Raw genomic sequence first — 144,179 nt, forward strand, 5'->3', positions numbered from 1 at the left:
CTGATATCTGGAGAGCGGCGATGTCTCCTCTGTATAATATAACTGATATCTGGGGAGCGGCGATGTCACCTCTGTATAATATAACTGATATCTGGGGAGCGGTGATGTCTCCTCTGTATAATATAACTGATATCTGGAGAGCGGTGATGTCTCCTCTGTATAATATAACTGATATCTGGGGAGCGGTGATGTCTCCTCTGTATAATATAACTGATATCTGGGAGCGGTGATGTCTCCTCTGTATAATATAACTGATATCTGGAGAGCGGTGATGTCACCTCTGTATAATATAACTGATATCTGGAGAGCGGTGATGTCTCCTCTGTATAATATAACTGATATCTGGGGAGCGGTGATGTCTCCTCTGTATAATATAACTGATATCTGGGGAGCGGTGATGTCTCCTCTGTATAATATAACTGATATCTGGGGAGCGGTGATGTCTCCTCTGTATAATATAACTGATATCTGGGGAGCGGTGATGTCACCTCTGTATAATATAACTGATATCTGGGGAGCGGTGATGTCTCCTCTGTATAATATAACTGATATCTGGAGAGCGGTGATGTCTCCTCTGTATAATATAACTGATATCTGGAGAGCGGTGATGTCTCCTCTGTATAATATAACTGATATCTGGGGAGCGGTGATGTCTCCTCTGTATAATATAACTGATATCTGGGGAGCGGTGATGTCTCCTCTGTATAATATAACTGATATCTGGAGAGCGGTGATGTCTCCTCTGTATAATATAACTGATATCTGGGGAGCGGTGATGTCTCCTCTGTATAATATAACTGATATCTGGGGAGCGGCGATGTCTCCTCTGTATAATATAACTGATATCTGGGGAGCGGAGATGTCTCCTCTGTATAATATAACTGATATCTGGGGAGCGGCGATGTCTCCTCTGTATAATATAACTGATATCTGGGGAGCGGCGATGTCTCCTCTGTATAATATAACTGATATCTAGGGAGCGGTGATGTCTCCTCTGTATAATATAACTGATATCTGGGGAGCGGTGATGTCTCCTCTGTATAATATAACTGATATCTGGGGAGCGGCGATGTCTCCTCTGTATAATATAACTGATATCTGGGGAGCGGTGATGTCTCCTCTGTATAATATAACTGATATCTGGGGAGTGGTGATGTCTCCTCTGTATAATATAACTGATATCTGGGGAGCGGTGATGTCTCCTCTGTATAATATAACTGATATCTGGGGAGCGGTGATGTCTCCTCTGTATAATATAACTGATATCTGGGGAGCGGCGATGTCACCTCTGTATAATATAACTGATATCTGGGGAGCGGTGATGTCTCCTCTGTATAATATAACTGATATCTGGGGAGCGGTGATGTCTCCTCTGTATAATATAACTGATATCTGGAGAGCGGCGATGTCTCCTCTGTATAATATAACTGATATCTGGGGAGCGGTGATGTCTCCTCTGTATAATATAACTGATATCTGGGGAGCGGTGATGTCTCCTCTGTATAATATAACTGATATCTGGAGAGCGGCGATGTCTCCTCTGTATAATATAACTGATATCTGGGGAGCGGCGATGTCTCCTCTGTATAATATAACTGATATCTGGGGAGCGGCGATGTCTCCTCTGTATAATATAACTGATATCTGGGGAGCGGCGATGTCTCCTCTGTATAATATAACTGATATCTGGGGAGCGGCGATGTCTCCTCTGTATAATATAACTGATATCTGGAGAGCGGCGATGTCTCCTCTGTATAATATAACTGATATCTGGAGAGCGGCGATGTCTCCTCTGTATAATATAACTGATATCTGGGGAGCGGCGATGTCTCCTCTGTATAATATCACTGATATCTGGAGAGCGGCGATGTCTCCTCTGTATAATATAACTGATATCTGGGGAGCGGTGATGTCACCTCTGTATAATATAACTGATATCTGGGGAGCGGTGATGTGTCCTCTGTATAATATAACTGATATCTGGAGAGCGGTGATGTCTCCTCTGTATAATATAACTGATATCTGGGGAGCGGTGATGTCTCCTCTGTATAATATAACTGATATCTGGGGAGCGGCGATGTCTCCTCTGTATAATATAACTGATATCTGGGGAGCGGCGATGTCTCCTCTGTATAATATAACTGATATCTGGGGAGCGGCGATGTCTCCTCTGTATAATATAACTGATATCTGGAGAGCGGCGATGTCTCCTCTGTATAATATAACTGATATCTGGAGAGCGGCGATGTCTCCTCTGTATAATATAACTGATATCTGGGGAGCGGCGATGTCTCCTCTGTATAATATAACTGATATCTGGGGAGCGGTGATGTCACCTCTGTATAATATAACTGATATCTGGGGAGCGGCGATGTCTCCTCTGTATAATATAACTGATATCTGGGGAGCGGCGATGTCTCCTCTGTATAATATAACTGATATCTGGGGAGCGGCGATGTCTCCTCTGTATAATATAACTGATATCTGGAGAGCGGCGATGTCTCCTCTGTATAATATAACTGATATCTGGGGAGCGGTGATGTCTCCTCTGTATAATATAACTGATATCTGGGGAGCGGTGATGTCTCCTCTGTATAATATAACTGATATCTGGAGAGCGGTGATGTCTCCTCTGTATAATATAACTGATATCTGGGGAGCGGCGATGTCTCCTCTGTATAATATAACTGATATCTGGGGAGCGGCGATGTCTCCTCTGTATAATATAACTGATATCTGGGGAGCGGCGATGTCTCCTCTGTATAATATAACTGATATCTGGGGAGCGGTGATGTCACCTCTGTATAATATAACTGATATCTGGGGAGCGGTGATGTCTCCTCTGTATAATATCACTGATATCTGGAGAGCGGCGATGTCTCCTCTGTATAATATAACTGATATCTGGGGAGCGGTGATGTCACCTCTGTATAATATAACTGATATCTGGGGAGCGGCGATGTCACCTCTGTATAATATAACTGATATCTGGGGAGCGGTGATGTGTCCTCTGTATAATATAACTGATATCTGGAGAGCGGTGATGTCTCCTCTGTATAATATAACTGATATCTGGGGAGCGGTGATGTCTCCTCTGTATAATATAACTGATATCTGGGGAGCGGTGATGTCACCTCTGTATAATATAACTGATATCTGGGGAGCGGTGATGTCTCCTCTGTATAATATAACTGATATCTGGGGAGCGGCGATGTCTCCTCTGTATAATATAACTGATATCTGGGGAGCGGTGATGTCTCCTCTGTATAATATAACTGATATCTGGGGAGCGGTGATGTCTCCTCTGTATAATATAACTGATATCTGGGGAGCGGCGATGTCTCCTCTGTATAATATAACTGATATCTGGAGAGCGGTGATGTCTCCTCTGTATAATATAACTGATATCTGGAGAGCGGTGATGTCACCTCTGTATAATATAACTGATATCTGGGGAGCGGCGATGTCTCCTCTGTATAATATAACTGATATCTGGGGAGCGGTGATGTCTCCTCTGTATAATATAACTGATATCTGGAGAGCGGTGATGTCACCTCTGTATAATATAACTGATATCTGGGGAGCGGTGATGTCTCCTCTGTATAATATAACTGATATCTGGGGAGCGGTGATGTGTCCTCTGTATAATATAACTGATATCTGGAGAGCGGTGATGTCTCCTCTGTATAATATAACTGATATCTGGGGAGCGGTGATGTCTCCTCTGTATAATATAACTGATATCTGGGGAGCGGTGATGTCTCCTCTGTATAATATAACTGATATCTGGGGAGCGGTGATGTCTCCTCTGTATAATATAACTGATATCTGGAGAGCGGTGATGTCTCCTCTGTATAATATAACTGATATCTGGGGAGCGGCGATGTCTCCTCTGTATAATATAACTGATATCTGGGGAGCGGTGATGTCTCCTCTGTATAATATAACTGATATCTGGGGAGCGGCGATGTCTCCTCTGTATAATATAACTGATATCTGGGGAGCGGTGATGTCTCCTCTGTATAATATAACTGATATCTGGGGAGCGGTGATGTCTCCTCTGTATAATATAACTGATATCTGGGGAGCGGTGATGTCACCTCTGTATAATATAACTGATATCTGGGGAGCGGCGATGTCACCTCTGTATAATATAACTGATATCTGGGGAGCGGTGATGTCTCCTCTGTATAATATAACTGATATCTGGGGAGCGGTGATGTCTCCTCTGTATAATATAACTGATATCTGGAGAGCGGTGATGTCTCCTCTGTATAATATAACTGATATCTGGGGAGCGGTGATGTCTCCTCTGTATAATATAACTGATATCTGGGGAGCGGTGATGTCTCCTCTGTATAATATAACTGATATCTGGGGAGCGGTGATGTCTCCTCTGTATAATATAACTGATATCTGGGGAGCGGTGATGTCACCTCTGTATAATATAACTGATATCTGGGGAGCGGCGATGTCTCCTCTGTATAATATAACTGATATCTGGGGAGCGGTGATGTCTCCTCTGTATAATATAACTGATATCTGGGGAGCGGCGATGTCACCTCTGTATAATATAACTGATATCTGGGGAGCGGTGATGTCACCTCTGTATAATATAACTGATATCTGGGGAGCGGTGATGTCTCCTCTGTATAATATAACTGATATCTGGGGAGCGGTGATGTCTCCTCTGTATAATATAACTGATATCTGGGGAGCGGTGATGTCTCCTCTGTATAATATAACTGATATCTGGGGAGCGGCGATGTCTCCTCTGTATAATATAACTGATATCTGGGGAGCGGTGATGTCACCTCTGTATAATATTTGTATAATATAACTGATATCTGGGGAGCGGCGATGTCTCCTCTGTATAATATAACTGATATCTGGGGAGCGGTGATGTCTCCTCTGTATAATATAACTGATATCTGGGGAGCGGTGATGTCTCCTCTGTATAATATAACTGATATCTGGAGAGCGGCGATGTCTCCTCTGTATAATATAACTGATATCTGGGGAGCGGTGATGTCTCCTCTGTATAATATAACTGATATCTGGGGAGCGGCGATGTCTCCTCTGTATAATATAACTGATATCTGGAGAGCGGCGATGTCTCCTCTGTATAATATAACTGATATCTGGGGAGCGGCGATGTCTCCTCTGTATAATATAACTGATATCTGGGGAGCGGCGATGTCTCCTCTGTATAATATAACTGATATCTGGGGAGCGGCGATGTCTCCTCTGTATAATATAACTGATATCTGGGGAGCGGCGATGTCTCCTCTGTATAATATAACTGATATCTGGGGAGCGGGGATGTCTCCTCTGTATAATATAACTGATATCTGGAGAGCGGTGATGTCTCCTCTGTATAATATAACTGATATCTGGGGAGCGGTGATGTCTCCTCTGTATAATATAACTGATATCTGGGGAGCGGTGATGTCTCCTCTGTATAATATAACTGATATCTGGGGAGCGGTGATGTCACCTCTGTATAATATAACTGGTATCTGGAGAGCGGCGATGTCTCCTCTGTATAATATAACTGATATCTGGGGAGAGGTGATGTCTCCTCTGTATAATATAACTGATATCTGGGGAGAGGTGATGTCTCCTCTGTATAATATAACTGATATCTGGGGAGCGGTGATGTCTCCTCTGTATAATATAACTGATATCTGGAGAGCGGTGATGTCTCCTCTGTATAATATAACTGATATCTGGGGAGCGGTGATGTCTCCTCTGTATAATATAACTGATATCTGGGGAGCGGTGATGTCTCCTCTGTATAATATAACTGATATCTGGGGAGCGGTGATGTCACCTCTGTATAATATAACTGATATCTGGAGAGCGGCGATGTCTCCTCTGTATAATATAACTGATATCTGGGGAGCGGCGATGTCTCCTCTGTATAATATAACTGATATCTGGGGAGTGGCGATGTCTCCTCTGTATAATATAACTGATATCTGGGGAGCGGCGATGTCTCCTCTGTATAATATAACTGATATCTGGGGAGCGGCGATGTCTCCTCTGTATAATATAACTGATATCTGGGGAGTGGTGATGTCTCCTCTGTATAATATAACTGATATCTGGGGAGCGGTGATGTCTCCTCTGTATAATATAACTGATATCTGGGGAGCGGCGATGTCTCCTCTGTATAATATAACTGATATCTGGGGAGCGGCGATGTCTCCTCTGTATAATATAACTGATATCTGGGGAGCGGTGATGTCTCCTCTGTATAATATAACTGATATCTGGGGAGCGGTGATGTCTTCTCTGTATAATATAACTGATATCTGGAGAGCGGTGATGTCTCCTCTGTATAATATAACTGGTATCTGGGGAGCGGTGATGTCACCTCTGTATAATATAACTGATATCTGGAGAGCGGTGATGTCTCCTCTGTATAATATAACTGATATCTGGGGAGCGGTGATGTCTCCTCTGTATAATATAACTGATATCTGGGGAGCGGCGATGTCTCCTCTGTATAATATAACTGATATCTGGAGAGCGGCGATGTCTCCTCTGTATAATATAACTGATATCTGGGGAGCGGTGATGTCTTCTCTGTATAATATAACTGATATCTGGAGAGCGGTGATGTCTCCTCTGTATAATATAACTGATATCTGGAGAGCGGTGATGTCTCCTCTGTATAATATAACTGGTATCTGGGGAGCGGTGATGTCTCCTCTGTATAATATAACTGATATCTGGGGAGCGGTGATGTCTTCTCTGTATAATATAACTGATATCTGGGGAGCGGTGATGTCACCTCTGTATAATATAACTGATATCTGGAGAGCGGTGATGTCTCCTCTGTATAATATAACTGATATCTGGGGAGCGGTGATGTCTCCTCTGTATAATATAACTGATATCTGGGGAGCGGTGATGTCTCCTCTGTATAATATAACTGATATCTGGGGAGCGGCGATGTCTCCTCTGTATAATATAACTGATATCTGGGGAGCGGCGATGTCTCCTCTGTATAATATAACTGATATCTGGGGAGCGGCGATGTCTCCTCTGTATAATATAACTGATATCTGGGGAGCGGCGATGTCACCTCTGTATAATATAACTGATATCTGGGGAGCGGTGATGTCACCTCTGTATAATATAACTGATATCTGGGGAGCGGTGATGTCTCCTCTGTATAATATAACTGATATCTGGGGAGCGGTGATGTCACCTCTGTATAATATAACTGATATCTGGGGAGCGGTGATGTCACCTCTGTATAATATAACTGATATCTGGGGAGCGGTGATGTCTCCTCTGTATAATATAACTGATATCTGGGGAGCGGTGATGTCTCCTCTGTATAATATAACTGATATCTGGGGAGCGGTGATGTCTCCTCTGTATAATATAACTGATATCTGGGGAGCGGCGATGTCTCCTCTGTATAATATAACTGATATCTGGGGAGCGGCGATGTCTCCTCTGTATAATATAACTGATATCTGGGGAGCGGCGATGTCACCTCTGTATAATATAACTGATATCTGGGGAGCGGTGATGTCACCTCTGTATAATATAACTGATATCTGGGGAGCGGTGATGTCTCCTCTGTATAATATAACTGATATCTGGGGAGCGGTGATGTCTCCTCTGTATAATATAACTGATATCTGGGGAGCGGTGATGTCACCTCTGTATAATATAACTGATATCTGGGGAGCGGTGATGTCTCCTCTGTATAATATAACTGATATCTGGGGAGCGGTGATGTCTCCTCTGTATAATATAACTGATATCTGGGGAGCGGTGATGTCTCCTCTGTATAATATAACTGATATCTGGGGAGCGGTGATGTCACCTCTGTATAATATAACTGATATCTGGAGAGCGGTGATGTCTCCTCTGTATAATATAACTGATATCTGGGGAGCGGTGATGTCTCCTCTGTATAATATAACTGATATCTGGAGAGCGGTGATGTCTCCTCTGTATAATATAACTGATATCTGGGGAGCGGTGATGTCACCTCTGTATAATATAACTGATATCTGGGGAGCGGCGATGTCTCCTCTGTATAATATAACTGATATCTGGGGAGCGGTGATGTCTCCTCTGTATAATATAACTGATATCTGGGGAGCGGTGATGTCTCCTCTGTATAATATAACTGATATCTGGAGAGCGGTGATGTCTCCTCTGTATAATATAACTGATATCTGGGGAGCGGTGATGTCTCCTCTGTATAATATAACTGATATCTGGAGAGCGGTGATGTCTCCTCTGTATAATATAACTGATATCTGGGGAGCGGTGATGTCTCCTCTGTATAATATAACTGATATCTGGGGAGCGGTGATGTCTCCTCTGTATAATATAACTGATATCTGGGGAGCGGTGATGTCTCCTCTGTATAATATAACTGATATCTGGGGAGCGGCGATGTCACCTCTGTATAATATAACTGATATCTGGGGAGCGGTGATGTCACCTCTGTATAATATAACTGATATCTGGGGAGCGGCGATGTCTCCTCTGTATAATATAACTGATATCTGGGGAGCGGTGATGTCTCCTCTGTATAATATAACTGATATCTGGGGAGCGGCGATGTCACCTCTGTATAATATAACTGATATCTGGGGAGCGGTGATGTCACCTCTGTATAATATAACTGATATCTGGGGAGCGGCGATGTCTCCTCTGTATAATATAACTGATATCTGGGGAGCGGTGATGTCTCCTCTGTATAATATAACTGATATCTGGAGAGCGGCGATGTCTCCTCTGTATAATATAACTGATATCTGGGGAGCGGCGATGTCTCCTCTGTATAATATAACTGATATCTGGGGAGCGGTGATGTCTCCTCTGTATAATATAACTGATATCTGGGGAGCGGTGATGTCTCCTCTGTATAATATAACTGATATCTGGGGAGCGGTGATGTCTCCTCTGTATAATATAACTGATATCTGGAGAGCGGTGATGTCTCCTCTGTATAATATAACTGATATCTGGGGAGCGGTGATGTCACCTCTGTATAATATAACTGATATCTGGGGAGCGGCGATGTCTCCTCTGTATAATATAACTGATATCTGGGGAGCGGTGATGTCTCCTCTGTATAATATAACTGATATCTGGGGAGCGGTGATGTCTCCTCTGTATAATATAACTGATATCTGGGGAGCGGTGATGTCTCCTCTGTATAATATAACTGATATCTGGGGAGCGGTGATGTCTCCTCTGTATAATATAACTGATATCTGGGGAGCGGTGATGTCACCTCTGTATAATATAACTGATATCTGGGGAGCGGCGATGTCACCTCTGTATAATATAACTGATATCTGGGGAGCGGTGATGTCTCCTCTGTATAATATAACTGATATCTGGGGAGCGGTGATGTCACCTCTGTATAATATAACTGATATCTGGGGAGCGGTGATGTCACCTCTGTATAATATAACTGATATCTGGGGAGCGGTGATGTCACCGCTGTATAATATAAGCGCCGTTGTTGGCAGCGGTCTCGTAGGCGTCTGTGTTTCTTTTATTTCATGTTCTTCAGGTTATTACATCTTGTTTGTCTTTTTTCGCGCCATTGGTCACATAGCTGCGGTGTCTTTCCAGGATGACTATGGAGGGAGCAGCTGCTCGTTCAGACGTGGCTCCTCGTTGAGCCGATCCTCCAGAGCCAGGAACTTCTGAGGAGCCATTCGCTTGTGTCTAGGAGGACAGAGATATTGGGGGTGAGCCGCTCCATTATAGTGGTCATCACATAACCTCTGATGTGACATCCCACCTGTTCAGTCTGGTCTCCAGGATCTGGATCTGGAACATGGCCTCAGAGCAGAACTCCAGGTATGCCTCCTCATCCTCCCTGGTCATGGATGGCTGGTTCTGGTGGTACCACTGCTGCTTCTTTTGAAGCTCTTGTGTCTCCTTAGATATGGAGGTGTAAACAATTAGGTCCAGAAATATTTGGACGGCAGCACATGGTTTGACATTTTACCCGTTTACCAGAAAACATTACAGATCAAGTCCTATCACTAGTGTTGAGCATTCCGATACCGCAAGTATCGGGTATCGGCCGATACTTGCTGTATCGGAATTCCGATACCGACTTCCGATATTTTTTCAATATCGGAATTCGGCATCGGAATCGGAAGTTCAAAGTTGATTGACAGCCTGACGTCATCATGATGCGCGGTGTGTGTGCATCATGAAGCGCCGTCATTTCGGGCCATCCGGGGGTCTCTGCTGGCCTGCCGGGGGCTGTGTGGACTGCCCGGGGTCTGTACCGGCCTGCCGGGGGGCTGTGCCGGTCTGCCGGTGGTCTGTGCACCCTGTGGGGGTCTGTACCGGCCTGCCGGGGGGCTGTGCCGGCCTGCCGGTGGTCTGTGCACCCTGTGGGGGTCTGTACCGGCCTGCCGGGGGGCTGTGCCGGCCTGCCGGGGGGCTGTGCTGATGTCCGGGGGTCTGTGCAAGCATCGTCCGATGGGACTACAAGTCCCATCTGGCGATGCCTGCTACCATGACAGTGATTGACACATTAGCCAATGATGGGACAGTAGTAGTCCCATCATCCGGCTAATGTGTTAAATGTTAAAAAAAAAAAAATACTACATACATACTACATACATACTACATGCATGCTACATACATACTACATGCTACATACATACTACATATATACTACATACATACAATACATTCATACAATACATACATAGACATACAGTACATATAACATAGAGTAACATACTTACCAATACTTGTCACATTGTTCCCCGAAGCCATTGTCTTTTCCGGAATAAATATTAACATAACAAACCACAAAAATACTCACCCACGATCCGAAGCAGTCCACGAGTGTGTCCCACGACGACCTTGGGTAGAGAACTGCAGCATCAGATGATGCTGCCGTTCTCTACGGGCTGCAGGAATCCAATGACGGAAGGTAGGTATCCTTCCGCACTGTATTCCTCCGCCACTTAAAAAAAAAAAAAGTCCCTAGTCTCACTTTATGCCATTGCTGCGTGGGAAATTCCCATGTATGTATGTAGTATATATGTGGTATGTATGTAGCATGTAGTATGTATGTAGTATGTATGTAGCATGCATGTAGCATGCAGTATGTATGTAGCATGCATGTAGTATATATGTAGTATGTATGTAGCATGCATGTAGTATATATGTAGTATGTATGTAGCATGTAGTATATATGTAGTATGTATGTGGTATGTATGTAGCATGTAGTATGTATGTAGCATGTATGTAGCATGCATGTAGTATATATGTAGTATGTATGTAGCATGTAGTATGTAGCATGCATGTAGTATATATGTAGTATGTATGTAGCATGTAGTATGTATGTAGCATGCATGTAGTATGTATGTAGCATGCATGTAGTATGTATGTGGTATGTATGTAGCATGTAGTATGTATGTAGCATGCATGTAGTATATATGTGTTATGTATGTAGCATGTAGCATGCATGTAGCATGCATGTAGTATGTATGTAGTATGTATGTAGTATGTATGTGGTATGTATGTAGCATGCATGTAGTATGTATGTAGTATATATGTGGTATGTATGTAGCATGTAGTATGTATGTAGCATGCAGTATGTATGTAGCATGCATGTAGTATGTATGTAGTATATATGTAGTATGTATGTTGCATGTAGTATTTATGTAGTATGAATGTAGCATGTATGTAGTATGTAGTATGAATGTAGCATGTATGTAGTATGTAGTATGAATGTAGCATGTATGTAGCATGTAATTTTTTTTTTTTTTTTTTTTTTTTTTACATTCAACACATTAGCCGGATGATGGGACTACTACTGTCCCATCATTGGCTAATGTGTCAATCACTGTCATGGTAGCAGGCATCGCCCGATGGGACTTGTAGTCCCATCGGACGATGCCTGCACAGACCCCCGAAGCCTGCACAGACCACCGGCAGGCCGGCACAGCCCCCCGGCAGGCCGGCACAGCCCCCCGGAGCCTGCACAGCCCCCCGGCAGGCCGGCACAGCCCACCGGAGCCTGCACAGACCACCGGCAGGCCGGCACAGCCCCCCGGCAGGCCGGCACAGACCACCGGAGCCTGCACAGACCCCCTGGCAGGCCGGCACAGCCCCCCGAAAGGCCCGTACAGACCCCAGAGAGGCTGTACAAGGCAAAAACAGGGTTTTTCTTATTCCGATACCGGAAGTCCCATAGACTTGAATGGGACTTCCGGTATCGGAATCGGCGATACCGATACTTTTTTTAAAGATCGGCCGATCCATTCCGATCCGATACTTTGAAGTATCGGACGGTATCGCTCAACTCTACCTATCACCAATCTGGTTGCAAAGGGCCGATTTTCAGCTTTAATTTGAAGGGATTCACATCCTGAGTGGAGGACGGGGTTAGGAATTACAGCTCTGTCATAACATGGAGCTACGTCTTATCAAAGGGACCAGAATTAATTTAACAATTATCTCAGACACTCGTTAATGAGCTGCATGGGCTTTCCCTTCGTTATTCCATTATCAATTAAGCAGGTGAAAGGTCTGGAGCTGATTCCAGGAATGGCATTTGTATTTATTAGCTCTTGCTTTGAACCCACAACAGGCGGTTAGAGGAGCGCATAGTAGAAGAGAAATAGAATATTGTAACAATAGTGTAAAGTATCATGTATTTTTTCCCTATTATCACACGTTCCGGACCATTCCAGAATCTTCTCTTCACATACTGAACTCTGCTATGCCAGTGTTGAGGGTTTGACCCCCCCCACTGTTCTTTTCCCTTTGCCTGTCATACCTGCAACTTTCTCCCACTCACAGCCTGTGACACTGTCCACCCCCCCAGCTTTCACACACACTCCTTGTAACCTGAGATATCAGTGAGTGATTTCCCTCCTCCCAGCAGGGAGCCCCTTTGTCTTCCCATGTGCTCTGACTTCTCATAGACAATAATGAGAATCTAATCATTTGGTCATAAAGCGATGTGAGTGTGGGATAGAAAAATGACAGGTACATAGTTGGAACGTGCTTTGATAGAGCTTCGCGTCAGCGCCTCTTGCTAAATTCTAGCTTCAGCGGAATCCGAGAATTGGATTCCTGCACAGCCGGGGCAGCCTGATGCTTCGTGTTTGGTTTTGAATGAACGACAAGCTGAATAAGATGATACTATGTACGTTTCTATACGAGGTACCCTCTGTGAGATATGATTATTATGGTTTTCTAGCCATATTGTAACTCTCAATGCAGGGGGAGGACTGCCACAAGCCAGCCCCTTTAGTGATGTCACAAACCCAGAGGTATAAGGTACTTCCCCTCACTCTGCAGTCACTTCGTGCCTGGGAAACTGCTGCAACCAGACCACCCAATGCATTGTGACGTCTGGCTCCTCCCACCAGCATGGTTTAGCCTAAGATGATCTAAGCAATACGTAAGATTATTTCTGCTTTTAACCCCCTTTTTATTTGTATTCGCTTTGTACATAATTTAATTGTCTCATTTTGTAAAATCTTTTTGTACCTTCTGTAAACACTGCCTACCTTTTTTTTTTGGAGTAAACTATCAAATTACTAGTTCGTTTCTCCATGTTCTATCCAAACTTTTACGTGTCTGAAGTAATTACGCTACTAATTTGGGTTGGCTTCGTACGCCTTTATTAATTTTAAATATTAATATAGAAATCGGAAGCTGGTGGCAGCGAAGTGTGTTCTGGGCTAGTGACGGAAGGGGTTTTATAAGCTGATTTGTCCGACTGCGGCCAGGACTAGTTATAATTCCCTCACTGCAGCGTGCCTAATTATTATTATTAATAATAATAATAGTATTTATTTTGATAGCACCATTAATTCCATGGTGCTGTACACGAGAAGGGGTTACATGCAAAGTTATAGATATCTTTAACCGTAAACAAATTTACTATGACAGACTGGTACAGAGGGGAGAGGACCCTGTCCTTGCGGACTTACATTCTACGGGATAGTGGGGAAGAGACAGAAGGTCGGGGGTGCAGCAGCTCAGGCAGTGGTGAGGCGGCACAATGGTTATTGCAGGCTGTAAGCTTTCCTGAAGAGATGGGTTTTCAGGTTCCGTCTGAAGGATCCGAGGGTGGTAGATAATCGGACGTTTTGAGGCATGGAGTTCCAGAGGATAGGGGATATTAGGGAGAAATCTTGGAGGCGGTTGTGTGAGGAACGAATAAGTGTGGAGGAGAGTAGGAGGTCTTGGGAGGATCGAAGATTGGGAGATTTGTTCAGAGATATAGGGAGGGGACAGGTTGTGGATGGCTTTGTAGGTCAGTGTTAGTAGTTTGAACTGGATTCGTTTGGGAATTGGAAGCCAGTTGAGGGATTTGCAGAGGGGAGAGACAGGGGAGTAGCGAGGAGAGAGGTGGATTAGTTGGGCAGCAGAGTTGAGGACAGACTGGAGTGGTGCAACAGAGTTAGCAGGGAGGCCACGGAGGAGAGTGTTGCAGTAGTCAAGGCGGGAGATGATGAGGGCATGTACAAGAGTTTTAGTAGATTGAGGGCTGAGGAAGGGAACGGATTCTGGAAATGTTTTTGAGTTGGAGGCGACAGGAGGTGGAAAGAGTTTGGACGTGTGGTTTGAAGGACAGGGCAGAGTCGAGAGTTACTCCGAGGCAGCGGACTTCAGGTGCGGGAGAGAGCGTGATGCCGTTTACCATAATAGATCGGGTAGGGAAGATACGTGAGATGGAGGAAAGATGAGTTCAATTTTGTCTACATTGAGTTTTAGAAAGCGAGAGGTGAAAAAGGAGGATTTGGCTGATAGACACTCCGGGATTCTGGACAGCAGAGAGGTGACATCTGGGCCAGAGAGGGTGTCATCTGCATACAGGTGGTACTGGAAGCCATGGGACTTAATGACTTGTCCTAGGCCAAGAGTATAGATGGAAAAAAGTAGGGGCCCCAGGACAGAGCCTTGGGGGACTCCAGCAGAGAGAGAGGGCTGGATGAGGAGGTAGTGTGGGAGTGGGAAACGTTAAACGTGCGGTCAAAAAGCTATGAGTCAATACAGGACAGGGCAAGGTCTTTGATGCCAAGGGAAGAAAGAATCTGTAGAAATAGGCAGTGGTCGACTGTGTCGAAGGCAGAGGACAGGTCGAGAAGGAGGAGGATGGAGAACTGTCTGTTAGCTTTGGCTGTGTGTAAGTCATTAGTAGCTTTGGCTGTGTGTAAGTCATTAGTAATTTTGGTCAGGGCAGATTCAGTGGAGTGGTGGGGGCAGAAGCCAGATTGGAGGGCATTAGATGAGAGGTGGGAGGAAAGTTGAGCATGGACATGCTGTTCAAGGAGTTTGGAAGCAAACGGGAGCAGTGATATGGGGCGATAGCTGGGCATAGCAGTTAGGTCAAGGTTTGTTTTTTTGAGGATGGGTGTGATGGTGGCATGTTTGAAAGCAGAGGGGAAGGTACCAGAAGATAGCGATAGGTTGAACAGATGGGTTAGGGCTGGGATGAGCGTGTTAGTGAGGTTGGGGAGCAGGTGGGAAGGGATGGGGTCAAGTGCACAGGTGGTGAGGTGTGATTTGGAAAGGAGATGAGTAAGCTCTCCTTCAGTGACGTTAGAGAGGGAAGTTATTAGGGAAGGGCAGAGGTCTGGTATGTGGAGTGGTTGGGGTGGTGCACCAGTAAAGGTTTGCCTTGTTTGGTCGATCTTGTTTTTGAAACAGGTGGCAAAGTCCTCAGCAGAGATGAGGGGAGTTGGAGGTGGCAGTGGTGGGCAGAGGAGAGAGTTAAATGTGCTGAACAGTTGTTTTGGGATGTGGGATAATGAAGATACAAGGTTTGTGAAATAGGTCTGTTTAGCAGAGGTGAGGGCTGATTTGAAGGCAAGTGTAGCTTGCTTGAGAGCAGTGAAGTCATCTGGCAGGCGTGTTTTCTTCCAACGCCGCTCCGCGACCCTGGATGCTTGTCGAAGTTCTTTGGTGAGGTTGTTGTGCCAGGGTTGTCTATTGATTCGTCGCACTTTGCCATGCATGAGAGGGGTGACTGAAGGTTTCTGCGAGGATGTGCTAGTGGCTGGACATGGGGGGCAGGTGAGGAGGACAAGGATGAGGTGAGTAGATGGTGGTCAGATAGGGGGAAGGGAGAGGTTGTGAGATTGGGTAGGGAACAGAGGCGGGTGAAGATGAGGTCTAATGTATGTCCAAGTGTGGATGGCTGTTGAGGACCACTGAGTAAGTCCAAAGGATAAGGTAAGTGACAGGAGTTTGGAAGCTGCTGGCTGGTGGGTGTCAGTGGGGATGTTGAAGTCCCCCATGATGATGGTGGGGATGTCAGCAGAGAGAAAGTGAAGGAGCCAGGTGGAGAATTGGTCGATGAAGGAAGTGGCTGAGCCTGGTGGTCAGTATAGGACAGCCATTTGGAGATTAGAGGGAGAGTAGATATGGACAGAGTGAACCTTGAAATAAGGGAGGGTGGGGGTTGGATAGGGTTTAAGGAGCAGTTTTTCGACAGAAGGAAACCCACTCCTCCACCATGTCTGTTGCCAGGGCGAGGAGTGTGGGTAAAGTGGAGGCCGCCCATAACTCAGTGCGGCAGGGGAGGCCGTGTCAGGGGGTGTCAGCCAGGTCTCAGTGAGGGCCAGGAAGGAGAGGTTGCGGGAGGTAAAGAGGTCATGGATCACGTGGAGCTTGTTGCAGATGGAGCGAGCATTCCAAAGTGCCCCAGAAAGAGGGTGCGGGAGGGAGGGGTTCAGTGGCACAGGTTTTAAGTGTGAGGGATTGCGGAAGCTTATCTTAGTGTTAGAAAGGTAGGGGTCAGCATTAGTGGGATGTATAAGGCAGGGGGGGGCAGGATTGGGGGATATGTCACCAGCAGTGAGAAGAAGCAGAGAAAGGGAAATCAGGTGTGTGAAAGAGAGTGACCGACTTGTATTACATTTTAGTAGGAGAGGTCTGAGGTTAAGGAGCAGGTCTGCAGATGAAGCGAGGTGGAGGGTAAGAGAGAGGGGGAGATAGTTATTTGGTTCAAGGGTGCAGGGGTTTGGGGATAGCGAAGGAGAGATGATTAGTGGAGAAAAAACAGTGATGGCAAATGTGAGCATGGTTATAGAGCAGGGTAAGAAAAGAAAGGCAATAAAAATGAGAAAGCAGTGGTTATTCTTACCTTCTGGACTATTTCTGGTATATTTCTGATGTAACACTTCAAAGATGTTACACTTCAAATGATGTTACATCTGACCAAGGTCATATCTGATCTGCTCTGTTCAACTTATACCATTCAAAAAATAGCCAGTGCACATCACGTGGCCTGTCCGGCTACTAATTATCCTAGGTGCAGTTCCCTGACTGACCTGAGGGTTAGGGGGCGCCGGAGAGCTGCAAGTTCCAAGCGGGACTAAAAATGTTTTATAGAGAAATCCCGGCAGTTCGTAATATAGTGTGGCAGCAGTGGTATAACTACAATAAGCGCCTGCGGTAAATTGTTAGGGTAAGACTAGCTTGCTGTTTTTCATCACATTGTTGGCAGCGGTGGGATAACTAAGATAAGCCCCCCTGCACATGTGATAGCCGTGTGCGGCCAAAGGTTTTCCTGACAACCATCATTACGGTGAAAAAAGAAAAAATCCATTATCAGAGAGAGCAGGAATGTTAGTGGCCAAATCAACAGTTTTTACATTCTGTAAAAAAAAAAAAAAGATCACCCTGTGAGCTCAGGATCTCAGAATGTCCGGGACGTCCACAGTAGACGACAGATGATCACAAAATCCTTCCCATGGTGAACAAAAACCCCTCCACAACACCCCCCCAAGTGAAGACCACTCTCCAGGAAGTCTGTGTCTCAGTATCTAAGACTACCAAATACAGAAGAATTCACAAGGGCGAATATAGAGAACTGACCACAAGGTGCAAACCATGAATCGGCCGCAACAGTGGCCAAAAAAAAGATCTAAAGAAGCCGCTTAGTTCTGGAAAAGCAAAACTAAGATCACCAAGTACCAGAATTATGGGAAGAAGACAGTCTGTAGAAGGCTTGGAGCGGCTCTGTATCCGCGGCACATCCCGTGTAACATATGGTGGAGGCGGTGTGATGGTGCAGGCACACATGACGGCCAATGGCACCGAGTCACTAGCGGTTGATGTGACTGAGGACAGAAGCAGCCGGATGAATCCTGTGTGTACAGGGTGAGACTTTCTGCTCAGATCCAACCAAATGCAGCAAGGATGATTGGACGACCCTTCACAGGACAGAACGACAATGACCCAAAACATCCTGCAAAAGCAAAGGAGTGGAATATTCTGCAATGGCCGAGTCCTCACCAGATCTCATCGTGACACATTTCACCGGCTGAAGACAAAACTGACGGCAGAAAATGCCACAAACAAGCAGGAACAGAAGTCACTGCAGGAAAGGCTCAAAGCCTCACACCGGAGACCAGCGATGACGACGTCCATGGCCTCCAGCCCGTCACTGTGGCAAAGCCTCACACCAGAGGAGACCAGTAATGGTGACGACCATGGCCTCCAGACGTCAGGCCATCATTGTTGCATAGCCTCATACCGGAGGAGACCAGTGATGGCATAGGTCATGGCTTCCAGACGTCAGGCCATCATTGCTGCATAGCCTCACACCAGAGGAGACCAGTGATGGCATTGGCCATGGCCTCCAGACGTCAGGCCATCATTGCTGCATAGCGTCACACTGGAGACCAGCGATGGTGACGTCCATGGCCTGCAGACATCAGGCCATCATTGCTGCATAGCCTCACACAGGAGGAGACCAGCGATGGTGACGTCCATGGCCTGCAGACATCAGGCCATCATTGCTGCATAGCCTCACACAGGAGGAGACCAGCGATGGTGACGTCCATGGCCTGCAGACATCAGGCCATCATTGCTGCATAGCCTCACACAGGAGGAGACCAGCGATGGTGACGTCCATGGCCTGCAGACATCAGGCCATCATTGCTGCATAGCATCACACTGGAGGAGACCATCGATGGTGACGTCTATGGCCTCTAGACATCAGGCCATCATTGCTGCATAGCCTCATACCGGAGGAGACCAGTGATGGCATAGGTCATGGCTTCCAGACGTCAGGCCATCATTGCTGCATAGCCTCACACCAGAGGAGACCAGTGATTGCATTGGCCATGGCCTCCAGACGTCAGGCCATCATTGCTGCATAGCGTCACACTGGAGGAGACCAGCGATGGTGACGTCCATGGCCTGCAGACATCAGGCCATCATTGCTGCATAGCCTCACACAGGAGGAGACCATCGATGGTGACGTCTATGGCCTCTAGACATCAGGCCATCATTGCTGCATAGCCTCACAAAGGAGGAGACCAGCGATGGTGACGTCCATGGCCTGCAGACATCAGGCCATCATTGCTGCATAGCATCACACTGGAGGAGACCATCGATGGTGACGTCTATGGCCTCTAGACATCAGGCCATCATTGCTGCATAGCCTCACACAGGAGGAGACCAGCGATGGTGACGTCCATGGCCTCCAGACATCAGGCCATCATTGCTGCATAGCATCACACTGGAGGAGACCAGCGATGGTGACGTCTATGGCCTCTAGACATCAGGCCATCATTGCTGCATAGCGTCACACTGGAGGAGATCAGTGATGGTGACGGCCATGGCCTCCAGACGTCAGGCCATCATTGCTGCATAGCCTCACACAGGAGGAGACCAGCGATGGTGACGTCCATGGCCTCCAGACATCAGGCCATCATTGCTGCATAGCGTCACACCGGAGGAGACCAGTGATGGTGACGGCCATGGCCTCCAGACGTCAGGCCATCATTGCTGCATAGCCTCACACAGGAGGAGACCAGCGATGGTGACGTCCATGGCCTGCAGACATCAGGCCATCATTGCTGCATAGCATCACACTGGAGGAGACCAGCGATGGTGACGTCTATGGCCTCTAGACATCAGGCCATCATTGCTGCATAGCGTCACACCGGAGATCAGTGATGGTGACGGCCATGGCCTCCAGACGTCAGGCCATCATTGCTGCATAGCCTCACACAGGAGGAGACCAGCGATGGTGACGTCCATGGCCTGCAGACATCAGGCCATCATTGCTGCATAGCCTCACACAGGAGGAGACCAGCGATGGTGACGTCTATGGCCTCTAGACATCAGGCCATCATTGCTGCATAGCCTCACACAGGAGGAGACCAGCGATGGTGACGTCCATGGCCTGCAGACATCGGGCCATCATTGCTGCATAGCCTCACACAGGAGGAGACCAGCGATGGTGACGTCCATGGCCTGCAGACATCAGGCCATCATTGCTGCATAGCATCACACTGGAGGAGACCATCGATGGTGACGTCTATGGCCTCTAGACATCAGGCCATCATTGCTGCATAGCGTCACACTGGAGGAGATCAGTGATGGTGACGTCCATGGCCTCCAGACGTCAGGCCATCATTGCTGCATAGCCTCACACAGGAGGAGACCAGCGATGGTGACGTCCATGGCCTCCAGACATCAGGCCATCATTGCTGCATAGCGTCACACCGGAGGAGACCAGTGATGGTGACGGCCATGGCCTCCAGACGTCAGGCCATCATTGCTGCATAGCCTCACACAGGAGGAGACCAGCGATGGTGACGTCCATGGCCTGCAGACATCAGGCCATCATTGCTGCATAGCATCACACTGGAGGAGACCAGCGATGGTGACGTCTATGGCCTCTAGACATCAGGCCATCATTGCTGCATAGCGTCACACCGGAGATCAGTGATGGTGACGGCCATGGCCTCCAGACGTCAGGCCATCATTGCTGCATAGCCTCACACAGGAGGAGACCAGCGATGGTGACGTCCATGGCCTCCAGACATCAGGCCATCATTGCTGCATAGCGTCACACCGGAGGAGACCAGTGATGGTGACGGCCATGGCCTCCAGACGTCAGGCCATCATTGCTGCATAGCCTCACACAGGAGGAGACCAGCGATGGTGACGTCCATGGCCTCCAGACATCAGGCCATCATTGCTGAAAAGGATTCTCTGGAAAGTTTTATTAAACGTGGATATTTTATTTGAGAAAGCAAATTTGTCCAATTACTTCTGAACCCCTGAAATGAGGATTTGAACAAAAATGTCTGTAATTCCTAAATGTTTCACAGGAGATTTCTGTTCAACCCCTTTAAATAAACCTGAAAGTCTCCACTTCAAAACACACAATTGCAGCCTGCAGAGCTGAAATCACAAGGATTCATTACTGGTCAAAAATTTCTGTTTATGCAATACACAGTGCCCATTTATACAGCTGGAAAACTCATCTGACGGAAAGATGTCAGAGCATCACCGGTGCCAGCGTGCAGGGACACTGGGGAGGCTACAGTCGGTGGGCAGTGACGCTGGCGAGGCTGCGGTCGGTGTGAAAGTGACACTGTGGAGGCTGTGGTGGGCATGCAGCGACGCTGTGGTGGGCATGCAGCGACACCGTGGAGGCTGCAGTGGGCATGCAGCGACACTGGGGGAGGCTGCCGTGGGCGTGCAGCAACACTGGGGGACACTCGGCATTCCCATGACACATGTAGGTGGGCCGGGTGTTCCGGTCATGTGACCCCTCGTTACCTTTTCGAAGCGCGCCTGGATGAGGTTGGCCTGCTGCACCAGCCTGTTCTTGAGGTCACGCAGGCAGTCGTCCTTCACCTGCTGGGCCTGCTGCCGTGTCAGCTTCTCGGGGTCTCCCACAGGTGCCAGGTACGGAGCCAGATAATCCTGGCATAGCTCGGCGCGGCGCTCCTGTTCCTCCTGGGCAGCGCGTTGCTGTAATGAGACAGCGACACATCAGCACGGCCCTGTGACCACCAGGAGGCAGACCCCGCACTGCACCGCTCGCCTGCGTCGCCAGGAGGCAGACCCCGCACTGCACCGCTCACCTGCGTCGCCAGGAGGCAGACCCCGCACTGCACCGCTCGCCTGCGTCGCCAGGAGGCAGACCCCGCACTGCACCGCTCACCTGCGTCGCCAGGAGGCAGACCCCGCACTGCACCGCTCGCCTTCGTCGCCAGGAGGCAGACCCCGCACTGCACCGCTCACCTGCGCCGCTCGCTGCTCTTGGCTACTTCTATTCCTCTCCGTGTCGTAGATGGAAATGATCAGCTGCGGCTCTGCCTCCTCCTGAGCCCGCCGGGACAGGATCTCCAGCAGCTGTGGTGCAGAGTGCCCCCATTATCCTCACCCTCCATTCATGTAGTCTTGCACTCACTATGACAGGTGCTGTCTCGTACCTCGGCCTCAGACCTGCGCACCGCCTCCTGTGCCCACTGCTCCCCCTGCTGGAGATGGAGTAGAGTCTCGTAGATGTAGAGTTGTTTGTTGAATTTCTCCAGTGGTTCTACCTGGTGGACGACAGAGCAGAGCGTGAGAATCGTCAGCGTTCTTCGCTGATCCATCCTCTAAATCCCGACTCTTTGTGCAGTCTCCAAGAACTGAGCCCACAGCTGCCGTCTTCTTCTGATCCAGGTGTCACAATCCCTCCATCCTTTAGAGTGAGCAGATCCACAGAGCCCTCCACCCCTGAATGCCTCCAAGTTTCCGGCAGCACCCCCCCTAACATCTGCGGTACCTGGTAGGAGACGCAGGTCTCGGGGCTCAGCACCACGGGTGCCCCCTTCTCTCCGAGGTTGGCCGGCTTCAGGAAATCCCAGGTGGAGGTGGTGATGTGGTCGTCCTGCCGGTGGCAGCGGACATGGACGCGATCCTCAGCGATCAGGAAGATCCGTTCTGCCACATCCTCATAGGCTGCCTTGCTGGAATTCCTATGGAAACGTTCTAGAATTTTCTAGAAACAAAAAAATTGAAATTAATTCCCAAATATAAGGAATCCACAATAAATGGCTGTAATATCCCCCCAGAGCGCTTGTATTACATGTGATATCCCCCCAGAGCGCTTGTATTACATGTGATATCCCCCCAGAGTGCTTGTATTACATGTGATATCCCCCCCAGAGCGCTTGTATTACATGTGATATCCCCCCAGAGTGCTTGTATTACATGTGATATCCCCCCCCAGAGTGCTTGTATTACATGTGATATCCCCCAGAGCACTTGTATTACATGTGATATCCCCCAGAGCGCTTGTATTACATGTGATATCCCCCAGAGCGCTTGTATTACATGTGATATCCCCCCAGAGCTCTTGTATTACATGTGATATCCCCCAGAGCGCTTGTATTACATGTGATATCCCCGCAGAGCGCTTGTATTACACGTGATATCCTCCCAGAGCGCTTGTATTACACGTAATATCCTCCCAGAGCGCTTGTATTACATGTGATATCCCCCCAGAGCACTTGTATTACATGTGATATCCCCCCAGAGTGCTTGTATTACATGTGATATCCCCCAGAGCACTTGTATTACATGTGATATCCCCCAGAGCGCTTGTATTACATGTGATATACCCCAGAGAGCTTGTATTACATGTGATATCCCCCCAGAGCGCTTGTATTACATGTGATATCCCCCAGAGCACTTGTATTACATGTGATATCCCCCAGAGCGCTTGTATTACACGTGATATCCCCCCAGAGCGCTTGTATTACACGTGATATCCTCCCAGAGCGCTTGTATTACATGTGATATCCCCCCAGAGCGCTTGTATTACACGTGATATCCCCCAGAGCGCTTGTATTACATGTGATATACCCCAGAGAGCTTGTATTACATGTGATATCCCCCCAGAGCGCTTGTATTACATGTGATATCCCCCCAGAGCGCTTGTATTACATGTGATATCCCCCCAGAGCGCCTGTATTACACGTGATATCCCCCCAGAGCGCCTGTATTACATGTGATATCCCCCAGAGCGCTTGTATTACATGTGATATCCCCCAGAGCGCCTGTATTACATGTGATATCCCCCAGAGCGCTTGTATTACATGTGATATACCCCAGAGCGCTTGTATTACATGTGATATCCCCCCAGAGCGCCTGTATTACATGTGATATCCCCCAGAGCGCTTGTATTACACGTAATATCCTCCCAGAGTGCTTGTATTACATGTGATATCCCCCCAGAGCACTTGTATTACACGTGATATCCCCAAGAGCGCTTGTATTACATGTGATATCCCCCAGAATGCTTGTATTACATGTGATATCCCCCCAGAGCGCTTGTATTACATGTGATATCCCCCCAGAGCGCTTGTATTACATGTGATATCCCCAAGAGCGCTTGTATTACATGTGATATCCCCCAGAGTGCTTGTATTACATGTGATATCCCCCCAGAGCGCTTGTATTTCATGTGATATCCCCCCAGAGCGCTTGTATTTCATGTGATATCCCCCCAGAGCGCTTGTATTACATGTGATATCCCCCAGAGCGCTTGTATTACATGTGATATCCTCCCAGAGCGCCTGTATTACACGTGATATCATCCCAGAGCGCTTGTATTACACGTGATATCCCCCAGAGCGCTTGTATTACACGTAATATCCTCCCAGAGCGCTTGTATTACATGTGATATCCCCACAGAGCACTTGTATTACACGTGATATCCCCAAGAGCGCTTGTATTACATGTGATATCCCCCAGAATGCTTGTATTACTTGTGATATCCCCCCAGAGTGCTTGTATTACATGTGATATCCCCCCAGAGCGCTTGTATTACATGTGATATCCCCAAGAGCGCTTGTATTACATGTGATATCCCCCAGAGTGCTTGTATTACATGTGATATCCCCGCAGAGCGCTTGTATTACATGTGATATCCCCCCAGAGCGCTTGTATTACATGTGATATCCCCCAGAGCGCTTGTATTACATGTGATATCCTCCCAGAGCGCCTGTATTACACGTGATATCATCCCAGAGCGCTTGTATTACATGTGATATCTTCCCAGAGAGTCTGTATTACATGTGATATCATCCCAGAGCGCTTGTATTACATGTGATATCTTCCCAGAGAGTCTGTATTACACGTGATATCACCCCCCAGGATTCCTGTATTACATGTGCTATCAATGCACAGCGCCTGTATTACACGTGATATCACCCCCCAGGATTCCTGTATTACATGTGACATAGTCGATGGCGGGTTTCTCATTAGCGGGAGACATGGTGGATGGCGGGTTTCTCATTAGCGGGAGACATGGTGGATGGCGGGTTTCTCATTAGCGGGAGACATGGTGGATGGCGGGTTTCTCATTAGCGGGAGACATGGTGGATGGCGGGTTTCTCATTAGCGGGAGACATGGTGGATGGCGGGTTTCTCTTTAGCGGGAGACATGGTGGATGGCGGGTTTCTCATTAGCGGGAGACATGGTGGATGGCGGGTTTCTCTTTGGCGGGAGATATGGTGGATGGCGGGTTTCTCTTTGGCGGGAGATATGGTGGATGGCGGGTTTCTCTTTGGCGGGAGACATGGTGGATGGCGGGTTTCTCTTTAGCGGGAGACATGGTGGATGGCGGGTTTCTCTTTAGCGGGAGACATGGTGGATGGCGGGTTTCTCTTTAGCGGGAGACATGGTGGATGGCGGGTTTCTCATTAGCGGGAGACATGGTGGATGGCGGGTTTCTCTTTAGCGGGAGACATGGTGGATGGCGGGTTTCTCATTAGCGGGAGACATGGTGGATGGCGGGTTTCTCATTAGCGGGAGACATGGTGGATGGCGGGTTTCTCATTAGCGGGAGACATGGTGGATGGCGGGTTTCTCATTAGCGGGAGACATGGTGGATGGCGGGTTTCTCATTAGCGGGAGACATGGTGGATGGCGGGTTTCTCATTAGCGGGAGACATGGTGGATGGCGGGTTTCTCATTAGCGGGAGACATGGTGGATGGCGGGTTTCTCATTAGCGGGAGACATAGTGGATGGCGGGTTTCTCTTTAGCGGGAGACATGGTGGATGGCGGGTTTCTCTTTAGCGGGAGACATGGTGGATGGCGGGTTTCTCATTAGCGGGAGACATGGTGGATGGCGGGTTTCTCATTAGCGGGAGACATGGTGGATGGCGGGTTTCTCATTAGCGGGAGACATGGTGGATGGCGGATTTCTCTTTAGCGGGAGACATGGTGGATGGCGGATTTCTCTTTAGCGGGAGACATGGTGGATGGCGGGTTTCTCATTAGCGGGAGACATGGTGGATGGCGGGTTTCTCATTAGCGGGAGACATAGTGGATGTCGGGTTTCTCTTTAGCGGGAGACATGGTGGATGGCGGGTTTCTCATTAGCGGGAGACATGGTGGATGGCGGGTTTCTCATTAGCGGGAGACATGGTGGATGGCGGGTTTCTCATTAGCGGGGGCGCTGAGTACTGACAGCAGGTGAGCTGTCTGTCTGTAGCACTGTTACTATGGAGTGTAAGCAGACTGGGGTACTGTGCGCTTCTACTGGTGGTGCATATATGTATTCCTGTCCTGTGTGTTTGAGGGGTTATGGGCCGTACCACGATCGGTCGGGGGTTGACCTCTGTTGGTCCTCCGGCGATGGACACTTTCTTTGGCCGTTTTCCATACGTCGTGTGCCTGTAGTACAGGAGATCCTCTCTGTTCTGGAAGATCTCCAGCATTTCCTTTGGTCGCTCCTCACGTCTCTGCAGTCCATCGAGACGAGCCTCGCTGTAAAATTCCATGGTGCGCTCAGTCTCTGGGGTCAGAGATTGGAAGGTGTGAGCTAGAAGAGAGAGAGGTTAGCAACGCAGTGTCGGACCCTCCACACCTCCTCATAGCATCATATTATTACCCTTCAGTGCATCCTTGCGGCCTGGAGAGAAGTACTCGCTGCTGACTCCGGCCAGTCGCTTCACCTGTCTCATGTCCAGCTTGTCCTTCCGGTTCTGAAAGCAGTCCTGGACTTCCCGCTCCATGGAGGCTGAGGAAATTGGGGTCCGGGGTGAGCATTTCATTGCTGACCCCATTCCTCATGGAGAGTGTCAGGAACTTACATGCAGTGTCCTGGTAGAGCGTGAGGCGAGACACCCGGCCGTCGTCCTGGAGGTAGGGCGCCCATTTCTCTAGCCTGGCCTTCTTGTATTGTAGAAGCTTCTTTCCTTCAGGACATCGCATCTCAAACTCTGTTAGGAAGGATGAGTAGACGGACCTGATGATTCTGTGAAGGAGGAGTGGCGGTGCCGGGAGTGGCAGTGTTGGGAGCGGACACTGCCAAAATGACACAAAGCAGCCAGTGAAAGAAGGACAGGGACCTCCAAACTCAATTGACATCTGTGACGCTTCTGGGGTTTTGGCAATGTCCGAGAGTGGACCCTCTGGGTCGCGGAATTGAGGCCCCCGAGACGAGCGCACCAGGTGGAACCGACCCCTATACAGGGACCGTTAGGGGCAGGCCCGCGGGGGATCAGACACCGCGACTGCTGGAACCAAGAGGGGCGGCTCGAAGGACCGGAAAGACCACAGGCAGGAGTGAAGGCTGCACCGGAACCAAAGTACAGAGCTCCCTGTGGAGCGTCCGAGGAGAGATGCAGAGCAGTAATGCCTGAGGCAACAAGGAAGACAGACGGACAGCAGGCCAAAGGACAGGACTGGGAAATGGCCTGACACTAGGGAGTGGGACAGAAGCGAAGGCTAAGGAACACGGACCAGACAGGACGGAGGGCAGACAGGGAGACAAACAGAGGCAGAGACAGCAAGACAGAGACTAGGGACAAGCACTGAAAAGCGGGGAAACCTATAGGGAACCTATAGGCGGCCAAATAGTGTAAAGGATTTCACACAAGAACCAGGCGTCTTCCCCTTATGGAAGACGCCTGATAAATCCCCTGCTGGCAGGCGATTGGCTGACCGCTAATCGGCCGCCACCCACCGCAGGGTTAAACATCATGACGGGCCCGCGCCCTAGTGCGCATGTGTGGGCTGGGAGCAGCAGGAGGAGAGGGAGCGCGTGAGTCGGAGGGAGCGGGCGAGGCGCCGGGTGAGTGACTGCCGCAGGGGAACCCGGTGCCCGTGGGACGGCGGCGGCCACAACATCCCTGTACAGCTCCAAAAACCAGGTTATAACATTGAGCTACATATCAATGGCGCTGCTTTGCAATGGCAGTATTATTACGCACCTTCTGGTGTCACCACAATGGGCAGCACCCAGGACACCGGCACCCGGCTCATCACCTGGTCCTGGAGGAGAAGACAAGTGACGAGACAAAAAGTAAAGCACAACTCTCATCATCTTCAGCTGTAATCCGCATACAGTATATGAAGAGTAGGAAGCTGCTGTATGCACTGCTACAACCTGTGCGCTCCCCCGGTGTCCATCCTCCTCTGCTACAACCTGTGCGCTCCCCAGGTCTCCATCCTCCACTGCTACAACTTGTGCGCTCCTCCAGTCTCAGTCTTCCTCTGCTACAACCTGTGCGCTCCCCCGGTCTCCATCCTACTCTGCTACAACCTGTGCGCTTCCCCGGTCTCAGTCTTCCTCTGCTACAACCTGTGCGCTTCCCCGGTCTCTGTCTTCCTCTGCTACAACCTGTGCGCTTCCCCGGTCTCAGTCTTCCTCTTCTACAACCTGTGCGCTTCCCCGGTCTCAGTCTTCCTCTGCTACAACCTGTGCGCTTCCCCGGTCTCAGTCTTCCTCTGCTACAACCTGTGCGCTCCCCCGGTCTCCATCCTACTCTGCTACAACCTGTGCGCTCCCCCAGTCTCCATCCTACTCTGCTACAACCTGTGCGCTTCCCCGGTCTCAGTCTTCCTCTACTACAACCTGTGCGCTCCCCAGGTCTCCATCCTCCACTGCTACAACTTGTGCGCTCCTCCGGTCTCAGTCTTCCTCTGCTACAACCTGTGCGCTCCCCCGGTCTCCATCCTTCTCTGCTACAACCTGTGCGCTTCCCCGGTCTCAGTCTTCCTCTGCTACTACCTGTGCGCTTCTCCGGTCTCTGTCTTCCTCTACTACAACCTGTGCGCTCCCCCGGTCTCCATCCTCCATTGCTACAACCCTTGCGCTCTACCCGTTCTCTGTCTTCCTCTACTACAACCTGTGCGCTCCCCCGGTCTCCATCCTCCATTGCTACAACCTGTGCACTCCACCCGGTCTCTGTCTTCCTCTACTACAACCTGTGCGCTCCCCCGGTCTCCATCCTTCTCTGCTACAACCTGTGCGCTTCCCCGGTCTCAGTCTTCCTCTGCTACTACCTGTGCGCTTCTCCGGTCTCCATCCTTCTCTGCTACAACCTGTGCGCTTCCCCGGTCTCAGTCTTCCTCTGCTACTACCTGTGCGCTTCTCCGGTCTCTGTCTTCCTCTACTACAACCTGTGCGCTCCCCCGGTCTCCATCCTCCATTGCTACAACCCTTGCGCTCCACCCGGTCTCTGTCTTCCTCTACTACAACCTGTGCGCTCCCCCGGTCTCCATCCTCCACTGCTACAACCTGTGCGCTCCCCCGGTCTCCATCCTCCACTGCTACAACCTGTGCACTCCTCCGGTCTCTGTCTTCCTCTACTACAACCTGTGCGCTCCCCCAGTCTCTGTTCTCCACGATAACTGCGCTCTCCCGCTCTCCATCCTCGTCTGCTACAGCTGGTCCTCTACCCTGGTCTCTGTCCTTCTCCACTATAACTGTGCGCTCCTCTGGTCTCGGTCTTCCTCCACTACAACCTGTGCACTCACCTGGTTTTCCTCCTCCTCGTCTTCCTCCTTCATATTAGGAATGAGCAGCGCAGGCTTTACAGTGCTCAACAACATAAACTCCCAGCACAAGGGGTCGCCCAGGTCAAAAGTAATATCCTATGCAATAAGAAAAGGTGAAATCTATTGCCTTCAAAAGTGTCCAGTACGCAACTCGTCTTCAATGGGACAAACTGCACCTTCAACGTCCCCTCTGCTGCCGATCCTCTTCAATACACGCTGTGCCATCCCCTCTGCCGCTGTGTCTTCTGCTACGGTCCTTCCCCTTATACTCGCTGTACTATCCCCTCTTCTGTCTGCACACACTGGGCTGCCCCCTCCCCTGCCTCCACCCCTCACACACTGGGCTGCCCCCTCCCCTGCCTCCACCCCTCACACACTGGGCTGCCCCCTCCCCTGCCTCCACCCCTCACACACTGGGCTGCCCCCTCCCCTGCCTCCACCCCTCACACACTGGGCTGCCCCCTCCCCTGCCCCCTCCCCTGCCTCCACCCCTCACACACTGGGCTGCCCCCTCCCCTGCCCCCTCCCCTGCCTCCACCCCTCACACACTGGGCTGCCCCCTCCCCTGCCTCCACCCCTCACACACTGGGCTGCCCCCTCCCCTGCCTCCACCCCTCACACACTGGGCTGCCCCCTCCCCTGCCCCCTCCCCTGCCTCCACCCCTCACACACTGGGCTGCCCCCTCCCCTGCCTCCACCCCTCACACACTGGGCTGCCCCCTCCCCTGCCTCCACCCCTCACACACTGGGCTGCCCCCTCCCCTGCCTCCACCCCTCACACACTGGGCTGCCCCCTCCCCTGCTCCCTCCCCTGCCTCCACCCCTCACACACTGGGCTGCCCCCTCCCCTGCCTCCACCCCTCACACGCTGGGCTGCCCCCTCCCCTGCCCCCTCCCCTGCCTCCACCCCTCACACGCTGGGCTGCCCCCTCCCCTGCCTCCACCCCTCACACACTGGGCTGCCCCCTCCCCTGCCTCCACCCCTCACACGCTGGGCTGCCCCCTCCCCTGCCTCCACCCCTCACACACTGGGCTGCCCCCTCCCCTGCCTCCACCCCTCACACACTGGGCTGCCCCCTCCCCTGCCTCCACCCCTCACACGCTGGGCTGCCCCCTCCCCTACCTCCACCCCTCACACACTGGGCTGCCCCCTCCCCTGCCTCCACCCCTCACACACTGGGCTGCCCCCTCCCCTCACACACTGGGCTGCCCCCTCCCCTCACACACTGGGCTGCCCCCTCCCCTGCCTCCACCCCTCACACACTGGGCTGCCCCCTCCCCTGCCTCCACCCCTCACACGCTGGGCTGCCCCCTCCCCTGCCTCCACCCCTCACACGCTGGGCTGCCTCCACCCCTCACATGCTGGGCTGCCCCCTCCCCTGCCTCCACCCCTCACACGCTGGGCTGCCTCCACCCCTCACACGCTGGGCTGCCTCCACCCCTCACACGCTGGGCTGCCCCCTCCCCTGCCTCCATCCCTCACACGCTGGGCTGCCCCCTCCCCTGCCTCCACCCCTCACACGCTGGGCTGCCCCCTCCCCTGCCTCCACCCCTCACACGCTGGGCTGCCCCCTCCCCTGCCTCCACCCCTCACACGCTGGGCTGCTCCCTCCCCTGCCTCCACCCCTCACACGCTGGGCTGCTCCCTCCCCTGCCTCCACCCCTCACACGCTGGGCTGCCCCCTCCCCTGCCTCCACCCCTCACACGCTGGGCTGCCCCCTCCCCTACCTCCACCCCTCACACGCTGGGCTGCCCCCTCCCCTGCCTCCACCCCTCACACACTGGGCTGCCCCCTCCCCTGCCTCCACCCCTCACACACTGGGCTGCCCCCTCCCCTGCCTCCACCCCTCACACGCTGGGCTGCCCCCTCCCCTGCCTCCACCCCTCACACGCTGGGCTGTCCCCTCCCCTGCCTCCACCCCTCACACGCTGGGCTGCCCCCTCCCCTGCCTCCACCCCTCACACGCTGGGCTGCCCCCTCCCCTGCCTCCACCCCTCACACGCTGGGCTGCCCCCTCCCCTGCCTCCACCCCTCACACGCTGGGCTGCCCCCTCCCCTGCCTCCACCCCTCACACGCTGGGCTGCCCCCTCCCCTGCCTCCACCCCTCACACGCTGGGCTGCCCCCTCCCCTGCCTCCACCCCTCACACGCTGGGCTGCCCCCTCCCCTGCCTCCACCCCTCACACGCTGGGCTGCCCCCTCCCCTGCCTCCACCCCTCACACGCTGGGCTGCCCCCTCCCCTGCCTCCACCCCTCACACACTGGGCTGCCCCCTCCCCTGCCTCCACCCCTCACACACTGGGCTGCCCCCTCCCCTGCCTCCACCCCTCACACGCTGGGCTGCCCCCTCCCCTGCCTCCACCCCTCACACGCTGGGCTGTCCCCTCCCCTGCCTCCACCCCTCACACGCTGGGCTGCCCCCTCCCCTGCCTCCACCCCTCACACACTGGGCTGCCCCCTCCCCTGCCTCCATCCCTCACACGCTGGGCTGCCCCCTCCCCTGCCTCCACCCCTCACACGCTGGGCTGCCCCCTCCCCTGCCTCCACCCCTCACACGCTGGGCTGCCCCCTCCCCTGCCTCCACCCCTCACACGCTGGGCTGCCTCCACCCCTCACACGCTGGGCTGCCCCCTCCCCTGCCTCCATCCCTCACACGCTGGGCTGCCCCCTCCCCTGCCCCCTCCCCTGCCTCCACCCCTCACACGCTGGGCTGCCCCCTCCCCTGCCTCCACCCCTCACACGCTGGGCTGCCCCCTCCCCTGCCTCCACCCCTCACACACTGGGCTGCCCCCTCCCCTGCCTCCACCCCTCACACACTGGGCTGCCCCCTCCCCTGCCCCCTCCCCTGCCTCTACCCCTCACACACTGGGCTGCCCCCTCCCCTCACACGCTGGGCTGCCCCCTCCCCTGCCTCCACCCCTCACACGCTGGGCTGCCCCCTCCCCTGCCTCCACCCCTCACACGCTGGGCTGCCCCCTCCCCTGCCTCCACCCCTCACACGCTGGGCTGCCCCCTCCCCTGCCTCCACCCCTCACACGCTGGGCTGCCCCCTCCCCTGCCTCCACCCCTCACACGCTGGGCTGCCCCCTCCCCTGCCTCCACCCCTCACACGCTGGGCTGCCCCCTCCCCTGCCCCCTCCCCTCACACGCTGGGCTGCCCCCTCCCCTCACACACTGGGCTGCCCCCTCCCCTGCCTCCACCCCTCACACGCTGGGCTGCCCCCTCCCCTGCTGTCGTACATTTGCTTTGCTTCTCTCAGTCCCTGGTACCTTGCAGCCGTTACGGCAGTACTGCATGTTCACCCAGTAGTTCTCATGATTCCACAGACTTTCGATGCTCAGGAAATGCGGGTCCTTGGTCGGGTACGCGCGGCCTGTCAGAGCATCGATGAAGAAATTGTCTGGAACTTCTCTCTTACCAGCCAGGACCAACACCCAGCAGTGAACTCTGCGACCGTACAGAAGGTCCGGGCCGGGGGTCTCTGCTTCCTGTAGACACATAACATACTCATGGATGATGGGGACTTAGGAAAAGGAATGGAATGAAGTGGAATCTCATTTCCATTCAGTACAGCCTTCACCTGTAATGGTGCCCTCTGGATCTCCCGGTCAGCGTGTAACAAACAACCCAGACATTTACTTTTTCCTTTAAAATAACTTTACCCTTCTGACTCTTAGTGAACCTTGAATCGAGCAGTTGGACACCGCTGCTGCTCTTCTGTATGGTGGGCTACAATTCTCATATACTCCCAGACCTGAGGCCAGAATAGATGGAGGCGTTGGTCTGCTCCTTTCATCACAATGTGCTTTCCAGGTGATTCCCCCTGGTTCCCTCACTTGTCTACCATTCCTTTGAGGTCCACGCTGTCAGACTTTTCAATCCCTTCTCCCTGCGGGTGGCTGTTATGTATCGTCCTCCCGGCTTCTCCCAACCGTTTCTAGATCACTTTGCCTCCTGTCTTCCACACTTTCAATCCTGTCCATCTCCACTCTCATCATGGAGGACTAACATCCCCACTGATAATCGCCACTCCCGATCAGCTGCTCATCTTCTGTCTCTAACCTTCTCCTTCAACCTTTAGCAGCTATTAACGCTCCAAACATGAGTGTGGGAATATACTAGTGTAGTGAAATATGTATATGTATGCATGTATGACCAGCAGTAATTAACATCTGTCCTTACACCACAGCTCTCCACACAGGTCATGACCTCACGTTATTCTGAGAAGGCAGTCTCCTGTCTCCAATCTCACCAGGGGGCTTTACTGAGAACCACAAAGTGGAAACATTTCACACCTTCTGGCTCTTTGAAGCGAGATGCCAATTGAAGAATGACACTATCTGTCTTTGAGAGAGGTTACACAAAGAGTTTCAGAGAAAAATAATGTATTCATTGGTAAAATAACCATGGCCCAGTCACACACCAGCAATTAGAATATTAACATGAGAGGCTGGTCTAGAAATTGGATCTCCAGGTTAAATCTATAAATTAGGCCTTCACACAAAGAAAAGTGTTCACAGTGAGGGGCAGCCTAGCTGTTGTGCTCCATTTCATATTCCCCCCTCCCTCGGGGTCAGAGAATCAGGATGCAGAGTTGGATATTTCTGTAAGTCTCTCCCTTTTATTTTATCGCTGTTTTGCATATTTGTATGTCACTTTTTATTCCCATATTTTATATCCTTTTTATTGTAAACACTGTACCTTTTATATTAAGGCTATGTGCACACGTCTGGAATTCCCACGGATTTTATGTGTTTTTGCCGCAAAAATGCATAAAATAAGTAACCCATTGAATTCAATGGCATTCCGCACATGCTGTGCTAATGCTGCGTGTTTTTCCGTGGCAAAATCGCACCGCGGAAAAATATGCAGCATGCTCATTCTTTTTGCGGAATCGCGGAAATTCCGCACACATAGGAATGCATTGGTCCGCTTACTTTCCGCATATGGCTGTGCACACCATGCGCAAAGTAAGTGGAAAATGTGCGGATGGTACCCAGGGTCTGGGGGAGAGGAGACTGTCCTCCAATCCCTGGGTACCATATCCCTGTAAAAAATAGAATTAAAATAAAAAATCGTGATAGTCTCACCTTCCGGCGTCCCCCCGCAGCGTCCCCAGGCCTCAGCGATGCTCCCTGCAAGTCCCGTTCTCAGCGATGCCTTGCGACAATGAGCTTTGATGACGTCGCGCAGGGTTCCCCAACAAAGGAAATCCTGAAAACATGATCTGGTGGTGGGCCTTGAGGACTGAAATTGGGGAACCCTGACGTAGCGGTCTCCCCATTTCTTAATACCGTGTCTTGCCCCCTCTCTGACATCAGTGACAGCTTGAAGTCTTTTGTGGTAGTTGTGGATGAGGTTCTTTATTTTCTCAGATGGTAAAGCTGCCCACTCTTCTTGGCAAAAAGCCTCCAGTTCCTGTAAATTCCTGGGCTAACAGGAACTGCACGCTTGAGATCTCCCCATAGTGCAGGGATGGGGTACCTCAGGCCCCAGGGCCATATGGCCCTCGATGACCTTTTATCAGGCCCCTGAGCAGATTCTCAGGGACTGCATTCTTGGGCAGGGAGCTGTATTTTGATTGCAACCAACTAATTAATTTCTTCTTGCTCTGTTAGCACACACACACACACACACACACACACACACACTGTTCACTACTGGACTCTGAAGATCATACAATGAAAGATTACATCCTGACACCAGTGCCTGAGTCAGGATGTACTTTGTGGGTGGAGTTTGTACGGCCCCCGGAGGATGGTATAAATATTCAAATGGCCCTTGGCAGAAAAAAGATTCCCCACCCCTGCCATAGTGGCTCAATGATATTGAGATCAGGAGACTGAGATGGCCACTCCAGAACCTTCACTTTTTGTTCTGCTGTAGCCAATGACAGGTCGACTTGGCCTTGTGTTTTGGATCGTTGTCATGTTGGAACGTCCCAGTACGTCCCAGTACGTCCCATGCGCAGATTCCGGTCTGATTATTGCAAATTTGCCTCCAGTAGTTGCTGATAATGTGCTGCATTCATCTTACCTTCAACTTTGACCAAGTTTCCTGTGCCTTTGTAGCTCACACATCCCCAAAACATCAGCAATCCACTTCTGTGCTTTACAGTAGGAATGGTGATCCTTTCATCATAGGCCTTGTTGACCTGTCACCAAATATAACGTTTATGGTGGTGGCCAAAAAGATCAATTTTGTTCTCATCACTCCAAATTACCTTGTTCCAGAAGGTTTGAGGCTTGTCTCTGTGCTGTTTTGCGTATTGTAGGTGACATACTTTGTGGTATTTGTGCAGTAATCACTTTCTTCTGGAAACTCCACCATGCAGCCCATTTTTCTTCAAGTGCCTCCTTATTGTGCATCTGGAAGCAGCCACACCGCTAGTTTTCAGAGACTCCAGTATTCAGCTGATGCTATTTGTGGGTTTTTCTTTACATCCTGAACAATTTTCCTGGCGTTGTCACCGGTCACAGGTGAGGATGTTACCTTTAGGAGCCAGTCACACCCATTTGTGTCAAGTTCTGTGCATGTTATCAGGCCAAAATCACCAGGGGATGTGAACTTTTGATCAGGGTCATTTGGATATTTTGGGTTGTCATTAGGATTTAAAAAGAGAAAACACAGTAGTCTGACAATAAATGGCTTCACCCAACCACTGACCATGAGTGGAGGAAAGGTTTGGTGTTATCACTCATATTCTCTGAAAAAAAGGCCAAGAAAGCAGAAATTCTGCCGGGGTGTGTAAACTTCTGAGCACCACTGTACATTCCTGTGGTGTATTTGTGCCCAGTGCTGCGCTCTCTAATACAGGGCTGTGATTACTTAGTAGTGGTTCTCAGCGATCTATTCTGCTATTCTTGTACTCCTGACCTTCGGGCACATACAGATCTGTATGTAGTAGAGGTGGGGGCGCAGGGCGCACTCTATCGCTGCTTTCTTTGTCTCCTTTGTATGTCAGGGATTCGGGGGGGGGGAATTTGTCCCCCAGTTGTCAGGAATCTATATATTATATACGTGGTTGGATGTTATATAAATCCCCACAACTTTTGTTTCCAAAATCCGCCTTATCTTCAGGTCAGACTGGGAACTACACCTAGGATAAGCAGTCGGCAGAAAGGCGGCCTTGCCGTGTACAGGTTATGGGCGCTCCGCAGTGAGGGCGGTGTGTCTATCCCCGGTCTCAGGCAGAAAACACAGAAACCTCCAGATTAGACATTAGAAAAGACTTTCTGACAGTGAGGGTGATCAGTGAGTGGAGCAGGCGGCCACGAGAGGTGGTGAGTTCTCCTTCAATGGAAGACTTCACACAGAGGCTGGACAGACATCTGACTGGGGTGATTTAGTGAGTCCTGCTTTGAGCAGGGGGTTGGACCAGGAGGTCCCTTCCAACTCTGCCATTTATTTTACTCATTGATATAGCGCCCTTCATTCCGCAGCGCTTTACAGACATTATTGGCACTGTCCCCAATGGGGCTCCATTCGCTGATTCTCTGTCATTTTACAATCCATTGTGATCACAAGGTGCAGATGCCACACCTCGGTCCCATGCATGCGCCAGCTCTTCTCGCACATCTGAACAGTGAGCCCGGACCGTGCGGACGCCTCGCCATGCCGTTTCCAGGGCCGTGTCGGTGGCTGCGGCGTTCTGGCTTTTGTCAGCCGCGCATGCTCTCCCTTCTGGACGCCGTGTCCACAGACCGTTATCATGTCAGGTGTACACAACGTCCTATATATAAGAGACAAGCTTGGACAATGCGTCCGCCCTCTCTCCTCTGCCAGGTGGCGAGCTGCGGGGGTCCTCCCCTCCACCTTCGTGCTGGCGGCTGGTTGCAGTGTTGCCGCAGCATTATCTGGCGGCTTTCTTGCCTCTATGCCGCTTTTCCTGTGACCGCCCCGTCCGTCAGTAAGGCTGCCTGTTTCACGTCTTTATCGGATTATTTCCCAAGGTATTCTTCCTTCCCAGCTGATGTTTCCCAGTGTAGCAGCACAGATTTACTGTTGTCACTGGACTTTAATACCATTTATCACATTTTTTCAGTGTTTCCACTTTGCCAGGTGTCACTTTTATTTCTACAGGTCTATATAGGATTCAATAGGCTCAAACCTTATCCATCATTTCCTCCATCATAACATTATTGTTTTTTCAAGCCCCTTTTTGCCGATTGATCCTTGTCATTGTCGCCCACGGTGGGTACAGGTTACCAGTTGGCCTGGATATTGTTTAGATCTATATTTGCTATATGACAACACTCGGTGTCTCCCTGTGTGACATCATCTGCTCGTTGTCCCTGTACCTCGCACATTAGAGGAGGTTATTGGTCCTTTTACGGACATTTAGTGGGTTTTGTATGGCCAATTTTTGGCGTTTTTAATGTTATTGTTCTGTTTGTGTTTTTTTTATTTATAAATTTATTCATTATATATTTTCTGAGTACGGTATATTATGTGGGTGATCTTGACCATTTTGTACACACTGGTTTACTCTTTTGTCCTGTCACATCTCCTCCTCATCTGTCTACCACCTACCCATCCTCTCCACAGTGCTGCCCTGCTCTACATCTCCTCCTCATCTGTATACCACCTACCCGTCCTCTCCACAGTGCTGCACCACCCTACATCTCCTCATCTCAGTCTACCACCTGCCCGTCCTCTCCACAGTGCTGCACCACCCTACATCTCCTCCTCATCTGTCTACCACCTACCCGTCCTCTCCACAGTGCTGCACCCCCCTACATCTCCTCATCTCAGTCTACCACCTACCCGTCCTCTCCACAGTGCTGCACCACCCTACATCTCCTCATCTCAGTCTACCACCTACCCGTCCTCTCCACAGTGCTGCACCACCCTACATCTCCTCATCTCAGTCTACCACCTGCCCGTCCTCTCCACAGTGCTGCACCACCCTACATCTCCTCCTCATCTGTCTACCACCTACCCGTCCTCTCCACAGTGCTGCACCACCCTACATCTCCTCATCTCAGTCTACCACCTACCCGTCCTCTCCACAGTGCTGCACCACCCTACATCTCCTCCTCATCTGTCTACCACCTACCCGTCCTCTCCACAGTGCTGCACCCCCCTACATCTCCTCATCTCTGTCTACCACCTACTCGTCCTCTCCACAGTGCTGCACCACCCTACATCTCCTCATCTCTGTCTACCACCTACCCGTCCTCTCCACAGTGCTGCACCACCCTACATCTCCTCCTCATCTGTGTCTACCACCTACCCGTCCTCTCCACAGTGCTGCACCACCCTACATCTCCTCATCTCTGTCTACCACCTACCCGTCCTCTCCACAGTGCTGCACCACCCTACATCTCCTCCTCATCTGTGTCTACCACCTACCCGTCCTCTCCACAGTGCTGCACCACCCTACATCTCCTCATCTCTGTCTACCACCTACCCATCCTCGCCACAGTGCTGCACCACCCTACATCTCCTCATCTCTGTCTACCACCTACCCATCCTCTCCACAGTGCTGCACCACCCTACATCTCCTCATCTGTCTACCACCTACCCATCCTCTCCACAGTGCTGCACCCCCCTACATCTCCTCATCTCTGTCTACCACCTACTCATCCTCTCCACAGTGCTGCACCACCCTACATCTCCTCATCTCTGTCTACCTCCTACCCGTCCTCTCCACAGTGCTGCACCACCCTACATCTCCTCATCTCTGTCTACCACCTACCCATCCTCTCCACAGTGCTGCACCACCCTACATATCATTCCTGTCTACCACCTACCCATCCTCTCCACAGTGCTGCACCACCCTACATCTCCTCCTCATCTCTGTCTACCACCTACCTGTCCTCTCCACAGTGCTGCACCACCCTACATCTCATCTGTCTACCGCCTACCCGTCCTCTCCACAGTGCTGCACCACCCTACATCTCCTCCTCATCTGTCTACCACCTACCCGTCCTCTCCACAGTGCTGCACCCCCCTACATCTCATCTCTGTCTACCACCTACCCATCCTCTCCACAGTGCTGCACCACCCTACATCTCCTCATCTCTGTCTACCACCTACCCATCCTCTCCACAGTGTTGCATCACCCTACATCTCCTCATCTCTGTCTACCACCTACCCATCCTCTCCACAGTGCTGCACCACCCTACATCTCCTCATCTCTGTCTACCACCTACCCATCCTCTCCACAGTGCTGCACCACCCTACACCTCCTCCTCATCTGTCTACCACCTACCCATCCTCTCCACAGTGCTGCACTGCCCTACATCTCCTCCTCATCTCTGTCTACCACCTACCCATCCTCGCCACAGTGCTGCACCACCCTACATCTCCTCATCTCTGTCTACCACCTACCCATCCTCTCCACAGTGCTGCACCACCCCACATCTCCTCATCTCTATCTACCACCTACCCATCCTCTCCACAGTGCTGCACCACCCCACATCTCCTCATCTCTGTCTACCACCTACCCATCCTCTCCACAGTGCTGCACCACCCTACATCTCCTCCTCATCTGTCTACCACCTACCCGTCCTCGCCACAGTGCTGCACCACCCTACATCTCCTCCTCATCTCTGTCTACCGCCTACCCATCCTCTCCACAGTGCTGCACTGCCCTACATCTCCTCATCTCTGTCTACCACCTACCCATCCTCTCCACAGTGCTGCACCACCCTACATCTCCTCATCTCTGTCTACCACCTACCCATCCTCTCCACAGTGCTGCACCACCCTACATCTCCTCATCTCTGTCTACCGCCTACTCATCCTCTCCACAGTGCTGCACTGCCCTACATCTCCTCATCTGTCTACTGCCTACCCGTCCTCGCCACAGTGCTGCACCACCCTACATCTCCTCATCTCTGTCTACCACCTACCCATCCTCTCCACAGTGCTGCACCACCCTACATCTCCTCATCTCTGTCTACCACCTACCCATCCTCTCCACAGTGCTGCACCACCCTACATCTCCTCCTCATCTCTGTCTACCACCTACCCATCCTCGCCACAGTGCTGAACCACCCTACATCTCCTCCTCATCTGTCTACCGCCTACCCGTCCTCGCCACAGTGCTGCACCACCCTACATCTCCTCATCTCTGTCTACCGCCTACCTGTCATGATCCAGTGTTGGATCTGGCGGTATTAAAAGCACAAAGTGAACTTTTTTTACTTTGGTTGAGTTCAAAGGTGTTTTGACTGTCCCCGGTGGTGGTTAGCGGTATCGCACCATAGGTTTAGGTTAATGTTCACTTAATTAGGGATCAGGTGTGACTCCCTATAAAGGTGTGCTTAGGGGGTTCACTCACGGCTGGTGATATTTCTTTCTGAGTTGTTGGAGAGCCTGGTGGAAGGATGGAGCGGGATAGGAGTCCTGCGCAGTCAGCCAGAGAGGATGAGTGCCAGCTAATGGTGTCTGCAGGAAGGACTGGCATGGCTTGGTGGAGTCGCAGTTTGTGGTGTCGGCGGGAAGTGCGGGCATGGCTTAGAGGAGTGGCGACTTGGAAGAGAGTTGCACTCAGCATGTTCGACTTGGTTGCTGAGAACTGGACTCGAGCATGCTTGGATTCTTGGCAGAGGCTGGACTCATCTTGGGACTCTGTGTACTGGACTGCTGCAAGTGGTGATGGACTCTGCTCCCAGGCTGCACGATGGTGACGGATCCAGTTATGGTGATGGATCAGGGTGGAGGAGAAGATGCACGCAGGTGGTGGGCTCTGTTGCTAGGAGCGCACGCAACAGAGCAAAGATAAGTGGTGGTTTCCCCTGTATTGTCTCTTTCCTCATGTGTGTTGTTAGTGCAGTGGTGGGATTAGTCTCCGCACCGACCTATTCCCTAGTGAGGGTTTAGGCTCAGGGCGAGCAAGGGCGTTAAGGTACGCGTGCGGCGACAGGTGCGGAGCCTGTTTAGGGAATGTGAGGAGTGTAGGGACACTGGCTCAGGGGAGTGCAGAAGGTCTCCATTTCTCCATTCCCTATCGCAGGGCCCACCATTGTTAAAGTTACCCAGGTTCCCCACTTATTATTTAAATGCGCCTTACTGGAGGCGGTGTTTCCAGATATGTATGCATGGCGTGTAATACCTAAATCTGCCAGGTGGAGGCGGCGTATCCACCTGCACGCTTTATTATTTAAATTCGCCCCACTGGAGGCGGTGTATCCAGGATCACGTGTGTTATGGGTTCGCCTTGCGACATCATCTGCGTCCTGACATACGTGACCATGACACTACCCATCTCCACAGTGCTGCACCGCCCTACATCTCCTCATCTCTGTCTACCGCCTACCCGTCCTCGCCACAGTGCTGCACCACCCTACATCTCCTCATCTCTGTCTACCACCTACCCATCCTCTCCACAGTGCTGCAAAACCCTACATCTCCTCATCTCTGTCTACCACCTACCCATCCTCTCCACAGTGCTGCACCACCCTACATCTCCTGCTCATCTGTCTACCGCCTACCCGTCCTCGCCACAGTGCTGAACCACCCTACATCTCCTCATCTGTCTACCGCCTACCCGTCCTCGCCACAGTGCTGCACCACCCTACATCTCCTCATCTCTGTCTACCGCCTACCCATCTCCACAGTGCTGCCCCGCCCTACATCTCCTCATCTCTGTCTACCACCTACCCATTCTCTACACAGTGCTGCACAGCCCTACATCTCCTCCTCATCTCTGTCTACTATCTACCCGTCCTCTCCACAGTGTTGCACCACCCTACATCTCCTCCTCATCTCTGTCTACCACCTACCTGTCCTCTCCACAGTGCTGCACCGCCCTACATCTCCTCCTCATCTCTGTCTACCACCTACCTGTCCTCTCCACAGTGCTGCACCACCCTACATCTCCTCATCTGTCTACCGCCTACCCGTCCTCTCCACAGTGCTGCACCACCCTACATCTCCTACTCATCTCTGTCTACCACCTACCTGTCCTCTCCACAGTGCTGCACCACCCTACATCTCCTCATCATCTCTGTCTACCACCTACCCATCCCCGCCACAGTGCTGCACCACCCTACATCTCGTCCTCATCTGTCTACCGCCTACCCGTCCTCGCCACAGTGCTGCACCACCCTACATCTCCTCATCTGTCTACCACCTACCCGTCCTCTCCACAGTGCTGCACCACCCTACATCTCCTCCTCATCTCTGTCTACCACCTACCTGTCCTCTCCACAGTGCTGCACCACCCTACATCTCCTCCTCATCTCTGTCTACCACCTACCCATCCCCGCCACAGTGCTGCACCACCCTACATCTCGTCCTCATCTGTCTACCGCCTACCCGTCCTCGCCACAGTGCTGCACCACCCTACATCTCCTCTTCATCTGTCTACCACCTACCCGTCCTCTCCACAGTGCTGCACCACCCTACATAGAATCATAGAATCATAGAATCATAGAATCGTAGAGTTGGAAGGGACCTCCTGGGCCATCTGGTCCAACCCCCTGCTCAAAGCAGGATTCGCTAAATCATCCCAGTCAGATGTCTGTCCAGCCTCTGTTTGAAGACTTCCATTGAAGGAGAACTCACCACTTCTCGTGGCAGCCTGTTCCACTCATTGATCACTCTAACTGTCAAAAAGTTTTTTCTAATATCTAATCTGTGTCTCCTCCCATTCAGTTTCATCCCATTGCTTCTAGTCTTTCCCTGTGCAAATGAGAATAAAGTTGATCCTTCTACAATGTGACAGCCCTTTAGATATTTGTAGACAGCTACATCTCCTCCTCATCTCTGTCTACCACCTACCCATCCTCGCCACAGTGCTGCACCACCCTACATCTCCTCCTCATGTGTCTACCGTCTACCCGTCCTCGCCACAGTGCTGCACCACCCTACATCTCCTCATCTCTGTCTACCACCTACCCATCCTCTCCACAGTGCTGCACCACCCTACATCTCCTCATCTCTGTCTACCACCTACCCATCCTCTCCACAGTGCTGCACCACCCTACATCTCCTGCTCATCTGTCTACCGCCTACCCGTCCTCGCCACAGTGCTGAACCACCCTACATCTCCTCCTCATCTGTCTACCGCCTACCCGTCCTCGCCACAGTGCTTCACCACCCTACATCTCCTCATCTCTGTCTACCGCCTACCCATCTCCACAGTGCTGCCCCGCCCTACATCTCCTCATCTCTGTCTACCACCTACCCATCCTCTCCACAGTGCTGCACTGCCCTACATCTCCTCCTCATCTCTGTCTACTATCTACCCGTCCTCTCCACAGTGTTGCACCACCCTACATCTCCTCCTCATCTCTGTCTACCACCTACCTGTCCTCTCCACAGTGCTGCACCGCCCTACATCTCCTCCTCATCTCTGTCTACCACCTACCTGTCCTCTCCACAGTGCTGCACCACCCTACATCTCCTCATCTGTCTACCGCCTACCCGTCCTCTCCACAGTGCTGCACCACCCTACATCTCCTACTCATCTCTGTCTACCACCTAACTGTCCTCTCCACAGTGCTGCACCACCCTACATCTCCTCCTCATCTCTGTCTACCACCTACCCATCCCCGCCACAGTGCTGCACCACCCTACATCTCGTCCTCATCTGTTTACCTCCTACCCGTCCTCGCCACAGTGCTGCACCACCCTACATATCCTCTTCATCTGTCTACCACCTACCCGTCCTCTCCACAGTGCTGCACCACCCTACATCTCCTCCTCATCTCTGTCTACCACCTACCTGTCCTCTCCACAGTGCTGCACCACCCTACATCTCCTCATCTCTGTCTACCACCTACCCATCCTCGCCACAGTGCTGCACCACCCTACATCTCCTCCTCATCTGCCTACCGTCTACCCGTCCTCGCCACAGTGCTGCACCACCCTACATCTCCTCATCTCTGTCTACCACCTACCAATCCTCTCCACAGTGCTGCACCACCCTACATCTCCTCATCTCTGTCTACCACCTACCCATCCTCTCCACAGTGCTGCACCACCCTACATCTCCTGCTCATCTGTCTACCGCCTACCCGTCCTCGCCACAGTGCTGAACCACCCTACATCTCCTCCTCATCTGTCTACCGCCTACCCGTCCTCGCCACAGTGCTGCACCACCCTACATCTTCTCATCTCTGTCTACCGCCTACCCATCTCCACAGTGCTGCACCGCCCTACATCTCCTCATCTCGGTCTACCACCTACCCATCCTCTCCACAGTGCTGCACTGCCCTACATCTCCTCCTCATCTCTGTCTACTATCTACTCGTCCTCTCCACAGTGTTGCACCACCCTACATCTCCTCCTCATCTCTGTCTACCACCTACCTGTCCTCTCCACAGTGCTGCAACGCCCTACATCTCCTCCTCATCTCTGTCTACCACCTACCTGTCCTCTCCACAGTGCTGCACCACCCTACATCTCCTCATCTGTCTACGCCTACCTGTCCTCTCCACAGTGCTGCACCACCCTACATCTCCTACTCATCTCTGTCTACCACCTACCCATCCTCGCCACAGTGCTGCACCACCCTACATCTCCTCCTCATCTGTCTACCGTCTACCCGTCCTTGCCACAGTGCTGCACCACCCTACATCTCCTCATCTCTGTCTACCACCTACCCATCCTCGCCACAGTGCTGCACCACCCTACATCTCCTCATCTCTGTCTACCACCTACCCGTCCTCTCCACAGTGCTGCACCACCCTACATCTCATGTCTGTCTACCACCTACCCATCCTCTCCACAGTGCTGCACCGCCCTACATCTCCTCCTCATCTCTGTCTACCACCTACCCGTCCTCTCCACAGTGCTGCACCACCCTACATCTCCTCCTCATCTCTGTCTACCACCTACCCATCCTCTCCACAGTGCTGCACCACCCTACATCTCCTCCTCATCTCTGTCTACCCTCTACCCATCCCCTCCACAGTGCTGCACCGCCCTACATCTCCTCTATATCTGTCTACCACCTTCCTGTCCTCTCCACAGTGCTGCACCCCTACATCTCCTCCTCATCTCTGTCTACCACCTACCCGTCCTCTCCACAGTGCTGCACCACCCTACATCTCCTCATCTCTGTCTACCACCTACCCATCCTCTCCACAGTGCTGCACCACCCTACATCTCCTCCTCATCTCTGTCTACCACCTACCCATCCTCTCCACAGTGCTGCACCGTCCTACATCTCCTCCTCATCTGTCTACCACCTACCCATCCTCTCCACAGTGCTGCACCACCCTACATCTCCTCCTCATCTCTGTCTACCACCTACCCATCCTCTCCACAGTGCTGCACCGCCCTACATCTCCTCCTCATCTGTCTACCACCTACCCATCCTCTCCACAGTGCTGCACCACCCTACATCTCCTCCTCATCTCTGTCTACCACCTACCCATCCTCTCCACAGTGCTGCACCACCCTACATCTCCATCTGTCTACCATCTACCCGTCCTCTCCACAGTGCTCACCACCCTACATGTCCTCCTCATCTCTGTCTACCACCTTCCTGTACTCTCCACAGTGCTGCACCGCCCTACATATCCTCCTCATCTCTGTCTACCACCTACCCATTTTCTCCACAGTGCTGCACCGCCCTACATCTCCTCCTCATCTCTGTCTACCACCTACCCGTCCTCTCCACAGTGCTGCACCGCCCTACATATTATCCTCCTGATCTCTGTCTACCACCTACCCATTTTCTCCACAGTGCTGCACCGCCCTACATCTCCTCATCTCTGTCTACCACCTACCCATCCTCTCCACAGTGCTGCACCGCCCTACATCTCCTCCTCATCTGTCTACCACCTACCCGTCCTCTCCACAGTGCTGCACCACACTATATCTCCTCCTCATCTGTCTACCACCTACCTGTCCTCTCCACAGTGCTGCACCACCCTACATCTCCTCCTCATCTCTGTTTACCACCTACCATTTTCTCCACAGTGCTGCACCGCCCTACATCTCCTCATATCTGTCTACCACCTACCCGTCCTCTCCACGGTGCTGCACCGCCCTACATATTAATCTCCTGATCTCTGTCTACCACCTACCCATTTTCTCCACAGTGCTGCACAGCCCTACATCTCCTCCTCATCTCTGTCTACCACCTACCCATCCTCTCCACAGTGCTGCACCGCCCTACATCTCCTCCTCATCTGTCTACCACCTACCCATCCTCGCCACAGTGCTGCACCACCCTACATCTCCTCCTCATGTGTCTACCGTCTACCCGTCCTCGCCACAGTGCTGCACCACCCTACATCTCCTCATCTCTGTCTACCACCTACCCATCCTCTCCACAGTGCTGCACCACCCTACATCTCCTCATCTCTGTCTACCACCTACCCATCCTCTCCACAGTGCTGCACCACCCTACATCTCCTGCTCATCTGTCTACCGCCTACCCGTCCTCGCCACAGTGCTGAACCACCCTACATCTCCTCCTCATCTGTCTACCGCCTACCCGTCCTCGCCACAGTGCTTCACCACCCTACATCTCCTCATCTCTGTCTACCGCCTACCCATCTCCACAGTGCTGCCCCGCCCTACATCTCCTCATCTCTGTCTACCACCTACCCATCCTCTCCACAGTGCTGCACTGCCCTACATCTCCTCCTCATCTCTGTCTACTATCTACCCGTCCTCTCCACAGTGTTGCACCACCCTACATCTCCTCCTCATCTCTGTCTACCACCTACCTGTCCTCTCCACAGTGCTGCACCGCCCTACATCTCCTCCTCATCTCTGTCTACCACCTACCTGTCCTCTCCACAGTGCTGCACCACCCTACATCTCCTCATCTGTCTACCGCCTACCCGTCCTCTCCACAGTGCTGCTCCACCCTACATCTCCTACTCATCTCTGTCTACCACCTAACTGTCCTCTCCACAGTGCTGCACCACCCTACATCTCCTCCTCATCTCTGTCTACCACCTACCCATCCCCGCCACAGTGCTGCACCACCCTACATCTCGTCCTCATCTGTTTACCTCCTACCCGTCCTCGCCACAGTGCTGCACCACCCTACATATCCTCTTCATCTGTCTACCACCTACCCGTCCTCTCCACAGTGCTGCACCCCCCTACATCTCCTCCTCATCTCTGTCTACCACCTACCTGTCCTCTCCACAGTGCTGCACCACCCTACATCTCCTCATCTCTGTCTACCACCTACCCATCCTCGCCACAGTGCTGCACCACCCTACATCTCCTCCTCATCTGCCTACCGTCTACCCGTCCTCGCCACAGTGCTGCACCACCCTACATCTCCTCATCTCTGTCTACCACCTACCAATCCTCTCTACAGTGCTGCACCACCCTACATCTCCTCATCTCTGTCTACCACCTACCCATCCTCGCCACAGTGCTGCACCACCCTACATCTCCTGCTCATCTGTCTACCGCCTACCCGTCCTCGCCACAGTGCTGCACCACCCTACATCTCCTCCTCATCTCTGTCTACCACCTACCTGTCCTCTCCACAGTGCTGCACCACCCTACATCTCCTCATCTCTGTCTACCACCTACCCATCCTCGCCACAGTGCTGCACCACCCTACATCTCCTGCTCATCTGTCTACCGCCTACCCGTCCTCGCCACAGTGCTGAACCACCCTACATCTCCTCCTCATCTGTCTACCGCCTACCCGTCCTCGCCACAGTGCTGCACCACCCTACATCTTCTCATCTCTGTCTACCGCCTACCCATCTCCACAGTGCTGCACCGCCCTACATCTCCTCATCTCGGTCTACCACCTACCCATCCTCTCCACAGTGCTGCACTGCCCTACATCTCCTCCTCATCTCTGTCTACTATCTACTCGTCCTCTCCACAGTGTTGCACCACCCTACATCTCCTCCTCATCTCTGTCTACCACCTACCTGTCCTCTCCACAGTGCTGCAACGCCCTACATCTCCTCCTCATCTCTGTCTACCACCTACCTGTCCTCTCCACAGTGCTGCACCACCCTACATCTCCTCATCTGTCTACGCCTACCTGTCCTCTCCACAGTGCTGCACCACCCTACATCTCCTACTCATCTCTGTCTACCACCTACCTGTCCTCTCCACAGTGCTGCACCACCCTACATCTCCTCCTCATCTCTGTCTACCACCTACCCATCCCCGCCACAGTGCTGCACCACCCTACATCTCGTCCTCATCTGTCTACCGCCTACCCGTCCTTGCCACAGTGCTGCACCACCCTACATCTCCTCCTCATCTGTCTACCACCTACCCGTCCTCTCCACAGTGCTGCACCACCCTACGTCTCCTCATCTCTGTCTACCACCTACCTGTCCTCTCCACAGTGCTGCACCACCCTACATCTCCTTCTCATCTTTGTCTACCACCTACCCATCCTCTCCACAGTGCTGTACCACCCTACATCTCGTCCTCATCTGTCTACCGCCTACCCGTCCTCGCCACAGTGCTGCACCACCCTACATCTCCTCTTCATCTGTCTACCACCTACCCGTCCTCTCCACAGTGCTGCACCACCCTACATCTCCTCCTCATCTCTGTCTACCACCTACCTGTCCTCTCCACAGTGCTGCACCACCCTACATCTCCTCCTCATCTCTGTCTACCACCTACCCATCCTGGCCACAGTGCTGCACCACCCTACATCTCCTCCTCATCTGTCTACCGTCTACCCGTCCTCGCCACAGTGCTGCACCACCCTACATCTCCTCATCTCTGTCTACCACCTACCCATCCTCGCCACAGTGCTGCACCACCCTACATCTCCTCATCTCTGTCTACCACCTACCCGTCCTCTCCACAGTGCTGCACCATCCTACATCTCATGTCTGTCTACCACCTACCCATCCTCTCCACAGTGCTGCACCGCCCTACATCTCCTTCTCATCTCTGTCTACCACCTACCCGTCCTCTCCACAGTGCTGCACCACCCTACATCTCCTCCTCATCTCTGTCTACCACCTACCCATCCTCTCCACAGTGCTGCACCACCCTACATCTCCTCCTCATCTCTGTCTACCCTCTACCCATCCCCTCCACAGTGCTGCACCGCCCTACATCTCCTCTATATCTGTCTACCACCTTCCTGTCCTCTCCACAGTGCTGCACCCCTACATCTCCTCCTCATCTCTGTCTACCACCTACCCGTCCTCTCCACAGTGCTGCACCACCCTACATCTCCTCATCTCTGTCTACCACCTACCCATCCTCTCCACAGTGCTGCACCGTCCTACATCTCCTCCTCATCTGTCTACCACCTACCCATCCTCTCCACAGTGCTGCACCACCCTACATCTCCTCCTCATCTCTGTCTACCACCTACCCATCCTCTCCACAGTGCTGCACCGCCCTACATCTCCTCCTCATCTGTCTACCACCTACCCATCCTCTCCACAGTGCTGCACCACCCTACATCTCCTCCTCATCTCTGTCTACCACCTACCCATCCTCTCCACAGTGCTGCACCACCCTACATCTCCATCTGTCTACCATCTACCCGTCCTCTCCACAGTGCTCACCACCCTACATGTCCTCCTCATCTCTGTCTACCACCTTCCTGTCCTCTCCACAGTGCTGCACCGCCCTACATATCCTCCTCATCTCTGTCTACCACCTACCCATTTTCTCCACAGTGCTGCACCGCCCTACATCTCCTCCTCATCTCTGTCTACCACCTACCCGTCCTCTCCACAGTGCTGCACCGCCCTACATATTATCCTCCTGATCTCTGTCTACCACCTACCCATTTTCTCCACAGTGCTGCACCGCCCTACATCTCCTCATCTCTGTCTACCACCTACCCATCCTCTCCACAGTGCTGCACCGCCCTACATCTCCTCCTCATCTGTCTACCACCTACCCGTCCTCTCCACAGTGCTGCACCACACTATATCTCCTCCTCATCTGTCTACCACCTACCTGTCCTCTCCACAGTGCTGCACCACCCTACATCTCCTCCTCATCTCTGTTTACCACCTACCCATTTTCTCCACAGTGCTGCACCGCCATACATCTCCTCATATCTGTCTACCACCTACCCGTCCTCTCCACGGTGCTGCACCGCCCTACATATTAATCTCCTGATCTCTGTCTACCACCTACCCATTTTCTCCACAGTGCTGCACAGCCCTACATCTCCTCCTCATCTCTGTCTACCACCTACCCATCCTCTCCACAGTGCTGCACCGCCCTACATCTCCTCCTCATCTGTCTACCACCTACCCGTCCTCTCCACAGTGCTGCACCGCCCTACATCTCCTCCTCATCTGTCTACCACCTACCCGTCCTCTCCACATTGCTGCACCACCCTACATCTCCATCTGTCTACCACCTACCCATCCTCTCCACAGTGCTGCACCGCCCTACATCTCCTCATCTCTGTCTACCACCTACCCATCCTCTCCACAGTGCTGCACCGCCCTACATCTCCTCATCTGTCTACCACCTACCCGTCCTCTCCACAGTGCTGCACCGCCCTACATCTCCTCCTCATCTGTCTACCACCTACCTGTCCTCTCCACAGTGCTGCACCACCCTACATCTCCATCTGTCTACCACCTACCCATCCTCTCCACAGTGCTGCACCGCCCTACATCTCCTCATCTCTGTCTACCACCTACCCATCCTCTCCACAGTGCTGCACCGCCCTACATCTCCTCATCTGTCTACCACCTACCCGTCCTCTCCACAGTGCTGCACCGCCCTACATATTATCCTCCTGATCTCTGTCTACCACCTACCCATTTTCTCCACAGTGCTGCACCGCCCTACATCTCCTCCTCATCTCTGTCTACCACCTTCCTGTCCTCTCCACTGTGCTGCACCGCCCTACATCTACTCATCTCTGTCTACCACCTACCCGTCCTCTCCACAGTGCTGCACCGCCCTACATATTATCCTCCTGATCTCTGTCTACCACCTACCCATTTTCTCCACAGTGCTGCACCACCCTACATCTCCTCCTCATCTCTGTCTACCACCTACCCGTCCTCTCCACAGTGCTGCACCGCCCTACATATTATCCTCCTGATCTCTGTCTACCACCTACCCATTTTCTCCACAGTGCTGCACCGCCCTACATCTCCTCCTCATCTCTGTCTACCACCTACCCATCCTCTCCACAGTGCTGCACCGCCCTACATCTCCTCATCTCTGTCTACCACCTACCCTTCCTCTCCACAGTGCTGCACCGCCCTACATCTCCTCCTCATCTGTCTACCACCTACCCGTCCTCTCCACAGTGCTGCACCGCCCTACATCTCCTCCTCATCTGTCTACCAACTACCTGTCCTCTCCACAGTGCTGCACCACCCTACATCTCCATCTGTCTACCACCTACCCGTCCTCTCCACAGTGCTGCACTGCCCTACATCTCCTCATCTCTGTCTACCACCTACCCATCCTCTCCACAGTGCTACACCGCCCTACATCTCCTCCTCATCTGTCTACAACCTACCCGTCCTCTCCACAGTGCTGCACCGCCCTACATCTCCTCCTCATCTGTCTACCACCTACCTGTCCTCTCCACAGTGCTGCACCACCCTACATCTCCATCTGTCTACCACATACTCGTCCTCTCCACAGTGCTCACCACCCTACATCTCCTCCTCATCTCTGTCTACCACCTACCCATTTTTTCCACAGTGCTGCACCGCCCCACATCTCATCTCTGTCTACCACCTACCCATCCTCTCCACAGTGCTGCACCAACCCACATCTCCTCATCTCTGTCTACCACCTACCCATCCTTTCCACAGTGCTGCACCACCCTACATCTCCTCATCTCTGTCTACCGCCTACCCATCCTCTCCACAGTGCTGCACTGCCCTACATCTCCTCCTCATCTGTCTACTGCCTACCCGTCCTCGCCACAGTGCTGCACCACCCTACATCTCCTCATCTCTGTCTACCACCTACCCGTCCTCGCCACAGTGCTCCACCACCCTACATCTCCTCCTCATCTCTGTCTACCGCCTACCCATCCTCTCCACAGTGCTGCACTGCCCTACATCTCCTCATCTCTGTCTACCACCTACCCATCCTCTCCACAGTGCTGCACCACCCTACATCTCTCATCTCTGTCTACCACCTACCCATCCTCTCCACAGTGCTGCACCACCCTACATCTCCTCATCTCTGTCTACCGCCTACCCATCCTCTCCACAGTGCTGCACTGCCCTACATCTCCTCCTCATCTGTCTACTGCCTACCCGTCCTCGCCACAGTGCTGCACCACCCTACATCTCCTCATCTCTGTCTACCACCTACCCATCCTCTCCACAGTGCTGCACCACCCTACATCTCCTCATCTCTGTCTACCACCTACCCATCCTCTCCACAGTGCTGCACCACCCTACATCTCCTCCTCATCTCTGTCTACCACCTGCCCATCCTCGCCACAGTGCTGAACCACCCTACATCTCCTCATCTGTCTACCGCCTACCCTTCCTCGCCACAGTGCTGCACCACCCTACATCTCCTCATCTCTGTCTACCGCCTACCCATCTCCACAGTGCTGCACCGCCCTACATCTCCTCCTCATCTGTCTACCACCTACCTGTCCTCTCCACAGTGCTGCACCACCCTACATCTCCATCTGTCTACCATCTACCCGTCCTCTCCACAGTGCTCACCACCCTACATGTCCTCCTCATCTCTGTCTACCACCTTCCTGTCCTCTCCACAGTGCTGCACCGCCCTACATATCCTCCTCATCTCTGTCTACCACCTACCCATTTTCTCCACAGTGCTGCACCGCCCTACATCTCCTCCTCATCTCTGTCTACCACCTACCCGTCCTCTCCACAGTGCTGCACCGCCCTACATATTATCCTCCCGATCTCTGTCTACCACCTACCCATTTTCTCCACAGTGCTGCACCGCCCTACATCTCCTCATTTCTGTCTACCACCTACCCATCCTCTCCACAGTGCTGCACCGCCCTACATCTCCTCCTCATCTGTCTACCACCTACCCATCCTCTCCACAGTGCTGCACCACCCTACATCTCCTCATCTCTGTCTACCACCTACCCATCCTCTCCACAGTGCTGTACCGCCCTACATCTCCTCATCTGTCTACCAACTACCCGTCCTCTCCACAGTGCTGCACCGCCCTACATATTATCCTCCTGATCTCTGTCTACCACCTACCCATTTTCTCCACAGTGCTGCACCGCCCTACATCTCCTCCTCATCTCTGTCTACCACCTTCCTGTCCTCTCCACTGTGCTGCACCGCCCTACATCTACTCATCTCTGTCTACCACCTACCCGTCCTCTCCACAGTGCTGCACCGCCCTACATATTATCCTCCTGATCTCTGTCTACCACCTACCCATTTTCTCCACAGTGCTGCACCACCCTACATCTCCTCCTCATCTCTGTCTACCACCTACCCGTCCTCTCCACAGTGCTGCACCGCCCTACATATTATCCTCCTGATCTCTGTCTACCACCTACCCATTTTCTCCACAGTGCTGCACCGCCCTACATCTCCTCCTCATCTCTGTCTACCACCTACCCATCCTCTCCACAGTGCTGCACCGCCCTACATCTCCTCATCTCTGTCTACCACCTACCCTTCCTCTCCACAGTGCTGCACCGCCCTACATCTCCTCCTCATCTGTCTACCACCTACCCGTCCTCTCCACAGTGCTGCACCGCCCTACATCTCCTCCTCATCTGTCTACCAACTACCTGTCCTCTCCACAGTGCTGCACCACCCTACATCTCCATCTGTCTACCACCTACCCGTCCTCTCCACAGTGCTGCACTGCCCTACATCTCCTCATCTCTGTCTACCACCTACCCATCCTCTCCACAGTGCTACACCGCCCTACATCTCCTCCTCATCTGTCTACCACCTACCCGTCCTCTCCACAGTGCTGCACCCCCCTACATCTCCTCCTCATCTGTCTACCACCTACCTGTCCTCTCCACAGTGCTGCACCACCCTACATCTCCATCTGTCTACCACATACTCGTCCTCTCCACAGTGCTCACCACCCTACATCTCCTCCTCATCTCTGTCTACCACCTACCCATTTTTTCCACAGTGCTGCACCGCCCCACATCTCATCTCTGTCTACCACCTACCCATCCTCTCCACAGTGCTGCACCAACCCACATCTCCTCATCTCTGTCTACCACCTACCCATCCTTTCCACAGTGCTGCACCACCCTACATCTCCTCATCTGTCTACCACCTACCCGTCCTCGCCACAGTGCTGCACCACCCTACATCTCCTCCTCATCTCTGTCTACCGCCTACCCATCCTCTCCACAGTGCTGCACTGCCCTACATCTCCTCATCTCTGTCTACCACCTACCCATCCTCTCCACAGTGCTGCACCACCCTACATCTCTCATCTCTGTCTACCACCTACCCATCCTCTCCACAGTGCTGCACCACCCTACATCTCCTCATCTCTGTCTACCGCCTACCCATCCTCTCCACAGTGCTGCACTGCCCTACATCTCCTCCTCATCTGTCTACTGCCTACCCGTCCTCGCCACAGTGCTGCACCACCCTACATCTCCTCATCTCTGTCTACCACCTACCCATCCTCTCCACAGCGCTGCACCACCCTACATCTCCTCATCTCTGTCTACCACCTACCCATCCTCTCCACAGTGCTGCACCACCCTACATCTCCTCCTCATCTCTGTCTACCACCTGCCCATCCTCGCCACAGTGCTGAACCACCCTACATCTCCTCATCTGTCTACCGCCTACCCGTCCTCGCCACAGTGCTGCACCACCCTACATCTCCTCATCTCTGTCTACCGCCTACCCATCTCCACAGTGCTGCACCGCCCTACATCTCCTCCTCATCTGTTTACCACCTACCTGTCCTCTCCACAGTGCTGCACCACCCTACATCTCCATCTGTCTACCATCTACCCGTCCTCTCCACAGTGCTCACCACCCTACATGTCCTCCTCATCTCTGTCTACCACCTTCCTGTCCTCTCCACAGTGCTGCACCGCCCTACATATCCTCCTCATCTCTGTCTACCACCTACCCATTTTCTCCACAGTGCTGCACCGCCCTACATCTCCTCCTCATCTCTGTCTACCACCTACCCGTCCTCTCCACAGTGCTGCACCGCCCTACATATTATCTTCCCGATCTCTGTCTACCACCTACCCATTTTCTCCACAGTGCTGCACCGCCCTACATCTCCTCATTTCTGTCTACCGCCTACCCATCCTCTCCACAGTGCTGCACCGCCCTACATCTCCTCCTCATCTGTCTACCACCTACCCGTCCTCTCCACAGTGCTGCACCGCCCTACATCTCCTCATCTGTCTACCACCTACCTGTCCTCTCCACAGTGCTGCACCACCCTACATCTCCATCTATCTACCACCTACCCATCCTCTCCACAGTGCTGCACCGCCCTACATCTCCTCATCTCTGTCTACCACCTACCCATCCTCTCCACAGTGCTGCACCACCCTACATCTCCTCATCTGTCTACCACCTACCCGTCCTCTCCACAGTGCTGCACCGCCCTACATCTCCTCATCTGTCTACCACCTACCTGTCCTCTCCACAGTGCTGCACCACCCTACATCTCCTCCTCATCTCTGTCTACCACCTACCCATTTTCTCCACAGTGCTGCACCGCCCTACATCACCATCTGTCTACCATCTACCTGTCCTCTCCACAGTGCTCACCACCCTACATGTCCTCCTCATCTCTGTCTACCACCTTCCTGTCCTCTCCACAGTGCTGCACCGCCCTATATATCCTCCTCATCTCTGTCTACCACCTACCCATTTTCTCCACAGTGCTGCACCGCCCTACATCTCCTCCTCATCTCTGTCTACCACCTACCCGTCCTCTCCACAGTGCTACACCGCCCTACATCTCCTCATCTCTGTCTACCACCTACCCGTCCTCTCCACAGTGCTGCACCGCCCTACATATTATCCTCCTGATCTCTGTCTACCACCTACCCATTTTCTCCACAGTGCTGCACCGCCCTACATCTCCTCCTCATCTCTGTCTACCACCTACCCGTCCTCTCCACTGTGCTGCACCGCCCTACATCTCCTCATCTCTGTCTACCACCTACCCGTCCTCTCCACAGTGCTGCACCGCCCTACATATTATCCTCCTGATCTCTGTCTACCACCTACCCATTTTCTCCACAGTGCTGCACCGCCCTACATCTCCTCATCTGTCTACCACCTACCCGTCCTCTCCACAGTGCTGCACCGCCCTACATCTCCTCATCTGTCTACCACCTACCCGTCCTCTCCACAGTGCTGCACCGCCCTACATCTCCTCCTCATCTGTCTACCACCTACCCGTCCTTTCCACAGTGCTGCACCACCCTACATCTCCATGTCTACCACCTACCCATCCTCTCCACAGTGCTGCACCACCCTACATCTCCTCATCTCTGTCTACCACCTACCCATCCTCTCCACAGTGCTGCACCGCCCTACATCTCCTCATCTGTCTACCACCTACCCGTCCTCTCCACAGTGCTGCACCGCCCTACATCTCCTCCTCATCTGTCTACCACCTACCTGTCCTCTCCACAGTGCTGCACCACCCTACATCTCCATCTGTCTACCACCTACCCGTCCTCTCCACAGTGCTCACCACCCTACATCTCCTCCTCATCTCTGTCTACCACCTACCCATTTTCTCCACAGTGCTGCACCGCCCTACATCTCCTCATCTCTGTCTACCACCTACCCGTCCTCTCCACAGTACTGCACCGCCCTACATATTATCCTCCTGATCTCTGTCTACCACCTACCCATTTTCTCCACAGTGCTGCACCGCCCTACATCTCCTCCTCATCTCTGTCTACCACCTTCCTGTCCTCTCCACAGTGCTGCACCGCCCTACATCTCCTCCTCATATCTGTCTACCACCTTCCTGTCCTCTCCACAGTGCTGCACCGCCCTACATCTACTCCTCATCTCTGTCTACCACCTACCCGTCCTCTCCACAGTGCTGCACCGCCCTACATATTATCCTCCTGATCTCTGTCTACCACCTACCCATTTTCTCCACAGTGCTGCACCGCCCTACATCTCCTCATCTCTGTCTACCACCTACCCATCCTCTCCACAGTGCTGCACCGCCCTACATCTCCTCATCTCTGTCTACCACCTACCCATCCTCTCCACAGTGCTGCACCGCCCTACATCTCCTCCTCATCTGTCTACCACCTACCCGTCCTCTCCACAGTGCTGCACCGCCCTACATCTCCTCCTCATCTGTCTACCACCTACCTGTCCTCTCCACAGTGCTGCACCACCCTACATCTCCATCTGTCTACCACCTACCCATCCTCTCCACAGTGCTGCACCGCCCTACATCTCCTCATCTCTGTCTACCACCTACCCATCCTCTCCACAGTGCTGCACCGCCCTACATCTCCTCCTCATCTGTCTACCACCTACCCGTCCTCTCCACAGTGCTGCACCGCCCTACATCTCCTCCTCATCTGTCTACCACCTACCTGTCCTCTCCACAGTGCTGCACCACCCTACATCTCCATCTGTCTACCACCTACCCGTCCTCTCCACAGTGCTCACCACCCTACATCTCCTCCTCATCTGTCTACCACCTACCCATTTTCTCCACAGTGCTGCACCGCCCTACATCTCCTCATCTCTGTCTACCACCTACCCGTCCTCTCCACAGTGCTGCACCACCCTACATCTCCTCATCTGTGTCTACCACCTACCCGTCCTCTCCACAGTGCTGCACCACCCTACATCTCCTCATCTCTGTCTACCACCTACCCATCCTCTCCACAGTGCTGCACCACCCTACATCTCCTCATCTGTCTACCACCTACCCATCCTCGCCACAGTGCTGCACCACCCTACATCTCCTCATCTCTGTCTACCACCTACCCATCCTCTCCACAGTGCTGCACCACCCTACATCTCCTCCAAATCTGTCTACCACCTACCCGTCCTCTCCACAGTGCTGCACCCCCCTACATCTCCTCATCTCTGTCTACCACCTACTCGTCCTCTCCACAGTGCTGCTCCACCCTACATCTCCTCATCTCTGTCTACCACCTACCCGTCCTCTCCACAGTGCTGCACCACCCTACATCTCCTCCTCATCTGTGTCTACCACCTACCCGTCCTCTCCACAGTGCTGCACCACCCTACATCTCCTCATCTCTGTCTACCACCTACCCATCCTCGCCACAGTGCTGCACCACCCTACATCTCCTCATCTCTGTCTACCACCTACGCATCCTCTCCACAGTGCTGCACCACCCTACATCTCCTCCTCATCTGTCTACCACCTACCCATCCTCGCCACAGTGCTGCACCACCCTACATCTCCTCATCTCTGTCTACCACCTACCCATCCTCTCCACAGTGCTGCACCACCCTACATCTCCTCCTCATCTGTCTACCACCTACCCGTCCTCCACAGTGCTGCACCCCCCTACATCTCCTCATCTCTGTCTACCACCTACTCGTCCTCTCCACAGTGCTGCACCACCCTACATCTCCTCATCTCTGTCTACCTCCTACCCGTCCTCTCCACAGTGCTGCACCACCCTACATCTCCTCCTCATCTGTGTCTACCACCTACCCGTCCTCTCCACAGTGCTGCACCACCCTACATCTCCTCATCTCTGTCTACCACCTACCCATCCTCTCCACAGTGCTGCACCACCCTACATCTCCTCATCTCTGTATACCACCTACCCATCCTCTCCACAGTGCTGCACCACCCTACATCTCCTCCTCATCTATCTACTACCTACCCATCCTCTCCACAGTGCTGCACCACCCTACATCTCCTCATCTCTGTCTACCACCTACCCATCCCCTCCACAGTGCTGCACCACCCTACATATCATTCCTGTCTACCACCTACCCATCCTCTCCACAGTGCTGCACCACCCTACATCTCCTCATCTCTGTCTACCACCTACCCATCCTCTCCACAGTGCTGCACCACCCTACATCTCCTCATCTGTCTACCACCTACTCGTCCTCTCCACAGTGCTGCACCCCCCTACATCTCCTCATCTCTGTCTACCACCTACTCGTGCTCTCCACAGTGCTGCACCGTCCTACATCTCCTCATCTCTGTCTACCACCTATCCGTCCTCTCCACAGTGCTGCACCACCCTACATCTCCTCATCTCTGTCTACCACCTACCCATCCTCTCCACAGTGCTGCACCACCCTACATCTCCTCATCTCTGTCTACCACCTACCCATCCTCTCCACAGTGCTCCACCACCCTACATCTCCTCCTCATCTGTCTACCACCTACCCATCCTCTCCACAGTGCTGCACCACCCTACATCTCCTCATCTCTGTCTACCACCTACCCATCCTCTCCACAGTGCTGCACCACCCTACATATCATTCCTGTCTACCACCTACCCATCCTCTCCACAGTGCTGCACCACCCTACATCTCCTCATCTCTGTCTACCTCCTACCCGTCCTCTCCACAGTGCTGCACCACCCTACATCTCCTCATCTCTGTCTACCACCTACCCATCCTCTCCACAGTGCTGCACCACCCTACATATCATTCCTGTCTACCACCTACCCATCCTCTCCACAGTGCTGCACCACCCTACATCTCCTCCTCATCTCTGTCTACCACCTACCCATCCTCGCCACAGTGCTGCACCACCCTACATCTCCTCATCTCTGTCTACCACCTACCCATCCTCTCCACAGTGCTGCACCACCCCACATCTCCTCATCTCTGTCTACCACCTACCCATCCTCTCCACAGTGCTGCACCACCCCACATCTCCTCATCTCTGTCTACCACCTACCCATCCTCTCCACAGTGCTGCACCACCCTACATCTCCTCCTCATCTGTCTACCACCTACCCGTCCTCGCCACAGTGCTGCACCACCCTACATCTCCTCATCTCTGTCTACCGCCTACCCATCCTCTCCACAGTGCTGCACTGCCCTACATCTCCTCATCTCTGTCTACCACCTACCCATCCTCTCCACAGTGCTGCACCACCCTACATCTCCTCATCTCTGTCTACCACCTACCCATCCTCTCCACAGTGCTGCACCACCGTACATCTCCTCATCTCTGTCTACCGCCTACCCATCCTCTCCACAGTGCTGCACTGCCCTACATCTCCTCCTCATCTGTCTACCGCCTACCCGTCCTCGCCACAGTGCTGCACCACCCTACATCTCCTCATCTCTGTCTACCACCTACCCATCCTCTCCACAGTGCTGCACCACCCTACATCTCCTCATCTCTGTCTACCACCTACCCATCCTCTCCACAGTGCTGCACCACCCTACATCTCCTCCTCATCTCTATCTACAACCTACCCATCCTCGCCACAGTGCTGAACCACCCTACATCTCATCTGTCTACCGCCTACCCGTCCTCGCCACAGTGCTGCACCACCCTACATCTCCTCATCTCTACCACCTACCCGTCCACCCCACAGTGCTGCACTGCCCTACATCTCATCTCTGTCTACCACCTACCCATCCTCTCCACAGTGCTGCACTGCCCTACATCTCCTCATCTCTGTCTACCACCTACCCATCCTCTCTACAGTGCTGCACTGCCCTACATCTCCTCATCTCTGTCTACCGCCTACCCATCTCCACAGTGCTGCACCGCCCTACATCTCCTCCTCATCTGTCTACCACCTACCTGTCCTCTCAACAGTGCTGCACCACCCTATATCTCCATCTGTCTACCATCTACCCGTCCTCTCCACAGTGCTCACCACCCTACATGTCCTCCTCATCTCTGTCTACCACCTTCCTGTCCTCTCCACAGTGCTGCACCGCCCTACATATCCTCCTCATCTCTGTCTACCACCTACCCATTTTCTCCACAGTGCTGCACCCCCCTACATCTCCTCCTCATCTCTGTCTACCACCTACCCGTCCTCTCCACAGTGCTGCACCACCCTACATATTATCCTCCTGATCTCTGTCTACCACCTACCCATTTTCTCCACAGTGCTGCACCTCCCTACATCTCCTCATCTCTGTCTACCACCTACCCATCCTCTCCACAGTGCTGCACCGCCCTACATCTCCTCCTCATCTGTCTACCACCTACCCGTCCCCTCCACAGTGCTGCACCGCCCTACATCTCCTCATCTGTCTACCACCTACCTGTCCTCTCCACAGTGCTGCACCACCCTACATCTCCATCTGTCTACCACCTACCCATCCTCTCCACAGTGCTGCACCGCCCTACATCTCCTCATCTCTGTCTACCACCTACCCATCCTGTCCACAGTGCTGCACCGCCCTACATCTCCTCCTCATCTGTCTACCACTTACCCGTCCTCTCCACAGTGCTGCACCGCCCTACATCTCCTCCTCATCTGTCTACCACCTACCTGTCCTCTCCACAATGCTGCACCACCCTACATCTCCTCCTCATCTCTGTCTACCACCTACCCATTTTCTCCACAGTGCTGCACCGCCCTACATCTCCATCTGTCTACCATCTACCCGTCCTCTCCACAGTGCTCACCACCCTACATGTCCTCCTCATCTCTGTCTACCACCTTCCTGTCCTCTCCACAGTGCTGCACCGCCCTACATATCCTCCTCATCTCTGTCTACCACCTACCCATTTTCTCCACAGTGCTGCACCGCCCTACATCTCCTCCTCATCTCTGTCTACCACCTACCCGTCCTCTCCACAGTGCTGCACCGCCCTACATCTCCTCCTCATCTCTGTCTACCACCTACCCGTCCTCTCCACAGTGCTGCACCGCCCTACATATTATCCTCCTGATCTCTGTCTACCACCTACCCATTTTCTCCACAGTGCTGTACCGCCCTACATCTCCTCATCTCTGTCTACCACCTACCCATCCTCTCCACAGTGCTGCACCGCCCTACATCCCCTCATCTGTCTACCACCTACCCGTCCTCTCCACAGTGCTGCACCGCCCTACATCTCCTCCTCATCTGTCTACCACCTACCCGTCCTCTCCACAGTGCTGCACCACCCTACATCTCCATCTGTCTACCACCTACCCATCCTCTCCACAGTGCTGCACCGCCCTACATATTATCCTCCTGATCTCTGTCTACCACCTACCCATTTTCTCCACAGTGCTGCACCGCCCTACATCTCCTCCTCATCTCTATCTACCACCTTCCTGTCCTCCACAGTGCTGCACTGCCCTACATCTCCTCCTCATCTCTGTCTACCACCTTCCTGTCCTCTCCACAGTGCTGCACCGCTCTACATCTCCTCCTCATCTCTGTCTACCACCTACCCGTCCTCTCCACAGTGCTGCACCGCCCTACATATTATCCTCCTGATCTCTGTCTACCACCTACCCATTTTCTCCACAGTGCTGCACCGCCCTACATCTCCTCCTCATCTCTGTCTACCACCTACCCATCCTCTCCACAGTGCTGCACCGCCCTACATATTATCCTCCTGATCTCTGTCTACCACCTACCCATTTTCTCCACAGTGCTGCACCGCCCTACATCTCCTCCTCATCTCTGTCTACCACCTACCCATCCTCTCCACAGTGCTGCACAACCCTACATCTCCTCCTCATCTGTCTACCACCTACCCGTCCTCTCCACAGTGCTGCACCGCCCTACATCTCCTCCTCATCTGTCTACCACCTACCTGTCCTCTCCACAGTGCTGCACCACCCTACATCTCCATCTGTCTACCACCTACCCGTCCTCTCCACAGTGCTCACCACCCTACATCTCCTCCTCATCTCTGTCTACCACCTACCCATTTTTTCCACAGTGCTGCACCGCCCCACATCTCCTCATCTCTGTCTACCACCTACCCATCCTCTCCACAGTGCTGCACCACCCCACATCTCCTCATCTCTGTCTACCACCTACCCATCCTCTCCACAGTGCTGCACCACCCTACATCTCCTCCTCATCTGTCTACCACCTAACCGTCCTCGCCACAGTGCTGCACCACCCTACATCTCCTCCTCATCTCTGTCTACCGCCTACCCGTCCTCGCCACAGTGCTGCACCACCCTACATCTCCTCATCTCTGTCTACCACCTACCCATCCTCTCCACAGTGCTGCACCACCCTACATCTCCTCATCTCTGTCTACCACCTACCCATCCTCTCCACAGTGCTGCACCACCCTACATCTCCTCCTCATCTCTGTCTACCACCTACCCATCCTCGCCACAGTGCTGAACCACCCTACATCTCATCTGTCTACCGCCTACCCGTCCTCGCCACAGTGCTGCACCACCCTACATCTCCTCATCTCTGTCTAACGCCTACACATCTCCACAGTGCTGCACCGCCCTACATCTCCTCCTCATCTGTCTACCACCTACCTGTCCTATCAACAGTGCTGCACCACCCTACATCTCCATCTGTCTACCATCTACCCGTCCTCTCCACAGTGCTCACCACCCTACATGTCCTCCTCATCTCTGTCTACCACCTTCCTGTCCTCTCCACAGTGCTGCACCGCCCTACATATCCTCCTCATCTCTGTCTACCACCTACCCATTTTCTCCACAGTGCTGCACCGCCCTACATCTCCTCATCTCTGTCTACCACCTACCCATCCTCTCCACAGTGCTGCACCGCCCTACATCTCCTCCTCATCTGTCTACCACCTACCCGTCCTCTCCACAGTGCTGCACCGCCCTACATCTCCTCATCTGTCTACCACCTACCTGTCCTCTCCACAGTGCTGCACCACCCTACATCTCCATCTGTCTACCACCTACCCATCCTCTCCACAGTGCTGCACCGCCCTACATCTCCTCCTCATCTGTCTACCACTTACCCGTCCTCTCCACAGTGCTGCACCGCCCTACATCTCCTCCTCATCTGTCTACCACCTACCTGTCCTCTCCACAATGCTGCACCACCCTACATCTCCTCCTCATCTCTGTCTACCACCTACCCATTTTCTCAACAGTGCTGCACCGCCCTACATCTCCATCTGTCTACCATCTACCCGTCCTCTCCACGGTGCTCACCACCCTACATGTCCTCCTCATCTTGTCTACCACCTTCCTGTCCTCTCCACAGTGCTGCACTGCTCTACATATCCTCCTCATCTCTGTCTACCACCTACCCGTCCTCTCCACAGTGCTGCACCGCCCTACATATTATCCTCCTGATCTCTGTCTACCACCTACCCATTTTCTCCACAGTGCTGCACCGCCCTACATCTCCTCCTCATCTCTGTCTACCACCTACCCATCCTCTCCACAGTGCTGCACCGCCCTACATCTCATCTCTGTCTACCACCTACCCATCCTCTCCACAGTGCTGCACAACCCTACATCTCCTCCTCATCTGTCTACCACCTACCCGTCCTTTCCACAGTGCTGCACCGCCCTACATCTCCTCCTCATCTGTCTACCACCTACCTGTCCTCTCCAAAGTGCTGCACCACCCTACATCTCCATCTGTCTACCACCTACCCGTCCTCTCCACAGTGCTCACCACCCTACATCTCCTCCTCATCTCTGTCTACCACCTACCCATTTTTTCCACAGTGCTGTACCGCCCCACATCTCCTCATCTCTGTCTACCTCCTACCCATCCTCTCCACAGTGCTGCACCACCCCACATCTCCTCATCTCTGTCTACCACCTACCCATCCTCTCCACAGTGCTGCACTTCCCTACATCTCCTCCTCATCTGTCTACCACCTACCCGTCCTCGCCACAGTGCTGCACCACCCTACATCTCCTCCTCATCTCTGTCTACCGCCTACCCATCCTCTCCACAGTGCTGCACTGCCCTACATCTCCTCATCTTTGTCTACCACCTACCCATCCTCTCCACAGTGCTGCACCACCCTACATCTCCTCATCTCTGTCTACCACCTACCCATCCTCTTCACAGTGCTGCACCACCCTACATCTCCTCATCTCTGTCTACCGCCTACCCATCCTCTCCACAGTGCTGCACTGCCCTACATCTCCTCCTCATCTGTCTACCGCCTACCCGTCCTCGCCACAGTGCTGCACCACCCTACATCTCCTCATCTCTGTCTACCACCTACCCATCCTCTCCACAGTGCTGCACCACCCTACATCTCCTCATCTCTGTCTACCACCTACCCATCCTCTCCACAGTGCTGCACCACCCTACATCTCCTCCTCATCTCTGTCTACCACCTACCCATCCTCGCCACAGTGCTGAACCACCCTACATCTCATCCGTCTACCGCCTACCCGTCCTCGCCACAGTGCTGCACCACCCTACATCTCCTCATCTCTGTCTAACGCCTACCCATCTCCACAGTGCTGCACCGCCCTACATCTCCTCCTCATCTGTCTACCACCTACCTGTCCTCTCAACAGTGCTGCACCACCCTACATCTCCATCTGTCTACCATCTACCCGTCCTCTCCACAGTGCTCACCACCCTACATGTCCTCCTCATCTCTGTCTACCACCTTCCTGTCCTCTCCACAGTGCTGCACCGCCCTACATATCCTCCTCATCTCTGTCTACCACCTACCCATTTTCTCCACAGTGCTGCACCGCCCTACATCTCCTCATCTCTGTCTACCACCTACCCATCCTCTCCACAGTGCTGCACAGCCCTACATCTCCTCCTCATCTGTCTACCACCTACACGTCCTCTACACAGTGCTGCACCGCCCTACATCTCCTCATCTGTCTACCACCTACCTGTCCTCTCCACAGTGCTGCACCACCCTACATCTCCATCTGTCTACCACCTACCCATCCTCTCCACAGTTCTGCATCGCCCTACATCTCCTCATCTCTGTCTACCACCTACCCATCCTCTCCACAGTGCTGCACCGCCCTACATCTCCTCCTCATCTGTCTACCACTTACCCGTCCTCTCCACAGTGCTGCACCGCCCTACATCTCCTCCTCATCTGTCTACCACCTACCTGTCCTCTCCACAATGCTGCACCACCCTACATCTCCTCCTCATCTCTGTCTACCACCTACCCATTTTCTCCACAGTGCTGCACCGCCCTACATCTCCATCTGTCTACCATCTACCCGTCCTCTCCACAGTGCTCACCACCCTACATGTCCTCCTCATCTTGTCTACCACCTTCCAGTCCTCTCCACAGTGCTGCACTGCCCTACATATCCTCCTCATCTCTGTCTACCACCTACCCATTTTCTCCACAGTGCTGCACCGCCCTACATCTCCTCCTCATCTCTGTCTACCACCTACCAGTCCTCTCCACAGTGCTGCACCGCCCTACATCTCCTCCTCATCTCTGTCTACCACCTACCCGTCCTCTCCACAGTGCTGCACCGCCCTACATATTATCCTCCTGATCTCTGTCTACCACCTACCCATTTTCTCCACAGTGCTGCACCGCCCTACATCTCCTCATCTCTGTCTACCACCTACCCATCCTCTCCACAGTGCTGCACCGCCCTACATCTCCTCCTCATCTGTCTACCACCTACCCGTCCTCTCCACAGTGCTGCACCGCCCTACATCTCCTCCTCATCTGTCTACTACCTACCCGTCCTCTCCACAGTGCTGCACCACCCTACATCTCCATCTGTCTACCACCTACCCATCCTCTCCACAGTGCTGCACCGCCCTACATCTCCTCATCTCTGTCTACCACCTACCCATCCTCTCCACAGTGCTGCACCGCGCTACATCTCCTCCTCTGTCTACCACCTACCCGTCCTCTCCACAGTGCTCACCACCCTACATCTCCTCCTCATCTCTGTCTACCACCTACCCATTTTCTCCACAGTGCTGCACCGCCCTACATCTCCTCCTCATCTCTGTCTACCACCTTCCTGTCCTCTCCACAGTGCTGCACCGCCCTACATCTCCTCCTCATCTCTGTCTACCACCTTCCTGTCCTCTCCACAGTGCTGCACCGCCCTACATCTACTCCTCATCTCTGTCTACCACCTACCCGTCCTCTCCACAGTGCTGCACCGCCCTACATATTATCCTCCTGATCTCTGTCTACCACCTACCCATTTTCTCCACAGTGCTGCACCGCCCTACATCTCCTCATCTCTGTCTACCACCTACCCGTCCTCTCCACAGTGCTGCACCGCCCTACATATTATCCTCCTGATCTCTGTCTACCACCTACCCATTTTCTCCACAGTGCTGCACCGCCCTACATCTCCTCCTCATCTCTGTCTACCACCTACCCAATCCTCTCCACAGTGCTGCACCGCCCTACATCTCCTCATCTCTGTCTACCACCTACCCATCCTCTCCACAGTGCTGCACCGCCCTACATCTCCTCCTCATCTGTCTACCACCTACCTGTCCTCTCCACAGTGCTGCACCACCCTACATCTCCATCTGTCTACCACCTACCCATCCTCTCCACAGTGCTGCACCGCCCTACATCTCCTCATCTCTGTCTACCATCTACCCATCCTCTCCACAGTGCTGCACCGCCCTACATCTCCTCTTCTGTCTACCACCTACCTGTCCTCTCCACAGTGCTGCACCGCCCTACATCTCCTCCTCATCTGTCTACCACCTACCTGTCCTCTCCACAGTGCTGCACCACCCTACATCTCCATCTGTCTACCACCTACCCGTCCTCTCCACAGTGCTCACCACCCTACATCTCCTCCTCATCTCTGTCTACCACCTACCCATTTTCTCCACAGTGCTGCACGGCCCTACATCTCCTCATCTCTATCTACCACCTACCCGTCCTCTCCACAGTGCTGCACCGCCCTACATATTATTCTCCTGATCTCTGTCTACCACCTACCCATTTTCTCCACAGTGCTGCACCACCCTAAATATCATTCCTGTCTACCACCTTCCTGTCCTTTCCACAGTTCTGCACCGCCCTACATATCATTCCTGTCTACCACCTACCCATCCTCTCCACAGTGCTGAACCACCCTACATCTCATCTGTCTACCGCCTACCCGTCCTCGCCACAGTGCTGCACCACCCTACATCTCCTCATCTCTGTCTAACGCCTACCCATCTCCACAGTGCTGCACCGCCCTACATCTCCTCCTCATCTGTCTACCACCTACCTGTCCTCTCAACAGTGCTGCACCACCCTACATCTCCATCTGTCTACCATCTACCCGTCCTCTCCACAGTGCTCACCACCCTACATGTCCTCCTCATCTCTGTCTACCACCTTCCTGTCCTCTCCACAGTGCTGCACCGCCCTACATATCCTCCTCATCTCTGTCTACCACCTACCCATTTTCTCCACAGTGCTGCACCGCCCTACATCTCCTCATCTCTGTCTACCACCTACCCATCCTCTCCACAGTGCTGCACAGCCCTACATCTCCTCCTCATCTGTCTACCACCTACACGTCCTCTACACAGTGCTGCACCGCCCTACATCTCCTCATCTGTCTACCACCTACCTGTCCTCTCCACAGTGCTGCACCACCCTACATCTCCATCTGTCTACCACCTACCCATCCTCTCCACAGTTCTGCACCGCCCTACATCTCCTCATCTCTGTCTACCACCTACCCATCCTCTCCACAGTGCTGCACCGCCCTACATCTCCTCCTCATCTGTCTACCACTTACCCGTCCTCTCCACAGTGCTGCACCGCCCTACATCTCCTCCTCATCTGTCTACCACCTACCTGTCCTCTCCACAATGCTGCACCACCCTACATCTCCTCCTCATCTCTGTCTACCACCTACCCATTTTCTCCACAGTGCTGCACCGCCCTACATCTCCATCTGTCTACCATCTACCCGTCCTCTCCACAGTGCTCACCACCCTACATGTCCTCCTCATCTTGTCTACCACCTTCCTGTCCTCTCCACAGTGCTGCACTGCCCTACATATCCTCCTCATCTCTGTCTACCACCTACCCATTTTCTCCACAGTGCTGCACCGCCCTACATCTCCTCATCTCTGTCTACCACCTACCAGTCCTCTCCACAGTGCTGCACCGCCCTACATCTCCTCCTCATCTCTGTCTACCACCTACCCGTCCTCTCCACAGTGCTGCACCGCCCTACATATTATCCTCCTGATCTCTGTCTACCACCTACCCATTTTCTCCACAGTGCTGCACCGCCCTACATCTCCTCATCTCTGTCTACCACCTACCCATCCTCTCCACAGTGCTGCACCGCCCTACATCTCCTCCTCATCTGTCTACCACCTACCCGTCCTCTCCACAGTGCTGCACCGCCCTACATCTCCTCCTCATCTGTCTACTACCTACCCGTCCTCTCCACAGTGCTGCACCACCCTACATCTCCATCTGTCTACCACCTACCCATCCTCTCCACAGTGCTGCACCGCCCTACATCTCCTCATCTCTGTCTACCACCTACCCATCCTCTCCACAGTGCTGCACCGCGCTACATCTCCTCCTCTGTCTACCACCTACCCGTCCTCTCCACAGTGCTCACCACCCTACATCTCCTCCTCATCTCTGTCTACCACCTACCCATTTTCTCCACAGTGCTGCACCGCCCTACATCTCCTCCTCATCTCTGTCTACCACCTTCCTGTCCTCTCCACAGTGCTGCACCGCCCTACATCTCCTCCTCATCTCTGTCTACCACCTTCCTGTCCTCTCCACAGTGCTGCACCGCCCTACATCTACTCCTCATCTCTGTCTACCACCTACCCGTCCTCTCCACAGTGCTGCACCGCCCTACATATTATCCTCCTGATCTCTGTCTACCACCTACCCATTTTCTCCACAGTGCTGCACCGCCCTACATCTCCTCCTCATCTCTGTCTACCACCTACCCAATCCTCTCCACAGTGCTGCACCGCCCTACATCTCCTCATCTCTGTCTACCACCTACCCATCCTCTCCACAGTGCTGCACCGCCCTACATCTCCTCCTCATCTGTCTACCACCTACCTGTCCTCTCCACAGTGCTGCACCACCCTACATCTCCATCTGTCTACCACCTACCCATCCTCTCCACAGTGCTGCACCGCCCTACATCTCCTCATCTCTGTCTACCATCTACCCATCCTCTCCACAGTGCTGCACCGCCCTACATCTCCTCTTCTGTCTACCACCTACCTGTCCTCTCCACAGTGCTGCACCGCCCTACATCTCCTCCTCATCTGTCTACCACCTACCTGTCCTCTCCACAGTGCTGCACCACCCTACATCTCCATCTGTCTACCACCTACCCGTCCTCTCCACAGTGCTCACCACCCTACATCTCCTCCTCATCTCTGTCTACCACCTACCCATTTTCTCCACAGTGCTGCACCGCCCTACATCTCCTCATCTCTATCTACCACCTACCCGTCCTCTCCACAGTGCTGCACCGCCCTACATATTATTCTCCTGATCTCTGTCTACCACCTACCCATTTTCTCCACAGTGCTGCACCACCCTAAATATCATTCCTGTCTACCACCTTCCTGTCCTTTCCACAGTTCTGCACCGCCCTACATATCATTCCTGTCTACCACCTACCCATCCTCTCCACAGTGCTGCACCGCCCTACATATTATCCTCCTGATCTCTGTCTACCACCTACTCATTTTCTCCACAGTGCTGCACTGCCCTACATCTCCTCATCTCTGTCTACCACCTACCCGTCTTCTCCACAGTGCTGCACCGCCCTACATATTATCCTCCTGATCTCTGTCTACCACCTACCCATTTTCTCCACAGTGCTGCACCAACCTACATCTCCTCATCTCTGTCTACCACCTACTCGTCCTCTCCACAGTGCTGCACCGCCCTATATCTCCTCCTCATCTCTGTCTACCACCTACTCGTCCTCTCCACAGTGCTGCACCACCCTACATCTCCTCATCTCTGTCTACCACCTACCCGTCTTCTCCACAGTGCTGCACCGCCCTACATATTATCCTCCTGATCTCTGTCTACCACCTACCCATTTTCTCCACAGTGCTGCACCACCCTACATCTCCTCCTCATCTGTCTACCACCTACTCGTCCTCTCCACAGTGCTGCACCGCCCTACATCTCCTCCTCATCTGTCTACCACCTACTCGTCCTCTCCACAGTGCTGCACCGCCCTACATCTCCTCCTCATCTGTCTACCACCTACTCGTCCTCTCCACAGTGCTGCACCGCCCTACATCTCCTCCTCATCTCTGTCTACCACCTACCCGTCTTCTCCACAGTGCTGCACCGCCCTACATATTATCCTCCTGATCTCTGTCTACCACCTACCCATTTTCTCCACAGTGCTGCACCACCCTACATCTCCTCCTCATCTGTCTACCACCTACTCGTCCTCTCCACAGTGCTGCACCGCCCTACATCTCCTCCTCATCTGTCTACCACCTACTCGTCCTCTCCACAGTGCTGCACCGCCCTACATCTCCTCCTCATCTCTGTCTACCACCTACCCGTCTTCTCCAGTGCTGCACCGCCCTACATATTATCCTCCTGATCTCTGTCTACCACCTACCCATTTTCTCCACAGTGCTGCACCACCCTACATCTCCTCCTCATCTGTCTACCACCTACTCGTCCTCTCCACAGTGCTACACCGCCCTACATCTCCTCCTCATCTCTGTCTACCACCTACTCATCCTCTCCACAGTGCTGCACCACCCTACATCTCCTCCTCATCTCTGTCTACCACCTACTCGTCCTCTCCACAGTGCTGCACCGCCCTACATCTCCTCCTCATCTCTGTCTACCACCTACTCATACTCTCCACAGTGCTGCACCACCCTACATCTCCTCCTCATCTCTGTCTACCACCTACCTGTCCTCTCCACAGTGCTGCACCACCCTACATCTCCTCCTCATCTCTGTCTACCACCTTCCTGTCCTCTCCACAGTGCTGCACCACCCTATATCTCAGCTGGATGGATGGACCATACATAACAGCACGTTCTACCTATTGTGCCCCCCATCTCCTCATAGATTGTAGCAGGACTCTTGCTCCTCTTGTAACTGGTGATCTGTGTTACTTTGTGATATCTTTGTCTGTACAAGCCCTTTCTTATTGTACAGCGCTGCAGAATATGTTGGCGCTATAGAAATAACATTCTTATTATTGTTATGGGGACTGTGTTTGTAGAAGATTGCCGCGGTGCAATCAGTAGTTATCACACCATTTGCCAGCTGCTCTGTAGGGATCATTGTCTCGGTATGGGGGGGTACGGTGTGAAAACTTACTGCCAGGCGTCGTTCCTCCTCCTCGTGCTGCCTCCGAATGGCTGCCTGCTCCTTCGCCTTCTTCTTGACTTCCTGCTGGTGCTCATACTTGCTGAATAATTGTCTGGGTGGTCGCACACTGTACTTCTGGGGACTTTTAAGTGGTAACGATGCACAGCTCTGAAATGGAGTAATAGTGCAGATATGAAGATGACTGAGGACATGGGAGCAACACATATGGGGGAAGTGGGAGACACCGTGCCGCCTGGTCGGGCAGCCAGGACCCTCGCAGTCATAGCCCCCCATACCCTCCACACCTGGCTTTGGTCTCACCTCTTGCGGTGTGTTCAGTACGGGGCAGGCTTCTTCACGTTCATCCATGAGGCACATTTTGCGAGTGGCATATCCGCTAACACAATAGGCATCGTATCCATCGCCCAGCAGCAAAGAGCAGAGCAACACGCTGAAATCAAAGCAACTTCCTCTCTGCTCCCGCAGAACAGAGAACGAGGAGGAGAGGCAGAGCGGCTGTGAGCAAGAAGGACCGGGAGAAAAGCCTCAATGAGAGACAACCAATATACAGGGAAGAGAGGCGAGGCAGAGAGAGGCGAGGGGACCGAGAGAGAGGTGAGGCGGCGGAGAGGGAGAGGAGAGGGAATTGAGAGGGAGAGAGGTGAGGTGACAGATGTGAGGGAGAGAGGCGAGGCCGCAGAGAGGGAGACGTGAGGGAGAGAGGTGAGGGGACAAAGACATGATGGAGAGAGGCGAGAGGACCAGAGACATGAGGGAGAGAGGCGAGGGGACCGAGAGAGAGGTGAGGCGGCGGAGAGGGAGAGGAGAGGGAATTGAGAGGGAGAGAGGTGAGGTGACAGATGTGAGGGAGAGAGGCGAGGCCGCAGAGAGGGAGACGTGAGGGAGAGAGGTGAGGGGACAAAGACATGATGGAGAGAGGCGAGAGGACCAGAGACATGAGGGAGAGAGGCGAGGGGACCGAGAGAGAGGTGAGGCGGCGGAGAGGGAGAGGAGAGGGAATTGAGAGGGAGAGAGGTGAGGTGACAGATGTGAGGGAGAGAGGCGAGGCCGCAGAGAGGGAGACGTGAGGGAGAGAGGTGAGGGGACAAAGACATGATGGAGAGAGGACCAGAGACATGAGGGAGAGAGGCGAGGGGACCGAGAGAGAGGTGAGGCGGCGGAGAGGGAGAGGAGAGGGAATTGAGAGGGAGAGAGGTGAGGTGACAGATGTGAGGGAGAGAGGCGAGGCCGCAGAGAGGGAGACGTGAGGGAGAGAGGTGAGGGGACAAAGACATGATGGAGAGAGGCGAGAGGACCAGAGACATGAGGGAGAGAGGCGAGGGGACCGAGAGAGAGGTGAGGCGGCGGAGAGGGAGAGGAGAGGGAATTGAGAGGGAGAGAGGTGAGGTGACAGATGTGAGGGAGAGAGGCGAGGCCGCAGAGAGGGAGACGTGAGGGAGAGAGGTGAGGGGACAAAGACATGATGGAGAGAGGACCAGAGACATGAGGGAGAGAGGCGAGGGGACCGAGAGAGAGGTGAGGCGGCGGAGAGGGAGAGGAGAGGGAATTGAGAGGGAGAGAGGTGAGGTGACAGATATGAGGGAGAGAGGCGAGGGGACAAAGACATGATGGAGAGAGGCGAGAGGACCAGAGACATGAGGGAGAGAGGAGACCGAGAAGGAGAGAGATGTGAGGGGACCGAGAGAGAGAGGTGAGGCGGCAGAGACATGAGGGAGAGATGTGAGGGGACAGACGAAAGGGACAGAGGTGAGAGGACAGGCATGAAGAAGAGGGGTGAGGGGACAGGCGTGAGGGAGAGAGGCGAGGGGACAGGCGTGAGGGAGAGAGGCGAGGGGACAGGCGTGAGGGAGAGAGGCGAGGGGACAGATGTGAGGGAGAGAGGCGAGGGGACAGGCGTGAGGGAGAGAGGCGAGGGGACAGATGTGAGGGAGAGAGGCGAGGGGACAGGCGTGAGGGAGAGAGGCGAGGGGACAGGCGTGAGGGAGAGAGGCTAGGGGACAGATGTGAGGGAGAGAGGCGAGGGGACAGGCGTGAGGGAGAGAGGCGAGGCCGTCATGAAGGAAAGAGGCGAGGGGACAAAGTCATGAGGGAGTGAGGTGAGGGGACAGACATGAGGGAGAGAGGCGAGGCCGCAGAGATGGAGACATGAGGGAGAGAGGTGAGGGGACAAAGACATAATGGAGAGAGGTGAGGGGACAGACATGAGGGAGAGAGGCGAGGGGACAGATGTGAGGGAGAGAGGCGAGGCCGCAGAGAGGGAGACGTGAGGGAGAGAGGTGAGGGGACAAAGACATGATGGAGAGAGGCGAGGGGACCAGAGACATGAGGGAGAGAGGCGAGGGGACCGAGAGAGAGGTGAGGCGGCGGAGAGGGAGAGGAGAGGGAATTGAGAGGGAGAGAGGTGAGGTGACAGATGTGAGGGAGAGAGGCGAGGCCGCAGAGAGGGAGATGTGAGGGAGAGAGGCGAGGGGACAAAGACATGATAGAGAGAGGCGAGAGGACCAGAGACATGAGGGAGAGAGGAGAGGAGACCGAGAAGGAGAGAAAGGTGAGGGGACCGAGAGAGAGAGGTGAGGCGGCAGAGAGGGAGAGAGGCGAGGGGACAGAGACATGAGGGAGAGATGTGAGGGGATAGGCGTGAAGGAGAGAGGTGAGGGGACAGACGAAAGGGACAGTGGTGAGAGGACAGGCATGAAGAAGAGGGGTGAGGGGACAGGCGTGAGGGAGAGAGGCGAGGGGACAGGCGTGAGGGAGAGAGGCGAGGGGACAGGCGTGAGGGAGAGAGGCGAGGGGACAGACGTGAGGGAGAGAGGCGAGGCCATCATGAAGGAGAGAGGCGAGGGGACAAAGCCATGAGGGAGTGAGGTGAGGGGACAGACATGAGGGAGAGAGGCGAGGCCGCAGAGATGGAGACATGAGGGAGAGAGGTGAGGGGACAAAGACATAATGGAGAGAGGTAAGAGGACCAGAGACGTGAGGGAGAGAGGAGAGGAGACCGAGAGAGAGAGAGGTGAGGCGTCAGAGAAGGACAGAGGAGAGGGAATTGAGAGGGAGAGAGGCGAGGGGACAGAGACATGAGGGAGAGAGGCGAGGCGGCAGACATGAGGGAGAGAGGCGAGGGGACAGGCGTGAAGAAGAGGGGTGAGGGGACAGGCGTGAAGAAGAGGGGACAGGCGTGAAGGACAGAGGTGAGGGGATAGACGTGAGGGAGAGAGGTGAGGGGACAGAAGTGAGGGAGAGAGGCGAGGGGACAGACGTGAGGGAGAGAGGCGAGGGGACAGACGTGAGGGAGAGAGGCGAGGGGACAGACATGAGGGAGAGAGGTGAGGGGACAGACAGGAGGGAGAGAGGTGAGGGGACAGACATGAGGGAGAGAGGTGAGGGGACAGACATGAGGGAGAGAGGTGAGGGGACAGACATGAGGGAGAGAGGTGAGGGGACAAAGACATGAGGGAGAGAGGTGAGGGGACAGACATGAGGGAGAGAGACGAGGCTGCAGAGATGGAGACATGAGGGAGAGAGGTGAGGGGACAAAGACATAATGGAGAGAGGCAAGAGGACCAGAGACATGAGGGAGAGAGGAGAGGAGACCGAGAAGGAGAGAGGCGAGGGGACCGAGAGAGAGAGGTGAGGCGGCAGAGAGGGACAGTGGAGAGGGAATTGAGAGGGAGAGAGGCGAAGGGACAGAGACATGAGGGAGAGAGGTGAGGGGATAGGTGTGAAGGAGGTAGGTGAGGGGACAGGCGTGAAGAAGAGGGGTGAGGGGACAGGCGTGAAGGAGAGAGGCGAGGGGACAGATGTGAGGGAGAGAGGCGAGAGGACCAGAGACGTGAGGGAGAGAGGCGAGAGGACCAGTGACTGAGGGACAGAGGCGAGGGGACAAAGACATGAGGGAGAGAGGCAAGAGGACCAGAGACGTGAGGGAGAGAGGTGAGGGAACCAGAGACGTGAGGGAGAATGGCTAGGGAACAGAGAGTGAGGCGAAGAAACAGAGATGGAGAGTGGCTAGGGGACAGAGTGAGGCGAGGAGACAGAGAGGGAGAGTGGCAGGAGAGAGGTGAGGGGACAGAGTGAGACAAGCGACAGAGAGGACCGAGAGGGATAGAAGCGAGGGGAGAGAGGAACAAGTGACAGAGAGGGAGAGAGGCGAGGGGACAGAGTGAGACAATCGACAGAGAGGGAGAAAAGCAAGGTGACAGAGTGAGACAAGCGACAGAGAGGCGAGGGGACCGAGAGGGAGAGAGGCGTGGGGATAGGGGCAAGAGGGAGAGAGGAGAGGGGACAGAGACATGAGGGGGACAGAGAGGCATACACTTCGGTAGGAAGGAAGGATCATCCCCGCGCTGCCGTGAGAAGAATTCCAAAAATTGTAGAGGTTTTAACGCGGTTTATTCTACGTGTTTCAGGTGACCCCTTCATCAGGACCTACCACAAATATTGTACAAGAGTCATAGGCATACAGGGTTAAAGTACACATCAGCATTTGAAAACGACGCCAAGCGGGGATGATCCTTCCTACCTAAGTGTATGTACCAGGTCCTGCACTGACCTGTGGACCTGCAGCAGCCGCCATTAATGTCTTTCAGTAGTTCTCTTGGGGGCAACTCTAACGTTTGATAAGACCTTATTTGCGCTTTTGTGTCTCCCTCTGTTCTCGGGGACAGAGATGTGACTAGGGACGGCGAAACGCACTAGTACATAATAATAATAAGTGCCTTCACCGCCCAACGTGCAGTAGGTGTTACACCGCTGCTAGATAATGGCAGACGCACAATATGGCGGTATATCGCACGCGGGTTGAACGTCACCCGGTGTGCGCTGAGCGGACTCTGTTATCTCCACAGAGACGCTTGGAACATAAATGTAAGTGCTGAGCCTGTTGCACTCACAGGTCTCAGAGAACTGCACGCACGGTATATGGTCACAGGAGCTGAACCCAAAGCAGAGGGTCAGGGTCCGTCTAGACCTATCGTGCGTGCAGTGTTGCTACCGCGGACGCCCACAGATGCTGCAGACTGCAGCGCGATGACTGACTTAGCCGCTATTCGACAGTACCCAGAAGGGGCGCACTGTCGGACGCTAGCTCTGTGTAGATGAGCACTGTGGCTTGTATCATGCCACTGACTGCCGCTGACTCTAAGGCTAAGTCCCTATCCACACACGTAATATCAGAGGGAGGGGATCTTAATGAGTCATTCGCAGGTTCATGCATCCGTCATCATTCACACAGTAGCAATTAGAGACTACACTAGTGCATGGGCGAGCGGCCATGCGGACCTTTTATAGCCGTGCGGGACCTTCCAGATCTCTGGGATGGACCAATCAGATCCGGAGAAGGACCTGAGCACGTGACTCCCGATCTCCAATGGGAGATCGTCTCGTGAGCATGCCCAGTAGCGCGATGAGAGGACTTAGCCTCTGGAGTGGCTTGCTGCAGGGCAGCCTGCGCTGCTATTGCTGACCCAGAGGTGGCAGCAACAACCAGTCCTACTGGTCTGAGCAGAGCGTCTGGGACGCCGAGACTGCTGTGCAGGCTCCTGAGCGGTCGGAGAAGAATGGGAGGCCGCAGGATGCAAGGCTCTGGATTCCCGCTGTGCAGCTGCAGGAACCCGACGCCTAACAGATGTAGAGAAGCAAGGGGATAGTGAGACAAGCGACAGAGAGGCGAGAAGGGACAGAGCGAGAGGAGAGACTATGGGAAAGAGGCAAGGTTACAAAAAGGAAGAGAGGCGAAGGGACAAGGGTAGAGAAAAGAAACAAAGGGACATATAGGAAGAGAGGGGACATAGGTGAGAGGAGAGAGAAGGGGTGCACAGAAAGAAGGGTTAGAGAAGGGACACTGAGGGAAGAAAGAAAAGAAGGGGGTGAGGGTCAGACATCACAGATGAATTATGGATCGTTACCAGCTCAGTTGCGGAGTTCAGTGGTCTCATAGTTATAAATTCGGACACAAAGTGTGCACATTCCTCCCACTGGTAGAGCAACGGGTATGGAAGGAGAGTTGGGCGCAGCGTGGAGCACACAAACTTCTGTGGATCCAGAGAGGGTGTAGGCCATGAGAAGAGCTTTAACACTTAATGAGCCCGCACACCCCAATCTTACGCAGCACAAGTCCGAACGTCTCCATCTTACGCAGCACAAGTCCGAACGTCTCCATCTTACGCAGCACAAGTCCGAACGTCTCCATCTTACGCAGCACAATACCAAACGTCTCCATCTTACGCAGCACAATACCAAACGTCTCCATCTTACACAGCACAAGTCCGAACGTCTCCATCTTACGCAGCACAAGTCCGAACGTCTCCATCTTACGCAGCACAAGTCCGAACGTCTCCATCTTACGCAGCACAAGTCCGAACGTCTCCATCTTACGCAGCACAAGACCGAACGTCTCCATCTTATACAGCACAAGTCCGCACGTCTCCATCTTACACAGCACAAGACCGAACGTCTCCATCTTACGCAGCACAAGACCGCACATCCACATCTAGTGGTCTATCTCTATAAGAATGTCTCTAAAAGGATATAGAAGAAATATGCCAGAAAAACAACCCCCTGCTATAGATTCTTCATTATTGTTACTATGCTGCATTATTCCTATTAATCTGACATTCATTCTGCGTCATCCTCAGGTATGTTCATCACTGACTGCAATCCCATCACCCATATTCCCTGACTCCACTCTCCCTATAGCTGTCTGTCATTACTGGTATGTTTTTTTCCTCTCTCCCCTGCATGTCTCCTTCATTCTTTGATGCTTACACACTTTGCTTTATATGTCCATTTGGATCCGACTATGTCCTTTTGCATTTCCTTTCTGGCTTCTCATTAATCCCCTCCGGTGTCTGTGAGCAGTCTCCCTGCTGCTCCTCCCTGCTGATCACACCTGGCCTATTTCATGTGCACTTAGCTTGTTATACATTCAGACTGTCAGGGCTGTGTTGACCGTGGTCTGGCTCTATAAGGATGTCTCTAAAAGGATAGAGCAGAAATATGCCAGAAATGAGCCAGAAGTGAACAGAAGGTACGGCTAACCACTTTTATTAAATGTACTAACTTTCTTTCTCCACACTTACTCTCATCATGCTGAGATACGCTCTAACAGTTTTGGCTCCATTACTCCTCACTTTTCTGAGCTATCTGCAAACCCCAGCACCCACCAAGTAATAAACTCTCCCTCCTTCTTGCCCCCCCACCTGACCACCTCCACTGACCTGCTCCTCAACATCACATCTCTCCTAGGAAAACATAAAACAAGCCACCCACGCTCCTCCCACCTGCTCTCCCTCTCGCTGCTTCTCCTCACTGCTGGCTGTTACAACCCTGCTGGCATCACTGCATGGCCTCCCATCCCCCGCACACCAACTTACTCACTGCTCCGGGCCATGCTGTGAGTTCTGTCTGTTGCCAGCCCTGTGCTCTGTGCCTCTGCTCTCCTGTATGCTTCCAAGCGATGTGTGTATAGGGAGGCGGCGCCAGAACTCTCTGGTTCTTATGCAGTCAGGGTGCACCTGCCTAATCTGTCCCTGACCAATCACCTAGAGCCCTTGACTATTTAGTTCCGCCACACCCACTGAAACATTGCCTGAGCAATGTCTAATCTCAGTTAGTATCTTGCTGCTGAGCTAGCCAGGCCCTGTCCTGTGTATTTCCTCCTTCTCTGGAGGAATACTTCTTGTCTTGCCTCATACCTTGTCTGCCTGCCAGGAGGCTGAATATCCTGGCCCTTGAGTCTTGGTCCCAGTACCTTGTCTGTACTCTGTCCTACCTTAGTCTCCATTTCTCCTTGTCTGTGGCTTCTTTCCCTGCTGTGTCTTTCCTTGTGTCCTCCCTGTCTGTGCATCTGCACCCTTGCAGCTCCGTCTGTGCATCTGCTCCCTTGCAGCTCCGTCTGTGCATCTGCACCCTTGCAGCTCCGGCTGTGCATCTGCACCCTTGCAGCTCCGGCTGTGCATCTGCACCCTTGCAGTTCCGTCTGTGCATCTGCACCCTTGCAGCTCCGTCTGTGCATCTGCACCCTTGCAGCTTCGTCTGTGCATCTGCACCCTTGCAGCTTCGTCTGTGCATCTGCACCCTTGCAGCTCCGTCTGTGCATCTGCACCCTTGCAGCTCCGTCTGTGCATCTGCACCCTTGCAGCTCCGTCTCTGCATCTGCACCCTTGCAGCTCCGTCTGCATCTGCACCCTTGCAGCTCCGTCTGCATCTGCACCCTTGCAGCTCCGTCTGCATCTGCACCCTTGCAGCTCCGTCTGTGCATCTGCACCCTTGCAGCTCTGTCTTCTCTGCTGCTGCAGAACTTCTTGCTGCAGTTTCTCCACAGACCTTGTGGTTCAGCTCTATTCCGCACTCCTGCGGCTCCGCCTACCCCGGACTCCTGCGGCTCGGCCTACTCCGCACTCCTGCCTATATCCATACCTGCACCTCCTGTGTGAACAGGTCCCAATCCTGTTCCAACATACACCACTCCCTCCTGCCTACACCTGCTGTGTGAACAGGTCCCTACCTGTCCCTTCTCATACCACGCCAGTCTGTCCTGTGTCTCAAGCCGTGCACGCCTGTCCTGTGTCTCCAAGCCGTGCCCACCTGTCCTGTGTCTCCAAGCCGTGCCCGCTTGCCCTGTGTCTCCAAGCCATGCCTTCTTGCCCAGTATCTCAGCCGTGCCTGTCGTGTCTACCTGACTGCCTGTCTATAGCTTCTGTCAATGTGACTTGTCCCCGAGTGGGACCAGCAGCCACAGCCAGACACCACCCTGGAGTGGCACCCGACAGCTATCTGCCGCACAAACCTGACCTCACCATCAGAGGCTCCAGTGAAGACAGCGGTAGCTGTCGTAGTCTCGCCCCTTCCAGGGTAGTCTGGTTTGTGGCACAGTGGGGGCCACAACTCCCCAGTTCGCTCCATTCAGCCAAGGCGCAAGCGTGACACTGGCGACATATCTCCCAATCCTGGACCCCCACAGCTCATACCTCCCATTACTACCCTCTCCTATCACTCCCAACCCAATATCAACACCCGAAATCTCGCCCACTTCAAATCCGTGCCCTTGACACGCACCACCCTGCTCCCTCTCTCTGGATCACTCTGGAATGCCCGCTCCGTCTGCAATAAACTCTATGTGATTCATGACCTCTTTACCTCTCGTAATTTTTCGTTCCTGGGCCTTACCGAAACATGGCTGACACCCTCTGACACAGCCTCCCCTGCTGCGCTATATTACAGCGGCCTCCATTTCACCCACACTCCTTGCCCTGGCAACACACACGGTGGAGGAGTGGGCCTTCTCCTTTCTTCCAACTGTACCTTTAACCCAAACCCACCTCTTCCCTCCCTAATCCTCCCCTCTTTTGAAGTCCACTCTGTCTGCATCCACTCCCCCTCCAACCTCCAAATGGCCGTCATACACCGACCTTCGTGCCCGACCACTGCATTTATTGACCAATTCTCCCCCTGACGTCTTCACTTTCTCTCTGCTGACATTCCCACCACCATCATGGGTGACTTCAACATCCCTACTGATACCCTTCATTCAACAGCCTCCAAACTCCTGTCCCTTACTTCATCCTTTGGACTTACCCAGTGGTCTTCCTCAGCCACCCACACTGACGGACACACATTAGACCTGGTCTTCACCCGTCTCTGCTCCCTAACTTCACCACCTCCCCTCTATCTGACCACCATCTACTCACTTTCTCATCCCTGTCCTCCTCACCTGTCATCCATGTCGAGCAACATGCGCCCCCCCCGCAGAAACGTTGCACATCTAGACACTCGCACACTCTCTGACTCTATTCTGCCCTGTCCTCCATATCTTCACTCCACGACACTGACACTAGTTTCTACAATGCCACTCTCGCATCAGCCATCGACTCAGTCGCTCCTGTCATGCATAGCGGAGTGCAACAAATCAATAGACAACCCTGGCACAAGAACACCACTAAAAAGCTTTGGCAAGTATCCAGAATTGCTAAACGGCGCTGGAAGAAAACGTATTCTCAAGACGACTTCACCTCATTCAAACAAGCAACACTCGCATTCAAAACTTCCCTCACCTCTGCTAAACAGGCCTACTTCACATCCCTTGTATCTTCCTTATCCCACAACCCCAAACAGTTGTTCAATACTTTTAACTCCCTCCTCCACCCACCACTGCCCCCTCAGACTTCCCTAATCTCTGCCGAGGACTTTGCCACGCACTTCAAAAACAAGATAGACCAAGCACGGCAAGTCTTTGTTGTCCAACCACCACAATCCCTTTGTATGCCAGACCAATGCCCAAACCCCATAACCTCCTTATCCAACATCACTGAAGGGGAGCTTAATTTTCTCCTCTCCAAATCACACCTCACCACTTGTGCACTTGACCCCATCCGACCTCCTCATCAACCTCACCACTACACTTATCCCATCCCTAACCCATCTCTTCAACCTATCACCTACTTCTGGTACCTTCCCGTCTGCTTTCAAACATGCCACAATCACACCTATCCTCTAAAAGCCAACCCTCGACCCAACCGCTATGTCCAGCTATCGCCCAATATCGCTGCTCCCATTCACTTCCAAACTACTTGAGGAGCACGTCCACGCTGAACTTTCCTCTCACTTTGCATCTACCTCACTCTTCAACAACCTACAATCTGGCTTCCGTCCCCATCATTCCACTGAGACAGCCCTGACCAAACTTACTAACAACTTACAGCCAAAGCTAACAAACAATTCTCTATACTCCTCCTTCTAGACCTGTCCTCTGCCTTCGACACAGTTGACCACTGCCTCCTACTACAGATCCTCTACTCGTTTTGTGTCAAAGACCTCGCCCTATCCTGGATCTCCTCATACCTTACCAACTGCACATTCAGCGTTTCTTGCTCCCATACTACCTCTTCATCTCGCCCGCTCTCTGTTGATGTACCTCAAGGCTCTGTCCTAGGACCCCTTCTCTTTTCAATCTATACCCTTGGCCTGGGACTACTCATGAAGTCCTATGGCTTCTGTATGCTGATGACACTCAGATCTACCTCTCTGGCCCAGACGTCACCTCTCTACTGTCCAGAATCCCGAAGTGGCTATCACCCATATCCTCCTCCTCTTGCTTCCTCAAACTCAATGTGGACAAATCTGAACTAATTATCTTTCCTCCATCTCGCAAACCTTCCCTACCTGATCTATCTATCACAATAAATTAATTCACACTTTCCCCTGTCCCGGTAATCCGTTGCCTTGGAGTAACCCTTGACTCTGCCCTGTCCTTCAAACCGTACATCCAAGCTCTCGCCACCTCCTGTCACCTCCAGCTCCAAAATATTTCCAGAACTGGCCTTTCCTCAACCCTCAATCTACCAAAATGCTTGTGCACACCCGCCTCAACTACTGCAACATCATCCTCTGTGGCCTACCTTCTAAAGGGGGTTTTACACTAAGCGATATCGCTAGCAATATCGCTAAAACGTCACTGGTTTTGTGACGTTATAGCGATATTGCTAGCGATATCGCTATGTGTGATACTTACCAGCGACCGGCTCCCCCGCTGTCCATCGCTGATCGCGCGAGAATGTCCGGCTCCATTTCTCGTCGGGCGCTTCCTGCTGAGACTTCCTACTGTGACGACGAGCGACGCTGGACGCGGGCGGGAGGACGCAGGATCACTGTGTGTGAATGGTAAGTATCGTGCGCTGCGTCGCTGCTGCATCGCTGTGAGATCTTTCTGTATGAAAGCTCACTAGCGATCATTTAGCGATGCACCAGCGATCCTGACCGGGTCGGATCGCTGGTTGGATCGCTGGTGCATCGCTAAATGTAAAAGGGCCTTAACATTCTCGCACCCCTCCAGTCCGGACGGACTTAACTCTTCTGCTCGACTAATTAATCTCTCTCCTCGCTACACTCCTGCTTCCCCTCTTTGCAAATCACTTCACTGGCTCCCAATTTCTCAGCCTATCTAGTTTAAACTACTAACACTGACCTACAAAGCCATCCACAACCTTTCTCCTCCGTATATTTCCGAACTCCCAAGACCTCCTCCACGCTTATTCGCTCCTCACCCAACCGCCTCCAAGACTTCTCCCTAATATCACCCATCCTCTGGAATTCTGTGCCCCAACACGTCCGGTTATCCACCACATTTGGATCCTTCAAACGGAACCTGAAAACCCACCTCTTCAAAAAAGTCTACAGCCCGTAATGACCACACAGCCACCTCACCATCACCAGAGCTACCACCTCACCATCACCGCAGCTGCTGCAACCCCCCGACCTACTGTCTCCTTCCCCACCATCCTGTAGCATGTAAGCCCGCAAGGGCAGGGTCCTCTCCCCTCTGTATCAGTCTGTGATTGTTAGTTTACTGTAAGTGATACCTGTAATTTGTACGTAACCCCGTCTCACGTGCAGCACCATGGAATCAACGGGGCTATAGAAATAATATTACACACCACAAGACGGCACGTCCGCATCTCACACAGCACAAGACGGCACGTCCCCATCTCACACTCCACAAGACGGCACGTCCGCATCTCACACAGCACAAGACTGTGCGTCCCCATCTCACACTCCACAAGACGGCACGTCCCCATCTCACACTCCACAAGACGGCACGTCCCCATCTCACACTCCACAAGACGGCACGTCCGCATCTCACACAGCACAAGACGGTGCGTCCCCATCTCACACTCCACAAGACGGCACGTCCCCATCTCACACACCACAAGACGGCGCGACCCCATCTCACACTCCACAAGACGGCACGTCCGCATCTCACACAGCACAAGACGGCACGACCCCATCTCACACAGCACAAGACGGCACGTCCCCATCTCACACTCCACAAGACGGCACGTCCCCATCTCACACAGCACAAGACGGCACGTCCCCATCTCACACAGCACAAGACGGCACGTCCCCATCTCACACAGCACAAGACGGCACGTCCCCATCTCACACAGCACAAGACGGCACGTCCCCATCTCACACTCCACAAGACCGCACGTCCGCATCTCACACTCCACAAGACGGCACGTCCCAATCTCACACTCCACAAGACGGCACGTCCCCATCTCACACACCACAAGACGGCACGTCCCAATCTCACACTCCACAAGACGGCACGTCCCCATCTCACACTCCACAAGACGGCACGTCCCCATCTCACACTCCACAAGACGGCACGTCCCCATCTCACACAGCACAAGACGGCACGTCCCAATCTCACACTCCACAAGACGGCACGTCCCCATCTCACACACCACAAGACGGCACGACCCCATCTCACACAGCACAAGACGGCACGTCCCCATCTCACACAGCACAAGACGGCACGTCCCCATCTCACACAGCACAAGACGGCACGTCCCCATCTCACACAGCACAAGACGGCACGTCCCCATCTCACACTCCACAAGACGGCACGTCCCCATCTCACACTCCACAAGACGGCACGTCCGCATCTCACACTCCACAAGACGGCACGTCCCCATCTCACACAGCACAAGACGGCACGTCCCCATCTCACACTCCACAAGACGGCACGTCCCCATCTCACACTCCACAAGACGGCACGTCCCCATCTCACACTCCACAAGACGGCACGTCCCCATCTCACACAGCACAAGACGGCACGTCCCAATCTCACACTCCACAAGACGGCACGTCCCCATCTCACACACCACAAGACGGCGCGTCCCCATCTCACACTCCACAAGACGGCACGTCCCCATCTCACACAGCACAAGACGGCGCGTCCCCATCTCACACTCCACAAGACGGCGCGTCCGCATCTCACACAGCACAAGACGGCGCGTCCCCATCTCACACTCCACAAGACGGCGCGTCCCCATCTCACACACCACAAGACGGCGCGTCCCCATCTCACACTCCACAAGACGGCGCGTCCCCATCTCACACACAACAAGACGGCGCGTCCCCATCTCACTCCACAAGACGGCGCGTCCGCATCTCACACAGCACAAGACGGCACGTCCCCATCTCACACTCCACAAGACGGCACGTCCCCATCTCACACTCCACAAGACGGCACGTCCCCATCTCACACTCCACAAGACTGCACGTCCGCATCTCACACAGCACAAGACGGCACGTCCCCATCTCACACTCCACAAGACGGCACGTCCCCATCTCACACACCACAAGACGGCGCGTCCCCATCTCACACTCCACAAGACGGCACGCCGCATCTCACACACCACAAGACGGCACGTCCCCATCTCACACACCACAAGACGGCACGTCCCCATCTCACACACCACAAGACGGCACGTCCCCATCTCACACACCACAAGACGGCACGTCCCCATCTCACACACCACAAGACGGCACGTCCCCATCTCACACAGCACAAGACGGCACGTCCCCATCTCACACAGCACAAGACGGCACGTCCCCATCTCACACAGCACAAGACGGCACGTCCACATCTCACACACCACAAGACGGCACGTCCCCATCTCACACACCACAAGACGGCACGTCCACGTCTCACACACAAGATGGCACGTCCCCGTCTCACACACCACAAGGCGGCACGTCCCCGTCTCACACACCACAAGGCGGCACGTCCCCGTCTCACACACCACAAGGCGGCACGTCCCATCTCACACACCACAAGGCGGCGCGTCCCCGTCTCACACACCACAAGACGGCGCGTCCCCGTCTCACACACCACAAGACGGCAGGTCCCCGTCTCACACAGCACAAGACGGCACGTCCCCGTCTCACACACCACAAGACGGCAGGTCCCCGTCTCACACAGCACAAGACGGCACGTCCACGTCTCACACACCACAAGACCGCACGTCCCCGTCTCACACACCACAAGACCGCACGTCCCCGTCTCACACAGCACAAGACGGCACGTCCCCGTCTCACACAGCACAAGACGGCACGTCCCCGTCTCACACAGCACAAGACGGCACGTCCCCGTCTCACACAGCACAAGACGGCACGTCCCCGTCTCACACTCCACAAGACGGCACGTCCCCGTCTCACACTCCACAAGACGGCACGTCCCCGTCTCACACTCCACAAGACGGCACGTCCCCGTCTCACACAGCACAAGACGGCACGTCCCCGTCTCACACTCCACAAGACGGCACGTCCCCGTCTCACACAGCACAAGACGGTACGTCCCCGTCTCACACACCACAAGACGGCACGTCCCCGTCTCACACACCACAAGACGGCACGTCCCCGTCTCACACAGCACAAGACGGCACGTCCCCGTCTCACACTCCACAAGACCGCACGTCCCCATCTCACACTCCACAAGACGGCACGTCCCCATCTCACACTCCACAAGACGGCACGTCCCCATCTCACACTCCACAAGACGGCACGTCCCCATCTCACACTCCACAAGACCGCACCCGTCCATCATTCTTGCGGGGGGTCACTCGCACTCACCTGCACGCCGCACTCGTTCTGTGGGGAAATGAAGAGTGGCTTCCGGCGGGGATAGAGGAGCGCGTACTGTCGACAGAAGTTTTCTGCCAGGTCCAGCAGCATCTGCTCCTCAGGAGAGTTGTGGGTGTAGGAAGATGGAAATGATGAAACGTCCACGAAAGGGGCCCAGCCTCTGCAGTAAATGGAGCACAAGATAAGTATGCCCCCCATCAGTGCACGGTCCTCCTCCGTATGCCCCCCGTCAGTGCACGGTCCTCCTCCGTATGCCCCCCCGTCAGTGCACGGTCCTCCTCCGTATGCCCCCCGTCAGTGCACGGTCCTCCTCCATATGCCCCCCATCAGTGCACGGTCCTCCTCCGTATGCCCCCCGTCAGTGCACGGTCCTCCTCCGTATGCCCCCCGTCAGTGCACGGTCCTCCTCCGTATGCCCCCCGTCAGTGCACGGTCCTCCTCCGTATGCCCCCCGTCAGTGCACAGTCCTCCCCCTTATCCCCCCTCAGTGCACGGTCCTCCCCCTTATCCCCCGTCAGTGCACGGTCCTCCTCCGTATGCCCCCGTCAGTGCACGGTCCTCCTCCGTATCCCCCCTTTAGTGCACAGTCCTCCCCCTATATCCCCCGTCAGTGCACGGTCCTCCCCCTTATTCCCCGTCAGTGCACGGTCCTCCTCCGTATGCCCCCCGTCAGTGCACGGTCCTCCTCCGTATGCCCCCCGTCAGTGCACGGTCCTCCCCCTTATCCCCCCTCAGTGCACGGTCCTCCCCCTTATCCCCCGTCAGTGCACGGTCCTCCTCCGTATGCCCCCCGTCAGTGCACGGTCCTCCTCCGTATGCCCCCGTCAGTGCACGGTCCTCCTCCGTATCCCCCCTTTAGTGCACAGTCCTCCCCCTATATCCCCCATCAGTGCACGGTCCTCCTCCGTATGTCCCCCGTCAGTGCACGGTCCTCCCCCTTATTCCCCGTCAGTGCACGGTCCTCCTCCGTATGCCCCCCGTCAGTGCATGGTCCTCCTCCGTATGCCCCCCTTTAGTGCACAGTCCTCCCCCTTATCCCCCGTCAGTGCACGGCCCTCCTCCGTATGCCCCCCGTCAGTGCACGGTCCTCCTCCGTATCCCCCCCTTTAGTGCACAGTCCTCCCCCTATATCCCCCATCAGTGCACGGTCCTCCTCCGTATGCCCCCCGTCAGTGCACGGCCCTCCTCCGTATGCCCCCCGTCAGTGCACGGTCCTCCTCCGTATCCCCCCCTTTAGTGCACAGTCCTCCCCCTATATCCCCCATCAGTGCACGGCCCTCCTCCGTATGCCCCCCATCAGTGCACGGTCCTCCTCCGTATGCCCCCTGTCAGTGCACGGCCCTCCTCCGTATGCCCCCCGTCAGTGCACGGTCCTCCGTATGCCCCCCCCTCAGTGCACGGTCCTCCCCCTTATCCCCCATCAGTGCACGGTCCTCCTCCGTATGCCCCCTGTCAGTGCACGGCCCTCCTCCGTATGCCCCCCGTCAGTGCACGGTCCTCCGTATGCCCCCCCCTCAGTGCACGGTCCTCCCCCTTATCCCCCATCAGTGCACGGTCCTCCTCCGTATGCCCCCCGTCAGTGCACGGTCCTCCTCCGTATGCCCCCCGTCAGTGCACGGTCCTCCTCCGTATGCCCCCCGTCAGTGCACGGTCCTCCTCCGTATGCCCCCCGTCAGTGCACGGTCCTCCTCCGTATGCCCCGCGTCAGTGCACGGTCCTCCTCCGTATGCCCCCCGTCAGTGCACGGCCCTCCGTATGCCCCCGTCAGTGCACGGCCCTCCTCCGTATGCCCCCCCGTCAGTTCACGATCCTCCGTATGCCCCCCCCTCAGTGCACGGTCCTCCCCCTTATCCCCCATCAGTGCACGGTCCTCCTCCGTATGCCCCCCCGTCAGTGCACGGTCCTCCTCCGTATGCCCCCCCGTCAGTGCACGGTCCTCCTCCGTATGCCCCCCGTCAGTGCACGGTCTTCCCTTATATCCCCCATCAGTGCACGGTAGTGACTCACCGGGAGATATTGGCCCCCTCCTGACTGCGCTCATCCACCTCCTCCACAGCCTCCATGACACCTGTATGAGGACAACACCAGTTTATGATGGTGGGGGTGACTGTGATGATGGGGTGTAGCACTGGTGGGGTGTAGCACTGATGATGGGGGGTGGCACTGATGGTGGGGAGTGGCACTGATGATGGGGGTGGCACTGATGATGGGGGGTGGCACTGATGGTGGGGGGTGGCACTGATGATGGTGTGTAGCACTGATGATGGGGTGTAGCAGTGATGATGGGGTGTGGCACTGATGATGGGGAGTGGCACTGATGGTGGGGGGTGGCACTGATGATGGGGTGGCACTGATGATGGGGGGTGGCAATGATGGTGGGGGGTGGCACTGATGATGGGGTGTAGCAGTGATGATGGGGTGTGGCACTGATGATGTGGGGTGGCAGTGATGGTGGGGGGTGGCAGTGATGGTGGGGAGTGGCACTGATGATGGGGGGTGGCACTGATGATGGGGGTGGCACTGATGATGGTGTGTAGCACTGATGATGGGGTGTAGCAGTGATGATGGGGTGTAGCAGCGATAATGGGGTGTAGCACTGATGATGGGGGTGGCACTGATGATGGGGGGCACTGATGATGGGGGTGGCACTGATGATGGGGGGTGGCAGTGATGATGGGGTGTAGCACTGATGATGGGGGTGGCAGTGATGATGGGGTGTAGCACTGATGATGGGGGTGGCAGTGATGGTGGGGGGTGGCAGTGATGATGGGGGTGGCAGTGATGATGGGGGGTGGCAGTAATGATGGGGGTGGCAGTGATGATGGGGTGTAGCACTGATGATGGGGGGTGGCAGTGATGATGGGGTGTAGCACTGATGATGGGGGTGGCAGTGATGGTGGGGGGTGGCAGTGATGATGGGGGTGGCAGTGATAATGGGGGGTGGCAGTGATGATGGTGTGTAGCACTGATGATGGGGTGTAGCAGTGATGATGGGGTGTAGCAGCGATAATGGGGTGTAGCACTGATGATGGGGGGCACTGATGATGGGGGTGGCACTGATGATGGGGTGTAGCACTGATGATGGGGGTGGCACTGATGGGGTGTGGCAGTGATGATGGGGTGTAGCACTGATGATGGGGGTGGCAGTGATGGTGGGGGGTGGCAGTGATGATGGGGTGTAGCACTGATGATGGGGGTGGCAGCGATAATGGGGTGTAGCACTGATGATGGGGTGGCACTGATGATGGGGGGCACTGACGATGGGGGTGGCACTGATGATGGGGGGTGGCACTGATGATGGGGGGTGGCAGTGATGATGGGATGTAGCACTGATGATGGGGGTGGCACTGATGATGGGGGGTGGCAGTGATGATGGGTGTAGCACTGATGATGGGGGTGGCAGTGATGGTGGGGGGTGGCAGTGATGGTGGGGGGTGGCAGTGATGATGGGGGTGGCACTGATGATCGGGGGGTGGCACTGATGATGGGGGGGTAGCACTGATGATGGGGGGTGGCACTGATGATGGGGGGTAGCACTGATGATGGGGGGTGGCACTGAGGATGGGGGGTGGCACTGAGGATGGGGGGTGGCACTGATGATGGGGGGTGGCACTGATGATGGGGGTGGCAGTGATGGTGGGGGTGGCAGTGATGGTGGGGGGTGGCAGTGATGGTGGGGGGTGGCACTGATGATCGGGGTGTGGCACTGATGATGGGGGTGGCACGGATGATGGGGGGTAGCACTGATGATGGGGGGTGGCACTGATGATGGGGGGTAGCACTGATGGGGGTGGCACTGATGATGGGGGGTGGCACTGATGATGGGGGTGGCAGTGATGGTGGGGGGTGGCAGTGATGGTGGGGGGTGGCACTGATGATCGGGGTGTGGCAGTGATGGTGGGGGGTGGCAGTGATGGTGGGGGGTGGCACTGATGATCGGGGTGTGGCACTGATGATGGGGGTGGCACTGATGATGGGGGGTGGCACTGATGATCGGGGGGTGGCACTGATGATGGGGGTGGCACTGATGATGGGGGGTGGCACTGATGATGGGGGATGGCACTGATGATGGGGGGTGGCACTGATGATGGGGGGTGGCACTGATGGGGGGGTGGCACTGATGATGGGGGGTGGCACTGATGGGGGGGTGGCACTGATGATGGGGGGTGGCACTGATGATGGGGGGTGGCACTGATGATGGGGGGTGGGATTGATGATGGGGGGGTGGCACTGATGATGGGGGATGGCACTGATGATGGGGGATGGCACTGATGATGGGGGATGGCACTGATGATGGGGGATGGCACTGATGATCGGGGGGTGGCACTGATGATGGGGGGTGGCACTGATGATGGGGGATGGCACTGATGATGGGGGGTGGCACTGATGATGGGGGTGGCACTGATGATGGGGGGGTGGCACTGATGATGGGGGGTGGCACTGATGATGGGGGGTGGCACTGATGATGGGGGGTGGCACTGATGATGGGGGGGTGGCACTGATGATGGGGGTGGCACTGATGATGGGGGGGTGGCACTGATGATGGGGGGTGGCACTGATGATGGGGGATGGCACTGATGATGGGGGGTGGCACTGATGATGGGGGGTGGCACTGATGGGGGTGGCACTGATGATGGGGGGTGGCACTGATGATGGGGGGGTGGCACTGATGATGGGGGTGGCACTGATGATGGGGGGGTGGCAGTGATGATGGGGGGTGGCAGTGATGATGGGGGGTGGCACTGATGATGGGGGGTGGCACTGATGATGGGGGGGTGGCAGTGATGATGGGGGATGGCACTGATGATGGGGGGTGGCACTGATGATGGGGGGTGGCACTGATGATGGGGGGGTGGCACTGATGATGGGGGTGGCACTGATGATGGGGGGATGGCACTGATGATGGGGGGTGGCACTGATGATGGGGGTGGCACTGATGATGGGGGGTGGCAGTGATGATGGGGTGTAGCACTGATGATGGGGGTGGCAGTGATGATGGGGTGTAGCACTGATGATGGGGGTGGCAGTGATGGTGGGGGGTGGCAGTGATGATGGGGGTGGCAGTGATGATGGGGGGTGGCAGTAATGATGGGGGTGGCAGTGATGATGGGGTGTAGCACTGATGATGGGGGGTGGCAGTGATGATGGGGTGTAGCACTGATGATGGGGGTGGCAGTGATGGTGGGGGGTGGCAGTGATGATGGGGGTGGCAGTGATAATGGGGGGTGGCAGTGATGATGGTGTGTAGCACTGATGATGGGGTGTAGCAGCGATAATGGGGTGTAGCACTGATGATGGGGGGCACTGATGATGGGGGTGGCACTGATGATGGGGTGTAGCACTGATGATGGGGGTGGCACTGATGGGGTGTGGCAGTGATGATGGGGTGTAGCACTGATGATGGGGGTGGCAGTGATGGTGGGGGGTGGCAGTGATGATGGGGTGTAGCACTGATGATGGGGGTGGCAGCGATAATGGGGTGTAGCACTGATGATGGGGTGGCACTGATGATGGGGGGCACTGACGATGGGGGTGGCACTGATGATGGGGGGTGGCACTGATGATGGGGGGTGGCAGTGATGATGGGATGTAGCACTGATGATGGGGGTGGCACTGATGATGGGGGGTGGCAGTGATGATGGGTGTAGCACTGATGATGGGGGTGGCAGTGATGGTGGGGGGTGGCAGTGATGGTGGGGGGTGGCAGTGATGATGGGGGTGGCACTGATGATCGGGGGGTGGCACTGATGATGGGGGGGTAGCACTGATGATGGGGGGTGGCACTGATGATGGGGGGTAGCACTGATGATGGGGGGTGGCACTGAGGATGGGGGGTGGCACTGAGGATGGGGGGTGGCACTGATGATGGGGGGTGGCACTGATGATGGGGGTGGCAGTGATGGTGGGGGTGGCAGTGATGGTGGGGGGTGGCAGTGATGGTGGGGGGTGGCACTGATGATCGGGGTGTGGCACTGATGATGGGGGTGGCACGGATGATGGGGGGTAGCACTGATGATGGGGGGTGGCACTGATGATGGGGGGTAGCACTGATGGGGGTGGCACTGATGATGGGGGGTGGCACTGATGATGGGGGTGGCAGTGATGGTGGGGGGTGGCAGTGATGGTGGGGGGTGGCACTGATGATCGGGGTGTGGCAGTGATGGTGGGGGGTGGCAGTGATGGTGGGGGGTGGCACTGATGATCGGGGTGTGGCACTGATGATGGGGGTGGCACTGATGATGGGGGGTGGCACTGATGATCGGGGGGTGGCACTAATGATGGGGGGTGGCACTGATGATGGGGGTGGCACTGATGATGGGGGGGTGGCACTGATGATGGGGGATGGCACTGATGATGGGGGGTGGCACTGATGATGGGGGGTGGCACTGATGGGGGGGTGGCACTGATGATGGGGGGTGGCACTGATGATGGGGGGTGGCACTGATGGGGGGGTGGCACTGATGATGGGGGGTGGCACTGATGATGGGGGGTGGCACTGATGATGGGGGGTGGGATTGATGATGGGGGGGTGGCACTGATGATGGGGGATGGCACTGATGATGGGGGATGGCACTGATGATGGGGGATGGCACTGATGATCGGGGGGTGGCACTGATGATGGGGGGTGGCACTGATGATGGGGGATGGCACTGATGATGGGGGGTGGCACTGATGATGGGGGGTGGCACTGATGATGGGGGGTGGCACTGATGATGGGGGGGTGGCACTGATGATCGGGGGGTGGCACTGATGATGGGGGGTGGCACTGATGATGGGGGGGTGGCACTGATGATGGGGGGGTGGCACTGATGGGGGGTGGCACTGATGATGGGGGGGTGGCACTGATGATGGGGGGTGGCACTGATGATGGGGGATGGCACTGATGATGGGGGGGTGGCACTGATGATGGGGGATGGCACTGATGATGGGGGGTGGCACTGATGATGGGGGGTGGCACTGATGGGGGTGGCACTGATGATGGGGGGTGGCACTGATGATGGGGGGGTGGCACTGATGATGGGGGTGGCACTGATGATGGGGGGGTGGCACTGATGATGGGGGATGGCACTGATGATGGGGGGTGGCACTGATGATGGGGGGTGGCACTGATGGGGGTGGCACTGATGATGGGGGGTGGCACTGATGATGGGGGGGTGGCACTGATGATGGGGGTGGCACTGATGATGGGGGGGTGGCAGTGATGATGGGGGGGTGGCACTGATGATGGGGGGTGGCACTGATGATGGGGGGGTGGCAGTGATGATGGGGGATGGCACTGATGATGGGGGGTGGCACTGATGATGGGGGGTGGCACTGATGATGGGGGGGTGGCACTGATGATGGGGGTGGCACTGATGATGGGGGGATGGCACTGATGATGGGGGGTGGCACTGATGATGGGGGATGGCACTGATGATGGGGGGTGGCACTCATGGGGGTGGCACTGATGATGGGGGGTGGCACTGATGATGGGGGGGTGGCACTGATGATGGGGGTGGCACTGATGATGGGGGGGTGGCAGTGATGATGGGGGGTGGCACTGATGATGGGGGGGTGGCAGTGATGATGGGGGGTGGCACTGATGATGGGGGGGTGGCAGTGATGATGGGGGGTCTGCTTTCTCACCTGCCGCTGCGGGTTCTGTGTTTCCCTCAACGCGTCTGGTGTCCAAGCAACGCACAGGAATTACGGCTCCGCCCCCGTATCGTGATTATCCAATGGTAGAGGCTCAGTCACGTGGCTAGAGGAGGACTGGTGACGTCATGCCGATGTGACCAATTGGCGGGTAGATCTCAGAGGAGAGGGCGGGGCTGCACAAGGAACAGCGGATCTGTGTGTGGTGAGGGCTGTACAGGGAAGGGGATGATGCTGGGGGTCTGTGTGTGGTGGGGGCTGTACAGGGAAGGGGATGATACTGGGGGTCTGTGTGTGGTGGGGGCTGTACAGGGAAGGGGGTGATGCTGGGGGTCTGTGTGTGGTGGGGGCTGTACAGGGAAGGGGATGATGCTGGGGGTCTGTGTGTGGTGGGGGCTGTACAGGGAAGGGGGTGATGCTGGGGGTCTGTGTGTGGTGGGGGCTGTACAGGGAAGGGGATGATGCTGGGGGTCTGTGTGTGGTGGGGGCTGTACAGGGAAGGGGGTGATGCTGGGGGTCTGTGTGTGGTGGGGGCTGTACAGGGAAGGGGATGATGCTGGGGGTCTGTGTGTGGTGGGGGCTGTACAGGGAAGGGGGTGATGCTGGGGGTCTGTGTGTGGTGAGGGCTGTACAGGGAAGGGGGTGATGCTGGGGGTCTGTGTGTGGTGGGGGCTGTACAGGGAAGGGGATGATGCTGGGGGTCTGTGTGTGGTGGGGGCTGTACAGGGAAGGGGGTGATGCTGGGGATCTGTGTGTGGTGGGGGCTGTACAGGGAAAGGGGGTGATGCTGGGGGTCTGTGTGTGGTGGGGGCTGTACAGGGAAGGGGGTGATGCTGGGGATCTGTGTGTGGTGGGGACTGTACAGGGAAGGGGATGATGCTGGGGGTCTGTGTGTGGTGGGGGCTGTACAGGGAAGGGGATGATGCTGGGGATCTGTGTGTGGTGGGGACTGTACAGGGAAGGGGATGATGCTGGGGGTCTGTGTGTGGTGGGGGCTGTACAGGGAAGGGGATGATGCTGGGGGTCTGTGTGTGGTGGGGGCTGTACAGGGAAGGGGATGATGCTGGGGGTCTGTGTGTGGTGGGGGATGATGCTGGGGATCTGTGTGTGGTGGGGGCTGTACAGGGAAGGGGATGATGCTGGGGGTCTGTGTGTGGTGGGGGCTGTACAGGGAAGGGGATGATGCTGGGGATCTGTGTGTGGTGGGGACTGTACAGGGAAGGGGATGATGCTGGGGGTCTGTGTGTGGTGGGGGCTGTACAGGGAAGGGGATGATGCTGGGGGTCTGTGTGTGGTGGGGGCTGTACAGGGAAGGGGATGATGCTGGGGGTCTGTGTGTGGTGGGGGCTGTACAGGGAAGGGGGTGATGCTGGGGGTCTGTGTGGTGGGGGCTGTACAGGGAAGGGGATGATGCTGGGGGTCTGTGTGTGGTGGGGGCTGTACAGGGAAGGGGGTGATGCTGGGGGTCTGTGTGTGGTGGGGGCTGTACAGGGAAGGGGGTGATGCTGGGGGTCTGTGTGTGGTGGGGGCTGTACAGGGAAGGGGATGATGCTGGGGGTCTGTGTGTGGTGGGGGCTGTACAGGGAAGGGGATGATGCTGGGGATCTGTGTGTGGTGGGGACTGTACAGGGAAGGGGATGATGCTGGGGGTCTGTGTGTGGTGGGGGCTGTACAGGGAAGGGGATGATGCTGGGGGTCTGTGTGTGGTGGGGGCTGTACAGGGAAGGGGATGATGCTGGGGGTCTGTGTGTGGTGGGGGATGATGCTGGGGATCTGTGTGTGGTGGGGGCTGTACAGGGAAGGGGATGATGCTGGGGGTCTGTGTGTGGTGGGGGCTGTACAGGGAAGGGGATGATGCTGGGGATCTGTGTGTGGTGGGGACTGTACAGGGAAGGGGATGATGCTGGGGGTCTGTGTGTGGTGGGGGCTGTACAGGGAAGGGGATGATGCTGGGGGTCTGTGTGTGGTGGGGGCTGTACAGGGAAGGGGATGATGCTGGGGGTCTGTGTGTGGTGGGGGCTGTACAGGGAAGGGGGTGATGCTGGGGGTCTGTGTGGTGGGGGCTGTACAGGGAAGGGGATGATGCTGGGGGTCTGTGTGTGGTGGGGGCTGTACAGGGAAGGGGGTGATGCTGGGGGTCTGTGTGTGGTGGGGGCTGTACAGGGAAGGGGGTGATGCTGGGGGTCTGTGTGTGGTGGGGGCTGTACAGGGAAGGGGGTGATGCTGGGGATCTGTGTGTGGTGAGGGCTGTACAGGGAAGGGGATGATGCTGGGGGTCTGTGTGTGGTGGGGGCTGTACAGGGAAGGGGATGATGCTGGGGGTCTGTGTGTGGTGAGGGCTGTACAGGGAAGGGGATGATGCTGGGGGTCTGTGTGTGGTGGGGGCTGTACAGGGAAGGGGGTGATGCTGGGGATCTGTGTGGTGGGGGCTGTACAGGGAAGGAGGTGATACTGGGGGTCTGTGTGTGGTGGGGGCTGTACAGGGAAGGGGATGATGCTGGGGGTCTGTGTGTGGTGGGGGCTGTACAGGGAAGGGGGTGATGCTGGGGGTCTGTGTGGTGGGGGCTGTACAGGGAAGGGGATGATGCTGGGGGTCTGTGTGTGGTGGGGGCTGTACAGGGAAGGGGATGATGCTGGGGATCTGTGTGTGGTGGGGACTGTACAGGGATGGGGATGATGCTGGGGGTCTGTGTGTGGTGGGGGCTGTACAGGGAAGGGGATGATGCTGGGGGTCTATGTGTGGTGGGGGCTGTACAGGGAAGGGGATGATGCTGGGGATCTGTGTGGTGGGGGCTGTACAGGGAAGGAGATGATGCTGGGGGTCTGTGTGTGGTGGGGGCTGTACAGGGAAGGGGGTGATGCTGGGGATCTGTGTGGTGGGGGCTGTACAGGGAAGGGGATGATGCTGGGGGTCTGTGTGTGGTGGGGGCTGTACAGGGAAGGAGATGATGCTGGGGGTCTGTGTGGTGGGGGCTGTACAGGGAAGGGGGTGATGCTGGGGGTCTGTGTGTGGTGGGGGCTGTACAGGGAAGGAGATGATGCTGGGGGTCTGTGTGTGGTGGGGGCTGTACAGGGAAGGGAGTGATGCTGGGGGTCTGTGTGTGGTGGGGGCTGTACAGGGAAGGGGGTGATGCTGGGGGTCTGTGTGTGGTGGGGGCTGTACAGGGAAGGGGGTGATGCTGGGGGTCTGTGTGTGGTGGGGGCTGTACAGGGAAGGGGGTGATGCTGGGGATCTGTGTGGTGGGGGCTGTACAGGGAAGGGGATGATGCTGGGGGTCTGTGTGTGGTGGGGGCTGTACAGGGAAGGAGATGATGCTGGGGATCTGTGTGTGGTGGGGGCTGTACAGGGAAGGAGATGATGCTGGGGGTCTGTGTGGTGGGGGCTGTACAGGGAAGGGGGTGATGCTGGGGGTCTGTGTGTGGTGGGGGCTGTACAGGGAAGGAGATGATGCTGGGGGTCTGTGTGTGGTGGGGGCTGTACAGGGAAGGGGGTGATGCTGGGGGTCTGTGTGTGGTGGGGGCTGTACAGGGAAGGAGATGATGCTGGGGGTCTGTGTGTGGTGGGGGCTGTACAGGGAAGGGAGTGATGCTGGGGGTCTGTGTGTGGTGGGGGCTGTACAGGGAAGGGGGTGATGCTGGGGGTCTGTGTGTGGTGGGGGCTGTACAGGGAAGGGGGTGATGCTGGGGGTCTGTGTGTGGTGGGGGCTGTACAGGGAAGGGGGTGATGCTGGGGATCTGTGTGGTGGGGGCTGTACAGGGAAGGGGATGATGCTGGGGGTCTGTGTGTGGTGGGGGCTGTACAGGGAAGGGGATGATGCTGGGGGTCTGTGTGTGGTGGGGGCTGTACAGGGAAGGGGGTGATACTGGGGATCTGTGTGGTGGGGGCTGTACAGGGAAGGAGATGATGCTGGGGGTCTGTGTGTGGTGGGGGCTGTACAGGGAAGGGAGTGATGCTGGGGGTCTGTGTGTGGTGGGGGCTGTACAGGGAAGGGGGTGATGCTGGGGGTCTGTGTGTGGTGGGGGCTGTACAGGGAAGGGGGTGATGCTGGGGGTCTGTGTGTGGTGGGGGCTGTACAGGGAAGGGGGTGATGCTGGGGATCTGTGTGGTGAGGGCTGTACAGGGAAGGGGATGATGCTGGGGGTCTGTGTGTGGTGGGGGCTGTACAGGGAAGGGGGTGATGCTGGGGGTCTGTGTGTGGTGGGGGCTGTACAGGGAAGGGGATGATGCTGGGGGTCTGTGTGTGGTGGGGGCTGTACAGGGAAGGGGGTGATGCTGGGGGTCTGTGTGTGGTGGGGGCTGTACAGGGAAGGGGATGATGCTGGGGGTCTGTGTGTGGTGGGGCTGTACAGGGAAGGGGATGATGCTGGGGGTCTGTGTGTGGTGGGGGCTGTACAGGGAAGGGGATGATGCTGGGGATCTGTGTGTGGTGGGGGCTGTACAGGGAAGGGGATGATGCTGGGGGTCTGTGTGGTGGCTGTACAGGGAAGGGGGTGATGCTGGGGGTCTGTGTGTGGTGGGGCTGTACAGGGAAGGGGATGATGCTGGGGATCTGTGTGTGGTGAGGGCTGTACAGGGAAGGGGATGATGCTGGGGATCTGTGTGTGGTGGGGGCTGTACAGGGAAGGCGGTGATGCTGGGGATCTGTGTGTGGTGGGGGCTGTACAGGGAAGGGGGTGATGCTGGGGGTCTGTGTGTGGTGGGGGCTGTACAGGGAAGGGGATGATGCTGGGGATCTGTGTGTGGTGGGGGCTGTACAGGGAAGGGGATGATGCTGGGGGTCTGTGTGGTGGCTGTACAGGGAAGGGGGTGATGCTGGGGGTCTGTGTGTGGTGGGGGCTGTACAGGGAAGGGGATGATGCTGGGGGTCTGTGTGGTGGCTGTACAGGGAAGGGGGTGATGCTGGGGATCTGTGTGTGGTGAGGGCTGTACAGGGAAGGGGATGATGCTGGGGGTCTGTGTGGTGGGGGCTGTACAGGGAAGGGGGTGATGCTGGGGATCTGTGTGTGGTGAGGGCTGTACAGGGAAGGGGGTGATGCTGGGGGTCTGTGTGTGGTGGGGCTGTACAGGGAAGGGGGTGATGCTGGGGATCTGTGTGTGGTGGGGGCTGTACAGGGAAGGGGATGATGCTGGGGGTCTGTGTGTGGTGAGGACTGTACAGGGAAGGGGGTGATGCTGGGGGTCTGTGTGTGGTGGGGGCTGTACAGGGAAGGGGGTGATGCTGGGGGTCTGTGTGTGGTGGGGGCTGTACAGGGAAGGGGGTGATGCTGGGGATCTGTGTGTGGTGGGGGCTGTACAGGGAAGGGGGTGATGCTGGGGATCTGTGTGGTGGGGGCTGTACAGGGAAGGGGATGATGCTGGGGGTCTGTGTGGTGGGGGCTGTACAGGGAAGGGGATGATGCTTGGGGTCTGTGTGTGGTGGGGGAAGTACAGGGAAGGGGATGATGCTGGGGGTCTGTGTGGTGGGGGCTGTACAGGGAAGGGGGTGATGCTGGGGGTCTGTGTGTGGTGGGGGCTGTACAGGGAAGGGGATGATGCTGGGGATCTGTGTGTGGTGGGGGCTGTACAGGGAAGGGGATGATGCTGGGGGTCTGTGTGTGGTGGGGGCTGTACAGGGAAGGGGGTGATGCTGGGGGTCTGTGTGTGGTGGGGACTGTACAGGGAAGGGGATGATGCTGGGGATCTGTGTGTGGTGGGGACTGTACAGGGAAGGGGATGATGCTGGGGATCTGTGTGTGGTGGGGGCTGTACAGGGAAGGGGATGATGCTGGGGATCTGTGTGTGGTGGGGACTGTACAGGGAAGGGGGTGATGCTGGGGGTCTGTGTGTGGTGGGGGCTGTACAGGGAAGGGGGTGATGCTGTGGGTCTGTGTGTGGTGGGGGCTGTACAGGGAAGGGGATGATGCTGGGGATCTGTGTGTGGTGGGGACTGTACAGGGAAGGGGATGATGCTGGGGATCTGTGTGTGGTGGGGGCTGTACAGGGAAGGGGATGATACTGGGGGTCTGTGTGTGGTGGGGGCTGTACAGGGAAGGGGGTGATGCTGGGGGTCTGTGTGTGGTGGGGACTGTACAGGGAAGGGGGTGATGCTGGGGGTCTGTGTGTGGTGGGGGCTGTACAGGGAAGGGGATGATGCTAGGGGTCTGTGTGGTGGGGGCTGTACAGGGAAGGGGGTGATGCTGGGGGTCTGTGTGTGGTGGGGGCTGTACAGGGAAGGGGGTGATGCTGGGGGTCTGTGTGTGGTGGGGGCTGTACAGGGAAGGGGGTGATGCTGGGGGTCTGTGTGGTGGGGGCTGTATAGGGAAGGGGATGATGCTGGGGATCTGTGTGGTGGGGGCTGTACAGGGAAGGGGGTGATGCTGGGGATCTGTGTGTGGTGGGGGCTGTACAGGGAAGGGGGTGATGCTGGGGGTCTGTGTGTGGTGGGGGCTGTACAGGGAAGGGGATCTGTGTGTGGTGGGGGCTGTACAGGGAAGGGGGTGATGCTGGGGGTCTGTGTGTGGTGGGGGCTGTACAGGGAAGGGGATGATGCTGGGGGTCTGTGTGTGGTGGGGGCTGTACAGGGAAGGGGATGATGCTGGGGGTCTGTGTGTGGTGGGGGCTGTACAGAGAAGGGGGTGATGCTGGGGGTCTGTGTGTGGTGGGGACTGTACAGGGAAGGAGATGATGCTGGGGGTCTGTGTGTGGTGGGGGCTGTACAGGGAAAGGGATGATGCTGGGGATCTGTGTGTGGTGGGGGCTGTACAGGGAAGGGGATGATGCTGGGGGTCTGTGTGTGGTGGAGGCTGTACAGGGAAGGGGATGATGCTGGGGGTCTGTGTGGTGGGGGCTGTACAGGGAAGGGGGTGATGCTGGGGATCTGTGTGTGGTGGAGACTGTACAGGGAAGGGGATGATGCTGGGGATCTGTGTGTGGTGGGGGCTGTACAGGGAAGGGGGTGATGCTGGGGGTCTGTGTGTGGTGGGGGCTGTACAGGGAAGGGGGTGATGCTGGGGGTCTGTGTGTGGTGGGGGCTGTACAGGGAAGGGGGTGATGCTGGGGGTCTGTGTGTGGTGGGGGCTGTACAGGGAAGGGGGTGATGCTGGGGGTCTGTGTGTGGTGGGGGCTGTACAGGGAAGGGGATGATGCTGGGGGTCTGTGTGTGGTGGGGGCTGTACAGGGAAGGGGGTGATGCTGGGGGTCTGTGTGTGGTGGGGGCTGTACAGGGAAGGGGGTGATGCTGGGGGTTTGTGTGGTGGGGGCTGTACAGGGAAGGTGATGATGCTGGGGATCTGTGTGGTGGGGGCTGTACAGGGAAGGGGGTGATGCTGGGGGTCTGTATGTAGTGGGGGCTGTACAGGGAAGGGGATGATGCTGGGGGTCTGTGTGTGGTGGGGGCTGTACAGGGAAGGGGATGATGCTGGGGGTCTGTGTGTGGTGGGGGCTGTACAGGGAAAAGGTGATGCTGGGGGGCTGTGTGTGGTGGGGGCTGTACAGTGAAGGGGGTGATGCTGGTGGTCTGTGTGTGGTGTGGGGGCTGTACAGGGAAGGGGGTGATGCTGGGGATCTGTGTGTGGTGGGGGCTGTACAGGGAAGGGGATGATGCTGGGGATCTGTGTGTGGTGGGGGCTGTACAGGGAAGGGGATGATGCTGGGGATCTGTGTGTGGTGAGGGCTGTACAGGGATGGGGATGATGCTGGGGATCTGTGTGTGGTGGGGGCTGTACAGGGAAGGGGATGATGCTGGGGGTATGTATGTGGTGGGTGCTGTACAGGGAAAAGGTGATGCTGGGGGTCTGTGTGTGGTGGGGGCTGTACAGGGAAGGGGATGATGCTGGGGGTCTGTGTGTGGTGGGGGCTGTACAGGGAAGGGGATGATGCTGGGGGTCTGTGTGTGGTGGGGGCTGTACAGGGAAGGGGATGATGCTGGGGGTCTGTGTGTGGTGGGGGCTGTACAGGGAAGGGGATGATGCTGGGGGTCTGTGTGTGGTGGGGGCTGTACAGGGAAGGGGATGATGCTGGGGGTCTGTGTGTGGTGGGGGCTGTACAGGGAAGGGGATGATGCTGGGGGTCTGTGTGTGGTGGGGGCTGTACAGGGAAGGGGATGATGCTGGGGGTCTGTGTGTGGTGGGGGCTGTACAGGGAAGGGGATGATGCTGGGGGTCTGTGTGTGGTGGGGGCTGTACAGGGATGGGGATGATGCTGGGGGTCTGTGTGGTGGGGGCTGTACAGGGAAGGGGGTGATGCTGGGGGTCTGTGTGTGGTGGGGGCTGTACAGGGAAAAGGTGATGCTGGGGGTCTGTGTGTGGTTGGGGCTGTACAGGGAAGGGGATGATGCTGGGGGTCTGTGTGTGGTGGGGGCTGTACAGGGAAGGGGGTGATGCTGGGGGTCTGTTTGTGGTGGGGGCTGTACAGGGAAGGGGGTGATGCTGGGGGTCTGTTTGTGGTGGGGGCTGTACAGGGAAGGGGGTGATGCTGGGGGTCTGTGTGTGGTGGGGGCTGTACAGGGAAGGAGATGATGCTGGGGGTCTGTGTGTGGTGGGGGCTGTACAGGGAAGGAGATGATGCTGGGGGTCTGTGTGTGGTGAGGGCTGTACAGGGAAGGGGATGATGCTGGGGGTCTGTGTGTGGTGGGGACTGTACAGGGAAGGGGATGATGCTGGGGGTCTGTGTGTGGTGGGGGCTGTACAGGGAAGGGGATGATGCTGGGGGTTTGTGTGGTGGGGGCTGTACAGGGAAGGTGATGATGCTGGGGATCTGTGTGGTGGGGGCTGTACAGGGAAGGGGGTGATGCTGGGGGTCTGTATGTAGTGGGGGCTGTACAGGGAAGGGGATGATGCTGGGGGTCTGTGTGTGGTGGGGGCTGTACAGGGAAGGGGATGATGCTGGGGGTCTGTGTGTGGTGGGGGCTGTACAGGGAAAAGGTGATGCTGGGGGGCTGTGTGTGGTGGGGGCTGTACAGTGAAGGGGGTGATGCTGGTGGTCTGTGTGTGGTGTGGGGGCTGTACAGGGAAGGGGGTGATGCTGGGGATCTGTGTGTGGTGGGGGCTGTACAGGGAAGGGGATGATGCTGGGGATCTGTGTGTGGTGGGGGCTGTACAGGGAAGGGGATGATGCTGGGGATCTGTGTGTGGTGAGGGCTGTACAGGGATGGGGATGATGCTGGGGATCTGTGTGTGGTGGGGGCTGTACAGGGAAGGGGATGATGCTGGGGGTATGTATGTGGTGGGTGCTGTACAGGGAAAAGGTGATGCTGGGGGTCTGTGTGTGGTGGGGGCTGTACAGGGAAGGGGATGATGCTGGGGGTCTGTGTGTGGTGGGGGCTGTACAGGGAAGGGGATGATGCTGGGGGTCTGTGTGTGGTGGGGGCTGTACAGGGAAGGGGATGATGCTGGGGGTCTGTGTGTGGTGGGGGCTGTACAGGGAAGGGGATGATGCTGGGGGTCTGTGTGTGGTGGGGGCTGTACAGGGAAGGGGATGATGCTGGGGGTCTGTGTGTGGTGGGGGCTGTACAGGGAAGGGGATGATGCTGGGGGTCTGTGTGTGGTGGGGGCTGTACAGGGAAGGGGATGATGCTGGGGGTCTGTGTGTGGTGGGGGCTGTACAGGGAAGGGGATGATGCTGGGGGTCTGTGTGTGGTGGGGGCTGTACAGGGATGGGGATGATGCTGGGGGTCTGTGTGGTGGGGGCTGTACAGGGAAGGGGGTGATGCTGGGGGTCTGTGTGTGGTGGGGGCTGTACAGGGAAAAGGTGATGCTGGGGGTCTGTGTGTGGTTGGGGCTGTACAGGGAAGGGGATGATGCTGGGGGTCTGTGTGTGGTGGGGGCTGTACAGGGAAGGGGGTGATGCTGGGGGTCTGTTTGTGGTGGGGGCTGTACAGGGAAGGGGGTGATGCTGGGGGTCTGTTTGTGGTGGGGGCTGTACAGGGAAGGGGGTGATGCTGGGGGTCTGTGTGTGGTGGGGGCTGTACAGGGAAGGAGATGATGCTGGGGGTCTGTGTGTGGTGGGGGCTGTACAGGGAAGGAGATGATGCTGGGGGTCTGTGTGTGGTGAGGGCTGTACAGGGAAGGGGATGATGCTGGGGGTCTGTGTGTGGTGGGGACTGTACAGGGAAGGGGATGATGCTGGGGGTCTGTGTGTGGTGGGGGCTGTACAGGGAAGGGGATGATGCTGGGGGTCTGTGTGTGGTGGGGGCTGTACAGGGAAGGGGATGATGCTGGGGGTCTGTGTGTGGTGGGGGCTGTACAGGGAAGGGGATGATGCTGGGGGTCTGTGTGTGGTGGGGGCTGTACAGGGAAGGGGATGATGCTGGGGGTCTGTGTGTGGTGGGGGCTGTACAGGGATGGGGATGATGCTGGGGGTCTGTGTGGTGGGGGCTGTACAGGGAAGGGGGTGATGCTGGGGGTCTGTGTGTGGTGGGGGCTGTACAGGGAAAAGGTGATGCTGGGGGTCTGTGTGTGGTTGGGGCTGTACAGGGAAGGGGATGATGCTGGGGGTCTGTGTGTGGTGGGGGCTGTACAGGGAAGGGGGTGATGCTGGGGGTCTGTTTGTGGTGGGGGCTGTACAGGGAAGGGGGTGATGCTGGGGGTCTGTGTGTGGTGGGGGCTTTACAGGGAAGGAGATGATGCTGGGGGTCTGTGTGTGGTGGGGGCTGTACAGGGAAGGAGATGATGCTGGGGGTCTGTGTGTGGTGAGGGCTGTACAGGGAAGGGGATGATGCTGGGGGTCTGTGTGTGGTGGGGACTGTACAGGGAAGGGGATGATGCTGGGGGTCTGTGTGTGGTGGGGACTGTACAGGGAAGGGGATGATACTGGGGGTCTGTGTGTGGTGGGGACTGTACAGGGAAGGGGATGATGCTGGGGGTCTGTGTGTGGTGGGGCTGTACAGGGAAGGGGGTGATGCTGGGGGTCTGTGTGTGGTGAGGGCTGTACAGGGAAGGGGGTGATGCTGGGTGTCTGTGTGTGGTGGGGACTGTACAGGGAAGGGGGTGATGCTGGGGGTCTGTGTGTGGTGGGGGCTGTACAGGGAAGGGGATGATGCTGGGGGTCTGTGTGTGGTGGGGCTGTACAGGGAAGGGGGTGATGCTGGGGGTCTGTGTGTGGTGAGGGCTGTACAGGGAAGGGGGTGATGCTGGGGGTCTGTGTGTGGTGGGGCTGTACAGGGAAGGGGGTGATGCTGGGGGTCTGTGTGTGGTGGGGGCTGTACAGGGAAGGGGATGATGCTGGGGGTCTGTGTGTGGTGGGGGCTGTACAGGGAAGGAGATGATACTGGGGGTCTGTGTGTGGTGGGGACTGTACAGGGAAGGGGATGATGCTGGGGGTCTGTGTGTGGTGGGGCTGTACAGGGAAGGGGGTGATGCTGGGGGTCTGTGTGTGGTGAGGGCTGTACAGGGAAGGGGGTGATGCTGGGGGTCTGTGTGTGGTGAGGGCTGTACAGGGAAGGGGGTGATGCTGGGGGTCTGTGTGTGGTGGGGGCTGTACAGGGAAGGAGGTGATACTGGGGGTCTGTGTGTGGTGGGGACTGTACAGGGAAGGGGATGATGCTGGGGGTCTGTGGTGGGGCTGTACAGGGAAGGGGGTGATGCTGGGGGTCTGTGTGTGGTGGGGGCTGTACAGGGAAGGGGATGATGCTGGGGGTCTGTGTGTGGTGGGGGCTGTACAGGGAAGGAGATGATACTGGGGGTCTGTGTGTGGTGGCTGTACAGGGAAGGAGATGATACTGGGGGTCTGTGTGTGGTGGCTGTACAGGGAAGGGGATGATGCTGGGGGTCTGTGTGTGGTGGGGGCTGTACAGGGAAGGGGATGATGCTGGGGGTCTGTGTGTGGTGGGGGCTGTACAGGGAAGGGGATGATGCTGGGGGTCTGTGTGTGGTGAGGGCTGTACAGGGAAGGGGATGATGCTGGGGGTCTGTGTGTGGTGGGGGCTGTACAGGGAAGGGGATGATGCTGGGGATCTGTGTGTGGTGGGGGCTGTACAGGGAAGGGGATGATGCTGGGGGTCTGTGTGTGGTGGGGGCTGTACAGGGAAGGGGATGATGCTGGGGATCTGTGTGTGGTGGGGACTGTACAGGGAAGGGGATGATGCTGGGGGTCTGTGTGGTGAGGGCTGTACAGGGAAGGGGATGATGCTGGGGGTCTGTGTGTGGTGGGGGCTGTACAGGGAAGGACATGATACTGGGGGTCTGTGTGTGGTGGCTGTACAGGGAAGGGGGTGATGCTGGGGGTCTGTGTGTGGTGGGGCTGTACAGGGAAGGGGATGATGCTGGGGGTCTGTGTGTGGTGGGGGCTGTACAGGGAAGGGGATGATGCTGGGGGTCTGTGTGTGGTGGGGGCTGTACAGGGAAGGACATGATACTGGGGGTCTGTGTGTGGTGGCTGTACAGGGAAGGGGGTGATGCTGGGGGTCTGTGTGTGGTGGGGCTGTACAGGGAAGGGGATGATGCTGGGGGTCTGTGTGTGGTGGGGGCTGTACAGGGAAGGGGATGATGCTGGGGGTCTGTGTGTGGTGGTGGCTGTACAGGGAAGGGGGTGATGCTGGGGGTCTGTGTGTGGTGGGGGCTGTACAGGGAAGGGGATGATGCTGGGGGTCTGTGTGTGGTGGGGGCTGTACAGGGAAGGGGGTGATGCTTGGGGTCTGTGTGTGGTGGGGGCTGTACAGGGAAGGGGATGATGCTGGGGGTCTGTGTGTGGTGAGGGCTGTACAGGGAAGGGGATGATGCTGGGGGTCTGTGTGTGGTGGGGGCTGTACAGGGAAGGAGATGATACTGGGGGTCTGTGTGTGGTGGGGGCTGTACATGGAAGGAGATGATACTGGGGGTCTGTGTGTGGTGGCTGTACAGGGAAGGGGATGATGCTGGGGGTCTGTGTGTGGTGGGGGCTGTACAGGGAAGGGGATGATGCTGGGGGTCTGTGTGTGGTGGGGGCTGTACAGGGAAGGGGATGATGCTGGGGGTCTGTGTGTGGTGAGGGCTGTACAATGAAGGGGATGATGCTGGGGGTCTGTGTGTGGTGGGGGCTGTACAGGGAAGGGGATGATGCTGGGGATCTGTGTGTCGTGGGGGCTGTACAGGGAAGGGGGTGATGCTGGGGGTCTGTGTGTGGTGGGGGCTGTACAGAGAAGGAGTGATGCTGGGGATCTGTGTGTGGTGGGGGCTGTACAGGGAAGGGGGTGATGCTGGGGATCTGTGTGTGGTGGGGGCTGTACAGGGAAGGGGATGATGCTGGGGATCTGTGTGTGGTGGGGACTGTACAGGGAAGGGGGTGATGCTGGGGGTCTGTGTGTGGTGGAGACTGTACAGGGAAGGGGATGATGCTGGGGATCTGTGTGTGGTGGGGGCTGTACAGGGAAGGGGGTGATGCTGGGGATCTGTGTGTGGTGGGGGCTGTACAGGGAAGGGGGTGATGCTGGGGGTCTGTGTTGTGGGGCTGTACAGGGAAGGGGATGATGCTGAGGGTCTGTGTGTGGTGGGGGCTGTACAGGGAAGGGGGTGATGCTGGGTTTCTGTGTGTGGTGGGGGCTGTACAGGGAAGGGGATGATGCTGGGGGTCTGTGTGTGGTGGGGGCTGTACAGGGAAGGGGGTGATGCTGGGGATCTGTGTGTGGTGGGGGCTGTACAGGGAAGGAGATGATGCTGTGGGTCTGTGTGTGGTGAGGGCTGTACAGGGAAGGGGATGATGCTGGGGGTCTGTGTGTGGTGGGGGCTGTACAGGGAAGGGGATGATGCTGGGGGTCTGTGTGTGGTGGGGACTGTACAGGGAAGGGGATGATGCTGGGGGTCTGTGTGTGGTGGGGGCTGTACAGGGAAGGGGATGATGCTGGGGGTCTGTGTGTGGTGGGGGCTGTACAGGGAAGGGGATGATGCTGGGGGTCTGTGTGTGGTGGGGGCTGTACAGGGAAGGGGATGATGCTGGGGGTCTGTGTGTGGTGGGGGCTGTACAGGGAAGGGGATGATGCTGGGGGTCTGTGTGTGGTGGGGGCTGTACAGGGATGGGGATGATGCTGGGGGTCTGTGTGGTGGGGGCTGTACAGGGAAGGGGGTGATGCTGGGGGTCTGTGTGTGGTGGGGGCTGTACAGGGAAAAGGTGATGCTGGGGGTCTGTGTGTGGTTGGGGCTGTACAGGGAAGGGGATGATGCTGGGGGTCTGTGTGTGGTGGGGGCTGTACAGGGAAGGGGGTGATGCTGGGGGTCTGTTTGTGGTGGGGGCTGTACAGGGAAGGGGGTGATGCTGGGGGTCTGTGTGTGGTGGGGGCTTTACAGGGAAGGAGATGATGCTGGGGGTCTGTGTGTGGTGGGGGCTGTACAGGGAAGGAGATGATGCTGGGGGTCTGTGTGTGGTGAGGGCTGTACAGGGAAGGGGATGATGCTGGGGGTCTGTGTGTGGTGGGGACTGTACAGGGAAGGGGATGATGCTGGGGGTCTGTGTGTGGTGGGGACTGTACAGGGAAGGGGATGATACTGGGGGTCTGTGTGTGGTGGGGACTGTACAGGGAAGGGGATGATGCTGGGGGTCTGTGTGTGGTGGGGCTGTACAGGGAAGGGGGTGATGCTGGGGGTCTGTGTGTGGTGAGGGCTGTACAGGGAAGGGGGTGATGCTGGGGGTCTGTGTGTGGTGGGGACTGTACAGGGAAGGGGGTGATGCTGGGGGTCTGTGTGTGGTGGGGGCTGTACAGGGAAGGGGATGATGCTGGGGGTCTGTGTGTGGTGGGGCTGTACAGGGAAGGGGGTGATGCTGGGGGTCTGTGTGTGGTGAGGGCTGTACAGGGAAGGGGGTGATGCTGGGGGTCTGTGTGTGGTGGGGCTGTACAGGGAAGGGGGTGATGCTGGGGGTCTGTGTGTGGTGGGGGCTGTACAGGGAAGGGGATGATGCTGGGGGTCTGTGTGTGGTGGGGGCTGTACAGGGAAGGAGATGATACTGGGGGTCTGTGTGTGGTGGGGACTGTACAGGGAAGGGGATGATGCTGGGGGTCTGTGTGTGGTGGGGGCTGTACAGGGAAGGGGATGATGCTGGGGGTCTGTGTGTGGTGGGGACTGTACAGGGAAGGGGATGATGCTGGGGGTCTGTGTGTGGTGGGGACTGTACAGGGAAGGGGATGATACTGGGGGTCTGTGTGTGGTGGGGGCTGTACAGGGAAGGGGATGATGCTGGGGGTCTGTGTGTGGTGGGGGATGTACAGGGATGGGGATGATGCTGGGGGTCTGTGTGTGGTGGGGGCTGTACAGGGAAGGGGGTGATGCTGGGGATTTGTGTGTGGTGGGGGCTGTACAGGGAAGGGGATGATGCTGGGGGTCTGTGTGTGGTGGGTGCTGTACAGGGAAGGGGGTGATGCTGGGGGTCTGTGTGTGGTGGCGGCTGTACAGGGAAGGGGGTGATGCTGGGGTTCTGTGTGTGGTGGGGGCTGTACAGGGAAGGGGGTGATACTGGGGATCTGTGTGTGGTGGGAGCTGTACAGGGAAGGGGATAATGCTGGGGGTCTGTGTGTGGTGGGGGCTGTACAGGGAAGGAGATGATGCTGGGGATCTGTGTGTGGGGGCTGTACAGGGAAGGGGATGATGCTGGGGGTCTGTGTGTGGTGGGGGCTGTACAGTGAAGGGGGTGATGCTGGGGGTCTGGTGTGGTGGGGGCTGTACATGGAAGGGGGTGATGCTGGGGGTCTGTGTGTGGTGGGGGCTGTACAGGGAAAGGGATGATGCTGGGGGTCTGTGTGTGGTGGGGGCTGTACAGGGAAAGGGATGATGCTGGGGGTCTGTGTGTGGTGAGGGCTGTACAGGGAAGGGGATGATGATGGGGATCTGTGTGTGGTGGGGGCTTTACAGGGAAGGGGGTGATGCTGGGGGTCTGTGTGTGGTGGGGGCTGTACAGGGATGGGGATGATGCTGGGGGACTGTGTGTGGTGAGGGCTGTACAGGGAAAAGGTGATGCTGGGGGTCTGTGTGTGGTGGGGGCTGTACAGGGAAGGGGGTGATGCTGGGGATCTGTGTGTGGTGGGGTCTGTACAGGGAAGGGGGTGATGCTGGGGATCTGTGTGTGGTGGGGGCTGTACAGGGAAGGGGGTGATGCTGGGGATCTGTGTGTGGTTGGGACTGTACAGGGAAGGGGGTGATGCTGGGGGTCTGTGTGTGGTGGGGGCTGTACAGGGAAGGGGATGATGCTGGGGGTCTGTGTGTGGTGGGGGCTGTACAGGGAAGGGGATGATGCTGGGGATCTGTGTGTGGTGGGGGCTGTACAGGGAAGGGGATGATGCTGGGGGTCTGTGTGTGGTGGGGGCTGTACAGGGAAGGGGGTGATGCTGGGGGTCTGTGTGTGGTGGGGGCAGTACAGGGAAGGGGATGATGCTAGGGATCTGTGTGTGGTGGGGGCTGTACAGGGAAGGGGATGATGCTGGGGGTCTGTGTGTGGTGCGGGCTGTACAGGGAAGGGGGTGATGCTGGGGGTCTGTGTGTGGTGGGGACTGTACAGGGAAGGGGATGATGCTGGGGATCTGTGTGTGGTGGGGGCTGTACAGGGAAGGGGATGATGCTGGGGGTCTGTGTGTGGTGGGGGCTGTACAGGGAAGGGGGTGATTCTGGGGGTCTGTGTGTGGTGGGGACTGTACAGGGAAGGGGGTGATGCTGGGGGTCTGTGTGTGGTGGGGGCTGTACAGGGAAGGGGGTGATGCTGTGGGTCTGAGTGTGGTGGGGGCTGTACAGGGAAGGGGATGATGCTGGGGATCTGTGTGTGGTGGGGACTGTACAGGGAAGGGGATGATGCTGGGGATCTGTGTGTGGTGGGGGCTGTACAGGGAAGGGGATGATGCTGGGGGTCTGTGTGTGGTGGGGGCTGTACAGGGAAGGGGGTGATGCTGGGGGTCTGTGTGTGGTGGGGACTGTACAGGGAAGGGGGTGATGCTGGGGGTCTGTGTGTGGTGGGGGCTGTACAGGGAAGGGGATGATGCTGGGGGTCTGTGTGTGGTGGGGGCTGTACAGGGAAGGGGGTGATGCTGGGGGTCTGTGTGTGGTGGGGGCTGTACAGGGAAGGGGGTGATGCTGGGGGTCTGTGTGGTGGGGGCTGTATAGGGAAGGGGATGATGCTGGGGATCTGTGTGGTGGGGGCTGTACAGGGAAGGGGGTGATGCTGGGGATCTGTGTGTGGTGGGGGCTGTACAGGGAAGGGGGTGATGCTGGGGGTCTGTGTGTGGTGGGGGCTGTACAGGGAAGGGGATCTGTGTGTGGTGGGGGCTGTACAGGGAAGGGGGTGATGCTGGGGGTCTGTGTGTGGTGGGGGCTGTACAGGGAAGGGGATGATGCTGGGGGTCTGTGTGTGGTGGGGGCTGTACAGGGAAGGGGATCTGTGTGTGCTGGGGGCTGTACAGGGAAGGGGGTGATGCTGGGGGTCTGTGTGTGGTGGGGGCTGTACAGGGAAGGGGATGATGCTGGGGGTCTGTGTGTGGTGGGGGCTGTACAGGGAAGGGGGTTATGCTGGGGGTCTGTGTGTGGTGGGGACTGTACAGGGAAGGGGATGATGCTGGGGGTCTGTGTGTGGTGGGGGCTGTACAGGGAAGGGGATGATGCTGGGGGTCTGTGTGTGGTGGGGGCTGTACAGGGAAGGGGATGATGCTGGGGGTCTGTGTGGTGGGGGCTGTACAGGGAAGGGGGTGATGCTGGGGGTCTGTGTGTGGTGGGGGCTGTACAGGGAAGGGGGTGATGTTGGGGGTCTGTGTGTGGTGGGGGCTGTACTGGGAAGGGGATGATGCTGGGGATCTGTGTGTGGTGGGGGCTGTACAGAGAAGGGGTGATGGTGGGGATCTGTGTGTGGTGGGGGCTGTACAGGGAAGGGGGTGATGCTGGGGGTCTGTGTGTGGTGGGGGCTGTACAGGGAAGGGGGTGATGCTGGGGGTCTGTGTGTGGTGGGGGCTGTACAGGGAAGGGGGTGATGCTGGGGGTCTGTGTGGTGGGGGCTGTACAGGGAAGGGGGTGATGCTGGGGGTCTGTGTGGTGGTGGCTGTACAGGGAAGGGGATTATGCTGGGGGTCTGTGGTGGTGGCTGTACAGGGAAGGGGGTGATGCTGGGGATCTGTGTGTGGTGGGGGCTGTACAGAGAAAGGGGTGATGCTGAGGGTCTGTGTATGGTGGGGGCTGTACAGGGAAGGGGATGATGCTGGGGGTCTGTGTGGTGGGGGCTGTACAGGGAAGGGGGTGATGCTGGGGGTCTGTGTGTGGTGGGGGCTGTACAGGGAAGGGGGTGATGTTGGGGGTCTGTGTGTGGTGGGGGCTGTACTGGGAAGGGGATGATGCTGGGGATCTGTGTGTGGTGGGGGCTGTACAGAGAAGGGGTGATGCTGGGGATCTGTGTGTGGTGGGGGCTGTACAGGGAAGGGGGTGATGCTGGGGGTCTGTGTGTGGTGGGGGCTGTACAGGGAAGGGGGTGATGCTGGGGGTCTGTGTGTGGTGGGGGCTGTACAGGGAAGGGGGTGATGCTGGGGGTCTGTGTGGTGGGGGCTGTACAGGGAAGGGGGTGATGCTGGGGGTCTGTGTGGTGGTGGCTGTACAGGGAAGGGGATTATGCTGGGGGTCTGTGGTGGTGGCTGTACAGGGAAGGGGGTGATGCTGGGGATCTGTGTGTGGTGGGGGCTGTACAGAGAAAGGGGTGATGCTGGGGGTCTGTGTGTGGTGGGGGCTGTACAGGGAAGGGGGTGATGCTGGGGGTCTGTGTGTGGTGGGGGCTGTACAGGGAAGGGGGTGATGCTGGGGGTCTGTGTGTGGTGGGGGCTGTACAGGGAAGGGGGTGATGCTGGGGGTCTGTGTGTGGTGGGGGCTGTACAGGGAAGGGGGTGATGCTGGGGGTCTGTGTGTGGTGGGGGCTGTACAGGGAAGGGGGTGATGCTGGGGATCTGTGTGTGGTGGGGGCTGTACAGGGAAGGGGATGATGCTGGGGGTCTGTGTGTGGTGGGGGCTGTACAGGGATGGGGATGTTGCTGGGGGTCTGTGTGTGGTGAGAGCTGTACAGGGAAGGGGATGATGCTGGGGATCTGTGTGTGGTGGGGGCTGTACAGGGAAGGGGATGATGCTGGGGGTCTGTGTGTGGTTGGGACTGTACAGGGAAGGGGATGATGCTGGGGGTCTGTGTGGTGGGGGCTGTACACGGAAGGGGATGATGCTGGGGGTCTGTGTGGTGGGGGCTGTACACGGAAGGGGGTGATGCTGGGGTTCTGTGTGTGGTGGGGACTGTACAGGGAAGGGGATGATGCTGGGGGTCTGTGTGTGTTGGGGGCTGTACAGGGAAGGGGATGATGCTGGGGATCTGTGTGTGGTGGGGGCTGTACAGGGAAGGGGATGATGCTGGGGGTCTGGTGTGGTGGGGGCTGTACAGGGAAGGGGATGATGCTGGGGATCTGTGTGTGGTGGGGGCTGTACAGTGAAGGGGGTGATGCTGGGGGTCTGGTGTGGTGGGGGCTGTACATGGAAGGGGGTGATGCTGGGGGTCTGTGTGTGGTGGGGGCTGTACAGGGAAAGGGATGATGCTGGGGGTCTGTGTGTGGTGGGGGCTGTACAGGGATGGGGATGATGCTGGAGGTCTGTGTGTGGTGAGGGCTGTACAGGGAAGGGGATGATGATGGGGATCTGTGTGTGGTGGGGGCTTTACAGGGAAGGGGGTGATGCTGGGGGTCTGTGTGTGGTGGGGGCTGTACAGGGATGGGGATGATGCTGGGGGACTGTGTGTGGTGAGGCCTGTACAGGGAAAAGGTGATGCTGGGGGTCTGTGTGTGGTGGGGGCTGTACAGGGAAGGGGGTGATGCTGGGGATCTGTGTGTGGTGGGGGCTGTACAGGGAAGGGGGTGATGCTGGGGATCTGTGTGTGGTGGGGGCTGTACAGGGAAGGGGGTGATGCTGGGGATCTGTGTGTGGTGGGGACTGTACAGGGTAGGGGGTGATGCTGGGGGTCTGTGTGTGGTGGGGGCTGTACAGGGAAGGGGATGATGCTGGGGGTCTGTGTGTGGTGGGGGCTGTACAGGGAAGGGGATGATGCTGGGGATCTGTGTGTGGTGGGGGCTGTACAGGGAAGGGGATGATGCTAGGGGTCTGTGTGTGGTGGGGGCTGTACAGGGAAGGGGGTGATGCTGGGGGTCTGTGTGTGGTGGGGGCTGTACAGGGAAGGGGATGATGCTGGGGATCTGTGTGTGGTGGGGGCTGTACAGGGAAGGGGATGATGCTGGGGGTCTGTGTGTGGTGGGGGCTGTACAGGGAAGGGGGTGATGCTGGGGGTCTGTGTGTGGTGGGGACTGTACAGGGAAGGGGATGATGCTGGGGATCTGTGTGTGGTGGGGACTGTACAGGGAAGGGGATGATGCTGGGGATCTGTGTGTGGTGGGGGCTGTACAGGGAAGGGGATGATGCTGGGGGTCTGTGTGTGGTGGGGGCTGTACAGGGAAGGGGGTGATGCTGGGGGTCTGTGTGTGGTGGGGACTGTACAGGGAAGGGTGTGATGCTGGGGGTCTGTGTGTGGTGGGGGCTGTACAGGGAAGGGGGTGATGCTGTGGGTCTGTGTGTGGTGGGGGCTGTACAGGGAAGGGGATGATGCTGGGGATCTGTGTGTGGTGGGGACTGTACAGGGAAGGGGATGATGCTGGGGATCTGTGTGTGGTGGGGGCTGTACAGGGAAGGGGATGATGCTGGGGGTCTGTGTGTGGTGGGGGCTGTACAGGGAAGGGGGTGATGCTGGGGGTCTGTGTGTGGTGGGGACTGTACAGGGAAGGGGGTGATGCTGGGGGTCTGTGTGTGGTGGGGGCTGTACAGGGAAGGGGATGATGCTGGGGGTCTGTGTGTGGTGGGGGCTGTACAGGGAAGGGGGTGATGCTGGGGGTCTGTGTGTGGTGGGGGCTGTACAGGGAAGGGGGTGATGCTGGGGGTCTGTGTGGTGGGGGCTGTATAGGGAAGGGGATGATGCTGGGGATCTGTGTGGTGGGGGCTGTACAGGGAAGGGGGTGATGCTGGGGATCTGTGTGTGGTGGGGGCTGTACAGGGAAGGGGGTGATGCTGGGGGTCTGTGTGTGGTGGGGGCTGTACAGGGAAGGGGATCTGTGTGTGGTGGGGGCTGTACAGGGAAGGGGGTGATGCTGGGGGTCTGTGTGTGGTGGGGGCTGTACAGGGAAGGGGATGATGCTGGGGGTCTGTGTGTGGTGGGGGCTGTACAGGGAAGGGGATCTGTGTGTGGTGGGGGCTGTACAGGGAAGGGGGTGATGCTGGGGGTCTGTGTGTGGTGGGGGCTGTACAGGGAAGGGGATGATGCTGGGGGTCTGTGTGTGGTGGGGGCTGTACAGGGAAGGGGGTGATACTGGGGGTCTGTGTGGTGGTGGCTGTACAGGGAAGGGGGTGATGCTGGGGGTCTGTGTGTGGTGGGGGCTGTACTGGGAAGGGGATGATGCTGGGGATCTGTGTGTGGTGGGGGCTGTACAGAGAAGGGGTGATGCTGGGGATCTGTGTGTGGTGGGGGCTGTACAGGGAAGGGGGTGATGCTGGGGGTCTGTGTGTGGTGGGGGCTGTACAGGGAAGGGGGTGATGCTGGGGGTCTGTGTGTGGTGGGGGCTGTACAGGGAAGGGGGTGATGCTGGGGGTCTGTGTGTGGTGGGGGCTGTACAGGGAAGGGGGTGATGCTGGGGGTCTGTGTGGTGGTGGCTGTACAGGGAAGGGGATTATGCTGGGGGTCTGTGGTGGTGGCTGTACAGGGAAGGGGGTGATGCTGGGGATCTGTGTGTGGTGGGGGCTGTACAGAGAAAGGGGTGATGCTGAGGGTCTGTGTATGGTGGGGGCTGTACAGGGAAGGGGGTGATGCTGGGGGTCTGTGTGTGGTGGGGGCTGTACAGGGAAGGGGGTGATGCTGGGGGTCTGTGTGTGGTGGGGGCTGTACAGGTAAGGGGGTGATGCTGGGGGTCTGTGTGTGGTGGGGGCTGTACAGGGAAGGAGATGATGCTGGGGATCTGTGTGTGGTGGGGGCTGTACAGAGAAAGGGGTGATTCTGAGGGTCTGTGTGTGGTGGGGGCTGTACAGGGAAGGGGGTGATGCTGGGGGTCTGTGTGTGGTGGGGGCTGTACAGGGAAGGGGGTGATGCTGGGGATCTGTGTGTGGTGGGGGCTGTACAAGGAAGGGGGTGATGCTGATGGTCTGTATGTGGTGGGGGCTGTACAGGGAAGGGGATGATGCTGGGGGTCTGTGTGTGGTGGGGGCTGTACAGGGAAGGGGGTGATGCTGGGGGTCTGTGTGTGGTGGGGGATGTACAGGGAAGGGGATGATGGGGATCTGTGTGCGGTGGGGGCTTTACAGGGAAGGGAATGATGCTGGGGGTCTGTGTGTGGTGGGGGCTGTACAGGGAAGGGGATGATGCTGGGGATCTGTGTGTGATGGGGGCTGTACAGGGAAGGGGGTGATGCTGGGGGTCTGTGTGTGGTGGGGACTGTACAGGGAAGGGGGTGATGCTGGGGGTCTGTGTGTGGTGGGGGCTGTACAGGGAAGGGGGTGATGCTGTGGGTCTGAGTGTGGTGGGGGCTGTACAGGGAAGGGGATGATGCTGGGGATCTGTGTGTGGTGGGGACTGTACAGGGAAGGGGATGATGCTGGGGATCTGTGTGTGGTGGGGGCTGTACAGGGAAGGGGATGATGCTGGGGGTCTGTGTGTGGTGGGGGCTGTACAGGGAAGGGGGTGATGCTGGGGGTCTGTGTGTGGTGGAGACTGTACAGGGAAGGGGGTGATGCTGGGGGTCTGTGTGTGGTGGGGGCTGTACAGGGAAGGGGATGATGCTGGGGGTCTGTGTGTGGTGGGGGCTGTACAGGGAAGGGGGTGATGCTGGGGGTCTGTGTGTGGTGGGGGCTGTACAGGGAAGGGGGTGATGCTGGGGGTCTGTGTGGTGGGGGCTGTATAGGGAAGGGGATGATGCTGGGGATCTGTGTGGTGGGAGCTGTACAGGGAAGGGGGTGATGCTGGGGATCTGTGTGTGGTGGGGGCTGTACAGGGAAGGGGGTGATGCTGGGGGTCTGTGTGTGGTGGGGGCTGTACAGGGAAGGGGATCTGTGTGTGGTGGGGGCTGTACAGGGAAGGGGGTGATGCTGGGGGTCTGTGTGTGGTGGGGGCTGTACAGGGAAGGGGATGATGCTGGGGGTCTGTGTGTGGTGGGGGCTGTACAGGGAAGGGGATCTGTGTGTGGTGGGGGCTGTACAGGGAAGGGGGTGATGCTGGGGGTCTGTGTGTGGTGGGGGCTGTACAGGGAAGGGGATGATGCTGGGGGTCTGTGTGTGGTGGGGGCTGTACAGGGAAGGGGGTGATGCTGGGGGTCTGTGTGGTGGTGGCTGTACAGGGAAGGGGGTGATGCTGGGGGTCTGTGTGTGGTGGGGGCTGTACTGGGAAGGGGATGATGCTGGGGATCTGTGTGTGGTGGGGGCTGTACAGAGAAGGGGTGATGCTGGGGATCTGTGTGTGGTGGGGGCTGTACAGGGAAGGGGGTGATGCTGGGGGTCTGTGTGTGGTGGGGGCTGTACAGGGAAGGGGGTGATGCTGGGGGTCTGTGTGTGGTGGGGGCTGTACAGGGAAGGGGGTGATGCTGGGGGTCTGTGTGTGGTGGGGGCTGTACAGGGAAGGGGGTGATGCTGGGGGTCTGTGTGGTGGTGGCTGTACAGGGAAGGGGATTATGCTGGGGGTCTGTGGTGGTGGCTGTACAGGGAAGGGGGTGATGCTGGGGATCTGTGTGTGGTGGGGGCTGTACAGAGAAAGGGGTGATGCTGAGGGTCTGTGTATGGTGGGGGCTGTACAGGGAAGGGGGTGATGCTGGGGGTCTGTGTGTGGTGGGGGCTGTACAGGGAAGGGGGTGATGCTGGGGATCTGTGTGTGGTGGGGGCTGTACAGAGAAAGGGGTGATTCTGAGGGTCTGTGTGTGGTGGGGGCTGTACAGGGAAGGGGGTGATGCTGGGGGTCTGTGTGTGGTGGGGGCTGTACAGGGAAGGGGGTGATGCTGGGGATCTGTGTGTGGTGGGGGCTGTACAAGGAAGGGGGTGATGCTGATGGTCTGTATGTGGTGGGGGCTGTACAGGGAAGGGGATGATGCTGGGGGTCTGTGTGTGGTGGGGGCTGTACAGGGAAGGGGGTGATGCTGGGGGTCTGTGTGTGGTGGGGGATGTACAGGGAAGGGGATGATGCTGGGGATCTGTGTGCGGTGGGGGCTTTACAGGGAAGGGAATGATGCTGGGGGTCTGTGTGTGGTGGGGGCTGTACAGGGAAGGGGATGATGCTGGGGATCTGTGTGTGATGGGGGCTGTACAGGGAAGGGGGTGATGCTGGGGGTCTGTGTGTGGTGGGGACTGTACAGGGAAGGGGGTGATGCTGGGGGTCTGTGTGTGGTGGGGGCTGTACAGGGAAGGGGGTGATGCTGGGGGTCTGAGTGTGGTGGGGGCTGTACAGGGAAGGGGATGATGCTGGGGATCTGTGTGTGGTGGGGACTGTACAGGGAAGGGGATGATGCTGGGGATCTGTGTGTGGTGGGGGCTGTACAGGGAAGGGGATGATGCTGGGGGTCTGTGTGTGGTGGGGGCTGTACAGGGAAGGGGGTGATGCTGGGGGTCTGTGGTGGGGACTGTACAGGGAAGGGGGTGATGCTGGGGGTCTGTGTGTGGTGGGGGCTGTACAGGGAAGGGGATGATGCTGGGGGTCTGTGTGTGGTGGGGGCTGTACAGGGAAGGGGGTGATGCTGGGGGTCTGTGTGTGGTGGGGGCTGTACAGGGAAGGGGGTGATGCTGGGGGTCTGTGGTGGGGGCTGTATAGGGAAGGGGATGATGCTGGGGATCTGTGTGGTGGGGGCTGTACAGGGAAGGGGGTGATGCTGGGGATCTGTGTGTGGTGGGGGCTGTACAGGGAAGGGGGTGATGCTGGGGGTCTGTGTGTGGTGGGGGCTGTACAGGGAAGGGGATCTGTGTGTGGTGGGGGCTGTACAGGGAAGGGGGTGATGCTGGGGGTCTGTGTGTGGTGGGGGCTTGTACAGGGAAGGGGATGATGCTGGGGGTCTGTGTGTGGTGGGGGCTGTACAGGGAAGGGGATCTGTGTGTGGTGGGGGCTGTACAGGGAAGGGGGTGATGCTGGGGGTCTGTGTGTGGTGGGGGCTGTACAGGGAAGGGGATGATGCTGGGGGTCTGTGTGTGGTGGGGGCTGTACAGGGAAGGGGGTGATGCTGGGGGTCTGTGTGGTGGTGGCTGTACAGGGAAGGGGGTGATGCTGGGGGTCTGTGTGTGGTGGGGGCTGTACTGGGAAGGGGATGATGCTGGGGATCTGTGTGTGGTGGGGGCTGTACAGAGAAGGGGTGATGCTGGGGATCTGTGTGTGGTGGGGGCTGTACAGGGAAGGGGGTGATGCTGGGGGTCTGTGTGTGGTGGGGGCTGTACAGGGAAGGGGGTGATGCTGGGGGTCTGTGTGTGGTGGGGGCTGTACAGGGAAGGGGGTGATGCTGGGGGTCTGTGTGTGGTGGGGGCTGTACAGGGAAGGGGGTGATGCTGGGGGTCTGTGTGTGGTGGGGGCTGTACAGGGAAGGAGATGATGCTGGGGATCTGTGTGTGGTGGGGACTGTACAGGGAAGGGGATGATGCTGGGGATCTGTGTGTGGTGGGGACTGTACAGGGAAGGGGATGATGCTGGGGGTCTGTGTGTGGTGGGGGCTGTACAGGGAAGGGGATGATGCTGGGGGTCTGTGTGTGGTGGGGGCTGTACAGGGAAGGGGATGATGCTGGGGGTCTGTGTGGTGGGGGCTGTACAGGGAAGGGGGTGATGCTGGGGGTCTGTGTGTGGTGGGGGCTGTACAGGGAAGGGGGTGATGTTGGGGGTCTGTGTGTGGTGGGGGCTGTACTGGGAAGGGGATGATGCTGGGGATCTGTGTGTGGTGGGGGCTGTACAGAGAAGGGGTGATGCTGGGGATCTGTGTGTGGTGGGGGCTGTACAGGGAAGGGGGTGATGCTGGGGGTCTGTGTGTGGTGGGGGCTGTACAGGGAAGGGGTGATGCTGGGGGTCTGTGTGTGGTGGGGGCTGTACAGGGAAGGGGGTGATGCTGGGGGTCTGTGTGGTGGGGGCTGTACAGGGAAGGGGGTGATGCTGGGGGTCTGTGTGGTGGTGGCTGTACAGGGAAGGGGATTATGCTGGGGGTCTGTGGTGGTGGCTGTACAGGGAAGGGGGTGATGCTGGGGATCTGTGTGTGGTGGGGGCTGTACAGAGAAAGGGGTGATGCTGAGGGTCTGTATGGTGGAGGCTGTACAGGGAAGGGGGTGATGCTGGGGGTCTGTGTGTGGTGGGGGCTGTACAGGGAAGGGGGTGATGCTGGGGATCTGTGTGTGGTGGGGGCTGTACAGGGAAGGGGATGATGCTGGGGGTCTGTGTGTGGTGGGGGCTGTACAGGGATGGGGATGTTGCTGGGGGTCTGTGTGTGGTGAGAGCTGTACAGGGAAGGGGATGATGCTGGGGATCTGTGTGTGGTGGGGGCTGTACAGGGAAGGGGATGATGCTGGGGGTCTGTGTGTGGTTGGGACTGTACAGGGAAGGGGATGATGCTGGGGGTCTGTGTGGTGGGGGCTGTACACGGAAGGGGGTGATGCTGGGGTTCTGTGTGTGGTGGGGACTGTACAGGGAAGGGGATGATGCTGGGGGTCTGTGTGTGTTGGGGGCTGTACAGGGAAGGGGATGATGCTGGGGATCTGTGTGTGGTGGGGGCTGTACAGGGAAGGGGATGATGCTGGGGGTCTGGTGTGGTGGGGGCTGTACAGGGAAGGGGATGATGCTGGGGATCTGTGTGTGGTGGGGGCTGTACAGTGAAGGGGGTGATGCTGGGGGTCTGGTGTGGTGGGGGCTGTACATGGAAGGGGGTGATGCTGGGGGTCTGTGTGTGGTGGGGGCTGTACAGGGAAAGGGATGATGCTGGGGGTCTGTGTGTGGTGGGGGCTGTACAGGGATGGGGATGATGCTGGAGGTCTGTGTGTGGTGAGGGCTGTACAGGGAAGGGGATGATGATGGGGATCTGTGTGTGGTGGGGGCTTTACAGGGAAGGGGGTGATGCTGGGGGTCTGTGTGTGGTGGGGGCTGTACAGGGATGGGGATGATGCTGGGGGACTGTGTGTGGTGAGGGCTGTACAGGGAAAAGGTGATGCTGGGGGTCTGTGTGTGGTGGGGGCTGTACAGGGAAGGGGGTGATGCTGGGGATCTGTGTGTGGTGGGGGCTGTACAGGGAAGGGGGTGATGCTGGGGATCTGTGTGTGGTGGGGGCTGTACAGGGAAGGGGGTGATGCTGGGGATCTGTGTGTGGTGGGGACTGTACAGGGAAGGGGGTGATGCTGGGGGTCTGTGTGTGGTGGGGGCTGTACAGGGAAGGGGATGATGCTGGGGGTCTGTGTGTGGTGGGGGCTGTACAGGGAAGGGGATGATGCTGGGGATCTGTGTGTGGTGGGGGCTGTACAGGGAAGGGGATGATGCTGGGGGTCTGTGTGTGGTGGGGGCTGTACAGGGAAGGGGGTGATGCTGGGGGTCTGTGTGTGGTGGGGGCTGTACAGGGAAGGGGATGATGCTGGGGATCTGTGTGTGGTGGGGGCTGTACAGGGAAGGGGATGATGCTGGGGGTCTGTGTGTGGTGGGGGCTGTACAGGGAAGGGGGTGATGCTGGGGGTCTGTGTGTGGTGGGGACTGTACAGGGAAGGGGATGATGCTGGGGATCTGTGTGTGGTGGGGACTGTACAGGGAAGGGGATGATGCTGGGGATCTGTGTGTGGTGGGGGCTGTACAGGGAAGGGGATGATGCTGGGGGTCTGTGTGTGGTGGGGGCTGTACAGGGAAGGGGGTGATGCTGGGGGTCTGTGTGTGGTGGGGACTGTACAGGGAAGGGGGTGATGCTGGGGGTCTGTGTGTGGTGGGGGCTGTACAGGGAAGGGGGTGATGCTGTGGGTCTGTGTGTGGTGGGGGCTGTTCAGGGAAGGGGATGATGCTGGGGATCTGTGTGTGGTGGGGACTGTACAGGGAAGGGGATGATGCTGGGGATCTGTGTGTGGTGGGGGCTGTACAGGGAAGGGGATGATGCTGGGGGTCTGTGTGTGGTGGGGGCTGTACAGGGAAGGGGGTGATGCTGGGGGTCTGTGTGTGGTGGGGACTGTACAGGGAAGGGGGTGATGCTGGGGGTCTGTGTGTGGTGGGGGCTGTACAGGGAAGGGGATGATGCTGGGGGTCTGTGTGTGGTGGGGGCTGTACAGGGAAGGGGGTGATGCTGGGGGTCTGTGTGTGGTGGGGGCTGTACAGGGAAGGGGGTGATGCTGGGGGTCTGTGTGGTGGGGGATGTATAGGGAAGGGGATGATGCTGGGGATCTGTGTGGTGGGGGCTGTACAGGGAAGGGGGTGATGCTGGGGATCTGTGTGTGGTGGGGGCTGTACAGGGAAGGGGGTGATGCTGGGGGTCTGTGTGTGGTGGGGGCTGTACAGGGAAGGGGATCTGTGTGTGGTGGGGGCTGTACAGGGAAGGGGGTGATGCTGGGGGTCTGTGTGTGGTGGGGGCTGTACAGGGAAGGGGATGATGCTGGGGGTCTGTGTGTGGTGGGGGCTGTACAGGGAAGGGGGTGATGCTGGGGGTCTGTGGTGGTGGCTGTACAGGGAAGGGGGTGATGCTGGGGGTCTGTGTGTGGTGGGGGCTGTACTGGGAAGGGGATGATGCTGGGGATCTGTGTGTGGTGGGGGCTGTACAGAGAAGGGGTGATGCTGGGGATCTGTGTGTGGTGGGGGCTGTACAGGGAAGGGGGTGATGCTGGGGGTCTGTGTGTGGTGGGGGCTGTACAGGGAAGGGGGTGATGCTGGGGGTCTGTGCGTGGTGGGGGCTGTACAGGGAAGGGGGTGATGCTGGGGGTCTGTGTGTGGTGGGGGCTGTACAGGGAAGGGGGTGATGCTGGGGGTCTGTGTGGTGGTGGCTGTACAGGGAAGGGGATTATGCTGGGGGTCTGTGGTGGTGGCTGTACAGGGAAGGGGGTGATGCTGGGTATCTGTGTGTGGTGGGGGCTGTACAGAGAAAGGGGTGATGCTGAGGGTCTGTGTATGGTGGGGGCTGTACAGGGAAGGGGGTGATGCTGGGGGTCTGTGTGTGGTGGGGGCTGTACAGGGAAGGGGGTGATGCTGGGGGTCTGTGTGTGGTGGGGGCTGTACAGGGAAGGGGGTGATGCTGGGGGTCTGTGTGTGGTGGGGGCTGTACAGGGAAGGGGGTGATGCTGGGGGTCTGTGTGTGGTGGGGGCTGTACAGGGAAGGGGGTGATGCTGGGGGTCTGTGGTGGTGGCTGTACAGGGAAGGGGATTATGCTGGGGGTCTGTGGTGGTGGGGGCTGTACAGAGAAAGGGGTGATGCTGAGGGTCTGTGTATGGTGGGGGCTGTACAGGGAAGGGGGTGATGCTGGGGGTCTGTGTGTGGTGGGGGCTGTACAGGGAAGGGGGTGATGCTGGGGATCTGTGTGTGGTGGGGGCTGTACAGAGAAAGGGGTGATTCTGAGGGTCTGTGTGTGGTGGGGGCTGTACAGGGAAGGGGGTGATGCTGGGGGTCTGTGTGTGGTGGGGGCTGTACAGGGAAGGGGTGATGCTGGGGATCTGTGTGTGGTGGGGGCTGTACAAGGAAGGGGGTGATGCTGATGGTCTGTATGTGGTGGGGGCTGTACAGGGAAGGGGATGATGCTGGGGGTCTGTGTGTGGTGGGGGCTGTACAGGGAAGGGGGTGATGCTGGGGGTCTGTGTGTGGTGGGGGCTGTACAGGGAAGGGGATGATGCTGGGGGTCTGTGTGTGGTGGGGGATGTACAGGGAAGGGGGTGATGCTGGGGATCTGTGTGCGGTGGGGGCTTTACAGGGAAGGGAATGATGCTGGGGGTCTGTGTGTGGTGGGGGCTGTACAGGGAAGGGGATGATGCTGGGGGTCTGTGTGTGGTGGGGGCTGTACAGGGAAGGGGGTGATGCTGGGGGTCAGTAATAATAATAATTTCATTTCTATAGCGCCGACATCTTTTAGTTTATTAAATAGAATCATAGAATGGTAGAGTTGGAAGGGACCTCCTGGGCCATTTGATCCAACCCCCTGCTCAAAGCAGGATTCGCTAAATCATCCCAGTCAGATGTCTGTCCAGCCTCTGTTTGAAGACTTCCATTGGAGGAGAACTCACCACTTCTCGTGGCAGCCTGTTCCACTCATTGATCACTGTCAAAAAGTTTTTTCTAATATCTAATCTGTGTCTCCTCCCATTCGGTTTCATCCCATTGCTTCGTCTTTCCTTGTGCAAATGAGAATAAAGTTGATCCTTCTACAATGTGACAGCCCTTTAGATATTTGTAGACAGCTATTAAGTCTCCTCTCAGTCTTCTCTTCTGCAAACTAAACATTCCCAAATCCTGCAACCTTTCCTCATAAGACAGGGTTTGCAGACCGGTCACCATTCTGGTCGCTCTTCTCTGACCTTGCTCCAGTTTGTTGATGTCAGTGTTTTCTGTTCGTGAGCCAGGCCTCCTTGTTATATGGTGGACGGCGTGCAGTCCCTGCTTATCCTCTGCGTTCCTGAGTATGTATCTCTTTCATCGTCTTTGATGGATTTATCCGTATGAATAATTTGTTGTCGGAATGGGAAGTATTTTCATTAATGTCTTATTGTGTATCCATAACTCGGATTTGCATATTCGTCACTCCTATTTCTACAGTGTTGTGACAATACTGATCTGTATGATTAATGCTCTGATATATGTGTATAGTGGAATTCTGGATGTCCCTGACTTATATATTCTTATAGTTACTATAGACGGATCACTATTGTATAACGTGTCCATTGATTTATTCTGATGAGTATAATAGTCTTTTACTATTAAATTGGTCATTTGGAACCTGATTTTCCGATTAGGGACCGTTAACCAGTCACAATTATGATGCTGAAGCGTAGAAGTCATTTTGATGATATATTAATTTCCAGTCCGGCTAGGTATAAGTTTCAGATAATCCCGGTGCATTGTTTCCTGCTAGTGCGCATGTCCCGCTTTATCACTCTGGGACTGTCCGGTGAGCGGCCCTCAGGACGCAGGTGCGCATGCGCTGTCTCCATGGCCGCGAGCTTGCCTCCTTTTCCTGCAGATTGACGTCAGTGGCCCATGCGCCATAATGACAGGAAATAGTAACACACAGCACAGCGGTCCTTTAATCATGTGACGCGTCTATTTGCCATTTCTATTGGCTGCCCTTACTATATAATGGCCACTCATCCCGCCCCAAGACACGCCTCCTGACGAAGAAGCGAAACGTGCGTTGGGGTGACGGGGACCCCATTGAACTTGTCTCTAATCATGTAAGTTCCCGCTTATGTTTCTTTCTATATCAGACTGCATTTATTTCACCAGTTTCACACTTGTGACAGCCACATTGTAGCTTGGCACAGTATCATATTGGCAGTAAATACCGATATATGGACTTCACTGGACATGGGGGCAGGCTGTGCTGGCCAGAATTGTACTGAGGTGATATAATGATTTAACATATCTAGGAGTGAAAACTATATCCGTTCACTTTGGGTTACGTGTATCTTGGTTCCCTGTTTGGATAGCAGCATCTCTGTCAGTATTTATTCTTTTATTTGTCCTATTTTATATTGTAAAAATTTGATTATTTATAATAAAATTGACATTGGCAATTTACACTGTGTTGTTTTTGGTAGTTTGATATTGTCAGTTTTTTTGCCACACATTTGCTGTTTGGGTTTTTGTGTTAGACTTCCTTCAGCGGACACGTGGTACCGCTCATTAAAGTCATGAATATGCACATATTCATGACTTTAATGAGTGGTACCACGTGACCACTGAACACAGGTGCCGGAGACGCAGAGCTGCAGAGACTGCGCTAGGAGGGGGTAAGTATATCCGATATTCTCCTGTCCCCGTTCCAACGCTGCTGTGTGTGGGGTCCTCTGTCAGTGACGTACAGGTCTGGGGCGCGATGACGTAGTTAGTCCACGCCGCGCCCTCTGCTGCCTGCACGTCACTGACAGAGGACCCGGCAGACAGCGGCGAGTAGCGATGGACTGGGGACAGGTGAATGTCAGGTGCACGGTCCTGAGCCAGCAGCGACACCAGCACCTGTCCCCCGTAGCGCGCTGGTGTCCCCACCTGCTCAGGACCCGACACCTGGCCCCCAGCTATGAGAGGTGAGTATGTTATTTTTTCTTTATTTGCAGCAGACGCAGCATATGGGGGCATAATCTATGGAGCATCTTATGGGGCATAATGTATGGAACATCTTATGGGACCTATTTTATGGGGCCATCAAGATATATGGAGCATCTTTTGGGGGCATAATCTATTGAGCATTTTGTGGGGGCATAATGTATGGGGCATATTATTCTATGGGGCCTTTATTGACCTTTGTGCAGCATTATATGGGGTGTGTTTTGTATGGAGCATCTTATGGGGCTTATTCTATGGAGCATGTTATGGGGAATATTGTATGGCACATCTTTTGGGGGTATAATCTATGGAGCATTTTATGGGGCCATAATCTTTATGGGGCAGCATATGGGGCATATTATTCTATGGAGCATCTTATGGGGCCATAACCTTTATGGAGCAGCATATGGGGGGTATTTTGTATGGAGCATCTTATGGGGCCATTAATCTTTTTGCAGCATTATATGGGGCATATTATTCTATGGAGCATCTTATGGGGCCATTATTAACCTTTGTGCAGCATTATATGGGGCATATTATTCTATGGAGCATCTTATGGGGCCATTATTAACCTTTATGGGGCATATTATGCTATGGAGCATTTTATGTGGCCATTATTAACCTTTGTGCAGCATTATATGGGGTGTATTTTGTATGGAGCATCTTATGGGGCCATCATGAACTGTATGGAGCATTATATGGGGCTTCTGATTCAATATGGATATTCAAAAACATTTAACCTACTGATATCTCAATTAGTTTTACTTGTATTGGTATCTATTTTTATTTTTTAAATTTACCAGTAGCTGCAGCATTTTCCACCCTAGGCTTATATGCGAGTCAATAAGTTTTCCCAGGTTTTTTTGTGGCAAAATTAGGAGGGTCGGCTTATATACGAGGATATACGTTACATTGAAGACAAAGAGGTGAAAAAATACTAATTGGCATGCAGGCAACCCCTTTGTGAAGTAAAGGACCCTTGCAGTGTCAACCAGGATGTCTGTTGTGTATGGACAAAGAGTTACAAATTGGACAAATGGTTAAGAGGAAAAGGTTTTCAAGTTATGGAGAGAATTAAAGTGGATATGTCACACCCCTTAGAGATAGCTATTGTTCTTAACAGGTGCACATTCCTTTCATCCAAACATCTTTGGCAGATGACTTGCACCGATAGAAAATCTAATATTTTGTCTCGTATACATCCGATAGGGATGGAACATACATTTTTGACTTGAGGGTTAAACGTGGAAGAATATGCATGTTTTTTCATAACTGTAATCCCTGCCTATAAGCCACAAATTCATAGTGGCCAGATAAGTTACAACTGCCATGTCATATTTAATCTCTGGAAAAAGGTAAAATCCCGATGGAAAATATGGCTGCGATCTCGAACTTCTGTGATCATCAGGAGTGAAGTTATTGAATAAGTTGGTGATTTCATAAAATCCTGAAGGGCTGAGGACATCCCACAACCTGATCCACATGAGCTCATCTTGGGGGAGTGTGTGGGTGTAACTCAGGTACTGATAAAAGGTCAAACCAAATTTTGATCTGGGTTTCTGTAGAGATACACATTGTGTATGCATGAATCCTGTTAGCTGAATGTCCCCCAAATCGAAGTGCTCTCCTTCGGCTAAGTTGACTCATCTCCATGAGCAATATAGTATGTTTCTTCCATTATTCCTTTTTAGTTTCTGTAACTGTATTTGCTGTATTGCTTTGTCCACCATTGCAAGATATGTTCTATATTTTTTATTAAATATAAAATGTAGTGATTCTGTTCCTTTTGTTCTGTAAACCGCACCTCAAAGCCAAACGCTGCCAGAACCAGGTCTCCAGTCAGTCTGAAAATAAAAATCGACTGGTGGCAGTGAGTAGTCGGGGGCTACAGTGGAGTTCACAGTGATTGTATCGGGGGTGTATACATATATTCCCAGAGTTGAAATCGGAGGTGTATACCATATATACCATACGCTCAGTTAGTTTCCCGATAACTGGCCTATTAGTGGAAACAGCTGCGGCCGCCTCCATTAATCGTCCGTCAGTGGTGCAATTGTCTGGACGAAAGGGGACAGTAGAGAGCTGTTCTGCACGTTGATCACAGCAGGTGGTTCTGCATGACCTTCCCCGGCTGTGAAATCTTGACAGCTACCTTTCTGAATCCACGCGGAAGGAAATTACAAAAACATAACCAGTTCAGCAAATGCAAATTCTTGTAAAGTCAGAGTACAATTTCTATAGTGATGAGAGAATAAAGTGTTCTCTGGAGTGGAAAAGCTGCCCCATCTGACAGTCTTCCTGGTGGTGCTGGTTCTCGAGGCCGGTGGGTTGTGTCCCTCGGCACCAATCTCTGTAATGTTATGTGCTCCTGGGTCCCATCTCTGCTGGCCTGGCTCCATGTAACCATTCTTTCCCTTGTCGGTCAGTCCAGACTTCATCTCATAGATGCTTTTTGCATCTGTGTACATGACTTGGACTCCTGATCGCTGCAAAATGGCACCAATCACCACTTTTGAAATGCACCTGCTCCAAATAGTGTCACGACACAATGCACTCATCAATCACTCGGGACTGGAAGGGTTGTCCAATTTTGGCTACTTACTGTAAATGTAGGTATATTTTTATAATTGAGTTTTGTTTCAATAAAATGTCTCTTTGTTTCCCTGCACATTGAACTTGGCAGTGGTTATACTGGCCTCATATACGTTAGCAGGGTGTGCACTGAGACATGTAGCTAAACCCCCTGTCTTCCTTAAGAAAAGAGGCTGTAAAATTGTAACCTTCTTTTATTGATTGCAGATGTGACAGGAAAGGGTGAAACTATAGGATGCAATAACAGGAGAATGTCAGAATATACAACTGCACAAAGCATAAAATACAGATAGTCTGCAATACACAGTAACGTGAGGTAATACGTAGGCACCGTGAGGTAATACGTAGGTTCCGTGAGGTAATACATAGGTACCGTGAGGTAATACATTGCTGATGATTACCTATTTAATACAACGTTATAAACACGGGAGTATAACACCTAGACAGCGCTTACCAACTATGCTTAGAGCAGGCTGTTTAAGAAGCATGAAGAACACGAACGGTGTAGTTTCTCCTAAGACACGTGGAGGAATAATGGCTGCTGCTCCCCTCACAGTGTCATAAACAAGACTATGATGTAACAGGAACAATCCCACAATACATTGCAAATTAAACTAGAATCTATGCATTAAACGGCCAGCAGGTGGTGCTGATACCTTACAGTATGAAATATATGAAGGATTAATACACACAAAAATGACTTTCTAGACGGCAATTATATGGCTGGACAGAACACTCCCCGCTTGACGTCAGCTGACGTCACTATTATGTTTATTGGACGAGAACAGCAGAACGAGTTCCCCTTCTGGCCTGAGGAACAAGTTGGTCTTGCCTTGATTTCCTATTTTTACTTCCACCTTACGTACGATTCCATCCTTACTTGGGAATGTCTGGGTAATGAGACCCAATGGCCATTCATTTCTCCGAGACTGACAGTCTTTCATTAGTACTGTATCGCCAGGCTGGAGGTGAGGCTTGCTGGTTGGCCACTTTCTCCTCTGCTGCAGAGTAGGCAGGTACTGCTTTTTCCACATGTCCCAAAAGGCATTGGAGAGACTCTGTACTTGTCTCCATCGACTCCTGTAACCGTCTTTTACATTAAATTCTCCAGGTGGAGAGCAATTAGGGTCGGTCTTCTGCGTAAGCAGCAGGGCTGGGGTGAGAACAGTTGGGTCATCAGGATCACTGGAAACAGTCTGGCGGTTATGATGGCTGACACTTCGGCCATGAGTGTTGTCAAGCTTTCGTGTGTCAGTCTTGCAGATCCTTCCTGTAACAAGATTGAATCGAGGGTTCTCCTTGCGACACCTATCATTCTCTCCCATACACCTCCCATATGTGAAGAATGTGGTGGGTTGAATGTCCAAGTACATCCATGTACACTTAGGTATTTTTCTACGTCCTTCATATCCAAGTTGGAAGAGAGTTGCCGTAGTCTTGCTGCTCCGAGTTTCCTCAGCACACTATCTTTTGGTGTTGGTCTTTGGTTACACAGTCGATTTCTTTGGCGTAGTTTTCCCATTGTACAGCTCGGATAATTATATTCTTCGACTGCTCTAGCTGTAGAGCTGTGTGGACGTGCTTACCATGGTGCCAGTGGTCCTCAAAGTCTTGAAGTGTAGGTGCTAACTGCATGACCGCTCTTACATATCTTCTCCATGACGGTTAAGAAATGGTCTTTCATCTTTGGTCTACTATGGAAACGGTGCATGAGGGAGACAAAGTGTTTGTAAACTTGTTCCCTGTTGTTAGGCAAGCGTTGTCTTTGAGGCTTGAAGGGTAGAGGTGCAATCCAGCTCTTCGTTTTGTCCTGCACCATTCCTTGCTCCATCATCTGTAGGAACAGTCTATCTTCAAATGACATTGCTGTACTATTATCTTTGGTCTTGCGGAAGACCCTACACCCAAGGTGATCTTGGTTGCAATTCTAAATGCAATCATCATTGGCACGACTCGCTAAGATACTTGGTGCTAAAGCAAGTGTACAGCAGTGTAGCAACTCCTTTATGAAGTATTGATTTTCACATGGTTGAAGGAGAGAGAAATCAAGCGTACTGGTAAGCATGTTGTTAACCACTGTCGGTTTGTGTGCTTCTCCTAAACAGTCCTCTCCTACAATGACCCACCCACGGTCGAGTCTCTGAGCATATGGAGCGTTGTGAGAGCCATTGATATGCTGCCTAACCTTGTGGACTCGTAGAATATCTCTCCCTAGGAGCAATATTATTTGAGCCTCTGGGTCAAGCTTAGGAATCAGGCGTTCTAGACGCTTCAGATGAGGATGATACGATGCCACTTCAGGCGTAGGTATCTCTGACCTGTTGTCAGGAATCTGGTTACATTCCAATATGGTTGGTAAGGGCAGACGCATTTGGCCATCTATAGACTCGACTACGTAGCCTGTTGCTCTCCTACCAGCTGTCTCTACTATACTGGCACAAGTTTTCAAAGAGTAGGGGGCACTGCGTCCTCTGACATTAAAGCTATCAAAGAAGGCAGACTTGGCTAATGACCTGTTACTCTGATCATCTAAAATCGCGTATACTTTGATGGCTTTGTCCTTTTCGTCTGCCGGGTAGACTCTCACTAGGGAAATTTTAGAGCAGGACTTGCCTCCTATGAGATTTCCACAAACTTCTGTACACTTAGAAGTAATAGCTGGAGGGTCAGTATTTGAGTCCTTCAGCTCCCCGCTATGCTCTTGGGGCAAAGCATCCGATAGTGGTCCAGGGTGTAGAACGGAGTTATGTTCGGTGCTGTCACTTTCGGTACACCTTGCACTAACCTCACAGTCCCTGGCGAAGTGGGATATTGAAGAGCAGCATTTATAGCAGATGCGGTTCTCCTTAAGGAAGGCCTTCCTTTCTTCCAATGACTTCTCTCTGAAAGCTCTGCACTTAAGGAATGTGGCTTCTTGTGTAAGGGACACTGCCCGCTTGGGTCCTTGGATTTGTCTTCTCCTTGACCGGAGCTGATCTCTTTGCGAACTGAACCTGTGGAAGAAATGTTCGGTTTGTGGACCTCTACAGTTGTTCTACGAGGTTTACTAACAGAGTTATTGGCACGTGACAGCATGAAATCAAGGCTAGGATCATTTCTAATTTTTGATTGTTCTGAGACAAAATCTACAAACACATTGAATGGAGGGAATGGTCCATTGTAAGTCTGTTTATACCTAGAACCATATGTAACCCATTTGTCTTGCAGGTTATATGGGAGTTTTTGAACTATGGGGTTCACACCTCTAGCAGTGTCGCGATATGTCAACCCCACAAGATCTCCGTCTGCTTTTGCTGCTCACAACTCCATTAACAAGTCAGTTAATGTTCTGAGCTTTGAATAATCCTTGTTCGCTATTCTAGGAAAGTCCTCTATTCTTCTAAACAAGGCACCTTCTATAACCTCTGCTGAGCCGTAGCATTCATCAAGTCTATTCCAGATTCTTTTGAGGCCGACATCTGGATAATTTACATTAATGTCTCTGATTCTCTTCGCGTGTTCGGCAGACTCACTTCCTAGCCATTTTACCAAGAGATCCACTTCTTCACTACATGATAGACCTATGTCTCTTATGGTATTTTTGAAGGAGGCGCGCCAAGCCCTGTAGTATTCAGCGCGATCGCTGGACTTTACAAGTCCCTTAGTGACCAACTCACGTCGAGCAAGGAATTTGGCAAAGTCCATCGTGGCTCGATTGGCACTGATGCCAGCTGATGGAGTGTTGTCAGAGTACATGTGTGCGATCATACCTGTTGGATGTCTTTGGTTTGGTCCAACTGCTGTAGCACCTTTCTGAAGCGGAGGGATTCTCTTTAAGCCGGGACAGATTCCGGATCTTCTGTTCTGGAGAAAGATTATTGTAGTCAGTACCATCCCAATGTGTATTTCTTTGCTTTTGGTAGGGAGACTGATAGTTGGCTTTCTGGGGTCCGAATTATCTGGTTGGCTTGACTTGTTGACAGAATGCTCTGTCTTCGCCTGTGGGTCTGGATCGTCATTTGATTTGGAATGCTGATGGCCGTACTCTGCGGTACGCTGCAATGGATCGTGAGTAACTTGCTGTAGGCCTAGCACACTGCTGCGTCTGCTGTGTTCATCGTCAGAGTATACGGCAGCTTCTAAGGCTTCGGCTTCTGCTATGGCAGCTGCTGTTTCTTTTTCAATAGCAAGTTTCTGTAATGTTGCTTCAAGGCACGCTTTCTCTGCATGCAGGCATGCTTGTTGGCACGCTTTCTCTGCATCCAGGCATGCTTGTTGGCATGCTTTCTCTGCATCCAGGCATGCTTGTTGGCGTGCTTTCTCTGCATCCAGGCATGCTTGTTGGCGTGCTTTCTCTGCATCCAGGCATGCTTGTTGGCGTGCTTTCTCTTCATCCAGGCATGCTTGTTGGCGTGCTTTCTCTGCATCCAGGCATGCTTGTTGGCGGCGTGCTTTTTCTGCATCCAGTGACTCTTTTTCCGCATCCAGGCATGCTTGTTGGTGTGCTTTCTCTGCATCCAGGCATGCTTGTTGACGTGCTTTCTCTTCATCCAGGCATGCTTGTTGGCGTGCTTTCTCTTCATCCAGGCATGCTTGTTGGCATGCTTTCTCTTCATCCAGGCATGCTTGTTGGCGTGCTTTCTCTGCATCCAGGCATGCTTGTTGGCGTGCTTTCTCTTCATCCAGGCATGCTTGTTGGCGTGCTTTCTCTGCATCCAGGCATGCTTGTTGGCGTGCTTTCTCTTCATCCAGGGATGCTTGTTGGCGTGCTTTCTCTGCATTCAGGCATGCTTGTTGGCGTGCTTTCTCTGCATCCAGGGATGCTTGTTGGCGTGCTTTCTCTGCATCTAGGGATGCTTGTTGGCGTGCTTTCTCTGCATCCAGGCATGCTTGTTGGCGTGCTTTCTCTGCATCCAGGCATGCTTGTTGGCGTGCTTTCTCTGCATCCAGGCATGCTTGTTGGCGGCGTGCTTTTTCTGCATCCAGTGACTCTTTTTCCGCATCCAGGCATGCTTGTTGGCGTGCTTTCTCTAAATCCAGGCATGCTTGTTGGCGTGCTTTCTCTGCATCCAGGGATGCTTGTTGGCGTGCTTTCTCTGCATCCAGGGATGCTTGTTGGCGTGCTTTCTCTGCATCTAGGGATGCTTGTTGGCGTGCTTTCTCTGTATCCGGACATGCTTGTTGGCGTGCTTTCTCTGCATCCAGGCATGCTTGTTGGTATGGTTTTTCTGCATCCAGGCAAGCTTGTTGGCGGCATGCTTTTTCTGCATCCAGTGACGCTTTTTCCGCATCCAGGCATGCTTGTTGGCGTGCTTTTTCTGCATCCAGGCATGCTTGTTGGTGTGCTTTCTCTGCATCCAGGCATGCTTGTTGGCGTGCTTTCTCTGCATCCAGGCATGCTTGTTGGCGCGCTTTCTCTCCATCCAGGCATGCTTGTTGGCGCGCTTTCTCTGCATCCAGGCATGCTTGTTGGCGTGCTTTTTCTGCATCCAGTGACGCTTTTTCCGCTTCCAGGCATGCTTGTTGGCGTGCTTTCTCTGCATCCAGGCATGCTTGTTGGTGGCGTACTTTTTCTGCATTCAGTGACGCTTTTTATGCATCCAGGCATGCTTGTTGGCGTGCTTTCTCTGCATCCAGGCATGCTTGTTGGTGTGCTTTTTCTGCATCCAGGCATGCTTGTTGGCGGCGTGCTTTTTCTGCATTCAGTGACGCTTTTTCCGCATCCAGACATGCTTGTTGGAGCGCTCTCTCTGCATCCAGGCATGCTTGTTAGCATGCTTTTTCCGCATCCAGGCATGCTTGATGGCGTGCTTTTTCTGCATCCAGGCATGCTTGTTGGCGTGCTTTTTCTGCATCCAGGCATGCTTGTTGGCGTGCTTTCTCTGCATCCAGGCATGTTTGTTGGTGTGCTTTCTCTGCATCCAGGCATGCTTGTTGGTGTGGTTTCTCTGCATCCAGGGATGCTTGTTGGCGTGCTTTCTCTGCATCCAGGGATGCTTGTTGGAGTGCTTTTTCTGCATCCAGGCATGCTTGTTGGCGGCATGCTTTTTCTGCATCCAGTGACGCTTTTTACGCATCCAGGCATGCTTGTTGGCGTGCTTTTTCTGCATCCAGGCATGCTTGTTGGCGTGCTTTCTCTGCATCCAGGCTTGCTTGTTGGCGTGCTTTTTCTGCATCCAGGCATGCTTGTTGGCAGCGTGCTTTTTCTGCATCCAGTGACGCTTTTTCTGCATCCAGGCATGCTTGTTGGCGTGCTTTCTCTGCATCCAGGGATGCTTGTTGGCGTGCTTTCTCTGCATCCAGGGATGCTTGTTGGCGGCGTGCTTTTTCTGCATCCAGTGACTCTTTTTCCGCATCCAGGCATGCTTGTTGGCGTGCTTTCTCTGCATCCAGGCATGCTTGTTGGCGTGCTTTCTCTGCATCCAGGCATGCTTGTTGGTATGGTTTTTCTGCATCCAGGCATGCTTGTTGGCGGCATGCTTTTTCTGCATCCAGTGACGCTTTTTCCGCATCCAGGCATGCTTTTTGGCGTGCTTTTTCTGCATCCAGGCATGCTTGTTGGTGTGCTTTCTCTGCATCCAGGCATGCTTGTTGGCGTGCTTTCTCTGCATCCAGACATGCTTGTTGGCGCGCTTTCTCTCCATCCAGGCATGCTTGTTGGCGCGCTTTCTCTGCATCCAGGCATGCTTGTTGGCGTGCTTTTTCTGCATCCAGTGACGCTTTTTCCGCTTCCAGGCATGCTTGTTGGCGTGCTTTCTCTGCATCCAGGAATGCTTGTTGGTGGCGTACTTTTTCTGCATTCAGTGACGCTTTTTATGCATCCAGGCATGCTTGTTGGCGTGCTTTCTCTGCATCCAGGCATGCTTGTTGGTGTGCTTTTTCTGCATCCAGGCATGCTTGTTGGCGGCGTGCTTTTTCTGCATTCAGTGACGCTTTTTCCGCATCCAGACATGCTTGTTGGCGTGCTTTCTCTGCATCCAGGCATGCTTGTTGGAGCGCTCTCTGCATCCAGGCATGCTTGTTAGCATGCTTTTTCCGCATCCAGGCATGCTTGATGGCGTGCTTTTTCTGCATCCAGGCATGCTTGTTGGCGTGCTTTTTCTGCATCCAGGCATGCTTGTTGGCGTGCTTTCTCTGCGTCCAGGCATGCTTGTTGGTGTGCTTTCTCTGCATCCAGGCATGCTTGTTGGTGTGCTTTCTCTGCATCCAGGGATGCTTGTTGGCGTGCTTTCTCTGCATCCAGGGATGCTTGTTGGTGTGCTTTCTCTGCATCCAGGGATGCTTGTTGGCGTGCTTTCTCTGCATCCAGGGATGCTTGTTGGCGTGCTTTCTCTGCATCCAGGGATGCTTGTTGGAGTGCTTTTTCTGCATCCAGGGATGCTTGTTGGAGTGCTTTTTCTGCATCCAGGCATGCTTGTTGGCGGCGTGCTTTTTCTGCATCCAGTAACGCTTTTTACGCATCCAGGCATGCTTGTTGGAGCGCTCTCTGCATCCAGGCATGCTTGTTGGAGCGCTCTCTCTGCATCCAGGCATGCTTGTTGGAGCGCTTTCTCTGCATCCAGGCATGCTTGTTGGAGCGCTTTCTCTGCATCCAGGCATGCTTGTTGGAGCGCTTTCTCTGCATCTAGGCATGCTTGTTGGAGCGCTTTCTCTTCATCCAGGCATGCTTGTTGGTGCGCTTTTTCTGCATCCAGGCATGCTTGTTGGAGCGCTCTCTCTGCATCCAGGCATGCTTGTTGGAGCGCTCTCTCTGCATCCAGGTATGCTTGTTGGAGGCGTGCTTTCTCTGCATCCAGGGATGCTTGTTGGCGTGCTTTCTCTGCATCCAGACATGCTTGTTGGAGCGCTCTCTCTGCATCCAGGCATGCTTGTTGGAGAGCTCTCTGCATCCAGGGATGCTTGTTGGCGTGCTTTCTCTGCATCCAGGCATGCTTGTTGGAGCGCTTTCTCTGCATCCAGGGATGCTTGTTGGAGCGCTTTCTCTGCATCCAGGCATGCTCGTTGGCGTGCTCTCTCTGCATCCAGGGATGCTTGTTGGCGTGCTTTCTCTGCATCCAGGCATGCTTGTTGGAGCGCTCTCTCTGCTTCCAGGCATGCTTGTTGGAGCGCTCTCTCTGCATCCAGGCATGCTTGTTGGAGCGCTTTCTCTGCATCCAGGCATGCTTGTTGGAGCGCTTTCTCTGCATCCAGGCATGCTTGTTGGAGCGCTCTCTCTGCAACCAGGCATGCTTGTTGGAGCGCTCTCTCTGCATGCAGGCATGCTTGTTGGAGCGCTCTCTCTGCATCCAGGCATGCTTGTTGGAGCGCTTTCTCTGCATCCAGGCATGCTTGTTGGAGCGCTCTCTCTGCATCCAGGCATGCTTGTTGGAGCGCTTTCTCTGCATCCAGGCATGCTTGTTGGAGCGCTCTCTCTGCATCCAGGCATGCTTGTTGGAGTGCTTTCTCTGCATCCAGGCATGCTTGTTGGAGCGCTCTCTCTGCATCCAGGCATGCTTGTTGGAGCGCTTTCCTCTGCATCCAGGCATGCTTGTTGGAGCGCTTTCTCTGCATCCAGGCATGCTTGTTGGAGCGCTTTCTCTGCATCCAGGCATGCTTGTTGGAGCGCTTTCTCTGCATCCAGGCATGCTTGTTGGAGCGCTCTCTCTGCATCCAGGCATGCTTGTTGGCGTGCTTTCTCTGCATCCAGGCATGCTTGTTGGCGTGCTTTCTCTGCATCCAGGCATGCTTGTTGGCGTGCTCTCTCTGCATCCAGGGATGCTTGTTGGCGTGCTTTCTCTGCATCCAGGCATCCTTGTTGGAGCGCTCTCTCTGCATCCAGGCATGCTTGTTGGAGCGCTCTCTCTGCATCCAGGCATGCTTGTTGGAGCGCTTTCTCTGCATCCAGGCATGCTTGTTGGAGCGCTTTCTCTGCATCCAGGCATGCTTGTTGGAGCGCTTTCTCTGCATCCAGGCATGCTTGTTGGAGCGCTTTCTCTGCATCCAGGCATGCATGTTGGAGCGCTTTCTCTGCATCCAGGCATGCTTGTTGGAGCGCTCTCTCTGCATCCAGGCATGCTTGTTGGCGTGCTTTCTCTGCATCCAGGCATGCTTGTTGGCGTGCTTTCTCTGCATCCAGGCATGCTTGTTGGCGTGCTCTCTCTGCATCCAGGGATGCTTGTTGGCGTGCTTTCTCTGCATCCAGGCATCCTTGTTGGAGCGCTCTCTCTGCATCCAGGCATGCTTGTTGGAGCGCTTTCTCTGCATCCAGGCATGCATGTTGGAGCGCTTTCTCTGCATCCAGGCATGCTTGTTGGAGCGCTCTCTCTGCATCCAGGCATGCTTGTTGGCGTGCTTTCTCTGCATCCAGGCATCCTTGTTGGAGCGCTCTCTCTGCGTCCAGGCATGCTTGTTGGAGCGCTCTCTCTGCGTCCAGGCATGCTTGTTGGAGCGCTTTCTCTGCGTCCAGGCATGCTTGTTGGAGCGCTCTCTCTGCGTCCAGGCATGCTTGTTGGAGCGCTCTCTCTGCGTCCAGGCATGCTTGTTGGAGCGCTCTCTCTGCATCCAGGCATGCTTGTTGGAGCGCTCTCTCTGCATCCAGGCATGCTTGTTGGAGGGCTTTCTCTGCATCCAGGCATGCTTGTTGGAGCGCTCTCTCTGCATCCAGGCATGCTTGTTGGAGCGCTCTCTCTGCATCCAGGCATGCTTGTTGGAGCGCTCTCTCTGCATCCAGGCATGCTTGTTGGAGCGCTCTCTCTGCATCCAGGCATGCTTGTTGGCGTGCTTTCTCTGCATCCAGGCATGCTTGTTGGAGCGCTCTCTCTGCATCCAGGCATGCTTGTTGGAGCGCTTTCTCTGCATCCAGGCATGCTTGTTGGAGCGCTCTCTCTGCATCCAGGCATGCTTGTTGGCGTGCTTTCTCTGCATCCAGGCATGCTTGTTGGAGCGCTCTCTCTGCATCCAGGCATGCTTGTTGGAGCGCTCTCTCTGCATCCAGGCATGCTTGTTGGAGCGCTTTCTCTGCATCCAGGCATGCTTGTTGGAGCGCTCTCTCTGTATCCAGGCATGCTTGTTGGAGCGCTCTCTCTGCATCCAGGCATGCTTGTTGGAGCGCTCTCTCTGCATCCAGGCATGCTTGTTGGAGCGCTCTCTCTGCATCCAGGCATGCTTGTTGGAGCGCTCTCTCTGCATCCAGGCATGCTTGTTGGAGCGCTTTCTCTGCATCCAGGCATGCTTGTTGGAGCGCTCTCTCTGTATCCAGGCATGCTTGTTGGAGCGCTCTCTCTGCATCCAGGCATGCTTGTTGGAGCGCTCTCTCTGCATCCAGGCATGCTTGTTGGAGCGCTCTCTCTGCATCCAGGCATGCTTGTTGGAGCGCTCTCTCTGCATCCAGGCATGCTTGTTGGAGGGCTTTCTCTGCATCCAGGCATGCTTGTTGGAGCGCTTTCTCTGCATCCAGGCATGCTTGTTGGCATGCTTTTTCTGCATCTAGGCATGCTTGTTGTAGTTTCAATTCTATCTCTTGCTCAGCTAAGGTGCTTCTTGCTTTTTCCGCTTCAGCTTTTGCTCGGGCAACAGCGGCGGCATTGCTGACGGATGATGTCTTGGAGGAACCAACTCGTGATCTCTTCTTGAAAGAGGATGCTTGTCCTTGAGACATGATTCAACAGTTAGGCGACCGCTGTGATATCCCTTTGTCAGCTCTGCGTGGCGGGCTCCGTAGGGTCTGGTGATTCAGTCCGACCGTTAGGAGGTTGCTGCAATAACCGTATGCTTGGATAATGGCGGGCTCTTTACCGTCAGATCTTCTGAGCTTGTTCTCAGCGGTTGTTTCACTATACTGTCCTCACACACGTTAGCAGGGTGTGCAATGAGACATGTAGCTAATCCCCCTGTCTTCTTTAAGAAAAGAGGCTGTAGAATTGTAACATTTTATTGATTGCAGATGTGACAGGAAAGGGTGAAACTATAGGATGCAATAACAGGAGAATGTCAGAATATACAACTGCACAGAGCATAAAATACAGACAGTCTGCAATACACAGTAACATGAGGTAATATATACAGTCATATGTAAAAGTTTGGGCACCCCTGTTAATGTTAACCTTTTTTCTTTATAACAATTTTGCTTTTTGCGACAGCTATTTCAGTTTCATATATCTAATAACTGATGGACTCAGTTATATTTCTGGATTCAAATGAGGTTTATTGTACTAACAGAAAATGTGCAATCTGCATTTAAACAAAATTTGACCAGTGCAAAAGTATGGGCACCTCAACATAAAAGTGACATTAATATTTCGTAGATCCTCCTTTTGCAAAAATAACAGCCTCTAGTCGCTTCCTGTAGCTATTAATGAGTTCCTGGATCCTGGATGAAGGTATTTGTGACCTTTCCTGTTTACAAAACAATTCCAGTTCACTTAAGTTTGATGGTCGCCGAGCATGGACAGCCCGCTTCAAATCATCCCACAGATGTTCAATGATGTTCAGGTCTGGGGACTGGGATGGCCATTCCAGAACATTGTAATTGTTCCTCTGCATGAATGCCTGAGCAGATTTGGAGCGGTGTTTTGGATCATTGTCTTGCTGATATATCCATCCCCTGCGTAACTTCAACTTCGTCACTGATTCTTGCACATTATTGTCAAGAATCTGCTGGTACTGAGTTGAATCCATGCGACCCTCAACTTTAACAAGATTCCCGGTGCCGGCATTGGCCACACAGCCCCAAAGCATGATGGAACCTCCACCAAATTTTACTGTGGGTAGCAAGTGTTTTTCTTGGAATGCTGTGTTTTTTAGCCTCCATGCATAACACCTTTTTGTATGACCAAACAACTCAATCTTTGTTTCATCAGTCCACAGGACCTTCTCCAAAATGTAACTGGCTTGTCCCAATGTGCTTTTGCAGACCTCAGGCGACTCTGTTTGTGGCGTGCTTCCAGAAACGGCTTCTTTCGCATCACTCTCCCATACAGCTTCTCCTTGTGCAAAGTGTTCTGCATTGTTGACCGATGCACAGTGACACCATCTGCAGCGAGATGATGCTGCAGGTCTTTGGAGGTGGTCTGTGGATTGTCCTTGACTGTTCTCACCATTCTTCTTCTCTGCCTTTCTGATATTTTTCTTGGCCTGCCACTTCTGGGCTTAACAAGAACTGTACCTGTGTTCTTCCATTTCCTTACTATGTTCCTCACAGTGGAAACTGACAGGTTAAATCTCTGAGACAACTTTTTGTATCCTTCCCCTGAAAAGCTATGTTGAATAATCTTTGTTTTCAGATCATTTGAGAGTTGTTTTGAGGAGCCCATGATGCCACTCTTCATAGGAGAATCAAATAGGAGAACTACTTGCAAGTGGCCACCTTAAATACCTTCTCTCATGATTTGATACACCTGGCTATGAAGTTCAAAGCTCAATGAGGTTACAAAACCAATTTAGTGCTTCAGGAAGTCAGTAAAAAGTAGTTAGGAGTGTTCAAATCAAGAAAATGATACGGGTCAAATTTTGTTTAAATGCAGATTGCACATTTTCTGTTAGTACAATAAGGCCTCTTTCACACATCAGGTCTTCGCCGTCAGGCGCGATCCGGCTCTTTTGACAAAAACTGGATCCGGCGAAATGCAATGCCGGAACCGGTTTCCCCCCCATTGACTTGCATTTGCGCCGGATCGCCATGCGTTTCGTCCGGTTTTTGCCGGATCCAGCAATGCGTCACAATCCGGCGTCTGGAAAACACGGCTACTGTAACGTTTTTTGTCTCCGGCGAAAAAGCCGGACACGCCGTTTTTTGGGTCTGAGGATTCTCAGTAGCTCTGCCCACAGCACACATATATAAAAGCATGACAGTGGGACCCTCAGCCACACCCAACATGCCACCCAAGACAGCAACCAGGCGCAGGAGAAGGCAGGAGACTACTGCACCACCACCACCACCACAAATGGAGCAGCAAAGCAACCAAGCTTAACAACGGGAGGGGAGGCCAGCAGCAGATGAGAGACGGTAATTATCAAATCCCCCATTCCTCAAAACTAGGGCCATGGAATATCAAGATATTCATTGGCCCTTTGTTTCTCTTTATTCAACAGCCGCCCAAGAGATGCAGCAGCAGCAGCAGCAGCAGCAGCAATGGCAGCAGCAGGAACACCACCCACAGCCATGGAGTCTGGCCAGCAGGAAGACAGCACATCTTCTTCTGGGAGCCCTCCCTCGCATCGTCAGCGTTTGACGGTAAGTTTTTATTTCCAAAATCCATCATCTCTGTAATATATGTCTATTCATTGCCTTTTATTTCAAAACAGGAATCACAAGATGAAGAGGAGCTCCCAGAAGAAGAGGAAGGGGTGGACAGACACCTGGAGTGGGCTCACAATTGGTAAGTTTTTTGCATCAAACGCAGAAACACAACATCACACTACACACAACACATAGAAAACAATGTTCTGCAGACCACACACAGCAAACAAATGCCTACATCCAAAGACATAACATTTTTTGTTTTCTTCTCTAGTCTTCCCAATCTGGTGCTCGGCCAAGAGGTCCTCGCAGTGCCTCCCAGGGTCGTCGGCGACAGCAACGCGGCAGTCACCAGCGTGTAAGTATAAATATTTTTGCTTTGTTTTTTTGCACTTTTTATTTCATTTCTTTTGTGGAGGCTAATTATGTTATTTTTGTCTTTTTCTTTAACAGCCTTCACAGCGTGCTCCCGACTCTGACGGTGAGGATGGAGGGATCGATGTGGACCACCTCATCGATCTCGTCAGAGAAAGGGAGCCGCTCTGGAATAT

At 55.0% G+C, this 144,179-nt stretch overlaps 1 protein-coding gene across 2 annotated transcripts; it reads right to left on the minus strand.

Moving 5' to 3' along the window:
* Window positions 1-9,523: 9,523 nt before the first annotated feature.
* Window positions 9,524-95,730, minus strand: DRC7 (dynein regulatory complex subunit 7). 2 transcript variants are annotated; one of them, XM_073565090.1, is made up of 18 exons: window positions 95,659-95,730; window positions 90,040-90,100; window positions 88,021-88,192; window positions 78,513-78,638; window positions 72,910-73,104; window positions 72,598-72,756; window positions 32,859-33,077; window positions 29,566-29,682; window positions 28,017-28,077; window positions 26,895-27,023; window positions 26,693-26,821; window positions 26,397-26,623; window positions 22,574-22,789; window positions 22,236-22,346; window positions 22,045-22,155; window positions 21,577-21,771; window positions 9,797-9,936; window positions 9,524-9,720 (listed from the first exon to the last, which is right to left on the minus strand). In XM_073565090.1, the coding sequence occupies exons 2-18, from the start codon at window positions 90,093-90,095 to the stop codon at window positions 9,630-9,632; spliced, it is 2,454 nt and encodes an 817-aa protein (XP_073421191.1). In that variant the 5' UTR covers window positions 90,096-90,100; window positions 95,659-95,730; the 3' UTR covers window positions 9,524-9,629. The 2 variants fall into 2 exon arrangements, with proteins under 2 accessions (XP_073421191.1, XP_073421192.1); XM_073565091.1 differs by lacking the exons at window positions 88,021-88,192; window positions 90,040-90,100; window positions 95,659-95,730 and adding an exon at window positions 79,980-85,118.
* Window positions 95,731-144,179: the final 48,449 nt, after the last annotated feature.

This window comes from Dendrobates tinctorius, unplaced genomic scaffold, assembly GCF_039654945.1.
Source record: "Dendrobates tinctorius isolate UK_male_01 unplaced genomic scaffold, ASM3965494v1 ptg000538l, whole genome shotgun sequence".
Classification (NCBI taxonomy): domain Eukaryota; kingdom Metazoa; phylum Chordata; class Amphibia; order Anura; family Dendrobatidae; genus Dendrobates; species Dendrobates tinctorius.

What these genes read in the sequence shown, in the direction of transcription:
- DRC7 (XM_073565090.1), bottom strand. Translation starts at nt 90,095, where the DNA reads ATGGAGGCTGTGGAGGAGGTGGATGAGCGCAGTCAGGAGGGGGCCAAT. An exon ending in AGAACGAGTGCGGCGTGCAG is followed by an intron (nt 78,639 to 88,020) that starts GTGAGTGCGAGT and finishes CTGGATCCACAG; the next exon opens with AAGTTTGTGTGCTCCACGCT. An exon ending in TCAACCCCCGACCGATCGTG is followed by an intron (nt 22,790 to 26,396) that starts GTACGGCCCATA and finishes TTTTGTTTCTAG; the next exon opens with AAAATTCTAGAACGTTTCCA.